Raw genomic sequence first — 107,500 nt, forward strand, 5'->3', positions numbered from 1 at the left:
TCAATTTCCCAAATATCATTCCGTCCCTACTTAACGTCTCTATTGCTTCGGACGATAGCGGTTGACGTGCAGTGGTGCAGTAAGCAGAATCTCTAGAAGAGCAAACGTTTTCTTCATTACAGATGTCGAGAATGGACGCAGGGCAGTCGTCCGGCGAGCAATCACCAACGTTGAAGTATTGATTCTGTGTGAAGTTAGCTGACTCGGGACTCTTGCGATCTCCGTAGCTGCGGACTTCACTATTGGATTCAAATACTTGCACGATGATCACTTCCCAGCAGCCGTTTGCTAGCATCTTTACCAATGGACTTTTTCTCAGTGTGACCGCTACTTGGCACTTCATACCCGGATGTCTGATTGTGATCCATTTGTTTGCCGCTCCATCTTTACTCGTGGGAGGCTCGGTATTGTAGTTTGTTGTTGGATAACCCTCGTTTACATAAAGCACCATTGGATAATCTGCTTTAGACACTTCAGAAACTTGCCTGAATGGTTGTGTTGAGAAATGAAAATCTTGAATTTTTTGTGAGAAGCCACGCATCCGGACGGGTTCAGACCACCGACTACAATAATTGGACCAAGAAGCTTTGCAACTGGCGGTAACAACAGAGACAGAGATTGAACGGTAGCAGTTGGAGGCACATCGTCTTTTTCGCTTTCAGAACGTATACATTTATATACGCTCGGCTTCGTTAAACATTGACCCACTTTAGTCGGATGCTGTTCTGGTCGTTCTAGTTATTCTTTTTCGCTCTGTAGTTCTCGGTCATGAACAATGCGGCGAGTGACCGCCAGAAGTACGTTCTTAAAGAAAACACGATCGACGGGTAAATAGAGACATTCCCTGTCTCATGACTCGAGTGTATAACACGTGACCGTGCAAGGAGAAGCATAATTGTAGAACAAGGCTTTCCCTAACATTCCGATAACCTACAGTCGATTTTACTATCGCTATCGCGTCTCATCAACTCTGCTATTCAATTTCCTGTATACCTTCGATATGATATAACGCATGGTCACACATGATAAAACGATTAAGGAAATCATTGCTACAAGTACCGTTTATAATTGAGATACTATTTTAGACAAATGCATCAACAGACTCGCGCACGTGTATTACATTCCATTTGGCAAAGTAAGAAGAAAGAGCTTCGTGACTTTATCGTGAGACCGAAACTCGCAAATTTATCGCAATAAGTAATGCATGCATGTGCACGAGTCTGTTGATGCATTTGTCTAACATAGTATCTAGAGTATAAAAGCTAACTGATAGCAGTGCTTTCTATATTTAATCTTTTTATCATGTGTTACCATGCCATAAATCATATTGAAGGTACTGTATACACAGAAAATTGAATAGCAGAGTTGATGAGTCGCAATAGCGATAGTAAAATCGACTGTAGGTTATCGGGATGCTAATTACGCTTCTCCACAGTCATATACCGTCTACTAGTGTGAGAGATACAGAGACCGGAGAAGAGAACGAATTCAAAATCTCTAAAAACAGCATGTGATGCATTACCCAATTAGACTTAAGGTGGGTTTACATTAAAGACGTAAGGAGGTGTTACGTGCTACTTACGTGCTTTGTGTTTTCTTACGTCCTTACGTGTCTGTTCACATTAAAACGCCGAGCGCAAAACGCGGAGACGTAAGGAGACGCAAGTAAATAGACTCGGTTTCTATTCTTGCGTCTTGCGTCTCGCGTTTTTTTATATCAACCTCACTATTTTCTGATGGAAGAACGTGTAACTGAGAGCGTTCGCTTGTACCACTGTATTTGGGACATCTCTCATCCGTTGTACAAAGACAGGAATGCTAAGAGTGAGGCTTGGCAGAGGATGCAATCAGTAAAAGAGCTTCTTCACACGACATTGCAATGTGTAGCGTGCTTTAAATTACGTTTTGCAAGTTACAAAGGCTAGCGCGTTAACCGAGAGACGCAAGACGCAGACGCGTGCAGTTTTAATGTGAATAGAAAAAAGGTGCAAGGAGACGCAAGGCGCAAACACGCAAGACGCGAACGCAAACACGTAAGGCTTTGCGTCTTTAATGTAAACCCACCTCTAGTCGCACGAAATCTTATTGCTGTACGTTGTATAATCTCAAAGTGAAATCGATTTTGAGGGCCCTCAGGCGTAAGTTTCTAGCTATAGCATGCTTGTACAATGTGGTAGTATAGTGAAGTAAGCGCTTGTGAGTGGTAGAACGACTGCTCATGTGCACAACATCCTACGAGCCCCAAGTGCATCCAGTTTGCAAAACCAACAAGGACTGGATCAAGCAAACTATCTGCTCGTCCTTCAGCAATCATGCATACGTATTGCATAGATTCTCTTAGTGTTTGCCTACTTAAATATTTCTGTTCGATGTGTGAGGTTAATTCCTGTATTCTCAAGAGGATATAAAGTGCTTGCAAACGTGACTTCATCTACACCAAGCTAGTGAACAGTATCAGCGATGTGGGAGTTAAATATGAAGCAAGACTAGGCACAGAATGTTGAGCTTACAATCTCCTCAGACGTTAGGATGCATGTCCTTTTTCCTGTAGTAGATTTGCTAATCGTCAAACCATTGTGTAAGGAATGGCCGCTATGAACAAGAAAGGAAAAAGGCAGAAAAATGCAAGAGTGAACTTCTCTAGCATGGTGTAGCTCTGTCAGTAATCTTGGCAGCAATGGAGCGTTTTAGATGCTATAGGGAGTTTAGGCAAAAAGCTGTGGAGGGGAAATCTGTTTGCTAAGATAAGAGGATAACCAGAAAAGTAATTGATGTCAACAGTTTTCTCTCTACCTGCATTTATACGATAACACCCATTGTTTTCTGCCACTTTAACCATTTAATATCATGAAAGGGTATGAATGCCCTAAGGATTGTAGTTGTGCATGATGTATGATGTGAAGCAGGCAGGCTTTCTGAAAATGATTGTATTCAAATTGAACTAAAGCAAACAGAAAGTGTATTTCATTTCATAAATTGTACGTGAATTCATTCCGTCAACTGTGACAAACAGCTTTGTAAATAAACTATATACTCAATTAGTATAAATATACTGTATTTGTTACTTGGACTAAAATTTAAATAAATAATTCTATAAAATAGTCTGTTTGCTGTTGAGTCTTTTCTTTCTGCACGTTAGAGTATTTTATGATTTCAGCAACACAATCTTTCTGCCTTGTGTATCATTGGGTGTAGCGAAACCAGACAATGTCTTGTGGTTCAATGCCTTCTTTAGTAACACTTGTTGTTCGCTGACTGCAGGCCTTGGAGGTTCTGATGCACAGCTTTTGTCAACTTGGTAACAACCATTTTTGAGTCTGTCAATTCTTCCTTTAAACTGCCATTCGACTCCTCCAAAAGTACACAAATTCTCTACTTGTTTGGTCTCGTTGCCGCCTTCCTTTTCATCCAATTGATAAGAGCAAACGTAGGTTACAAAAGTCTCTGATATTTCAACTCTGTTGAGGTAATACGTACAAGCAAGCAAGTTGCACTTGTTTGAAACATCTTTGTAGTATTTGCTTTTTTCATCCACTACCAAGTCACAGCAGACAGCTGGCTGGTCTTGGCTGTAAAGTTGACCATACACCTCTTTCCCTTGCTCAGTATCATACACATTGCTCACGTCAGCATTGCTACTGCCTTCCTTCGAGTAACTTGGTGAGTCTGAAGAGGACGGTGACTGTCCAGATCCCTGATGTGTGATTTTGTCAACAAGAGGTAGAGAAGGACTAAATGTATCTTCCATGTAGAAGTCGTCCATTGCCAGTGCAGTACCATAATACCTGCGGGTTTTGCATTCGATAAGCACCTGCACAATACTCACATACCAGTTGTCTAACTGTTTGGGAGGAAACGAGGAAGTCGGTTTCAAGACCTCGTCAACAACCATTGTGACAGGAGGGGCTGTAATGTATAATTTTTCACCTGGTTTCAGGCAGGTACTACTGATCTTAGGAAGAGTTCCATGTTGATGAAATTTTATGCTGGGCGCCGTCCGCAACTGTGACGTAGCAATCTCATGAAAGTCTTCTTTTTTGTTCGGAATTTTAAGAGTTCCGTGACGAATTATTTGAATATCAATGTTGCCTGGAAAATGGACGACAGGCTCGGTTGTATTCTGATGGTACAAAGAATGACCGGTGCTGGCTGCTTGTGATCGCCTATTTGAAACTTTCCTTGTCGCTGACTGGTTTCTCTTTGAATAAGGTTGCTGTTGATGGCGTTGTCTCTTCAAACGTTCCAACAAGCCTTTAAAACGAGGCATTATCTGACTTTGACTCACTCACAAGGACAAGAGCTTGACTGCCGTTGTCGCTGGTTATGAGCTATTTATATGACTGCAATGATCTGCTGTAGAGAAGATGTGTGAGCCCCCAGGGGTTCTTCGTAAAGGGACCATCTACCACTACCTCATGGGGAACTCTTTGACTTATGGGCGTATGGCCAACTACAATTGTGGGAAAGATATTTTCATTGTGCATGTACGGCGCAGGTGTGTAATCACCGGCGTAGCATTTGGTGTTGAAAATGGGGGGCGTAACAGTGGCGTAGCTACCACTGTTCACAGGTTGCACGTAAACTCCCCCAGGCTAGCAATTTATTTCCGTCTACTTGATCGAAAGACAAGAACATGCCTAGTAGTGTGTGACAGTGAAATCATATTTAGCAAGTGTCGGGGAAAATTTCCAAATCCCAAGACGGGATCAATAAACCTAGATTAGTATGAAATTAGTCTACAATGGGATTATTGGTAGTTTCAACTAAACTTAATTGGAAATATCTCATGGTTAATTAAAGTTTGAATATTGAGACTTTTTTGCATTTTTTGCATGTACAATTGGAGATCTTATAAAGATACAAACTGCGGATTGTAAGGTTTATTCGTGGTTGTAATTTACTACAGTGTAGTCTAGCGCTGGTGTTCCTGTCCCCGCCCGTTAGATTTATGACTAGAATCGGTAATTAGTATAGTAACTACAACGTGTACAATTGACTGGCATTATTAAGTAAAGAACAATATCGAAAAACTCATCTAGATCTTCAAAATGCTCTGTAGTCAGACTATGTAAGCAATTCTTCTCGCTAATACTAAGCGTTTTGGTCCCATCCACGTGTCAACTAAGGACTCACAATAAAATTATTTTATCATTCTTGCTTCAAAACGAACGCTGTTATTGAATGTCGCATATCCCTTACACAAGCGACCGTCGGAACTCGAAGAGCACCGCAGCTCGTGTCGCTCGAGAATACGACTGGACAGGTACGGAAAACCGAACGGTCGCGACTCCGTCCAAGCAACAGGCGAGAGCTGATTACACGACGTCTCGTACCACTCGAATTCGTCCGTGCCCGTCACTCGCCTCAACTTACAATCAAAGAACCACTGCACCGCCATGGGTGTGTACACCTCTCGAGAATTTGTATTGTAGATGGTCAGGTACGTGAACATGGACGACCTCTTCTCGATCCTGTTGAGATAGTATTCGTCTGCCGTCAGTAAGTTCGAGTGTTTACTAAAGAAACTACGCATGTCGGGATCTGTCTCGGATCGCGGACGGAACGAGACACGTGCCATGCTTTCTATACGGTCTCTGCAGCTCAGTTTCCCAAAGAGAAATTTTTTATCGAGAACGACTTGGATGTCGAACGGTTGGCGTGCCGTACTGCTGTAGGCCGGATCCTTCATGTTGCACGTGCACGTTCGGCCGTCGACGTCGAGTATTGGTGCCTCATAAGATCGTCCGTCGACCTGAAAGTATTGATTCAACATAAAATCGACTTCTTCGGAATCTCTAGCTGCTCCATATGCGTGTATTTCCTCGTTTTCGTTGACAACTTGAACAATAATGACTTCCCAGTCGGTCAGCGTCGATGGTTCTTCTACCGGGTTCTTTTCCAAAGTTACTGCAACTTGGCATGTCACTTCGGGAGATCTAAACTTGAGAAACAGATTCTTGTCGCTGTCGGTGAGGTTCATTCTGGGTAGTCCTTCTTCGATCTTTAACTCCATTGGAGCAATATCCGGTATCTTGTCTATATGGTGGAACGGTTCCGTTGTAAGAGAGAGCTTTCCGAAGCCGACCGATGGAACTGTGAGGCCAACCACAACGACTGGACCGAAACGGTCAACGCTGGTTGACCGCAGCAAACGAGCAGTCGACTCATCGATTTCTTTTTCTGTTCGTGCGTCGTCAGAGTTCTCTTTGTTATGATGGTGGGTGCTCATTTTAGAAGTTTTGAGACTGTGTGTTGTAACTGTTGGAACGAAAGTCCGTTCTGCTGAACTGGCTGCGTGAGTGACAACGACAGATCTAGTACTGTACATGTTTTTGAATGTGTGTGTGTGTATATATATATATATAAATGTGTGTGTATAATATATAATATTCACTCTCCGTCACTTATCTCGTCTGCTCAATCAAATTTCATTTTCTCTAATTCAATTTTTGCTTTAAGGATGCCAATGGAATACATAAAGTTATTGAAGTTATATGCACTTTCAGGTTATCGCTTTATGTATCTACAAATATTAATTACAATAATAGTAAGTTTTTGAAATTCAATGCTTTTAAAAAGCATAAAATAATTTGTGCAGATCACAACTGCTTTTTAGCTGCTTTGCAAAATACGCAATCACGTACGCGCATGTAATTGATTACGTTAATTTATGTTCAAACGGCCACAATTACCTCTAGCGACGAAGTGTCACTGTCTGCTTCGACAGTTGCGCAAGCTCATTTTTTATTTGGAAGTGAAAATGAGCTAAATTTGTAGAAAGAAGGGACGCATACGTCGCTGTAAAACTGTTGAGCAGGACGAGGTCTAACCATGCGTTAAATAATTTTTGATTTTCGTGTTTAGTTTGGCGCGTCCAACTGCAGTCATTGTTTACAGAAAACATTAATTGACTCGAATATGGTCGTTTAATTCGCTCTATCAAATACAGATTATGCCAATATCGCATTCATTTCTATGAGTGACTCGTTTAGCTATGTATCAATTTCAATGTCTAGAATTTCGATGCTATCAGGATGTACTGAGCGTCGTGCGTGCGTTTTCAGTGACGCACGTTTGTCCTACAAGAACGTCTACTGCGACTTGCTGGTCTAGGGAAGGATATGACTTTTTTGGCACTTGCAGCATTTCAGGTACTCAATCACACGCCGTTACTGTAGCAAGTACGCATGCAGTAACACTAGCGCACAAAATCGTTTAAGATTGTATGTATTTGTGTATTAGCGGTGACGCGTTTGTCTAACCTTGAAGATATTGCTTGGTCGTTTACATGTTGTGCTTGCTGACTTCATAGTTCTTCTAGAGAATACGAAACCGTCGGTACTTTCGTGGAGATACCGTAATGTAGAAGAGCTTGTAGTTTAGACGCAGACATGGACGTTACGGTTACGTCTTCCATATCGCAAAATGACGAGCCGGTTTCACGCAGGCTTGCCGGTTCACTTTGACTGACTAGAAGCGACAGCCAACCGATCACGTGACACGTCAGCGGTACAAATAAATCTGTTCGAAATAGACTAAGACTTTGCCACTGCGTATAGAGACTAGAGCATAGCTTAAGATGTGAACTTTTGACTTTATCATATGTGTATACGTCTAGATACGTATCTTCGGTGTGTGAAAGCTATACGAAAGACCTAGTTGTGTAAGAGTTTCGTAGTTTCATATCACTCTCGCGTAGATTCATCAGCTTGAACTCGATCCTTGGACACTGTTGACTGTGCTGATGGTTACTCGCGTATTTGTTTGCAGTATAATTGGCAAGATTTATACGTGTTTACGCGATCTCCTCTCGTTTATAATTTAGAGTTTTGCGTTTTATGCTAATTGTCGTGGATATCTAGTAAAAATCTGATGTTTTGCTTAATACTATTTTAATTTACTACACAGCAATTGTTGTAAATCTTGTCTAGGTGCATCAGCTCGTTTACCAAAGCATTCTTGTAGATAACTGTTGTGAAATAAATATATACTGTTTCGAATGTTTGTCATCAGTCAAATATGTAAATCTCTAGTGCGTATATAATCGCATTTTGCTTTAAAATTGTTGTAACAGTTTAAAAATAAAACTAAATATTTGTAGCCGTTTGGCAATGATGTGAAAGAAATTCAATAATCAATAATAGTAATAGTAACTGTAGACACTGAACAGTCGAAATCTTGTTTTCATACTCTTGTTTCTGTGATAGATGACTGAGAATGCAACAGTTTGAAGTACGTGGAAATGCTGTTATTAAATGTTGCATAGCGTTTGCAATCTTTAGAGTTGCTGCAATGGCCAGTGGGCAACTCCAAGAGGTGACGGTCGATGAGAGGGAAAGGATGAGACGGATTTTGAACGTTGAGTATCCACGGTGTAGGATGCGGTTGATTGCTTGTTGTTCCACACGTAGAGAACGTAAAATTGTCAGTTCCCTCTGTTCTACACAAATTGTATCTAAAGTTCCACTCGACAGCCATTGGTGTGTATATCTCTGAAGTAGCCGTATTGTAAATAGCCAAATAGGTGATAATTGTTGAGTATTTCTCGATCTTGTTGAGATAGTACGTCTTGGCTGTAAGGATGTCCTTGTACGTCTTGAAAAAGTCACACACGTTGTTGTCTGTCTCCGTTTTAGGATTATAAGCTAGACGTGCCGAACTTTGAGGCATGTCTTTGCCACTCAATTTCCCAAATATCATTTTGCCCCCATTTAACGCCTCTATTGCCTTGCACGATAGCGGTTGACGTGCAGTGGTGCAGTAAGCAGGATCTCTTATAGAGCAGACGTTTTCTTCATTACAGATGTCGAGAATGGACGCAGGATAACTGTACGGCGGGCAATCACCAACTTTGAAGTATTGATTCTGTGTGAAGTTAGCTGACTCGGGACTCTTGCGATCTCCGTAGCTGCGGACTTCACTATTGGATTTGAATACTTGCACGATAATCACTTCCCAGCAGTCGTTTGCTAGCATCTTTACCAATGGACTTTTTCTCAGTGTGACCGCTACTTGGCACTTCATACCCGGATGTGTGACCGTAATCCGTTTGTTTGCCGTTCCATCCTTGCTTGCGGAAAACTCGGTATCGTAGTTTGTTGTTGGATAACCTCCCTTTATATGAAGCTCCATTGGACAGACATTGTTCTGTACCTGAGAAACTTGGCAGAACATTTGTATTGAGGGATGAAAATCTTGAAAGTCTATTTTACAAGCGACGCATCCAGACGGGTTCAGACCACCGACTACAATAATTGGACCAAAGAGGTCGGAAATTGGTGGTAACAGTAGAGACAGAGATTGAACTGTAGCAGTTGGAGGTACATCGTCTTCTTCGCTTTCACAAAGAAGGCTCGGTTTCGTTAGACGTTGACCCATTGTCGAATGCTGTTCAGGCCGTTCTAAGTATCTTAGCTCTCAGTCGTACGACTGAAGGAGTATCTAGGTTTATGAGGAGTGAACATAACTGATATGTTACGATATTCCCTGGTTTTTGCATGACACGTCGGGTATAACACGTAAGCGCGAGAAACAGCCGCAATACATATAGAAGGCTTTCCCTAACATCCCGATCCTCCTCAATTAACTATCGCTATCACAACTTCAAATTTATAACTTTTCTGTTCAATTTCCTGTATACCTTCAATATGATATAATGCATGGTAGCACATGACAGACACAGAAAGAACTAATCACTGATGTCAATTTACTTTTATGTTTAGCCTAGCGACAAAATGCAACAAATATGGATTCGTGTGTACGCTTTAGTTACGCACTGGCGGAGTAAGAAGAATGGAATTAATAGCTCGATAATTGCATAATGCACGAGATCAAAGCTTGCACGTCTATTACAACAGCTAGATATTTTGTAATCTAGGAGATCCAGAGATCGATGACTGAGATGAATTCAAAACTATACCTAATGGTATTGTTAACGACAAGTATTTTTTGTGTATAGAGATATGTTTCTACTTTTGAATTTTGCGTGTACACGCAGTATGTAGCAAAAGGGGTTGCTTCGTCGTGTCGTCATCTTCGTTTTCTCTAGGTACCGCAAGGCGGCACATGACCACCAGGGAATGTTAGCGGACGTTCTAGCTTCTCTAGAGAAAGAAACGCTAATTAGCAATTAATTAAATTTTACTTTAAAAATTTGTGAGTTTGGTAAGCAATTGAGTGAATTTAGAAAACTAATTTTTAAATTAAACTATTACGTTAAAACACAAAATCATCACGTTTGGTAGTGATGAGATTATGTTCTTATCTATATAAAGCTGTTAATGATTCATTGACTAGACGGCCGGCTATTGATTGCCTTGTACTCAGTCGTCGAGATACTACGAGACTAGACAGCAGTTTGGTGATCGGTGCTGATATCAATTATTCTATAGAGTTGCCAAATGAAACAACTGCCGTTGCTATGCAATATCACCATAACGATGTTGTTAATTAAACTAAATGGAAAGACTTTACTTGTGAAGCCACCGAGCATTAACTTGCATTTGAAATTCTTTAGTAATTTTTTTCTATAAAGTTTGTCGAGTAGCAGTTATGTCTACTGTTCTGTCCTCAGACTTCATTCTAAACTTTAATTATTAGTTGCATCAAATCTTATTACGTTAATCTAAAACCGAAATTTAATTTGAGGCATAAGATTTCAGTGTCCATGTACGCGGTACCACTTTGATAGTCTAGTGAAAGTCAACGTTTCCGCTGCACTGGCATGGCACGTCACAACACGTCCGGATCTAGTGCGCAAATCGAATTCGAGCAGCTTATCCAAACACCGTGCTTAGATACGTATTGCATAGATTCTCTCTAGCGTTTGCTTAAAATATTTCTGTTCGATGTGTAAGGCTAGTCTGTGTATTCTCAAGAGAATAATTCTTGCAAACGTAACTTAGAATTAGCTATAGTCTAAACGGCTCACTAGTAAATAGTATCAGCAATGTATGGATCATGAGAAAACATAATAAGTGTTATGAGAAAAAATAATAAGTTTAATGGTCGAGAAACGTTATAATATGTAATATTGAACACAGTAAATACCTTACCTCAAGTTGCTGACAAACACATGCAGGGAATACAAGCGAAGATGCATTTGCATACGCTTTATAAGGCACACGTACAGTATGACCTCGAGCAAATTGTGCATGTGTTCTCGATATCAGCGAGCATGACAGAAGAAGAAAAGTCGAATAAACGTACAGACAGCAGCAGGAGTCCAGACGACGTGAGCAAACGCCTACCCGTTGCATGCGCAAGCTTACCTCGTGAGACGACAAACGAATTCAATTGTCCGGTCGTTGTCTACGGTAGCGTGAAGCCATGTACCGGATTAGGAAATTTGGATCTTACAACCGAATGTTTCAGAGTCGTGGACAAAGCACCAGAGGTACCAACAATGGAACTGCGCATAAAGAGTGGCCTTCCGCACAAGGAGATGAACAAGGATGAGGATGGAAACTCGTGGCTTGTATTCTGGTTTCCTGGTATGAAATGTCAAGTGTCGGTCACACTGCAAAAGAATCCGATCCTTCAACGACCGTTTACGTTTCACAATTGGGAGGTTATTATTATGCAAATGTTTGAATGCAATAACGAGATTCGTTATTATGGACAACACAGAGATCCAGATTCGGTCGACTTCCATCAGAAACAATACTTTCAAGTCGATCATTGTCAACCGAGCAAATCCAACTGTCCTAAATCGATTCTCGATACCCTCGATTGCACGTGCAACGCTCAAGATCCGGCCTACGGAGCAAACGCTCGTCAATGTCTGTCGGAAGAAAACCTGAAAGACATCGAAAAAGGCAAATTACTGTTTGGCAAGTTGTCCTCGAAAGACCAACCAACAAGTGCGGCACGCGTTTTCTATCACCCAAAAAAGGAAACAGACTCTACCATGAACACATTTTTTAGAACTCAGTTGGGAGGAGTGAATGCTGAAACTTACTATCTCAACAAGATCGAAAAACATTCGTCGATACTAACCTATCTGACCATCTACAACACCAAATCTTGTGAGTTTTATACGCCCATGGCTGTTACTTGGTTCTTTGATTGCACGGTGCGTCGAATTAGAGACACAGGAGAATTCGAATTTTATCAAACGACCGACAATCAGCGGAGACCCGTAGGGTGGACAAATACGCAACTTCAACACTTTCCTTCCTTTCCTTCTGGCCTTCTGCAATATCATAACATCACCTGTCGGGCTAGTAAAGCCCCTTGTCGCGGCTACGCCACTTTCAACAACAGCATTAGTACGTATCCGAAACTGCCCGAATTTCAACTGACGACAAACTTATAACTGACGACGACAAACGCTGCAGAAAGAATTCGAACTCGAGATTAGCTAAATGCTACCGACACTTCGACTAATTTTACAAAGTCTAATTAATATGATTTTATTTTATGATAATTATCCCAAGACAAATTGATTTAATTTTATATTTAATTAAGAGGGTGAACAACACAAAGAAATTTTAAGTTTAACTTTTGCAATTGTAGGTTTTTAATAAAAGTATTTTGAGATAATCTGAATTTAATTTTTGATGCAAACTTTGTGTAGATATGAAGTCGAAAACGTTGCCTCCATCTTCTCGCTTCCGGGTGAACGCATAGTTTGATAATCGTAATTACGTAAGGAATGTGTACTGTAACGCCACTTAGACACCACAGTAACCACTGCTTTCCGAGTATACTCGTAAATGGTGATAACGATCGATGCATGACTGCACGACTAAATTATATTATCGATTGGTTTTTGTCTTTTTAGGAGCTTTATTAATTAAATTTAATTTTAGCGATGAGTTTATACGGGACCTTGTAAGAGGCACGAGACTTGACTAGTAAAAACGTGTAGGCATTACTAACTTCCGGTTTGTGGCTATGTGACTATAGTAGTACGTTATTATCAGATTGACGCAATTTAATTAATTAATATTAGATCGTTTGTTTGTTGCTACTAGTTACGAAAATATTAGTCACTCTAGAATGCTCAAGATCGAAACCACAGTAAAGTGTAGAAATTTTATTCTCATTTAATTACAAATAATTAATTTGTTAATCAAAATAGAATTTTAATAAAAATTTTAAATATAAATTGTAGTACCCCGCTGGGCTCACCTGCCGGGTTGGTGGGCGCCCAGATGGGGGTAAAGACCCCACTTGCCCATTATGGAGGGGTAAGACCAACAAAGTGCACGTAACATATGCTGCTATACTGTACACAGTACGGGCTTCAAGGTGTTGCTCAAGATGAACATTGGCTTCTAGATTACATGTCCAGTAATAAAAATTTACATATTGTGGATTTGGTTGATAGTTCGTTAATTACTCATCAAACTAAAATGATGGACAAATCTTACATTCGTATTAAAATTTACAGTTTCCTGTTAAGGGCACGTTTACACTTATAGAAAGTCGTTTGTAAAGCAAATTCGTTAACCTCCAATTACGAGCCAATTGCTTGATTGCGCAGCCAGCTAACCGCATGAGACTCAATAAGTTTTCTTGGCGTTCTAAACGGCTTCAACTGCAGCAGGTTTTCATTAAAAGAAGGAGAGATACCAATAATGGCATTGTGTGAATCTTCATAAATTGCAATATGAACAACCACTAATCTATAAACTTGACGTATGCACGAGTAGCTCTACTGTCATTCGATCATGTCTCTATCTAGACATTTCGCATGCTTAGTTTGACCGCAATATCTTGATTTGACAAATTTGACACGATGCATAACACAGTTAGGAATTTATTGATGCTTGTTGACGTGACAACTCGCAACACGCAAAAGCATTTCTTTGCAAATTAATCGACCTCTCTTACCAGTCACAACACGAAATCTAGCCAGTGAGGATATCATGTGACGTTAATCAACTTACTTGATTAGCCGATTATGAGGCTAGAGAAGTGTACTGTAGACTGCATACACTCGCATCTCTAGCCGGTCACGACAAGAAAGATCATGGTAAGTCGTCAAAATGAGAAGGTGTAGTTGAGCTAGCAAACAGTCACAATGATATAATTATGATTTTAGGTCGATCAGTTGACAGACGAACAGATCGCAGGTAAGCGTTCTGTTCGCGTTGTTTACACACATTAGCTGCAGGGATCTAAACAAGTTAGCTTAGATACTCGTGCAACGTAGAAAGTGGTGCATGTGTCTTACAGTTGAGAATGACCTGTTCTTTATGTACAGAGTTCAGAACAGCCTTTTCGTTGTTTGGATCCGTCGACAAGGACGGTGACGCCACGATCACAACGAAAGAACTGGGAACGGTGATGCGTTCTCTCGGGCAGGACCCGACCGACAGCGAACTGCAGGATCTGATCAACGACGCAGACGCAAACGGTCGGTATTATTTGCAGTTGCTGCGGTCACACGGTGCCGTAGGGTATTGTATAGAGGTTGCGGTTACCTTACCAGGCAATGAAACCATTGATTTCCCTCAATTTCTAACAATGATGGCGAGAAAATTGAAAGACCCCGATCCTGAGAAAGAGATGCGCGAAGCCTTTCGTGTGTTTGATATGGATGGCAATGGACTAATTAGCCCAGACGAGCTAAAGCAAGTTATGCTAAGTCTGGTACTGCGAGAAGAAGAAGAGTTGACAGATGGAGAAGTCGATGAGATGCTCAGAGAGGTCGACACGGATGGTGATGGTCAAGTGAGCTATGACGGTACGTTTGTCACGAGTTAGTGAATTCGTTGATCAAAGTTTAGTGCACGTTTGTTGTAGAGTTTGTTCAGATGATGACTGCTAGAAAAACAGGCGAATAGCGGCTTTGCGGTGTCCACATATGACGATAGCAGATAACAACAATGCGAGCACTTGTATGCACTAGAGCATTCACCGTATAAAATCAACACTAAAAACTTAGTACAAGTTTTTGCAAAATATATACAGTAATACCACCATTTCTTGCTGAAACGTACAGTAGCAGCTACGTGTATGGTGTAGCAATGCAGTAGAGTTGTTTTCGAATCTTAGACTTCGATAACTACAGATCTAGATTATTGACTTCTGGAAATGGTTATGATAACTATGACATTTATTGCCACCAATTATCTCTACGCATCGTCACGGTTGACCCTGCTACTATATTCTCTAATCTGCGTAATTGTTCTAACAACAAATAATTCTTATCACCACTAAAAGTAAGCACAACAACAGCAACAACAACAACAACAATAACAACAACAACAGTGCTAGACAAGAACAAAATAACCTTAATTAACGTTTAACTCACTCAACATAAAATTAAATTACTACTAACCATCAAATGTAGATTAGGCGTAACGCGCGTTACCTTAATGCGCTTATTGTACGTACACATGTATAATTCAGAGCGGCCTTTCTAACGCGCGTTACGCTTAATCTACATATCCTTTTCTGTCGTTCTCACGCTCATGAAAGAACCTACTATTAGCAGTGACGTTAATTTGTGGGCTGGTTTTGAACCTCATGACCTCCGATAAGCATTGCGTCAGCTATCGAGTCACCAGTTCAAAGAACTCTGTAGGTAGACGACCTCATCATGTTCACCCTATCTAGTTGTTTGAATCATTTGAACTGTATAGTTCAAAGTATTCCTAGAGAAAGGGTTGTGTTAGTTTTCTACGAAACCTGAGTATGTACTCAGCCGTACCATTGGCCACTCACTCCTACAACTCTATGTAACGGGAAGTGAGATCACTCTAGGTAAGCACTTTTTCGAAATCGCACACGACATGTTTTTACAAGTACGGGCGTGTCATTCAAACAATCTGATGCCAACTGGTGATGCAACTAGGCGTTACTTCACTGAATCAGCAAAGTACTAACGAATTTGATCATGAGATTAGATACAAATAGAAGGGTGAGACGAAAGTGGGAATCAGTATAGCATCTCGAGCTGTACGATACAATATGTCTAGATCAGCTGCAGTATTATGGGGTCGACGTCTGCCCACTCTAGAATACGGTACAAGCAAAGAGCCTCACCACACCGGTACACTGACATCCACCGTTTCCGGTTCAAATATTGGATCTGATGTGACGTTTTTTCAAAGTCGAGGTCATCCAACTGTAACACACAGTAAAATGGTAAACGGCGGTAACGCAAGCATTAGAGTGACACGACCGCACGCGTTGCTAGAAGTCGACGCCGTACTTGGAAGAGGTACGGGATTTCCGTTGTCTGTAATGAACGACAAGTGGGAGCTAGCCATAATTCAAACAATGGAATCAAACGACGACAAACGATACTACGGAGCCACCAACAGAAGCAAAGACTTTTACTTTACTTGTCGAGTGCGCGACAACCGTAAGTTTCCGATCCTAGACATGATAACGTCACCATCAGATCAAACTGCACCCGCCGGAGATCCCAGTTACAGTGTTACAGCAATGGCATCCTTCGATCCGCATGAGATCGGCTCCACCGCGTCTGATTCGATACACGGAGCAACTAGTGGCACAATATACGCACAATTTGAGCCTTCTGTTGAAGCCCGATGTGTCATCCCTTTTAGTGAACATCCGGACACTTTCAGGAGTCACGGCTTAACTGCTCCTCGCTACTATCTGACGGAAATTGAAAAGAAAGCTACGGTTCGTACATGGATATCTACGAGAGATAAAACGACTAAAGATGTCTATCCATTGATGATGTTAGAAAGGAGTTTCGAGTTTGTTTTGCAAGTAAAAGTGAATGACGAGACGGGAAACGATATCAGTGATCGTTTTGTGGATATCTCTCCTAACGTGTCTTTACCAACGGTTTACTTGGACGGAGACGGTCGGTGTCTTCCTATTCCTTCGTTTCCTCGCGCTGCTGTAAGACCGGGCACCGATGGCAAGTATTTCGTCGCAAACGATGCATTTTCATGGACGACGGTCTTCCTCTGATTGACACAAACCATTACAATCATTATTGTTGTTTCTGTGCAATGCACAGCAAGTCCATCGTGAAGTTATGACAATACTAAAGCTTTGTGCGTAGATTGAAATTGTCTAAATTTATCAGAAAACGTCTATTTGCGTCTAGAGTTGTTAAAATGAGTAGAAGAGTAGTTTTTGAATTGTGCTCGCATAGCAAGATTTGCAAGGTATAACAAATCATTAGTGTCGTATTCTGATTAAAACATATGAAATGCAAACCTCTCATAGTTTACACTGTTTCCCTGTTGAAATTCAATTAATTAAATTTAAAAACTTATAGTAGTGGAAAGTATTTGCCGGGTAGTTTTTGTTGATTTTTCATCATATTCTGGCCTACAGAATGAAAATAAGTGCTGATATGAGCATAAGTTGAAAAGTTAGTTTGTTTTCAAAGGTTGGAATATCGTTTGCATTGAGTATGCTTGGGTAAGTTGTAATGTAAACTTAATCGGCTTTTAACTAGGTTGTAACGATAATCTTAAATTGCAACAACCAACTGATTTAGACTCAATTCTGTACCAATTAGCACTATTGTGGGTCAAAACCGTTCAATTTCAGTTACTATAGTAATCATAAATGGCATTCTCTTAACCGGTTTCGTAAAACTGTAATGAGTCCTATCACCGGCAGAGGGATATTTTGAAGTATTTCATTCTATTCTCAGATGTTGGTTCTAATTATTCGTCAGATCACTACTGACCAACGCACCTATAGGTTAATTAAAACAAACATCCTGAAAAACCCTTGAAATTTCTTGCCCGGCAAATAGTTTTGTCCACTACTGTATATCTTTATTATTTCAAGTAGCACAGATGTAGAGTTTCGCTTGTGCAGTGTACATGTACTACAATATTGACAGTCGATTACAACAAGAAAATAAATGTCTTTCACGATAGTCTTACTGCCACTATGGAAGGTTAGCTAAGTTAAAGCGGCTTATTGTATTAATTAATTTCATAACCCGTCAACAATCAACTTTGCGTTTAGCCGCTGCGGTACCGCACACAGACTTCAACTTGACGGTACCGCTCACCTTCTTGTCGTCAGACATTTGCCTTGCATTGCTGCTGTGACCTTAGTTATTCAAAAAATCTTCGAAAACAAAAAGATACGTTTGGTTATTTTAGTCTTAAAAAGAAACCTGGACAGAGACGCAATCTGTAGGCACGAAACTGAGGCTTTTATCTATCGACGGTACCGGCCGGTTTCAACGGAATAATGATTGAACACATTCGTTACTGTACATGTTTTATTTACGAATTGTCTGCAACGATTGTGTGGGTCGGAGTGTCCGGTGACTCCTGTTTTGTGATCCACCGGTGCTCGAGGCTGCTTGGGTGGCCCGGATCAACTATGGCGTCCGTTCGTTGTGCTTTCATTTTCAATGTTTCACACTCCTCTGTTACTCGGGAGGGTCGAGAGGACTACGCTAGATTGTTATCTAGCTTTACCTTTAGGATTCTTTCGTACTTTCATTTTGGAGACGAGGCAACAAGAGTGTCTTGGGCTTGGCGTCTCTGTGATTGGTCGAGACCTGCGCGGCGATTTGGGAAGGAAATGTCAGTCTTCCAGGCTTTCAACCTTGAGGACTTTGGTACATTGGAGGAACGCCTGAAAGACGAAATGGTTCAACACTTTCACAACCATACCAACGTTGGTCACGTGGGTACAGTGAAAGATGTCTCTTTGGCTATAGCTCATTTGACTGGAAGTCTTCCTTGGGATTTACCCGAGCTTATTTCGCCAAAGAAAGCACTTCAGGGAGCGAAACAGAGATCAGAAATTGAGTGCGATGTGGCAGAAACTAAAAACTACATTTTCGTTGTGCAGCCTTGCCCTCAGACTGACTTGGAATGGAATCAGTTTTGTGGTGGATCTCGTGATGTTTTAGAAAGTTCTCTCTTTCCTGATGCTCTTTACACGCAACTACGAAGTTTGAAACATATAGGAGTTTACTGGTTGAATACAGCGCTGGCGCAACCATCTCAGGTACAAAGTAGAGTGACTGTTGTGTAATTGATAAAATGTCGTGTTCTATTACGAGGTAGTTTTGTATCTATTTCTGTATTTTCCTGACATTGTTACACATATATGCAAATCTGAGTACATCAAATAGTAAGTTGAATGCAATGCAGCACTTGATGTGTTTTCTGCTGCATACGTTTTACTGCATACTTCAATCGAAACTGTTCTCAATTTGGTGGTGTAGATAGGCTGCTCTCGCATGGAAGCAGCTGCCAAAATATAAGCAACATTGATGATTATCCGATACCTTTTATGTATGTAGACTAATACAATGTAATTTAGTCTTATGCTTTTACTTCACTTGTGTGTCTTGGTGTATGGTTATTTTTACATCGGTTGGATTTTGCATTGATTGGTTGTGTTCAATTTTGACAAATTTCTGGTGTAGTCTGCAGTGGCATAGGAAGATTTGGTTGAGGGGTACACTTTTCCTAAGAGGGCATCGCTCTACACAACAAGGCTAAATGTATTATCAATTACATATATATTTTTTATTTTTTAGACATGTATATATTTATACTTCTTACAGATCCCAACTGGGATCAACTCTACCATCTAAAGCTATTCTACATAACACCATCTTAGCATTGTATAACCATAGCTTTACAGACAGTTGTTGATGCAAGTTACAAACCGATCTACTGATACCAGCATTGTTCAGAAAAGAAGCCCTTCGCGCTATAATTTTAAGTACTTGTAAACTGTTCAGTGTCCATAATCCTAAAGACTCCACCACGAGGGGATGAAAAATACCTCCAGTGTTCGAAACCATCGCATCATGCCACTGATCTTTCTCAATCTCTCCTGCTGCAGCCGCTGCCCCTGGACAAGTGGCTGCTTGAACAAGGTAGGATGGCTGTAAGGAGTTTTGGACGGTCAAGTCAAATATGTTGGAAGACTATGTTCGAAATTCGGGTGAAAAATATCACCAGGTCTTGAATTGCTTGTGCTACTGCATCGCATTTCTCGACGACAACGAGAATCATCCACTAGGAGTGCATTGAAGACTACTTCACAGAGTGCATTGTGACGCTTCATTCTCAGATTCTGCTCTTGGTTGCAACCCAATAAATAATCACCGAATTTGTCAATGATTGCACCACATGTACAGCGCTTGGCATCAGAAGGCAAGTTGAAGATTGGAATGCCCAACCAGACTCTCAAAGCAACACTAAATTCTTTGCTGGGCATGGCGAGGCCGAGGCTTAGGTTTGGCAATGCCCGCAACCATGCACCAGCATGTTGGCCAGAAATCGTATTCAGTCTAGCGCGATCTCGAATACTAGCAGAATCTTTGAGGGAAGAACTTAAATCAGAATCCAGCCTACTCTGCAAAGTTTGTTGACTGGTCATTTCAGTCTTAAGAGCTGTGTCTGGAATACTTTGACATAGGCGTTCATGAGCAACCTGCTCTCCTGGAAAAGTGTGCTCATTTACGATGGAAAATGACACTTTCAACTGAGAAAGCAGAGAATGGAATCGACATATCAATTGACGAGTGGAGTTACAACTGGCAAGGTAAGATGCAGGGGCACTTCTGCAAGCTTCCCTCAAACCAAGGCCGCCCAAATGAATTGGCAGTGTGGCCTGTTTCCACGAATTTTCAGAAAGAGAGCAGTTAGCTATTCCTTCAAGACTCTTTCTTAGGTTGACATCAAAACGCCGCAACTGAGAAGTGGCTTTATCAGGTGGCACAGTTCTGAGGAGATGGTTGATCTTGCACAATGAAAGGCATGATCTCAACAAATGTAACTCAACCTGAGGATTTTCAAGACTTTGAAGGTTTTGTTGACATTCCTGAATCTTATCTATTTGCTTTGAGAAGCAATTCTTGAAGAAATCATTTGATTCCCACACTGGAGAACCCAACAGCTCAGCACCTCCATTTGTTCGAGCTACTCGTTCAATTGTTGATGGAAATTCTGGAAATGTAGGATCTCCAGTTGGTCGGAAGACCTCACACTTGGATATATTGAGCTGGAGTCCATAAGATGGCCCTTTTGATCTTACCATCTCTAACATTGAAGCGATAGTGGAACGCTGACCAACGAAGGATCCGTCGTCCAAGTACCACAAATTCATATATATATATATATATATATATATATATATATATAATATAAATACATACATACGTAATGCTACACAGCAAAAAGACTGGAAACCAACATTCACATTATAGTGTTAGTTCAGTTTGTCTTGTCAGTGTTATCAGTTTCTATGTGACATGGATAACGTCGAGAATTTGTTGGGCACTGTGCCCCCATGCTCCCCTTTCCCCCCTGTTCTGTCACCTATGTTCTGGCAAGATGCATTGAGGTATTACTACTGTACACGTGGTGTATATACTGCAGAAAACACGCTATACTTGAAGACACCACAATCATAGTTACTGTTGGCTATTGGATTGTACATTTGTCTTTGGCAACATTTTTATTAGGTTTTTATTTAATTACAAAATTATTTTCCTTTTTAATTGATTATTTGGAATCTACCTGTTAGTCTATCATACAATCATTGTCCATACAATTGATGTACGTTCAGATATGGTGTACTCATTCTTACTTTCTATGCGACCTGATGTAGGAAGAATCTATTACGAAAGAGCTGTCTTCGTGTCTGAATGAAACGCTGACTAGCTGTGGTGGACGTCTCATTCCTTGTTCCTTTTTGCTCTCTACCAACTCTCAACGTCGATCTTGTTTTTCGGTTCCTGATCTTCCAGTTTCAACCTACTTGTCGTATTATCTCTCTAATAACTCATCTTCGAAAGTGAAGTCTGTACAAAAGAAGATGTCATTTCTCTGCTCAACCAGTGGGTGTACACAGAGTGTACTTATTTTGTTGCCTGAGATGTGGTTTATTGTGTGTAGCTGGTGAACCAATTTGTATACTGGAAGTGTGTGCGGCATCGGTGTCTTCACTTAGGTATTTTTGTGTTGTCATTTTGTCACGTGATTTTTGTTATTGTTAATTAATTAATTAATTAATGAGCAGTAATTAGCCAGTAGTATGTGTGATTGGGTAATCTGGTAGCTTGTGTTGTAAACATGGTGTTTGCTACTGTATGCTTGATAATGTTCACATGTGTGAGTGAGGTTGTGTTGCACTGACAAGAGTATACCAATAAACAATATCCAGGCAAAAAACATCTGATACCAATATCTGATATAATTATAGTTTATAGATAATCATTGATGTTTGTGTTTTACAAGCCTTGCAATGCTCAAGTCTTGTGTCTTCTTCAGCCATCTTGAAATGCTTCCAAATAGTATGTTTTTGCCAATGTCCATGCAACTCATGTGGCTCTAGTGGACTGACTATGCATGCACAACCTATTGGCGCACACCTACCTAAGATTTACCGATTCTGATATACAACTGATTTGCCAATATCGGTCGATAACCGATAACCGATTTGATTATCAGTGCAACTCGAGTGTGAGGTTGTGTTGCACATATTTTGTATTATCGCAACTTGTCATTATTACCATACTCTTTGTCATCTTTGTTGCGTTGTCTGTCATACGTTTTAACATTAGCTCTTTGAAAGACAACTAACCCTATGTGTCTTCACATAGGCATGCCTTTTTACAACAAGCAAACCACACAATTTTTACAGAAATATTTACTATATGGTTGTGATGTTTTGTTTGAATATGCTGTATAACCTGTTATTTCTGCGATCACGATATTTCTGTGAATTCTGCGAAGAAATCACGGAATGCACGAATAAAATTCGCCGATATTTAGGCTTATTCTCAGAGTCCCTGTTTGGACACATGTACACATGTACATGTGTGTACCAGTAACTGTCTTCCTGGTTAGAACGCAGAAATTTAATTTGCAGTAATTAAAACTTTAGTCTGAATTCTCAAATTGCAGAAATTTAAGACCGCAGAAATAACCGGTTAAATGGTAGTCTTTAATTGAGTACGATTTATCAGATATTCTTGTATGGTGTCAGTACCCTAGAAAGTGAATACACTTCCATGTATCTTAGTCTTACCATATCGCCATTTGTAAAACAGCTTCATGCACAACTTCAACTAAACTACAATTTAAGATTTTGCTTACACTATTGCTTCTGTTGGTTCAGTACCTGCAAGTTCCATGCACAAAACGTGAATCTAGGTACGTCCTAGCAGAGCAATGAGTTACACTCTGATAGATAAGCATGCAGTAAGCTGCTAATTAAGTGATTGAAGCATGGTATCTATGAATTACTTCTTGCAGATGTATGATGTAGTTAATTTGGTTTGTAGAGTTATGACACATCGGCCGAGAACGAGACAGAGCTTACTGAAGCAAAATGTTAATAAAGATTGTGGAGATGACCTTGTTGAATCATTTCCATCACAGCTGTTGGTAGAGGGAACAGTGGCCAAGACTAGACTTGGTGCTTTAGTGGATGCCATTGATAGAACTTGTTCATATATGTGTGTAGGATGGAAACATAATGTGAAGTCATTTTTAACTGATAAAACTGAGGCTGTAGGCTGTGACAGTACAGGGAATGGTAACAGTCTTTCTTCAGAGAGTCATTTTAGCCTACTTTTGGAAAGATCCTTAGATGTTGCTACCATATCTGATGGTCTAATGCGCAGTTGTTTGACGCCGTCAAAGCAGTTTGAATCTGTTTTAATGTTTCTTAGGAATCAGAATGTTGTGCTGGTATGTCAACAGTTCATGATTGTTGTATGTTGAATACATAATTCCCTGAATTGTTGTGAAGGTATTGCACGATCAGGCTAATAGATCAACAAAATATGTTTTGGATCCTATGACATCCACACTTGCTTCATTGCATTTGTTGAAACGCTCATGTGCCACAGAGTGCGTCCATGACACATTGACACTATTTGAGGAAAGTGGAATTGAGGAAAATGGAATGTTGTCTGAACATGGTGGTTTAGTTTTTGATTGTATCGAATCGTGGTATCGACTCTTACCTCACTATGGAGTCAACCAGTCAACCGTGTCAAGTCTAAAAAGGCAAAAGATTCGGACGTAATCATTGTCCGTAGTCTGATTCTGTATTATCTATTAGGTTGATTGGAACTGGAGACAGTAGCATAGCTACATGTGATGTTGTAACTGACCTGAAAACTGCATACAGACAAGAACTGAAACGGCAAGCAGACAAATCGCAGAAGAGTGTGGATGGTGTTGCTAGCGGATACGTTAGTGATCACCTTGCAGATGAGTCAGTCTTAACAGGTGCAATTGCATCACCCATGTCTTAACATTTAAAGTTCTAAGACAATTATCTTTGCATTGTTGTCTGTTGTTTGTGCTTTGTGTTTATCTAACAGCCTTCGTATCATACAACAGTGACATCAAAGTTTGTCTTTGTGTTATGTTTTATGCTCAGTTACATGTTCGAGTGTCTTCGAAGAGTTGAGACGAGATCTGGAAGAAATACTGAGCACGACTGACGGGGTTTGATGATTTCCTGGTTTTCACTGACGTCACATAAACTGCTTTTATATAGAACTTCACTCTTGACCAAGCACTGTCGGCTGCAGTGAGTGCAGCTTGTGAGAAACTAAAGCATTTGTGTGACAAACCCAAAGTGAGTTGGCAAGCGTCATTCCATTTCCTACAATAATTACCGTGTCTGAACAGGTAGAGTTAAGTGAGTTTATCAGTAGAGAGCTTTTATTGACAACAGATCAATTGAAAGCAAAGTATCAGAGAGTGCCTGCTGACAAGGACAGCAGACCAAAGGAGTAAACCATTTGCTCACACTGTTGTTGTTGCGACTGACTGCTCTTGTAATGATGCAGGCATCAGTTTCAAGTTTTACTTCGGTTCGAGGTGGCGCTTCTCGATCAGGCTAACACACAACGTGGTCTGTTTACTGAGGTAAGCATTATACAAGCCTGGACGTGTTGATTGAGTCACTGTTGTCTCATCATGTATTGCTAGTGTGTTTCTATACTACGAATGTTGGCTTTTCTCACAAACGCGGAGACTTTGCGACAATTCCTGGACGAGACTATTCTACAGAGGTAAACGTCTTGTCACAAAAACGGTTCTTCACATACCTGGTCCTCCTGACCAATTTTTGTTGTTGAAAAATCCAGTCCCCTCTCCTGACCGATTTTGTGAAAATTTTTTATTGGTCCACGTTCAAACCAACCGTAAGTAACCCATACATCATCAGCACATGTCCAATGACCTATATATGTTGTTAACAAAATTGGTTTGGGGATTTTAGGCAGACCATTTTGTCTACTGGACTGTGAGTCTAGCCTCGGCCTCCCATACCCGTGTAGCGCCAGTTGTCGTAGGGGGGCTAGCCTGTTTTTAGTTGGCGCTACACCGATCTGGGAGGCCGACACTAGTGACAGTCCATTGACATTTGTCACACTGTAAGCTCAAAATTTTTATCATTAAATCACTGCATCATTGCATAATAGATACGGTGTTGCAGTGCGAGAAGGCGTGCAGTCTGTGTACGAGGATTTGATTCCTCGACCATCTCAAATGGCCACCGACGGAGAGGATGATAGTGATTCCGACGAGGAGCGTCGAGAGCGGCTGCTATCTCTGCGCTCTTACAAACTCCTAAATGCTCCGTCAGGGCCCAAGATACCGTCTGTGGAACGGTTGAATAATAGTCCTTGTCACTCTAATAATTGTTATGTAGTGCTTTGTTCTTAGAAAATTTGCTCGTCATGGCAGCTTTCATGACTGTGGGAAACAGCGCGAAATCTCCATTCCTCTACCGACCAGGAAGAAGCAGCACAGAGAGGAGGTACTGTACATGTGCATGTAGGTCAGTGTTTTACGGTATTGCTGACATGTCTTTGTTGGTCGTTTCTGTTTCGTTTCTTGCCTGCTGTTAGTCTGTTGAAATGGAACGGACAGAGAGTCAGTTGGTAGGTGATAAAGGGACGAGGACTCGGTCGCAAACTCTTGAATTATTAGGTGTCAGGAAAGGTTGGCATTTTGTCACTAGAAATATGTCATTTGGCATGCAGGATAATAGCGTCGTGACGTGATTTAGGGTCGGCTCGTCGAGCTGTTCGTCGTACATTGTTTTCGTCGTTAACTAACGAGGAAAATGAGAGGCGACGGTCACCACGTCATGTGCTGAAGCGAACTCTGACATTTGCCGGTCGCAGCTCGGTGAGTGTGAGCAAAGATGTGCGTGTTAACATTCGTTCATTGAAAAGTCAGTCGAAATTGATGCATCAAATTCTCGTTTGCTTGTTTTTGACGTGGATTTTACTGTTTATGTGTAGAGGGGAAAGTAATGGTAGAAGAAACGCCTTTGAAGGTGAAGGAGCCGACGTTTTCTTGGAATCAGGAGTGTGGCAGCGGGTTTGTCTGTATGGATTTAGTTTATACACGCATTGTCAACGTATTGGTGTGTCTGCTGTAGGGTAACGGATGACCATCTTTCACCGAAAACGATTCAAGATACTCCCAAGCGAAATTTCTACTCTAGTGAGCCAGTGGCCGCATGCACACTTGTGGTACGTGTTGTTATGTTTTGTTTTTGATTCAGGGTCGTTTTCAGTGGGACATTTATCTCGTAACTGTCGTTCTTCGTCTGCCAAGACATTCAGAAATCCATTTTGTGAAAGATCATTGAAGTCAGATCACAGAAGTGGTGAGTGCGGGTCGAACAAGAATGCATTGCAGTCGGGCAGAGTTGGTAGCAGTTGCAATGCAATAGCAGGAGAGAATCAAAGTGAGACCGCAGACATAATGTGTAAACAAGAAGCGCTTTTACTTGGACCATTGGTGGGGCAATCTGTGAGCCAAAGCTTAGGTGGTTCAGATGATTTAAAGAGTCCTTCTCAACTTCAGTTGTCAAGACTCTTGCATTCACAAATGCAATGCTCATCATCTTTGGTTAAAGCTGCAAGAGATAACTATCCATCAATATGACCAGTAGAACTAAATATTGCGGGAACAGCCGAAGTGCTGTTGTTTGTGATAGAAGATGAAGGAGACCTCTTCTCACTTTTGCTTTAATCAAATTATATGCTGAACATCCGACTACTGACTCAAGGGCGTCACATGGGTCCCAAAAGTGGGGGGGCGCAAATTTGAAGCTGAGATATGTGACGTAATTCATGGCGTCATATATATTAAATTCTTTTTAATATCAACATTACAAAAAGTTTACTAACTATTGTAGAGGAAGACGTCTGTCACAAAGAGCACCAAATTGTGAAACAAGATCATCAATATTACTCTCCAGTTCCTTAGCAATGTCGCATTCGAAGCACATCAGAGCAAGGGACCGGAGGCGCTCGTCAGCCATCCTAGTTCGCAGCCATGATTTTAGTCGCCTTAGAGCAGAAAACGACCGCTCTGCAGTTGAAGATGTAGCAGGAATGCAGAGAAACAACTTGAACAGTTTGAAGACTTGGGGAAACAATTCTGTGCAACGGAGAGAAACAAACTGACGAGCAAGAGCACCTATGTTGCCGGTCTCCACAACGTCTTTAGAAAAGTGCAGTTTAGAATAATTGTAAAATACTCTTATTTCAGACGTGAACTGAGTGTTGTCAAAGTCACCTGTGTAAAAGTGTAATATCTCACTCACAAGCGACTGATCTGGCGCCGATAACGAGACTGACTCGGACAACAACTTCTCAATTCCACAGAACACACGGTAATCTTTGCTACAAAAGCGTCGAGTTAGGTCTGATACCATGATATCCAATAATTCATAATATGCTTGTCGATAACGTTCTTTTGGTGACAGTGGCTGATATTGGGTCGTGCTTCGTTCGTCAATTCGGTGAGAAGGTCGACGAGCTCGAAGGAGAGCTGGTGGAGTCAGGTTTTTTGCTTTACTCTCTTTCTCCGATGACTGCCAGAAATTCTCAAAACTTTCATTTGTTCTGAAACTTTGTAGAGTAGCAATGACGCTATCAGCTGATCTTTTTGCTGCCTGAAGATCTACGTTCTCTCCCTGCAGGTACTGGGATAGATGAGAGATTAATCCTAGTAGAGTGTCTAGAACGGACACATAGAAGAGAAAATTGAATGAAGATACAACAGTCAGTAAACAGTGAGCTTCACTTCCGATCGCAGCATCGTCAGAGAGTTCGTCCAGAGCAATCAGAATTGATGCAAACTGTTGCCTAACAGTATGGACTGCTGCGTGCCTGGAACCCCACCTAGTATGACATGGTCGTTGGAGTACTGCTTGCGGGCCCTTTCCTTCGTTCTGTCTTCGTTGCACATCTTGAAACTTTTCATGTCTCTTGGCTGATCCTTCAAGTAAATTATAGAGACTGGAAACAGCACCTAGAACGTTTCGCACATCTGTAACGTTCTCGCAGCTGTTTTGAAGACTGAGGTTCAATCTGTGGGCATGGCAATGCACATATCCAGCTTTCTTCTCGACCTCCTGAAGCCTGGTAGCTAAACCTGAGTGCTTCCCGCACATGCTTGACGCTCCATCATAACACTGTGCCCGTACCATAGACATTGATAGGCCCGTCTCAAGCAAAACTTGCGTCAGTTGCTGAAACAGACTTTCTCCGTCAGTACCTTTTAAAGGCCAAAATCCAAGAAACCTCTCCTCTACATTCAGGCTGTCTGTTACAAACCTTACATTGACAGACATTTGTTCTACCCTTGATATGTCTTGTGACTCGTCACATATTAGTCCAAAGAAGCCGCAGTGTTTGACAGCTGTCGTAATTCTCTTCTGAATGTTAGATGCAATGAGTTTCAACATGTCGTTTTGGCTTTTGGGGCTTACGTAGTGAAAGTTTCCTTCCAAATGGCGTTTTAAGTCAGGGCAGTACCGTGACAGATATTCAAGAAATTCCAGCAGATTTCCTCTGTTGTGAGAATCTTTAGATTCATCGTGGCCTCTCAATGGGATGTTTTGTCTTCCCATTAAAAAAATTACTTCAAAAATTTTACGTAAATTGCGTCTGTTCAGCTCTACTTGTGTCTGGTAGGCTGTACTCAACTGTTGCATAACACTTCCTCTGGTTGCATCCTGCTGTTGGCTATTCTTCCACACTCCAACATTTGAAATATGACTCAAAGATTCCTCGTGACGCCTCATGTCAGCTACTGCTGACTTCCACTTCCTGAAACCTCTACTCACGAACGCTTGGTCTGGACAACCTTGTTTATCCAGGTTATGCTTTACTGTCAGCCGACAAGGAAAGCAGAACGCGGAATCCGCTGCAGGGCTGTACTCAAGCCAGCAAAATTGTGTGTACCAGTGTGGTTGAAAGGACCTATTACAAGTGCCAGATTTCGTCTGAGGAAATTTCCCATGCGGCAGTTCTTTTGCACAAGGTTGATACGGGCCATTGGTCACAGAACAAGCAGTTGGACCTCGGCAAGGATCAAACGCATGACACACAGAATCTTTCGGGCCAGATTCACTAGCAGTAGTACTAGTAGAGACAGTCACAGTCACGATAGAACTAGCTGTATCGTCGAACCTTGACGTACAAAAAGATGACAAAGACTTGGAGTGAGACGACTCTGGCTGCAGGGAAGTTCTTGATCTAAAAAATTGGCGTGTTACTTTTCCATTTCAACAATCCGCGATACGTTGTTAGTGGACCTTAGAAAGGTGGTAAGGAGTTTCTGTCCTTTCCGCTTTGTGTTCTTGTCGCTGCTGAGGCTGACAGAGCTGCTGCTGTGACAGCTGTCTCCCGCTGACATTTTCCGTATCCGGGTGCTTTAGCCTCGATTTCCAGGCAGTCCTTCATAGCAGTACTACATCTATGCTGAATCAGCTAATTTAGCTAAAGACAAGCTACACTTCTGTTTAATTAACGTTGAAAATAGAATTGACTCAAAATATAGCAAGCCACGCCCTAAAAAAGTGGGGGGCTAGCGCCCTCTCTAGCCCCTAAGACGTGACGCCCTTGAGTCTGACTGACTAGGCAGTGATATAGAGAGGCGGTGACTGTATAGAGAGAATGTATTATTTAACTATCCAACTAATGATAATATATTCAACAGAGTCTATTACACTACTACGAATAGAGTTAAGTTTATTTGTTTATTGGAGATCGCTAACCCAACAGTCACAGTGGCGTATCTATTGTTGTATACGGGACTTTATGCCCTAACTTGGCTAGAAGTGCCTCAAGGCTGCGTACTGTACTAACTCGCCATACTTGCACGCAGTTCAGAGCCGTATTGCCGATACTGTAAACGAATTCTTTTGCTTTTGTTTGCGGCTGCCTCACACAATGTAGAAGCATGAATCTCTGCATTTGCTTAGGCGCGTACCGCCTAGCCTCGCCCCAGACGCAGTGTGGATTGCAGCCCCGGATGCGCTTCCATCACCACTACTGAGGGCGAGGCTACGTGCCGCCGCTTCATGTTTCGTCTCCTCTGGAAGGCCGGCAGTTCTTGGTATTGGTAACTCGCCTGCTGTACACACGAACTGTGCTGAGCACAATCGCGTAATGTCTACTTGCTGTCAACTACGTATACTAGGTACTTTATGATAATTTTAGGTATTCTGTGCATCCACACAGGAGTTTCAAGCACTAGACGACTTTGACGTACCGAGAATTGATCGCTACCAAAATGGAATATTGAGGAGGTACCGAAATTTTTACTCTACCAAAAATTTCTTGGTTTACAGTAGTCTGTATGGCGCGGTGGAAAGGGGTCTGGCTACGCGAGACTAATCCGTCGAGTCGGTGGTCGTTCGTTTGTGTCGTCGTTGTAACCCTAGCGCATGCACGTCTACGTACTGTATCTTGTGTACTTGGTAAATCTCTGTTCGTGATAAACTCCCAACCCTCATTCGCGTAGCCTCGTCACCAGACTCTCTCGCGCTAGTCTTGTCCGGTGCCCGTATGAGAATTAGTCTTGTCCAGTGCCCGTATGAAAATTAGTCTTGTCCGGTGCCCGTATAACAATTGTCATACGGGCACCGGACAAGACTAGCGCGAGAGAGTCTGGGAACGCGGATACATTCGCGAGTCTACCTGACTTATGCATAAAGACTGATTACGTGACTCCATCGGCTGCTTTCCTCCAATTACAGTACGTACACGTGTACAAGACATGAGAAGTAAAACTATCGTTGCTCTTACCATTCTTGTTCTCGTCATGATCGTTGTCTGGAGACTACGGAGACCAGAACTGCAATCATCAGTGAAATTCCATCATTCACGCGTACGTGCACATGAATTGTACAGTTTGTACATGTCACCGTTGAGTTGTAACGGAACGTCACTTGACTTGAGCTGCGAGCTTACAACAAAAGGAGGAGGAATGCAAAAATGGGTCTCATCTAACACTAGACAGTTTCGACACCGTCTAGTACACATCGACCTAAAAGGAGCTCCTCCTAAAATGTCGTATTTGCTGCAACTTCTGTCTCATTTTAAACAACTAGGCGCCAGTGGTTTGTTGGTAGAGTATGAGGACATGTATCCCTACGAGGGAGAGCTGAAGGTGTTGCAACGGAAAGAAGCGTATAAAAAGGAGGAAGTGTTGGAGTTTATCCAAAGAGCAAGTGCCCTTGGGTTGGACATTGTGCCCTTGGTGCCAACGTTTGGTCATCTTGAATTTGTATTAAAACAATCAAAGTTTAAATCTATTCGAGCATTGCCTGATGACTTGTCTGCACTGAGTGCAACTAACAAGGATTCTCTGGATGTGGTCAAGAAGTTGATTGAGGATGTCATGCGTCTCCATCCTCGATCGAAATGGATTCACTTGGGTGGAGATGAAGTTGATAGTCTGAGGAGGTCTAAATCGGATGTGCAATCGAAACTAGGCAAGGATGATTTGTATCTTCGACATATGAAACCTGTGTTGGAGTTTGTGAGGGAAAGGTTTAATGGCATCAGATCAATCATTTGGCATGACATGTTAGTTGACTGGTCAGTATCTAGCCTCAGCGAGTTGGCAAGTCTGGCCGAGCCTATGTTGTGGGAATATCGACCACATGCTGACATGTTTATGGTCGACGAAATGTTGAGACGATTTTCTAGTGCATTTCCTCGAATCTGGGCTGCCAGTGCATTTAAAGGGGCTAGCGGTCAGCTGACAGACTTCGTACCTATTACTGAACGAATTCAGAATCATGTGTCGTGGATGAGAATCCTGCAGAAGTTTCCGGGACCCGGTCAACTTGTTGGAATTGCTCTAACTGGCTGGTCTCGTTATGACCACTTTGCTACATTCTGTGAACTTCTTCCTGCGGGTATACCATCACTTGGCATCTGCCTTAAAACACTAGAATTTGGGTATCTAAGCAATTTTGCTCATAAAGACATTTCAGAGCAACTGGGCATGGACTATTTGGTTCCTTTGGATGCAGCGGATGCTTTGCAATTTCAAGACAATGCTGTCAAGTCTGGCAGTGCTTTTCCTGGAAGTGAAATCTATTATTTATCAATACGTCTTTTGAGAGCTCAGAAGCAAATGAATCATGGAGTTAATATTGATCAAGGTTGGTCATCACTGTGGAATGTTCAACATAAATTTGTCAGTACTGGGAAACTACAGAGAGGAAAAACAGTGCTCAACAGGTAATTATGTCAGTGGTATAGCTATGGGGAGGCCTGGTAGGGACTTGTGCTTCCAAAAATTTTAGCCTGTGATGTTTAGTATTCAATCGTACGGTATATTAGGAGTTTCATCAAATAAGTATGTCATCTGGTGTCTTTGCACCAACTCTTGGTCAATCAGTTAGCCGCATCTATTTTACAAAATTCTTCTGTGAAGAGGATCCACTAGATATTTCTCAACAAACAGTCAATCTCAAAAACTTTGCTTTTAAACGGATAACTAATATATACAGACAGACAGACAAACAGACAGACAGTTCTGTCGGGCCACATTTGCAATTCGTTCCATCACCATAGAAACAGCAACCCTGACTTTAATTAATCATACAAATCTGGCTACGCCACTGTGGCTAAGAACACCTTGTGTTAGCTGTTTGAAATACCGGTAATCTTATACAGCTGTGCTGATCTTTGCAGTGTTTTGAAAACTTACGATGGTATTGAAGAAGGAGTTGTGAAGATTTTGAAAAAATACTTTGATGATACAACAGCAAAGGAGTTTCAAGCCTCGAAAGTGACAGCTAGTAAAGAAAAAATATCATTTATTATTAGCAATGTAGACAAAAAGATTGCTGAATGGAAGAAAATTAAACTTTATGTGTGGACTTTCAGGACACAGCGCTCTCCACATTGACAAGAAATTAATTTATTTTTGATACGCATGCGTGCTTACACTAAATAGTTTAATTAATTAAACTATGTAACAGGTTTTACTCAGTTGAGCATATTAATTAATTAATTATTTTATTTAAATATTTAATTAAAAAGCCCTCGTAAACACCTGAAAAAAACTGCATCACGTGACTTAACTCGAGTAGTGTTGATTGTAGTCCCGGATATTTGCCCTCTCGACGGCCGAATCTGCTACAGAGCAAGCCATGAGAGCAGCAGCTGCCGTTGCTATATTCGTTCTCGTTGTCGGTCTGATCGTTGTCTGGAGTCTACTGAGACTGCAATCACCAGTCGGAGTCCGTCACCTGGCTAGTGTCACATTGACAGATGGAGGAGAAAAAAAGCAAAAACAGGTCTCATCCGACGTTACGAGTAAACACTTTCGACACCGTCTAGTACACATCGACCTAAAAGGAGCTCCTCCTAAAATGTCGTATTTGCTGCAACTTCTGCCTCATTTTAAACAACTAGGCGCCAGTGGTTTGTTGGTAGAGTATGAGGACATGTATCCCTACGAGGGAGAGCTGAAGGTGTTGCAACGGAAAGAAGCGTATAAAAAGGAGGAAGTGTTGGAGTTTATCCAAAGAGCAAGTGCCCTTGGGTTGGACATTGTGCCCTTGGTGCCAACGTTTGGTCATCTTGAATTTGTATTAAAACAATCAAAGTTTAAATCTATTCGAGCATTGCCTGATGACTTGTCTGCACTGAGTGCAACTAACAAGGATTCTCTGGATGTGGTCAAGAAGTTGATTGAGGATGTCATGCGTCTCCATCCTCGATCGAAATGGATTCACTTGGGTGGAGATGAAGTTGATAATCTGAGGAGGTCTAAATCGGATGTGCAATCGAAACTAGGCAAGGATGATTTGTATCTTCGACATATGAAACCTGTGTTGGAGTTTGTGAGGGAAAGGTTTAATGGCATCAGATCAATCATTTGGCATGACATGTTAGTTGACTGGTCAGTATCTAGCCTCAGCGAGTTGGCAAGTCTGGCCGAGCCTATGTTGTGGGAATATCGACCACATGCTGACATGTTTATGGTCGACGAAATGTTGAGACGATTTTCTAGTGCATTTCCTCGAATCTGGGCTGCCAGTGCATTTAAAGGGGCTAGCGGTCAGCTGACAGACTTCGTACCTATTACTGAACGAATTCAGAATCATGTGTCGTGGATGAGAATCCTGCAGAAGTTTCCGGGACCCGGTCAACTTGTTGGAATTGCTCTAACTGGCTGGTCTCGTTATGACCACTTTGCTACATTCTGTGAACTTCTTCCTGCGGGTATACCATCACTTGGCATCTGCCTTAAAACACTAGAATTTGGGTATCTAAGCAATTTCGCTCATAAAGACATTTCAGAGCAACTGGGCATGGACTATTTGGTTCCTTTGGATGCAGCGGATGCTTTGCAATTTCAAGACAATGCTGTCAAGTCTGGCAGTGCTTTTCCTGGAAGTGAAATCTATTATTTATCAATACGTCTTTTGAGAGCTCAGAAGCAAATGAATCATGGAGTTAATATTGATCAAGGTTGGTCATCACTGTGGAATGTTCAACATAAATTTGTCAGTACTGGGAAACTACAGAGAGGAAAAACAGTGCTCAACAGGTAATTATGTCAGTGGTATAGCTATGGGGAGGCCTGGTAGGGACTTGTGCTTCCAAAAATTTTAGCCTGTGATGTTTAGTATTCAATCGTACGGTATATTAGGAGTTTCATCAAATAAGTATGTCATCTGGTGTCTTTGCACCAACTCTTGGTCAATCAGTTAGCCGCATCTATTTTACAAAATTCTTCTGTGAAGAGGATCCACTAGATATTTCTCAACAAACAGTCAATCTCAAAAACTTTGCTTTTAAACGGATAACTAATATATACAGACAGACAGACAAACAGACAGACAGTTCTGTCGGGCCACATTTGCAATTCGTTCCATCACCATAGAAACAGCAACCCTGACTTTAATTAATCATACAAATCTGGCTACGCCACTGTGGCTAAGAACACCTTGTGTTAGCTGTTTGAAATACCGGTAATCTTATACAGCTGTGCTGATCTTTGCAGTGTTTTGAAAACTTACGATGGTATTGAAGAAGGAGTTGTGAAGATTTTGAAAAAATACTTTGATGATACAACAGCAAAGGAGTTTCAAGCCTCGAAAGTGACAGCTAGTAAAGAAAAAATATCATTTATTATTAGCAATGTAGACAAAAAGATTGCTGAATGGAAGAAAATTAAACTTTATGTGTTGACTTTCAGGACACAGCGCTCTCCACATTGACAAGAAATTAATTTATTTTTGATACGCATGCGTGCTTACACTAAATAGTTTAATTAATTAAACTATGTAACAGGTTTTACTCAGTTGAGCATATTAATTAATTAATTATTTTATTTAAATATTTAATTAAAAAGCCCTCGTAAACACCTGAAAAAACTGCATCACGTGACTTAACTCGAGTAGTGTTGATTGTAGTCCCGGATATTTGCCCTCTCGACGGCCGAATCTGCTTCAGAGCAAGCCATGAGAGCAGCAGCTGCCGTTGCTATATTCGTTCTCGTTGTCGGTCTGATCGTTGTCTGGAGTCTACTGAGACTGCAATCACCAGTCGGAGTCCGTCACCTGGCTAGTGTCACATTGACAGATGGAGGAGAAAAAAAGCAAAAACAGGTCTCATCCGACGTTACGAGTAAACACTTTCGACACCGTCTAGTACACATCGACCTAAAAGGAGCTCCTCCTAAAATGTCGTATTTGCTGCAACTTCTGCCTCATTTTAAACAACTAGGCGCCAGTGGTTTGTTGGTAGAGTATGAGGACATGTATCCCTACGAGGGAGAGCTGAAGGTGTTGCAACGGAAAGAAGCGTATAAAAAGGAGGAAGTGTTGGAGTTTATCCAAAGAGCAAGTGCCCTTGGGTTGGACATTGTGCCCTTGGTGCCAACGTTTGGTCATCTTGAATTTGTATTAAAACAATCAAAGTTTAAATCTATTCGAGCATTGCCTGATGACTTGTCTGCACTGAGTGCAACTAACAAGGATTCTCTGGGTGTGGTCAAGAAGTTGATTGAGGATGTCATGCGTCTCCATCCTCGATCGAAATGGATTCACTTGGGTGGAGATGAAGTTGATAATCTGGGGAGGTCTAAATCGGATGTGCAATCGAAACTAGGCAAGGATGATTTGTATCTTCGACATATGAAACTTGTGTTGGAGTTTGTGAGGGAAAGGTTTAATGGCACCAGGTCAATCATTTGGCATGACATGTTAGTTGACTGGTCGATATCTAAACTCAGCGAGTTGGCAAGTCTGGCCGAGCCTATGTTGTGGGAGTATCAGCCGCATGCTGACATGTTTATGGTCGACGAAATGTTGAGACGATTTTCTAGTGCATTTCCTCGAATCTGGGCTGCCAGTGCATTTAAAGGGGCTAGCGGTCAGCTGACAGACTTCGTACCTATTACTGAACGAATTCAGAATCATGTGTCGTGGATGAGAATCCTGCAGAAGTTTCCGGGACCCGGTCAACTTGTTGGAATTGCTCTAACTGGCTGGTCTCGTTATGACCACTTTGCTACATTCTGTGAACTTCTTCCTGCGGGTATACCATCACTTGGCATCTGCCTTAAAACACTAGAATTTGGGTATCTAAACGATTTCTCTCATAGAGAGATTTCAGAGCAACTGGGCATGGACTATTTGGTTCCTTTGGATGCAGCGGATGCTTTGCAATTTCAAGATGGTGCTGTCAAGTCTGGCAGTGCTTTTCCTGGAAGTGAAATCTATTATTTATCAATACGTCTTTTGAGAGCTCAGAAGCAAATGAATGAGGGAATTAATATTGATCAAGGTTGGTCATCACTGTGGAATGTTCAACATAAATTTGTTAGCACCGAGAAATTACAGAGAGGAAAGACAGTGCTAGACAGGTAATTATATTAAGCAGTGGTATAGCTATGGGGAGGCCTGGTAGGGACTTGTGCTTCCAAAAATTTTCACCTTTTGACGTTCAGTATTGGCTTTATGATGTGCATTGTTTTGCCAGTGCTTTTTCTGGTAACTTAAAAGTCTAGCCTACTGTTTCTTGTGATCTAATAGTTTCAGACTACCTATCCTACATTAGGATCTCCGAAATTTGAAAAACAATCTAGAAGGTGACTTTGGCACATGAAAACATATTCCTCCACGTGGCCACGATAAATCTTTCTCTTCCTCAAATCCAGGAAGTGTATATAGTTCAGAGCTGTGATTGTACAACTGCTAGCTAACAACTCCACAATTAATTAAGTTCATTAATTAAGAGAAGATAGAGATACTGCCGAAGAATGCAAGTTGTTTGCAAAGTGAGGACATTAGGTAATATATTATTAGTTCCTTTTATGCATTTTGTTGCCTCAAAAGATCAAAAACGAGCATATGGGCCACAAGAAGCTAAACAACTTGGCCTACAGTGGCATATAAGCATCTGTTATAAAGATTTGCAGATAATAATTATTCTTACTTATAAATGCAGTCATACATGCATGAATACCTGCATCTATTTATTTTTTTCAAAACCACTAGAACACATAGGCTGAGGCCCCTGAAGTTAGCACAGCAGCTCACTACTGTAAATCCAGAAATTTTCGTACTCATGAAATTTCAGTTATTTTTGTACAGATACCTGGTTGTACTAAAATAACATGAATACTAAATTTATAGATAGATGCACTTGAATTCGGCTACAGTACAGTACTGATGTCCTGCACTAAAATAACATGTGTGTACGAACTACTTCATGGGCAGAAGTACTAAAATTTATGAGTATAGTACTAAAATTTCTGGATTTACAGTATACTACGGGGTGCACAATATTCAGTCAAAGCCAATATTGCATGCCAATATTGCATGCAGCTCAATAAATTGAATCATTGGACATGACTACCTAACAGAGAGATACCAGAGTTGCATGTTTGCAACCGTATCAAGGCTATAGAAGGCTAAATCTTAGCTAGCGTCTTCAATGAGAAATCATAGGTTGGCCTGTTTGTTGTCTGAAGCTCAGGAAAGTAATAAAGCAGCAAACAATTCTGCAACTGTTTCAAAATGACGCCGTTATACCCACTTGTGTCCCCCCCCTAAAGCCTGGGTATGCCACTGGTTAAGAACATGCACCTTGTTTTAATTAACTTATTGAAATAATCTTAGACGGATGTTCTGATGTTTACAGTGCTTTGGAAACTTACAAAGTTATTGAAGCAGAAGTTGTTGAGATTTTGAAAAAGTATTTTGATGAAACAACAGCAAAGGAGTTTCAAGCGTCGAAAGTAGCAGCTATTAGACAACAAGTATCAGCTAGTATTGTCAATATAAATAAAAAGATTGCTGTGTGGAAGAAGATTAAACTCTAAGTGTTGACTTTCAGGGACACGTGCACGTTACTCTCCAAGAAAATGGTGATTTTATACGCATGCGTGGTTGCAGTAAATAGTATAATATAAAAACCATGTGCTTTAAAATTATTTGCCTCGGATTACCCGACCACTTTGGCTTTTTCGTCAGTCGTATGAATGCTTTGTCGTCAAGAAATGCGTAAAGCACTTGCCTTAACAACCGTAATTCTTGTTTTAGCTGCCGGTGTAGCGTACTGAGATTGTATTTTACAGTCTGCGCATGCTCAGCAACTATTTGCGCGCGTAAGTCTACATGCGGCGTGCTGAGATTGTTCACACATCTATGTATCATTATATTGAGGTTTTTTGTTTCTTGGGTAGACAATAGTTGTGTGCACTCGCTTGAGCAGTCCATGGATGATCTGAAGCAAACTATAATTGCAGCTAGGGAAGCCAGACTTTGTCGCTACAGAGAGATGCCAGAATCTGGTAACTTATCTCCTGACACAAAGCCTTCCACCAGGGATAGCAAAAAATGAAATCAGAAACATCAAGAACCAGGCCAAGACTCACCAGTGGGATGTCAAAAGTAAGAGAGATCTAGTTGTACAAATGTGCATATGTAGTTATTATGTCTAATTATATTTCCAATTGTATAAAATTGTATGTAATTGATATATGAAATTTTATAATAAAATTATATATATATATATATATATAATTGCATATAGCATATACATATTATGTAGTACATAATTATTTTTACAACTGAATTATTTACTTCAACCCAGTGCTTTTACATTGTTGTAACATATTAAAATAGTTAATTAATATATAACTAACAATACTAATTTTTTATTTCTTATACAATGTTTGTAGAATTTTATTATTTAGTGCGTTGGCAGTGTAGTGACTAATGGATTTTTGGACTGCTGTCTCCTAACCAAATGTTTTGTAATCATTTGACTGATGCTATGTCATATGCTATCACTATTTTGACTACATTGTGTGGTGCAATGTTTTAATATCTGATTTGTTTCAACAACACAGCCTTTTCATACACAATCGAATCAACCTCTATTGGTCTCCAGCAAGTTATAAACGTTTGACAGTATTTCATGTTTCCATTATAGAAAAGGAATTAATTTACGTTGGGGTTAAGAAAGACATGAGAAAGAAAGTTATTTATCAGCTAGATGAAATAACAGAAATTCTTCATCAGTACCACTCTAACCCCATGGATGGACACAGTGGAATCAACAACACACTTGCTAAAGTCTCTAAGTTCTACACATGGAATGGCATGAAGGAAGATGTCATTGAATTTGTAAATAGATATTGTATAAAATAGAATTATTCTGTAAACTATAATGATTTGACAATGTCATTCTACAGTGTGAATCTTGTGATCGCTGTCAGAGGTATGACAAACTAAAGACACAGGCTCCAGAGTTGAAGCTTATTAGGGTAAAGGCGCCTCTAGAACTGGTTGGGATGGATCTTATTGGTATGTACCAGCTTTGTAGTCTTTATATAAACTGCTAGCTGTGTTGTATCATCTGAATTTTAGTTAAGACCATGTTATTGTTGCTATCCCTTTTAGGACCACTACCAACAACTGATGCTGGGTTTAGGTACATCCTTACCTTTACAGACTATTACACAAAATTTGTGGATTTCTACTCATTGATGGACAAGACTGCTAATGGTGTGGTACAGAGAATTAGAACTTTCGTATGCAGGTGCAAGTTCAATTTATCTTCAATGTCAACAATCAGCCGCAGGCACTTGTGAAACTGGTAATATTGTTTTGTATTTTACAGATGGGGTGCCCCCAAAAGACTTCTTCTGGATCAGGGGAGAGAGTTTGTTTCACAAGTAAGAATGAAATATTGATTCTGTTTTTCACACTAATTAATTTTAATTACCAAATTAATATACATTAGATATATTTATGAAATGCTGTTTCTTTAATTACATTTTTAGATCATGGCAAGCTATGCAGGCTTTCTTATGCATGCTCATTGCATTGGGCATAGCATATGGATTGATGGAAGACTTGGTATTGGGTAGAAGGAATGTTATACAGAATTCTTTCACCTCATAACTACATTTCCTTGTCCATTAAGATTGTTGTATGATGTAAAATATTTTGCATGTATTTTCAGGTCAACACAGAGTTTGCAGGAGGTTTAACATCAAGCGGTCGGTGACAAGGGCATACCTTCCCCAGAGTAATGGCCTTGATGAACGCACCAATCAGACCTTGAAAGTACGACTTGCCAAGCTTGTCAATGAGCACCAAAATGATTGGGACAACTTCCTTGATGATGTTGCCTTTTCCATGCGTGCTCAAAAACAGGCCGCTACAAAGTACAGTCCATTCCTCCTTATGTTTGGTTGGCATCCAAGAACTCCGATAGAAGTAACTACTTTCAGTGTTGTTCCTCATTCAGTCTTGAACCACTTTGTTAGCTATAATTATTTTGTAGATGGAAGAAGAAGATGAAACTCTGGAAGAGACTGCTAACATTAAGGAGGAAGCTATCTTTGAAAGTGATGCAGACATGGACAGAATGGTGGCAAACAGAGATACTTTTATGACACGTGTTGACCAACAGGCAAAGAAGCGTTGTACTACTATTATGTCTTATGATCTTAATAGTTTCTTTTAATATTGCTAGGTTCAGCAAAATGTTTTAGAAGCCCAAGCCAAACAACAGGAACAATTTGCTAAACAAAAATCAAAAGGGGTCAAAGTTTTTCAGTTTTCCATTGGTGACCTTGTTCTTCAAAAAGTTATGAAGAATGTGGGACGGAAGGGTGGAAAGTTAGATGCTCTGTGGACTGACCCTGATAGGTATGTAGATGTATTCAAATCCCAGTCATAACTGTAATTATGTGTATATTTGAATGCTTATGATAATATTAATTGTAGTTAGTGTTGTATTATACCTCTATCCTTACAGAATTGTTGATATTGATGATCATCAGAGGATAGCTTTAGAGTACCCTGCAGAAGACTGGGCAACTCTTAAAGGTGAAGGTGCCATATGAACAGGTTCGCCCACACAAAACTAGCCACCTTCACGAACCACAAACAGTGGATTCTTCTGCAACTTTTTCTTTGGATGATGCAATTGCCCTTCAAGCTAAGGGTGTTCCTCAAAATGAGGGTTCAGAGCAGAAGAAAAAAGAGCACAGAGCAACTAAACGAACTGCAGATGTCATTGTGGTGTCACAAACTGAAGCAAAGAAGAGAAAGATTGGACACATGGCCATCAGCAAGTATGCACTCTTGAAGAAAGAAGTTTCCTCTCTTATCAATAGTGTGAAGTCTGAAGGAACCTGGTTGGCTGATGAACATATCGGCCATGCCCAAGCAATGCTTGCAATGCAGTTCAAGGAGATAGGGGGTTGCCAATCTGTGTGTGTGTTTTGAAGCAGACGGATGTCAGTTTGTTGGAACACCAGACCGAAACTTTATTCAGATCATGAACATAGCAGGTAATCACTGGATTACTGTCAGTAATATTGGCTGTGACAAAGATGCAGTGGTCATTTACGATTCACTGTATGAAAACATCGATGCTTCAGTGAAGGAGAAATTTGTAAAGCAAATGGCATACATGATAGCCCCAGCATCTAAAGAAATGGCTTTGGAGTGGGCTGATATTCAGAAGCAAGTGGGAGGCTCAGACTGTGGACTGTTTGCTATTGCTGTAGCAACTAGTTTGTGTTGCGGTGTGCTGCCTCAAGAATGTTTTTGGGACCAGAGTCTCATGCGCAAACACCCTTGTGACTGCTTTGATAAAGGAGTAATATTTGAGTTTCCCAAGTGGTCAAAGCCCAGACATCACAAAGGATGTCGTCATAAAGAGAGGATTCAAATTGTCTGCCATTGCAAACAGCCATATTTCGGGAACCAGTTGATGGTACAATGTGACAAGTGTCATGAACAGTTCCATTGTGAATGTGAAACAGTTCGTTAAGTTGTTGAAAAAATGATTCTTTCGTCTGCCAAAACTGTTTGGAATGTTATTTTGATTCTAGTGGTAGTAGTGTTAGAAGATTATATTTTAGTGAAGATGGGGTGGCACTGTGCTTTGGGGTAGTTTAGTGATTTGATTGTGTCTAACTGTCTATAACAGAAAAATTGAGGTGATTCATTATATATTTTCAAAATGGTCGTTAATCTCTTCTGGTGCGCACAGCAACTCCAGCAGTTATTATTATACCTTACTGTAAAAAATTATATATACACCTGTACACTAATTCATAACATTATTTATAATATATATATATGTGTGTGTGTGTGTGTGTGTGTGTGTGTGTGTGTGTGTGTGTGTGTATTTATTTTTTTAAATCGTAATAGTTTTATTGCAGTTTTAAATTCTAAACTATTTAATTAAAAACGAATTGCATATAATTTTCTTAGTGATATTAACAGTTTTTTCTGTTTATGCCGCAAAGTATGAACTGAATTAAATATATATATATATATTGCAAATCGAACAGAATTAGTGTCTAGAGTAATTCTTGCACTAACAGTATCTATTTAACTATAGATTTCTCAATACAACGCTAAATTTGTTTCACGCATGCGCACAAGTGAGAACAATTTCAGCACGTTTGTATTGCGTGCTGAAAATGTCAGTTCTATTATGAGTATAATAATCTCAGCACGCGACACCGGCTATTTTGGAATTAGAATGTCCCACCAGCTGTACGTATGCGACGACACACCAAACATTTCCTCTGCCTCATCTCTGCAGTTGAGTGACAGTCTGTGTGAACGAGGAGGAGCAAACAGCAAGTGGGGAACTATAGCCAAAGAGCATTTTAACGAACGCCTAGTTCACCTTGATTTGAAAGGGGCTCCTCCGAGGATGCAATATCTGATACAGCTTTTACCTCTTTTCAAGATCATGGGAGCTACTGGTCTGTTGGTCGAATATGAAGACACGTACCCGTATGTTGGTGATCTCCAGCTGCTGCGTGGTGATGACGCCTACACTGAAAAGGAAATTGTTGAATTTCTCAAGCAAGCTGATGATAGTAGATTACATGTTGTACCATTGGTACAGACATTTGGTCACTTGGAGTTTGTACTAAAACATGACAAATTCAAGAATTTACGAGCTACTCCTGATAATCCCACGTCGTTGTGTGTGATGAACAAGGGCTCTTTGCCACTGGTGAAAGATATGATTAGCGATATCATGAGATTACACTCTAATTCCAGATTTGTTCACTTGGGTGGAGATGAGGTTTATAATCTGGGTGACTGCGGACTTGACAAGGATTCAGGATTGACTAAAGAGGCATTGTATGCGTATCACATGAAGCCCGTGCTACAATTTGTGAAAGACCAGTTCTCAAATGTGAAGCCATTTATTTGGCATGATATGCTCAGTCAGTGGTCGGAAAATAGACTGCGAGAGATGGCAGGGCTTGTAGAGCCAATGGTGTGGGAATATCGTCCATCTGTTGAAAGGTCTGTGTCGACAGCTACATTACAACGGTTTTCTAATGTTTTCCCTTGTATTTGGGCTGCCAGTGCATTCAAAGGAGCCAGTGGCCATAGTGCAGATTATGTGCCAGTTGCCGAACGAATTCAAAATCATGTCTCGTGGTCTAGGATACTGCAGTCATTTCCTGGTCCAGGTAAATTAGTTGGTATCGCTCTGACAGGGTGGTCTCGTTATGATCACTATGCCCCATATTGTGAACTTCTTCCCGCTGGTATACCATCTTTGGGACTTTGTTTGTCAACTCTGACATCTGGATATCTTACTGACACATCTCATAGAAAAATTTCGAAAGAGCTTGGCATTCCGTATCCAATACCTTTGGACAAAACAGATTCTCTGACCTTCTCAAATGATAAGGTATTCGAAGTTGCATGGGGTTATGAAGTATATCAGTTGTCTCTAAAACTTGCTCAAGCTCGACATAGACTTGAGGAGGGAATCGAGGTTGAACAGTGCTGGTCGTCATTGTGGCACATTGAGCACAATTTTGTGAATTATCATAAACTAATTGAAGCGAAAGAAAGTTTGATGAGGTAAGTTTTGAAGTTACTAATCAGTTGTGGCAGTAGAATGGTGCACACATTGCAGAGCACATCTTTTGTTGACGCAAATTACAGTACGTACACCAAAATACAGCATGTTGTGTTGCCATTTGTCATGTTTTATATCTTCTGATGCTACAGTACCACTGATTTACTCGAGATCTTTATTGTTGTTGTCTTTCTTTCATATTGCTAGTGCTCTCAGATTGTATGAGAATATTGAGCAAGAAGCTGGTGATGTGCTACCAAAATTCTACAGTGAAACGACAACAGCCGAGTTTCAGAAATCAAAAGTACATGCAGTCTTTCTTTATATCAAACAACTTCTTTCAAACTTAGAGAATAAGATAGACAAGTTTGCTGGGAAGGCAACCCAATGATGTGTCTCACATAGCATGCACATATAATGAGGATGGATCTATATTTTAGTGTATCGCATAGTGTGGACTCATTCTATAACACTAGTCTACTATTTTAGTTGCGCAGCTTGTTCGTAATTGGCACAAAGAACAGTTACCAGTGGCGTACGCAGGTTTTTCTCTATTGCTAATTATATAACCTATTAAATATTGAGGCGCTTACTAAGTGTTAATGTTTGAAAACCATTACAAGTTAATTGAATAACATTACTAAGATTAGTTTATATTAATCGTCATAAAAACGTTATAAAAATTGACGCACAAGCTTTCTTCAGCAATACACATGTGAGTGACTCTGCGTACGCCACTAGTTACATCCATCAAATGTTTGGCTGATTTGGCTGGCCGCGCATGAGGGCCTGCGTACGAGGTTACATACACGTTGTCACGTGACTCAAAGCACGTGGACCTTCGAGCAATTTCTAGAACGCAACGTCTACACATACACCGCAGACTCGCTCTCGATGGCGAAATGGGGCCAAGGTGATCCGCGCTGGATCGTGGAAGAGCGCGCCGACGCGACAAACGTGAACAACTGGCATTGGTGAGAGACTGCGACGACATTCTCTCTACAGCCGTACACGTTGTGTGTAACCTTTTGCCTTGTCGTGCGTAGGACTGAGAAGGACGCCTCCGAGTGGTCAAAAACCCTTCTCAAAGAGCTATTTAGAGGTCTCAAGATCGAAGACGGAGACGGTAGGAAGTAATTAAATGTAGAGAAAGAAAGAATGGATAGGGTTGCTTGTTTAGACATTTTTGAATGGGTTTTGTCATCTGGTGGTGTTCTAGCTAAGTGTCAGACGACCGATGTGTCTAAAGTGGAAGGAGAAGCTAGTGTGAAGTGAGTGGACGAGGAAACGTTGGCACAAACGTCGGAAATTGTTGTTCGTGTTCGTTTCGTAGCAACCGAAAGGCGAAGACCATTGTGTTCTATGAATGGACAGTGACGATTGATTGGAAAGGTTGGTCGTTTATTTTGTTTTGTGGGAATGAAGGAAGAGAATGGATGTTTTGGTAATTGAAATTGCTGTTGCTGTGGGGTATAGCAGTCATATGTAGACTGTAGTGCCGCTGCAAGTGCCAAATACAGTGGCTGTGATGTCTGTATATTACAGTTGCAGGACACATCTGTATACACTTTTAAGTATTTAATTAATGTATTTAGATATATATTTTGCGTTTGTGCTGTAATCTTTTTGTGTTCGGTTTGCAGTTCTGGCTAGAACTGCTGGAACTCGCGTTTGATTTAGTTCCAGAACTGTTCGAACTGATTCTGACAGTTATTTCCAAGGAGCTGAAACTGCTACAACTGACGGTGCACTCTCTGGTCTGAAAGTTTGAGGTTAGGACTGACACAGCTCTCTTTGAAAAGTCCTGGAAAAGTGATGGTGCACTATTTGCAGACGAGCAATACTGATAGTTTGGTGTGCTCTATCGCTTTGTTTGATAAAGATTGGCGTCAATCACAAGGTCAACAAGAGGCGCTGTTAGCTGAAGTCGCTCTGGTAGTTGATGGATCGGTAGCAGATGAAACCGTAGTAGGCGTGGAAATTGTTTCGGCTAGCAGTTCTGGTTCACAAAGCAGATATTTTTTGATTTAGTTCTGGTTCTAACAATTGTGACACACCCTCAGTTCCAGTTCTAGAACTGCAAATTAAATGCACTCTTACTGGGATCTATACGAATGTTTGAGTAAGAAGTAGGGGGTCGTGTTGTATTTGGCTAGTGGGAAGAAATGTGTATCGTTGGCAAACAAGATGCAGCGCCATGCAAGTGTAAACTACCTTTACTTAGTCGACAAATCTGACTATAAATTAGACTAATGGTATCTACTAAAGACCTGGGGTGGTGCGGCCTTTACACGAGTGGTGCGTTCACACTGAAACATACATGGTGCAAGTAGACTTGGCTAAGTAAAGGTGACTTAGTGTTCAAGTCTGTTTTCCGTAATGATCGTTCACACTGCAAAGCTAGAGTTGCCTTAGAACAAGTCATGCATGTGACAAATTTAAGTGGGAATAAAGAAGACTTAGGTGTATATGCGAATGCACCAAAGGTCTCATAAGTGTTCAATCCCTGCAGCTGGCCTTACAAATTTTGGAGGTCCAGTGATGCCACTAATTGGATGTTATGTAAAGAATACTTTGATTCAACATTTTGAGTAAAGTATTAATTAAGGTCAATTAACTCACCTAGTTGTAGTGGGCAAGTAATAGCCTGATTTGGCTCAGTTTGACTGGCTCATTGATGTTTACCTAGACCAGTCATTCGAGGATAGCTAGAGCTGCTTTGATTGTTTGTGTGAAAGCAACTTACATGTTTACAAGTACATTCCAATAAACTGCAAGTACAGTACAATACAACTCAGCTGTTTTGCTGATCACCAGGTACACTGAACGATGATGATGTACCCATTAGAGGGACCATTGAGATACCAAACTTGAGCGAAGAGATAGCTGTTGAAGACCTAGAGGTATGCCTAACATTTGAACTTGTTACTTCGATGCTTATAAATGCATTTTATGTAGGTAATCGTGAAAGTAAAGACGGACTCGGATGATGGATGGAAACTGAAGGAAATGATCAGAAAGTCAGGAGCAGAGATAATTAGGAAAACAGCAGGTTGCTATATAGAAAAGTTAAAGACAGGTGCACACATTGCTAGAGCTTGTGTCACAACAACCACTCATTATTGTTTACACGCATACACAGAATTCTCACAAGGTCTACAACTACCAAGACATCAAAGTTCAGAAGCTGCGAAAGCCGGAAAAATGTCGTCTGCAGGAAGTGTGATTAGTGATGCTTTTAAGGTGGTTTTTTAGTATTACACTTGAACCTCCCTAATTCGGGCAGTACAGGACCAGCTGCTGCCTGGATCCCAGAAATGTCCGGAATAGAAAGAAGTAACAAGCGTTATCCTTGGAATCCCAAACTGTTGTAATGTAAATGTCTGGTACTCGAGTTCTACATACAGTATCCGTGTACAGTACACACTTGTACTACACTGTAATGTATAGGCACTTTGTGCTAAAGTTATGTACTCGTATAACGAAATTGCAACAATCGAATCTTGAATTGCATGACTTGTACCTCTTTGTACGAAGAGCAAACCAGCTGCCACAACAACAAATATTGAACTAGGATTTAGTAGATGTAAAATCCACGTAACTTTAGTTTACCTGCTACTGTAGACTGAGGAAAGGTGCACGTTTATATGGAGAATTTCTTCTCCCAAGTGCCTACTTGTGGAGTCCCAAGGCCTCGTACGTACTGGTAAAGATGCCCGATCTAGGGAGGTGCCCGGATCTCGGAGGTCCAGATGAGGGAGGTTCGAGTGTAATTTACTTGATATGATTGCATTGAACGTCTTATGTTGTAGAGTGGAGCTAGTGTCAGGAGCAAGCAAGGATGTATGTATTGTGAGTGTATTTTGCAATGTTTGTTTGATAATACACGTGTGTTGGTGTCTGTAGCATCACCAGGTAGCGTAGGCTACATTATCGCAACAAAGAAAATAGTTCTTAATACAGACTTCAAGACGACAGCCAACGAGTTGTATTTAACACTGACTTCACGAGAGGTATGTAATTGAATGTTTAGGTGCTCGGTTAAGTAATTATTAATTAAAGTATTTATTGTCATGTTTAGAGACTCGAGGCTTTTACACAAGGTCCTGTGGAAATAGAGGCAACAAAAGGTGGCCGGTTTTCGTTACTCGGTGGCAACGTGACGGGAGAGTTTAGAGAACTGGTCTGTAGTCATTGTCTTAGTTCGTTCTCGAATGTTTATTGTTGCACTCATTCTCTAATTTGTCTCATCAATCAATACATAAAGTATTAAATAAAATAATTAATGAAATTTAATGGAAAGTACGACCAATGCACAGTTTTGTGGCAGCTACTGTGTTATTCTATTGTCAATCGTGGGTGGATTACGTATAGCTATTGTTTGTTTGCAGTACATTTTTAGTGTTTACTCCCAAAATATTGCATGAGAGGATTTTTTAATGAATGGAATGAAGCAGTGCTGTTGCATGTTAGTTAATCATGTAGTGTGTGTGTGTGTGTGTGTGTGTGTGTGTGTGTGTGTGTGTGTGTGTGTGTGTGTGTGTGTGTGTGTGTGTGTGTGTGTGTTTGAGAAAGATTTGACATTATAGATCTAAGGAATGTCTTATGGACCATGGGAACATGACAGTTTCAAATGGTTCGTTGTTATTAACTAACAGCACGTGTCTAGTGTAAATTCAAAACAATCTCATCCTACCCTTGTTGTTCACGCTTCTCTTTTCTATGTTATACTAAGAAAAGAGTCTAGCACAACAAGGGTAGGTAGCCGAGCTTGTTTTGACCTAATTTTTGATCTCGAAATGTGGGAACTGACTCGCAGCTGCATCGTTGTAGATTAGGGATACAAGAATCGTGCAGACATGGCGTTATAGCAACTGGCCAGATGGACACTACTCGACTGTCAGAATAGAACTACAACAAACAGAAGACAACACGAAATTGAAACTCACTCAGTCTGGTGTTCCCGAGTCAGAAGCTGAAAGAACACGTCAAGGTTGGAATAGGTATTATTTTCAGAGTATGAAGAGGACATTCGGCTACGGTGCTCAACTTATGTGACAACAGAGAAGAATCATTTACCTATCAGCTTTGAGTACAGAGACTATCTCAACACTTGAGAACTCTCTCTCATAGGCTCACCTGTATAGCTATTTAATATCTAATGTACATCTAGATCTACTCTATTTTGTGCTCTAGTATCAACTCTCTTTCTTTGAAAATTACCTTTCCTGTATGGTCATGCTTGTGCGACTTTTACCACCACTGTAGATATGTTTTGACACACATACACACACACACATATACACACACACACCACACACACACACTGCGCATGCGTTTCATTTAGTCCCCGCAAAAGACTGAAGTCGCATACTGCACTGATATGAGAGCAGACCCGCACGGAATAGAGCCGCTTTTGGATGTACACAGGAGAGATGGTAAAAGACAGCAGCGTGATGACAAATGTGTGCTGTTCTATCGTGTCTTTGTCGTCATTCTCCTGCTGTCTATTCTTGGATTACTTGTAGCAGGTAGGAATGATTGCACATGCACTTGCATTGAGTGTGCATATGCTCTGATGTCGCGTCTCTAGATGTGCTGCATCGTTATACAACAGACGAAGGAAGCAGCTCGCAGTGTGCTAATCAACCCGTCTACAGCAATCCTGGTGCGCATGGCATGCAGAGCGTGAAATGTCATACTAAGCGTGAAATAGCCTTAATTAATTAATTAAAAATTTCCAAGGCATTGTGTTAATATCAACTTGAAGAGTGCCACTCTAGTCAGTCACGTGACCGGCAACAAAGCTGACAATACACTGTCAACAACTGACGATCGAAGTTTACGATTTATTACCTGTATATATTGTGCTCTTTGTTGACTTGAAGCCTGCTGATCAACGTACAGAAAGTCAAAAATATTTGTGGATACACCCAATTTAAAATTTTCAACTGTATACATAAACCCACTTTTTAATAAATTAAGGCAGTTGCCTCGGTTGTGTCATGCGTAGTCACGCCACTGAATGTGTTTGTAAATATTGATGTTTTTAAGACGTCTCAGCAATGAAGAGAGTTAGAAAACTTGAAAGTAACACATAAACTGGCACTAAAAGGTTAGTTAACAGAATGTATGCTGTGACTGGGTATTTGGCAACTGGTTGGTTGTTTACGGAGAGATTTTTATTCCATGTTGATTCAGGGCTGGATCAGGGAGGTCAAATAGTGATGACAGAACAAGCTGCAAACAGGCAAATCACTTGTGTTTAGATCTATCTTTTAATGTTTAATGTAAGGATGGCGTATAAAATGTCAACAATGCTCGATGCTTGTGATGGATATGAGGCTCTCGATGATTCAGAATGGTTCAACTGATCATCATCTCATTGAGCCATCTGGACGTCAGGTTTTGCTGTATGTTCTCTGTTTTCTTTCCTGTCTCTGGCCGGAGCTTTACAGAGGAACACTTGAACGAGCCATATGCACACACACTTGAATACTTTGTCAGGCAAACATCACATATGTGTACCATTGTATGTTATCACCATGCAGTGTTTCCGCTGGAAATTTTCTATTACAGTAGAACCTCGCTAATCCGAATCTTTGCTAATCAGGTCCTATTGGTCAGCCTGGTTTTCAGCAAATGCACGTATCTAACTATTTTAAATCCTGACTGTCACGTTATGTAGAAGTACATGTAGTCGTTGCAGCAGTGTCCATTACCTCAAACATGACGTGTGTAGAGATATGTAAATGCACTAGTGGTCTGGCAAAGTCTGAACCTTCAAGGCTATGTGGTTGGCCTTTTTGATAATCCAAACAATTCACTAATCCGAACACCTACAGTTGTTTGTTCGTTTGTAGCCAAGCGCTTTATTTCAGAGCCAAGAAAAAATCGGCCAAACATCAAACAGATAACAATCTCAACAGCAACAACTATTGATTCAAGTTTAGCTTGGTAGGGCAATATTTACCAATGATCAATCACAACAATGCAGTACTAATCTGACACATGTCATGCTCAATGGAATGTGACTTTGGAAAGACAAAGTCTACAAACCAAACTTCAAGCGTTCAGTGCCATCCTTCCTGGTTTCATACCAAAATTTAAAATTTTTGTTGAAATCAAAGTATTGAAATTTTGGTCCTTTGATGTTCAGTATCATCAAAGTTCAGCATCACTGATTCAATGATAAAGTCATCATCATCATCATCATCGTCATCATCATCTACGGCAGTCATCTTCACAACCATGACTGTCATCTTCACTTGTGCTTATTTCTAGTTTGACACTTACGGAAGCTGTACGCAAAGAGCATGTGCCTGCAGGACATAAACAGAGCAAGTGCAAGAGATCGGCCTTTTAGTCCCTGGTGCTTCATTGCGTTGCACTATAAGAATATATATATATAATTGCCTTTGTTAGCACACTCTAGTGACCGTACTTGCAAGATCTGATCCAGAGGAAGGCGTACACGGTACACTGCAACAGCTAGCCAAATTGGCGAGGAGGCGTTATTATTTTCTCACCGGCGACATTTATTTGTAACATTTGGTTATTTAGCGATCATCCAGCCAAAACACTGTCAGTAATGTGTGAAGTAGGTGGAGACTAAATTAATTAACACTGTGCGCATGGTTGGTATCGTTGTACTGTACTGCTTATTTATGTAATGAGATGAGTTTCTGTTGATGTCTAGTCGTGCCTTCACTGAAACAGAAATTACCAGAGGCTTGTGGTCATCTAAGCGCCATACCTCCTCTGAGTGACGACTCATATGAACTAAAACAAGTTCAAGTTATTATTCGGTGGGTAGCTGTAATATGTCTGTACTCTGCAGTTTTTGTATTGTGGCGTTTGTAGTCATGGCGACAGGGTACAATGGCAGCCAAAGAAATGCTGGTCAAGCAGTACTTCTGTATGGAACTGCTCAATTTCAATGACCTCAACTCCAAGCTTCAATCGAACAACTACGACGATGGATGCTTTTAGGCTTTTCAGACATAGTGAGAACATTATGGTGTGAATGCCATTCTTGAAAATGCGTAGTTTTGATTTTAATCAAATTTGTTATAATTTTATTACTTTAATTTATTACATTTTGTTAGACCAGACCAATTAAATTTTTTGATGCTTGCATTCGCCCGTCCAGTTTTGAGCTTGACTCAAAAATAAAACTTGATGTGCGCATGCGCAATGATATTATGCTTGCTGTAAAATGACTTGGTAGTATGTACGTCCTACAAATGCATATCAATGACTCCACAAGTGGTAACAGTGCATGTGGTTTATCAACTGTTTGCGTTCTGATTGGTATCAATGTCTTTTGTTTTAGTGTCCATTTTGTTATCTCATGTTTGTATATGCAGTGCAATGAAAACTGCACACGCTTGAAGTGTCACATGATCATTAATTTTTATTTTTGATTTGATTGGTTGGTGTGTACGTGTGTGTGTGTGTGTGTGTGTGTGTGTGTGTGTGTGTGTGTGTGTGTGTGTGTGTGTTTGCATGCATGCGTATGTTCTGATAATGTCAGTGTGCTGATGTATATGCAGAATTTATTGCAGTTGGTATGGTGTATCATGATGTTTACCTAACGGCATTCTTATTATTGCTTATGTTGCTCCTTTAAAGTTATTCTGTGGTTTCTAGAATTTGAATATGGAGTTGAGCCAATTCTTGGAGACTGTTACGTTGGCCAGTTGACACTTAGAGGTTACGAACAACAGATTCAAAACGGAATGAATCTGAGAAAGGCGTACATCAATTCTGGCTTTTTGGGATCTTCGTTCAATAGTTCAGACGTTTACATCAGATCAGATGGTATTAGAAAATATATTGCTGTATACCATCAATCGGGTTCTTAATAAATTATTATATTTCATGCTAATTACAGATGAACCTCGGACATTGCAGGCAATATGTTTTTTGTTTTAATACCATCTTATGTATTATGTTTGTATGTTATTATGCCTTATTAGTCAGTTGAAGCCGTTATAAATGGCATGTATCCTCCATCTACGTTAAAAGGAAAAGAAGTTGAGGTGATAGATATTAACACCAGAGACATGAATGTGGAGATCATGGATTCTAATCCTACGTATGTTGGTTTCTTATACGTTGTGCTTACTTCGCTGCTATTATGTCAATGAGTGACAATGTGTTTGTACGTTTTTCAGACTTTGTCCAATTGTTGATAAGTACGAAGCTGCACTAAAAAACAGCTCAGAGGTTACTGCGCGTGTACAGAAAGTGGTCATGCCCTTGTTGCGTCAACTCGATTCTCTATTGAAAAGAAATCTGAGTGTGTTTTGTGTGTGTGTGTGTGTGTGTGTGTGTGCGTGCGTGTGTGCGTCCGTGCATGCATGTGCTTGCGAGCATGTGTGTGTGTGTGTGTGTGTGTGTGTGTGTGTGTGTGTGTGTGTGTGTGCACGTGTGCATGCATGCATGTGTGTGTGTGTGTGTGTGTGTGTGTGTGTGTGTGTGTGTGTGTGTGTGTGTGTGTGTGTGTGTGTGTTTAATTTGGTTTATTGTAAATTTACACCAAAACTGGGATTTGTATGCTCTTATACTAGCTTCTGATGATCTGGATGCTTTGGCGGATTGTATGACTGTCTACACTTGTCACGGCCAGCCATTGCCTGCTGGTGTAACTACTGATATTTTTCAACGGGTGTTACATGAGGTCACATGGTTTATTACGCACTTGTATTCATACCCATCAGTAGAAAACGGCACCAAAGCAAATATTGGCTTTTTAATCAAGAGTTTGTTTGATGTATGGCACTTCATGAGTTTTGTGTTATGTTATGGTAATGATGCAGTTTTCTTTCTGTTACAGAGATTGGAGGGCAAAGTTGAAGGGAAAGATCATACGAAGTTTATTATTTATTCCGGTCACGATACAACACGTAAGTTTGCTGTTGTTCAAAGCTGGTTTACAGTCTTCTCACATTTGTGTTAGTGCTTCCATTGTTGGTGTCATTCCAACTGGATATCAACGATATTGCATGGCCACCGTATGCATCTCTGATGGCAATCGAGCTGTACCGATCAAAACAGCGTGGAAATTATGCTGTGAGGGTTGTCTACAACGGTCAAACGTTGCAGTTACCATTCTGTAATGGCAAAGGTGACAGTACTTCAATGTTGTGTGAGTGGGAAGTTTTCAAAGAACACTTGCAGAACTTGATACCGGATAAGGAATTTTGTGATGGACAGTGAGTGTGTACAATAGTAACAGTAGTTATCATACACTAATAACTGTTGTGCTAGTCTTGAAATGAATCCCGTTTTACAAGAGTTCTAACATGTGTGACTGGTGTGAATTCATATGTGTATGATTATAGTTGTTTCTAATGCATCTTTTATCAAGAACAATATGTAAGACAAAGCGAATGGCAGTACAAGGTATTTGCTGACTTGAGACATAGTAAAGATGTATTAGACGGATTAGGTTCTACTGTCATTGACTACTGTAAACCAAGAAATTTTTGGTAATTTTGGTATGGCCTATTATTCTAAGTACCTAAATTAAATCTCTAACTCTAGTTGTTAAACCTCTGGGAGCCGACAGCAATGTCCATGGCAAATTATTGTCATTATTATATGACTACATATAGTGCACACCTTTACTATTGTGTTGCACAATTGCGTAAATGTGGTTCTAGTTCTAAGTGTACTGTGCATCCAGCCAGGATTCTTGAGCTTTTGATGAGCTTCACCGAAAGTAGATCACTACAGAAACGGAATTCTCAGGAGGTACATGTACTGGAATTTTTATGGCATCGAAAATGTCTTGGTTTACAGTATAGCATTCAGAGTTGTTAGTCTGTACGTGTACCGTATGGCTGTTTGAGAGATTTGACTCTGACTTTATGCATGCTGTTGTTGTCTACATGTAGAATAGGACCGAAGCTCTAATTTGTCTCAAGTAGGGGCTGTAGAACTACCGTGGTAGTCAAAATCGTTTAGTCATGCCATTCGAATAGGATGGTGATAACTATTGCATGACTACAGTATACAGTCTGAGATAGGCCGCTTACTAAAAATCGCTCAACAGGAATGACAGCGATTATAAAACCATTTTACTTATTTACTTTAATCAAGGTCAACAGTTTGATACTTGGAACAGCTCCAGTAGCCAAGCTATTCTACAGCCAGACGAAAACCTTCGTTTACAGCACTTCTAAACATATGTACAGTATACTGTATCTATTAGTATGTCTTCTTATGTAGAAATGAGCTGCATCGATCAGTAAATGTTTATCACATAAACATCATTTGGCGAAATTGGATGGAAAAGATGTCAGTACGTATATGTACATGTGAACGTACGAGGTAGATTGATTGTGTATTACACAAACTGACATGCAATAATGCACTTAACATATTATGTAGGCATTTATTGGTGACATGAATCAATTTTGTAAAATATTATCAGGCTGATTTTAATTTTCTGAGCTCCTTTGGGCAGGACAGTACGGTGGGACATCCCATTATGTAGGGCATCCCATTTCGGTAGGACATGGTAACAACTTAGGTTTGCTCTCTTCGATCGTTTGATTGTCCCGTATGTCGTAACTCTGGAGATCAGCAGAGTCCAATTGTAACACTTTCCAACCTTCTGTGTTGACGTAGAGCGGCTTGTATGCTGTAGGAGTCGTGTACCACAAATGCTATCCTCTCTTCGGCCTCTCACTCGAACGACTCGTTCACTTCTGGTTGTACAGCTTCGTTCTGTAATGAAACAAACGAGACTGAGAGTTATCGACAACAGTATACCAACCACGACGTCAGCTCAAGACGCTCCATACTGCATCCACGTGTACGGATCAAAGAAGGTGGCTCAGCTTGGTGACGTCATAAAGATGGCGTACAAGGGCAAGATGTACAAGGCGGTTGTAGTGAGCGATACGGGTTGCAGACATGTACGATTCGATAACAAGAACAACGTGGTGGTCGTAGATGACAACTTGTCGCCCGTGGGTACTAGAATCACTGGACCGTTGCCTACAGAATTGAGAGGAAAACCCGGACTTTCCAAGTTGTTAGCGATAGCAAGTAGATTTGTATAGGGACATTGATCTTTAAATTAAAAAAGTTATGATGCATATAATAAATGCAATAATTAATTTGGTGTGTAGAATGTATGCCTTTGGCATTAAATGTGTATTGTGTGGACACCTTGATTTACCACTAGGGTTCCTACTAAATGATCAAATTAGTAGCAATCGATATCAAAGTGTCCAATTTCTTTATTACAATTAGTTTACTGCGGAGACATATTTATTACATACTCATTGACTTACAAGTATCAATGCGTATGATTAATTAAGCATATGATTAATTAATTAAGTATATGTTGCAATGTAATTTATCTACATCGGTTGTACAGTTGAATATGATGCGTCTACAGTTGAATTCATTGTATATGATATATGGTGGTACACTAGTCTACATGCACAGTACTGTGGCTACAGACACACACACGTGCAGTGTGCTGTGGTTAGAATTCCGAGGGCATTGTACGCGCATTGTCTTTAGATCGACTTCTAGTATGCGTTTGTTTGTTCTCAAGTCTCTTCGTTTGCCTTTACCTAGACGGATGGGATATGATTGGAACAGATGTTTCTATTCGTGGATGAACTTCGTTTTCAACAAGTGCTTCACCTGTAGTCTAAAGCTTTCTAGTTCTATAATTAATTTGTTGTAGTTGTTTGATTGTAGCAATTACAAGTGTTCTAGAAATAAATTTTTAGTTTAAGTAAGGTTATAACGTTTAATTCATCAAGTGTATTTGTATTAACAGAGTGGACTATGGAAGATTAGAAGAAATTGGTCCAGACAAGTGAGATTTTTGTTTTGTTATTGACACATTTTTAATAAATTTATAAGACATGTACTTATAGTATGTAGCACACAAAAAGTATTCTGTATTTTGGTTGAATTATTAACGTAAATCTGACTTATTTCTATTAATGAATTAAGAAGTAAATTAAATTAAAGTTGTTGTAGTTAGTGTTGATGTAACTTGATAGAGTGTGATTTCGACAGGATAGCAGCTGAGTGGGTTGTTCGATGTGGAGGCTCCATACGCTTTCAAGGATACGAGCGTTGGGAAAAGGACTACAACCTTTTGCCTCATGGCACTCAAGGCCGATTTCTTTTAACTGATATTGATGCTTCAAACACAAGTATAACAGATGGTGGTTTAGCACACCTTGGTAATGTATAACTAAGAGTAACCACTCAATAAGAATTTAGCACACAAATTACCATCTTGTGTAGAAGGTCTGAAGCATCTTCGCACTTTGAATATGACAGACTGCAGGTATGTTGGGGACTTAGGTCTAACGCACGTCAAACATGTACAGGATTGCTTGAATACATTGGTACTACAAGGATGCACAGGAGTCACAGAGAAAGGGTTGTTTCATCTGCACTATCTCAGGTTTGGAGAGTCAACGTTTAAATTTATTATGTAATGTATGTGTATTTGTCAGACATCTGAAATACCTGAATGTGGTTGATACGTCTTCCGTGGGGCAATCAGAAGCAATTCAGCAGCTAAAACAGTCACTTCCACAATGTGAAATTGTACATAATTAAATTAATGAGGGTTTATATTAGTGAGTGCAACGCAGATTTATCTACGTGTATGTCTCAATTGTACAATGATTAGAAAGTTTGTTTTTGAATTGTGGTCTGATGCTTATGTCTGACATATGAATAATTTGTTTGCCCAATAAATTAGTAGTGCTACTTTTGTTGATTGTTGACTACTTTTATCATTATATTTATATAAATTACTATCTTACCTATCAGTAATAATAAGTAAATTAATAAATCACTAAAATTTAAATATGAACATATGAATTACCTAAAATTATTTTTTAAATGAACATATAAATTACTTAAAGTTTGTTATCATGCAAATGCATCTTTGTTACTGCCGGTACCATAGTATACATATGAAAATACCTTGTTATTGGATGAGATGCATGGTACTTTAGCTATGTAGTTTTTACATATCTTGTTCTAAAGAGAATTTCTTTTTTGATGTTCATTTATTGACGTTATCTCGTTCAAAAGGCGTTAATATAACAAATGGCAGCCTACTTGTGGTTATAATTAACTCTATAATTAACTGGGTAGCTCTTCTCACTCTGAGAAGAAAAAAACTTCTACTTCAGCATGCGCAGCTACGTATACTATTGCAAGTAGGTTATGTTTTACTCGCCTTATCGTTTTAATGGCACCGAATAAATGTTATAATAGATATAAAAATAAATATAAAAATAAATATAAAAATAAATATTAAATCAAATTTTAATATAAATATTTAGACTGCAATGAGTCTAATCAATGCATTTAAATTTTTTACAGAAAAATATTGTACAATACAGTCGTGTACGGTAGCGATACCGGACAGCGGTATCCCGTATATCAGTATCAGCAGGGCCTTGCAGTCCCTTCGTTTCTTGGTCGTTGTTCTCGTTTCGTGAACGTATAATACGATAAAATACCCTTGTCGCAAAAAGGCTGTCATTCGGAGATTACAAGGTTATAGTTACTTATACCTTTACCTTTACTGTGCACTCTGTACACAAAAGCACGTCGATGTGACCGCATCCGGGTTACTGCAATTTACCGATTCACTGAAGCGAAGCTCCACGTCGAGATGAGACGCTAGTGTGTCGTCTGATGGACTGGGTTCATTGCAATAGTTGTTACATACAGCCTCCGGCCGCCGGGCGGCGATTCTGTTTGACGAGCTGCGGGCACATATTCTGTGACCGATGCCAACAGCAGAGCGGTAAGTGAACTCAAGTGTAGGTCTCACATGTGTGGCGACCTGGACAGCATCTCGTTGTGTGTCTAGAGTCTAGGAGTAGTTGTCGATTATGTGGAGCTAGCTGTTCGACGATTGTGCTGTCGACGAAGGTTTGCGAGATTTCCTTTCATTTATTATTTTGTTATTTAAATTAATTTGTTTTTTATTTATTTATTTATTTGTTTATTTATTATTTATTTATTTATTTATATAGTAATTTATTTATTTATTTCTTATTTATTTATTTATTTATTTATTTATATAGTAATTTATTTATTTATTTATTTATTAATTTATTTATATAGTAATTTATTTATTTATTTTTTCTTTATTTATTTATTTATTTATATAGTAATTTATTTATTAATTAATTAATTAATTTGTTTATTTGTTTATTTATTTGTTTATTAATTATTTATTTATTTATTTGTTTATTTATTTATTTATTTGTTTTTTTTATTATTTATTTACTTATTTGTTTATTTATTTATTCATTTATTTATTTATTTATTTGTTTATTTATTATTTATTTGTTTATTTATTTATTTATTTATTCATTTATTTATTTGTTTATTATTTATTTATTTATTTATTTGTTTATTTGTTTGTTTATTTGCTTACTTATTTACTTACTCACTCACTTACTTACTTATTTATCTATTAATTAATTATAATTAATTAATTTATTTATTTATCTATTTATTGTGTATTAATTAATTTGTTATTTATGTAATTTTTATGAATGCATTTATTTATTTATTTATCTATTTATTATGTAATAATTAATTTGCTTATTTATGTATTAATTAATTAATTTATTTATGTATTTTTTATTAATGCATTTATTTATTTATTTATTTATTTATAAATTTATTTTGCACTGAAGGGGTGGACGTGTTTGTATAGATGAAGCCAGAAGTTGAGATGTATTTTACTGATCCTGCTGAAACGGTGAAGAAAGCAACTAAGAACGTCTTGCAGGTACACATGCTTTCCAAACGTTATCACCAAGAACATACATGACTATCTTTGTGTCTACCATTGTATGTCTATTTGTTTGTGTTTGAGTGCATGAGTTAGTGAGTGATTTTTATTTGTCTTTTGCCTTAATTATTAACGCATTTTAATTTTGTAAATTTAGCAAACATTATAGCTAATTAGAAAATAAAAATATTATAATTTAGCGTTTGATATTAATGATTATATGTGGCGCTATGGTTAACTGTGATGGAAGGTTGTTATTGCTAATGTTGTAGCTAGTCTACTGTATTGGCAAATTGTATGGAGCGTTTCGTTCTGGTTTGTTTTTGTGTTTGTAAACATTGAATTATGTACCATTTGCCTGTTGTGTATGAGCAGCATGTGCTAACAAAAACAATCAAATCTGCCATTTACCTAATCAGTGAATGGTACAAGTTGACGTCATGTGATCAACTGAATTATATCGAATCTAATCGTTTAGGTGTTGGATTTTCAAAAGAGTCACAGGCTACGCTTTCTGTCACATTTGAAAACGGTACATCTAGACATGCGTGTATAGATTGTATTATTCAGTTGGTTAGTAAGCCGTTGGGTGCTTGGCAGTCTTTACAACATTCTTCGTCTGATGAGATTGAGTTGAGAGTCAAAGCACTAGAACAGTAAGCTGTTTTGTTTTTGTACAGATGATTATGTTACTGACTCTGTTTGTGTGTGTGTGTGTGTGTGTGTGTGTGTGTGTGTGTGTGTGTGTGTGTGTGTGTGTGTGTGTGTGTGTGTGTTGTGTGTGTGTGTGTGTGTGTGTGTGTGTGTGTGTGTGCATGTGTGTGCTTTTATGTAGAGATAACCAAGTATTGAGACAAAAGGGTCAGACTCTAGTGAATGAAAATCAAACGCTGAAGAGCGAATGTCAGTTGCTGAGAGACGAAAACGTGGAAATAAAAAGGCTACTTGCTTCTAGGGTACACAGACAATTTGTTCAGTACCATACATGTTTAACTATATGATTTATGATTATCATTGATTTCTTATTTTGTTTCTTTGTTTGTTTGCTGTGCATCTTTTTTTGTTTTTGGACAAGAGGGCTGACATGCAAATACATTGCACGACATGTCTGTTTGCCATGTTTACATGTCTGTTTGTCGTTTTGTCAAATCATGTATTATTAATATTAATGCTATAGTTACATACAATACGGTTAGTGTTCAACTTGTGTCTGTTATTTGTCTGTTTGTCTATCTACCTGTCTATCTCTTTGTCTTGCTTTTAGTGTGTTTGTCTGTTACTCAATGTCTGGTGTTGTATCATCTGTTTTCAGCCTTTTTTTAGTGTCTTCTCATTCAGATATGTGTACACATAAGACTCTAGTTTCATGTGTTTGTGCTTGTCATATGCTTGTTTAGGTTTTGTGAATTTACGTGGCCGTTTACTTGTTGTCTTTTCGTAGGCTGAAGTTGCTCCTAGCAGTGGAGGACGGTATGGTGTAATGTACATGAATTATATGCTTTAAATGTGTCATTTAACTGTCTGCTTACAGACATTTCATGCAGACAGTGATGGCCACACCATCACCTAGTCCTGGTGACTTTAGATTTCATTCATTCTATGAGCATCTTTAGATGTAATTGTTTGCCAGGACACAGAGCTTTGTCACCAATGCGTTGTAGTCAGTCTTCACCGATTGGTGGGTTGCACACGCTTATGTCAACTCCAAGGTTGTACAAAATCTTTGCTCAAGTAACGATCGACAGCATAATCATGTTTGCCTGTTTTATAGAAGTAGACAGAACTTGAGCTGTTATTCTCAACAAGTTGTACACATTTTGGCTGTGGCCTTTTGTTTTTTATATTAATTGCCTTTTGTAGGTTCCTCAAACGCCCAGTGGACCAGTCAGAGTATCTATTCGTACACCACCTAGTGGTGGGAAGATGGGTACTGTTCCTAGTAATAGCACAGCGCAGAGAAGATTAACACCAGGCAGCTCTGGTGTTTACATTACCCGGTCAGTCTTTCTGTGTATAAATCTTGTGTTAGTGTAGGACTAGTAGCTATGGCTCATACATCAAAATTAAAGATGGCTGCTCTATACTGCGTTTTGTCACATACCATATATACATGTCTGATTGGTGAAGTTGTGTTGTGGTGTTATTTCTCAGCAAGAGATGAAAAACATGCACTAAATATGCTGTGATACTTTAATCAGCTGACTAGCAGAGACGCAGTGCTATAGTACGTTGGCTGCTTGGTTGCTTCACTTGTATACAAGGTGTTACTACTTTGTATACAATATTACTTTGGTGTAATTGATTAACTGGTGAAAGTAAGTGTCACACATTGGCGGCGGAGCTGGGGGGGGGGGGGGGGGGAAGAGGGGAAATTTCCCCCAACTTGACGATCAACAACTGCAAAAAAATTTTGGAATAAAATTTTTGAATTTTTATACTCCAGTAAAACAGTGTTCAGACCTATAAATGTGTATAAGCGCTTTCTGCTGCCTAAGAGGAGTATTTAAGTTAATAAAGTTTGACACCAGAAAGTGCTTCTCAACAGGAAATGCCTACTGAAAGCTCATCCTACTTCATGTACTCTGATGTCCTTTCATGCCCCGCCCTCCATTTGCAAGCCACAAACACTCAGAATCCTGAGTCGTCATCCTACATGTTTGTATTTGTGACACTTACTTTCACCAGTTTTAATCAATTAAACCAAAGTAATGTCATCTTTCCTTTTTAATATATATTTGGAAACGGGTTATTTAATGTATGAAATTCAATACATTAATATAATTTAGAGTGTGCTATGTTACTATGCAGATTTCATGTGATCGTAAATCATTGATTGCTTGGTTCTAGGAAGCTGTCTACTCCATGCATTCCTACTAGCTTGTCTCAATGCGAGTTGAGCCACCTGGTTACTCCAAACAACAGTCTATCAGCATCTCAGTTGTCACACATGCAGTCACAAAGTGTACCTCTCTCTGCATCTCAGATCGGACGATCAGTTCGATCTCCATCACCAAGTGTCAGTTCTAGAATGGAGCAAAGGGATGCATCTGCGACTGAACAGTGGGATCCATTGAGACGACAAATCTGTGTGAGAACATAACAAAGACCTATCGCGTACATCTACGTTGATTAGCTAGCTGTTTGCATTGCATTTCAGCTTCGTTATCAGCACAGAAATGAATCAAGGCGACCATTGCTAGTGTGAGTCTTTTGTGTGGTGCAGGCATCGAAAGCGGTTAGTTTGTATGCCTTCTGTAATCGCTTTTAGAAACTCTGTTGGTTACCTTTCTTCTCAGTCTACCGAGAGATCCTAAGCAGATAAGATCGATCACTTTACAATATAAGGTACAGTGCGGTTAACTTGACTAGACATTTGAACAGCAGATCAATTGATGCAGCCTTTCAATCTGAGGTTTAGGTGTCTAGTCACTTGTTAGCCTGTTTGCTATGTGTAATTATAATCGATGGTTAATGACACCCTCTGTAGGGTATGTTTTAGTATGTTGTGAGGCAAACAGTAATGTTGGTAGGGTAGAACATGGCACGCTAAAACATCGTCATTGTTACTTAAGTTGATAAAGGCTGCCAATTGCAGGAAATTAGCTTTCAGGTTTGGGACTGTGTTCTGCAGTGAAAACATGTGCCACATGCTTATGTGTAGTACACACACTGATGTATGTGTATAGCATGTTTTTCACTGCCATTTTGGTTTCCAAACCTCTTAGTTCTCAGAGTTTCTATTGGTTGCTGCCCTTTTTGCGCTTGCGTCATGCAACAAACGGTTGTATACGTTTCGGTTACCACGATTGCCACCATCATCATTTGTATTCAGTCTGCATTGCTTTCGATCCATACTTGACTTATGTTATTAATGTAAAGGGTCCAAATTACAGTAAAACCAGATAATGTTGGTCATGCAGATATAAGTAAGTATGCACAATTTTTATCAGTCATACTCATTGATATCTTTATAACCTCTCTGTTGTGTGTAGAATCATGGCATCTTGTGGATGTTAATTGTATGTGTTACTGTTACAGGATTCTGATGTTTCTGACAGTGTAACTCACAAGATCTCATTTTATGAACGAGAAACTTGCATTTGGAAGAGATAGAGGTTACGCCCTGTGTGACTAACTCTAGAGTATATGGTATGTATGGCACTATGTATATGAACTCTTTTGACAGACTGCATTAACACTGAAAGGTCTCATTGAATTTCTTCTCACCTCAATACATACACACGCGCGCACACACACACACACACACACACACACACACACACACACACACAAACACACCTTGATTCCACCATACCCACTATGGGTTTTGGCAACGCAGCGTAATAGCGCTTCTCCAAGCAGCACGATCATCAGCATCATAAAGACTGATATGTAATGATCTGAGGTCTCTTGTGACAACATCTATCCATCTCTGTTTAGGCCCATGTGTTGGTCTTGTTGCATTACTAAGTCTGCTGCGAAGTAATTGTTTTGGGGATGATTGTCACTCATGCGTAGCAGATGCCCCAGCCATTGCAATCATTGTTTCTGTATTGTCATAGCAATAGGGTCTTCACACGCTCGTTCTAAATTGTCTGAATTCTTGATTTTATTCCATCTTGACACACCAAGAATCGATCGAATGCACCACATGTGGAATGTATTTAAGCGTTGCAAGTTTGGTTGTGTAACGGACCAAGTCTCACATCCATATAGCAAAACAGGTCTCACCAAAGCACGAAAAATTTTCATCTTTGTGGAGATTAAAAACTGCCTGTTGGTAAATACCCTTTTCTTCCAGGAACCAAAAACTTTACTTGCTTTGCTTATACGAGCATCAATTTCAGCAATGCATCCACCATCTTGGCTCATGATACTCCCCAAGTAAGTAAACTCTGTAACGTTTTCAAGAACAGAACCGTCAAGAAGAATACGTGCCTGCTCGTAACCAATGCTCAAAACTTTTGTTTTCTTGATGCTGATTTTCATTCCCCATTTACAGCAGGACTCATGTAGACTGTCCACTAACTTTTGTAGTTCACCCGAGGTCTTCCCAATTAAAGCTAAATCATCAGCATACATAGCAGCTTTAATGACACCAGTTCCTTGAGCTTTGACTCTGTAGTTTATGTAGAGACTTTCCTCTTTCCTGTATTCAATTTCTATTCCGCCAACTTTAGCTTTGTTTAGTGCTTCACATACAATATTGTTCATGACGAGATTAAATAATACAGGAGCCATAGCACAACCCTGACGTATACCAGTTGTAACTTCAAATTTTGATGACTTCTCACCACTAGATTTGACAACACAATGTGTTCCATCGTGAATGTCAACAATCAATTGTACAACTTGTTCCTCAATACCTCTCTCTTTCAAAAGTAGTCTGAGAATTTCTCTAGGTACGGAGTCAAAAGCTTTTTCCAGATCAACAAAATAAATATGGACAGCACACTCATGTTCAATGGACTTTTCAATTAACTGACTAACCAACACACACACACACACACACACACACACACACACACACACACACACACACACACACACACACACACAGAGTCAGTATAGACTATCTTCTTGTGCTGTTAGGTGGCCATCAAACTTTGAGCAATTGGTACAGTCAGACCTTGTTATTCTGACCGCGTTTGTCTTGCAGGTTTTAGTCGGACTAATGCAACTGTTGGATTATCTGTATCAAATATATATATATATATATATATATATATATATATATATATATATATATATATAGATAGATAGATAGATAGATAGATAGATAGATATACAGTGAATCCATGCATATGTACATGGTTTCATGTGTATTTTCGTCAGACGGTGAGGGTGTAGGAATAATGAGATCTGACTGTATCAATTTAGAGCTGACGGTTATGAATGTAAATATCACAATTTGCTCTTTTGGTGTTGTTGAGCCTACATTTTTCAATGTTTTAAAGTCTTTTGTCTTTTTTTCAACTTGGGTCAACTGCACGTGTACATGCTTGCAACCTGAGGATGTATCAGTGAGAAGTGAGGGCAATGGTCACTGATGTGTCCATTAATTAACTTTAGTACTAAAGGGTTTACCTATTCTATGTCATTATAATGTCTACTCAACTGCCAGGAGCACTTATACAGTGATTTATAAAGAGACAAATTTCTGGATGCTTACAGTAGCTAGATCTTAAATACATGTAAGTCATTTCCACTTGCATTGGTACAGATCATTGTTTCACGCAACATTTGTACCACGTGTGCATAGACATATGCAACGTCCTTTGTTCTCTTCGTTCTAAAGGTAGACTGAAGTCACTGAACAATGTGGACTGTTATCATGAATGAAACAAGGCAAGAACCCACTAGGGTGCTAAACATGCAGTCCAGCTAACTGTTTCAGTTGGAGCTGAGAGCACTTATTGAGAAGCTTTGTGCTGTCCATGTCCATCTGAGTATGTTTCAATAGTAGGCAAACATCTTAGATCGCATGTGCACGTATGATGAGGTTATCCTACTGCAGAGCAACCTGTAGAGTGGCTAAATCGGTGAAGTGTGTAAGTGATACAGATTTCTAAATACATAGATGTATATATGTGTTTGGCTTTGGAATGGGATACAAGCTCTTCTGTGGTTATGGTATGGCATTGGTGAGAGGGTGTGCTCTGAGACTGTCATTGTAGACCCTTGTGTTTCTGTTGCAGTAGTCGAACACTTGCACCATATTTCAAATGTCAGGTACTCAAAATATCTAATACATAAATGATACTTGAACATTAATTAGGATAAAAAAATAGCAATAATAATAACTGTCCATATTGTGAATATCAGTACTGTAGGTAACATACTTAGCTTTGTGTGTTCGTGCATTACATAGAGTTGATATGTTAGTGTCACTCATCTTCTCAGCTGTAAACGGATAGACTCTGGAAAAATATGCCATGATGCCGTCCCATTTGTGCTACCATCTTGGGCATTGGTGTCTGTAAAATCTTTGTGTATGTCCCAGGACCAGGCACTCTCTATGAAAGAACAGGAAGCATGATTAATGTAGGAATTAGTGAGTCGTCGTCTGTTCATACCGATTCCTTGAGATAGAAACGAGGCACCACTGATTTAAAACTCGATGTGACTGCTGGTGCTTTCCGGCTTACAACGACGTGATTAGGATTATAATCCCCCGGTGAAGGACCGTCTTTCTATGATAATGAAAATTTGTGCATGTCTATTGATGCTCCGTTGATCACAACCATGACTTACTGGTTTGAATGGAGCTGACGGAAACCGTTTTGTTTCAGACTTGAATGCTGCATATCTGCAGTGAACAGCAATCAAAGGTGATAGCACAAAGTTTCTGTTTGCTGTAAAGCTACCTGGAGCCTGTTACTTGTTCTCCCCAAGCATCAGGAATAACATACTGGTTTGGGCTTGTACTTATTTCCTGTGAAGCAACAAGTGACATCATGTGTGTGTGTGTGTGTGTGTGTGTGTGTGTGTGTGTGTGTGTGTGTGTGTGTGTGTGTGTGTGTGTGTGTGTGTGTGTGTGTGTGTGCGCGCGCGCGCGCAACCTCGGTTGCTCTTTCTAGTAATTCCTGCCTGAGTGGTGTATATGTATGGCTACATACTTTGTCTCCACATCCATGCCCAATCTTTGGCCCTGTTTCACGGTCGATTGATTTGAAATTGTACGACCACTGTCGTGTAGACGCTTCCTCTACAAAGTCTTTGGTGTTGTAGCAACCAGGCAGCAAATATGGTCCATGGTCACCGGGCTCCAGAAAGTTAAGGAGTTTACCCTGCCTTCCTTGGCCCTTGAAGTTATACGAGCCCGGTCGTTGTTCAAGGTAATGGAGAAAGTCTTTTATATCGTATGCTCCAGGATTTGGAGTGTCCTGTCAAAGTGATTCCCGATTGGTGCAAACACAAAACATTGAGTAGCTATCTGTTCTCTACTGTGTTACTGTGTATACCTTGATGTATGATCGCCACCATTCTCTGCTGTTTGCGCGCTCTTCCGCATGTTTAGTATCTGCAGGAGGACTGGAAGATGGCCTTGAAATAGTCTAGAAAAGAGGTTATATGTCTGAGCTGGGAAAGCTAGGGATTGCTAGGGAACAAAATGGTGAACTACCTTCCTGGTGCTAGACAATCTCGTGTGTGCTGACGTTGTACGACCAGGAGAGATAGAGTCTCGTCGTCTTATTCGATCCTGATGAATAATAGGTTGCGCGTACATCTCCCGCTCACACAGCGAGATCTGTTTCAACTGTAAACTTCGTTGCTACGGCACCGGCAAACCCCACCCACAGAATTAAGCGACTGATCACGTGATTTGAGGAGTTCTATGGACGATTCGAAAAGAAACAACTATGTTTCTTCTTCAGACGACGAGAGAGAAAGTGGAGATGACGATAATTTATTAATTGCAAAGGAATCGAGTGTGGGGCCCCCTAAGGTGCTCTCTAATCCTGCCAGTGGACCAAAGACGGGACCGAAAGGCGTAATACGAGATTACGAACATTACCAAGAGTTGAGAGAGAAAGAAGAACAATGGAAAAAACAGCAGCAGAAAGCGCCATCGAGGAAACCACCGTCTCGAATGCAACCGGTCACTGGCCAAGCTGATGACGATCTGTTTGCTGAGCTCGAACTGGAGCTGGAGTCTGACCCGTTTGTAAACGAGTATAGAGAGAAGCGTTTGAGACAGATGCAAGTAGCTGCTGCCACAGCTGCACAGCACAAGCAGAATGCATTTGGCAGTGTAGTCGACGTCTCGGCTGACACTTTCCTGGAAGTTGTAGACAATGAGAATCCAGCTGTCTACGTTATTGTACACGTCTATGACAATTCTGTGGATGCATGCAGTGCTATGAATGGTTGCTTGGCGTGTCTGGCATCCGACTACCCTGACACAAAATTCTGCCGTTTAAAAGCATCGAATGCCCAAGTCAGCCACAAGTTTGAATCAGACGGACTACCTGCTTTGTTGGTGTATAGAGGCGGTCAACTAATAGGAAACTTTGTCCGGTTGTCGGATCAATTAGGCGATGATTTCTATGCTTCAGATGTTGAAAACTTTTTAGTATATCATAATTGCCTTCCAAAGAGTGACAAATCACAGCCAAATCTAGAATAGCTAATCTAATAGAAAAGTCAGTACTCATTAATGTATGACGTCTAATACACAAATTATGGAAACAATTTCTAACATATAGAATGATGTGTTTATGTACACTACACATAGAGCAAAGGGTGACCATCAGTCTAAGATACGACACAACCAGAGCTTGTTGAAGGCGCTGGAGCAGGCTCTGTTGACACATTCGGCTCAGGAATGGGTTTGATCTCTTCAGCCACAGCAGCACCCTGCAACAAACAAAACCAGTGAATGGTTGGTTATCTAATCAAAGGAAACAGACACAGTCTGTACAGTAGTGGAGTCTAGCCTCGTTCCCAGACTGTGTAGATTATAGGAGTCACCACTGCACACTCACTGTGTATGTCTGACATCTGGACACACATTTGCATACCTCTGGCTTATCATGTGGTGTTTTACCCGATTTCAGTGACTTCAAGGCATCTTCTGTCCATGCAGGATTGACAGGTGGGAGAGCATAAGGCTCAGCACTGGCAAGACCAAACGTTGCCTTCACTGGTAACTCTGGAGGCTGATCAGGCACTTTATGAAAATAACTAACACACACAACATTAACAGCATACTCAGACTGAGATACAGTAAAACAATAGATACATAAATCCATTCTCGTGTTCACATTTCTCAAGTGTGCTCTTGACTAGTGGTCCGAGCTTTCGAAAGAAAACGTGCTCGTGAGGTCTGCAATGAGTTCCAGGGCCTTTCATACTTGCATACTCTTTACTCAGCTTCTCAGCTGCTGCATACACTACGTAGAACGACAAAGAACTATGAAGGCAAAGTGTAGGGACAGAGGAAGGGAGGCCTGCATAGTTACCAGTCGTAGTGTTTGCACCTGGTAGCTATGCAAGCTTCTGTCTATTAGATACGAGTATATGCTTACAACGGCTGCTCTCTCGTAAACAAGCAATAGCCTCTCCACACTTGTCTTGAGCAAGAACATCCAATCCCAGGTAGCAGTAAGCCTGTACACAACAATGGACATCAAATGTCAGACTGTTGATGTTTAGATTCAACATGTATGATATACACAGTGAATATGTCATTCGGTTACCCCAAACAATGGATATTAATTGACCCCAAAAGAGCCAAACTAGTACATGAAGCTGTGTTCTACTCGTTTCATAGCTACGAGCGTATGTGCATGTAGTTGTGTGGTGTGTGTGTGTGTGTGTGTGTGTGTGTGTGTGTGTGTGTGTGCGCGCGCGCACGCGCATGTGAATGATAGTGTCGTTCCAAGGTGTTCCTAACACTCTATTTCCTATCACAAGCATCAATCAAGATGTAATCAGAGGGAGAGAAAGAAAGCATAAAGATCTGTGGAGTGACTCCAATTTAAGGAAAACGCTTGTCATTTAAGATTCGCTCTGATTACTAGTGGAGATGTTTAAAAAGTATGTATGTATGTATGTATGTATCCGGGACCTCTGGGTCAGAAGTTCAAGTACGGGTTGGGCCACAGGCATAATTCCCTTAGGCAAGGAACTCACATGCAATAGCCTCTCTCTATGGAGTGTCGTTTCTGTCAAAACAAGTACAGCAAATGCGTAGTGACTGATGGTTATAAGTAGAGTTACTTTTTAGCAAGTGTATGGCGACATAGTGACTGTTGGCAATGCATAGTGACTGTTAACCTGGGCCCTAGGGGCTCATGTAACAAAAAATGTATGTATCATGTGTGACCGGGAAGTAGACTGTCACCATGGCCAGGTGAAGAACCATTAGGGTTTGACTGTATTTGAATGGCTGGATTGCACTTCGTGTCGCTACGAATTTTTATCTACTCGGTTGCTTCTCTTCGTGTGGTAGACTAGGGTTCAGTAGTATAATGTTTTGTTTCACTAACTCACCTCATCTGTGTGAGTCACAGTGACAATTAAAAATGTATGTATGGATGTATGTAGGATATATTTACTCATGGAAAACTGATCTACCACAGTACCATGCAGTACACCCAGTGTTTTATGTCAAAAGTCGATTTTTGTGACAAACAGTACAGACCTACAAAGGAACGTTCACAAGATTGTCATATGTCTTGTGCACAAGAATTACTGCTGACTACCGATTTTGCCCATGTGTATAGTAACAGTACAGACATAACAACTGATTAATTCACTATGTATATGAATTAATTATATTATATTATATTAATTACTTATATTATAATTAGAATTAATACTAAATACTAATTACTTATTATACTCAATACTAATTACTTATTATACTCAATACTAATTACTTATTATACTCAACATTTACTAATTACTTATTATACTCAATACTAATTACTTATTATACTCAATACTAATTACTTATTATACTCAATACTAATTACTTATTATACTCAATACTAATTACTTATTATACTCAATACTAATTACTTATTATACTCAATACTAATTACTTATTATACTCAATACTAATTATTTATTATACTCAATACTAATTACTTATTATACTCAATACTAATTACTTATTATACTCAATACTAATTATTATACTTATCTTATATTATTAAATATTAAATCAATTCTTTGATTGGTCATGATATACAGTATGGATGCTAGCTCAAGTATTTCTGCCAATTTCTGCACGTCAGTAACCAACATGTGCTTACATATGCCTTGTAGAAAGCATCTTTGATTGCCATGTATTTATGCCATTTTCCAACTTGCAGCTGATCCAATGTTGTCAGGCTATCACCTAAAAACAAAGTTGATATACACGGTAAGACAAAGCAGTACCAATCAATCGCACCCCCAATCATGAACATCTTGGATGTTTCTGCAGCAAGTGCCGATACGAGCGAGTGCTTGTGTTTCAATTCAATCGCACGAGCCAATGTCACTACACATAATTGAACAAACTTATATCAGACTGTAATCACTATACTATATATAAACTTTATTGAAATTGAAACCATTCCCTCTTACTCCCTAAGACGTGATATATAGGACAGTAGACAAATTTGTCAATTTGGGGAGCACACTTTCTCAAACCCTATTATTGATGTGTCTATGTACAGCTAGTGCTGCATTTGGAAATCTTACTAGACGTCTTTGGAACGAACACGGCATAGCTACAAAAGCAAAAGTGTATCTGTCAGTGGTGATAACCACATTACTCCATGGATGTCAGACCTGAACAGTGTACCAAAGACACATCAAAGTCGATCAGTTCCACATGCACTGTCTTTGTAAGATTGCAAACGTGAAATGGCAAGACAAATTGTTCAACACCGAGGTTTTAAAGAAGTGTAATATGTCAGGAATAGAAGTTCTGCTGATAGACTCCCTAAGACAGTGTTTTACAGGCAACTAAAGGAAGTGTTTAGACCAGCTGGTAGTCCAAAACTTCGTTTCAAGGACACATTGAAAGCAAACATGAAATCATGTGGCATCACTGTACCACACTGGGAAAACGTCACACTTGACAAGACTTTATGGAGATCTTACTGCAAAAACTCGATCAAGTATTTTGAAGATTACAACAAGAGGAAAAAGCGAAAAACTGTAGTGTCATCAATGAGTGGCAATTACATCTGTGATATATGTGGCCACTCATGCTCAGCATAAATTGGTTTATGGAGACACAGACAAAGTCGTAATTGATCTTAGTCGTATCGACTACTCATTCCATCACAACCACACACACACACACACACACACACACACACACACACACACACACACACACACACACACACACACACACACACACGATACTCATTTGCTCACCTTCTTGAGCCTCAGCTTGACATTGCATAATATAAGCATCCAGAATGCGTACATCAGTGTCGGCTCCCTTATCTCCAGTGTCATGGAGTGTCTGCACTTCAGAGTCCTGAAATACACATCAATCGTGTCTACCGTACATCCTCAAACACGATCTACAGCAAACGAATGCTCATACTTTCAACAGAGTGAACATCCCTGCGCCTATTCTTAACGTCCGATGCACTTCTTTTGCCTCTTCCATTGAGATTCTGTAAAGACACTGTGAACGCAAAGAACAACAGACAACGTGTGAAGTATTCTAACTCAGGGTTGGCAGCAAGATGAGCGGCATGTTTCATATGCCACAGAGCTACGTTGACCAGAACGGACACCAACTCAAACTGAGCATCCATTAGTTCACTGAATATGAAGACAAAACGTAAGTCTCACATCAGCACAGAATTACAGCATTACTGTAAGATGTCAGGGATACAAGAGGTGTGAAACACTAGGGTACACAGTACTGTAGTACCGGCAGGTCAAGTGACATACGACCGACTGGACGACTCGCTCCGCCTAATGCATACCACGTGACCAAATCAATAATGAAAAACTTATTTTTGTAAGCATGAATCGGACTGTTGTGGTAAAATTCTCACATCACACATAATATTTCCAACATTTAAAAATTCAATTAACAATAAAAAATTAATATTAATATATTTCATTGTGCTAGAACCTTGAATCTTTAGTGCAGCATCCAATTATTAATTGTTGCTGAGCATAGCGAGGATTCTAATCCGGGTCCCACAACAGAAAGAGGCGTGGTCCTATATGGCTCCACCGAACTCTTGGTATATTATGTGTGTGTGTGTGTGTGTGTGTGTGTGTGTGTGTGTGTGTGTGTGTGTGTGTGTGTGTGTGTGTGTCATTATAAGACCTACTTCAAAAAATCGTTTCCGTGTCCGACTACAGATCAGTATAGGAACGATTCGTGCAAGTGACCAAACAGTGAAGAAAAAGCCACACGAAGTTTTGTCGCCCCATCGTATTGTATCGTAGCTAGGGATTGTGTGTACTTGACAACCAAGAAACACCTTCAAGAGCTGAATGCCACCTACAGTCAACTATTCACACGTCCCATACTACAGTAGGATCCTTTACTACACTGTGCTGTATCTAACACTGTTGATAGTCAACGTTTGTCAGTAAATACCATACCACTGTCGTTACAACAGAACTGAGTGCATACTTATACCATACAATTGATCACGAAATGACGACTACTGTACCTGCCAGGTCTTACGTAATCTAAATTACTAGGAAGTTTGCATGTGTACTTCCAGGGTTTCAACAAATACGTATTGTCTAGCTAGGAGGCAGCTAGGAGGCAGCGTTTCAGTAGACGATCAGAAAACTCTGTTGGACGTGTTACTCACCAATGCAAGGCGCCTACGGATACCATAAACTAAAATGTTTTAAAAAGTTTTAATAAAAAGTTTTAATAAAAAGTTTTAATTATGAGATTTTCTATGTATGGAGCTTCTCGATTTCATGTGTTCTCTCACCTAACTTTTTTTCCTTGTACTGTATTTGTCCATCGGAATACAACCAAATGACGCACACCTTCTTCTCGTCCGGACTCCTCCACACTGCCCTGAATGATACCACGCAAAGTGCTCAAATACTCCGTTGTAAACGTCGTCACGTCGGCCAATTCCGACTCTGGCGTCCTAATGAGTTCTAACAGCTTCCTACGTTTCCCTTTCAAGTCTCTAAACACAGAAGTGAGGCAGTCTGGGATATTGATGATACCTCTAATGGGGTCCCTCACGCTAAAAGTTTTGAGGCATCTGAGTTTGTAGTTCCTGACCGATAGACATCGAAGTTGACGGATGACGTGGCTTTGAGAGGATTTCTGTGGAACCAGTGTGCCATGTCGTCAGATCGGATGGGCGTGACTCGAATCACGTGAGCTGTCTGCAGCATTGCGCGCGCAACGACGCATAGTTGCGCGCGCATCGACGCATTGCGGACTGCAAATTCGAGTAAAAAGGCGGCGACGTGCGAGTTGTGAACGTATTCGTGGGCTTACGCGAGAAGAGACGCAATGGTGAGCCGTCAGATTGACCGTCCAGTTTGTAGTCGCTAACAGGCCGCTCTGGTTGCTTTCGCAGGCTGACCAATTGACTGAAGAACAAATCGCAGGTGAGTGGTCTGTTGTGAGGCGTGTAGGGAGACAGGAAGGCAGTCAACGTGACTCCCTTTTCTGTCTGTCGTTTGTCTTATTGTCGTATTGTTCTATGCGTTTGTTGTCAAGCGGATTATGATTATCAGGGCGTGTCAACCTCCCAACTTGTAACTTTGTGTGTGTTTGTGTGTGTGTGTGTGTGCAGAATTCAAGGAAGCTTTCTCGCTGTTTGACAAGGATGGCGACGGCACAATTACGACGAAAGAGCTGGGCACTGTGATGCGCTCTCTCGGGCAAAACCCGACTGAAGCTGAACTGCAGGACATGATCAATGAAGTGGACGCAGATGGTCGGCATAATAGCCGCCGCACCTATCCTGTGTTGTTGCTATGTTGTGAAATTTTTTACTAGGCAATGGAACGATTGATTTTCCCGAGTTCCTCACTATGATGGCGAGAAAGATGAAGGAGGCTGACTCTGAGGAAGAGATCCGGGAAGCTTTCCGAGTGTTTGACAAGGACGGTAATGGATTTATTAGCGCAGCTGAGCTGAGGCACGTGATGACGAACCTAGGAGAGAAGCTGACAGATGAGGAAGTCGATGAAATGATAAGGGAGGCTGACATAGACGGTGATGGTCAAGTCAACTATGATGGTAACTAAGTTTTTCTTGATACGATAAGCTCTATCAAGCCGACGATGATTTGTTGTTTTAGAATTTGTGAAGATGATGACGGCGAAGTAAAGGAATTAGATAGTGAACTTTGTGGTGTATATGTAATGACAGTTGGTGTACTGGAACTAGCTGTAGGGATCTTGAAATTATGGTGTGATTCACTATGAAATCATAATGCGTGATGATGTTACAGACTACTTACAATCTCTTACCCAAACGAGTATAGTCTGTAGCAGCGCACTGGCTGTTTTGCCCTTAGAATAGAGAGAACACCAAATGAGCAGCTGTAGTGCTTTTGATGGGGTGAGTTGTGCCACCTGTTGTTGCACTCCTTTGCCCACAGTAGGTGCTTGTTCAGAATAAGGATTCTCAACAGGATGGAGACAACTAAGTAAATAAATTGCTACAGCTTTAATACTGGAATCCCTAGTAGGCTCTGGATTCTTGTATGCATCTGTTTGTATTGCGCCTACTTGAGTTTCCATGTTGTGCAGCATTTGCTAGCAAACGTTCCAGTGGCGAGTGTTTATAGTAGATTGTGTGAATTGGTGTCATGGACTGTATCCTTGTCATGCAATTAGTGTGGTAAAGAGGGATGATGTACGTGGTATGTCGTCATAATGTGGGAATTCCTTGGTATCTAGACTTCCATCACTTCCAAATATCTAACCAAAATCATTTAGCTAATCAGTTTAGAGTTGCTTGGCTGCATCTAGAAATTGTCTTCGAAATGAGAAAATATCGTCTCACAATACACCTCTAGGGCATTGTGTGTAAATGATATTGACAGCCTTACAGGGGGTCCAATTTGATAGTATGCATGTACATGGCATCTCATTTCAGTACATCTGGTAATACAGTATGTATGCAACACGTGCTTCCTACTATTTCCCATAAAACAACAAACTGTATTAAATATTAAATACAGATTTGATACATTGTGTATACTGGAACCATTTAATTAAACACGATACTATGTGATGGTATGTCCACCGCTTTCTGTGATGACTTATTCAAGGATAGTATTAGTGTCGTGCACAAGGGCTGTGCAAGAGACTAGAATAATATGTATAATACACATAATATAAGAATAATATGTCTAGTACATATAATCTAGGGATAATATGTTTATCTATAGACACACACAGTGACGTCGACACTATGACAACTTCTCGGGATTCGTATGTACACTGACAACTAAAACAATTCAAAACGTCCGATCCGTATCTGTTGCATGAGTAATAAGACCTACTTTGTCATTAATAATAAAATCTCTCAGTGACGAAAGCTTTGCAAAATCTCGCACATTGTGCACTCCAATGGTGTGAATACACGAACACCACGGAGTGCTCTTTGCCTGGAACTCCGAGGTCTCTCATCCGGGCTATTGTCACTAGGTTCCTGTTCTTGTTCTCATTCGTTGCTGATCGTTGAGAAATGGTAACGTTGCACGTTGAAGCCTTTTCGTACGTTGCTGTTGCTATTACTGACTCTTGCCAATGTTTACTTCTAGGCCGGTCTGAGTAAAAAAGACATCGAAGGTCACTGGCACTCGAACTAAACACACCTACACGTTGGAATCTTGTTCTCCTCACGTTGCACTTGACTGTCTTTACAGAGGCGTTCAAACTGTTCGACAAGGATGGAAATGGTTCGATTTCTCGGAAAGAGCTCGGTGCGGTAATGAAAAGTTTAGGTTTGAAGCCAACGGAAGATGAAATGAAGGCCATGATCGAGTCTGCCGACACCAACGGTAATTAGCCTTTGTGTACGTGTACTGTACTGTACGTGCGCGACAGACGGCGGACATCCTGCTGACGTACGTCATAGTGTACTGTTTTGGCGATGAGATTGAGATAAGAGTGTAGAGAGGCTGAGTTGTCTAGAGGGGCTGAGTTGTCTGGAGGGGCTGAGTTTTGATGTTGTCAGTTGTTTATAGTGGCCTGGTGTGAGTGAATCTTTCAGGCTTGAGAGTCTGGTGTTGCTCTAGAGTGTCACTATTGTGTCACCTCTAGGGATAACTCGATTAGTGCAACTGATTTAATTAAAAGGGGTGTAGCAGCTTTTTTTCTTATAAATTCTGTTCCAGTGTGAATGTCAATGCTGAAAATGTGTAGTCGAGGGGACGTTTTAAGATGTACAAATCATATGGGCATCATTTGAAAGCTGCCGTGTGCAGATTATGTGCACCTCTGGTTACTAGCATTTATTAATTAAGAGACTGGCTGCATTGCTCCCTCTTCACCCAGTTAAAAAATTAATTACACACAGTATCGATATGCAGACACAGTTGAATTACAGGGATTGTGTGTATTAGAGAATAAATGCTTGGGCCGTAAACTTCTAGAAAGACTGAGCGACTCTTGCAAATTCACAATTTACTCCTCCCAAACTCTCATTTACATTTACATTGCAGCAATGCTGCTAAAGCGATTAAGGGGTGGCTGCATGCACAATGTGTCATCACTTTACTATAGCCATAGTGTGATGGGAAACATTATATGAACAGGTAGAATGTTGCATTAGGCACGTGCTAAATGAATAGTTATAGAAATCTGGTGGCATTAGTCAACACATTCTCTCATACATTGTATTGGATGGAGGAAAGGGCTTTTTCACTCAAGTTTTGATTATTAAAAGGGCACCCACGTATCGAGACTAATATTGTTACATTGCTTGTCATTTGACAAGTACAACTGGAGAATTCGTCTAACACAAAGAACAAAATGTGAGGAAGTAGTAGGCGAACAAATAAATATGATCTGGCCACATCGAAAAGATTCTTTGTTTTGGGTAACCCAACCGATCGCCTTTGGAGGTTTCCTCAAAGTTTTTCGAATTCTTTTCGTGACACGTGTTTTTGAAAATGTTGCATGCAAGTGTGTGCATAGTTCCGTTGTGTTGTGCGCATCGTTACATACGAGGCAAATTACACATGTACTACAGCTACTAGAATACGTGGCTTGCCTTTAGTTTTGGTCACGGTTCTGGATGGCGGTCGTTCCATTGTTAATTCTAGAATTCTGCGGGTCGAAGAGCCATCTCTACTGAAAGACATTCTTTGCATGGTAACGTCAGATGATGATGAGCGGTGGCTGATGTCTGTGCAGACAGCATCAGATTCAGGGACTTGCCATGATGCAGTGCCAGATGACGATGTTGGATTGCATTTAGAGTTTGGTAGACGTCACGTATTTTTTACCCTCTAGGTTGCCTTGGCATTGACTTGTAAACAACTTCCGGCTGAAAGTGCAAACGACGTGTTGATGCAGAATGCATCAGAGCAGCATCTTCTCAGCCACCTACATCTGGATCTGGCGGTGCATCCACAGGCATGGATTTTCTGGTTGCTGACATTATTGATCTGGATGACTGCATAGGTTAATATTAATTGCATGTTTTTTCTTTCTTTGTGTTCTGTGTAATTACTTACGTCTACAAACACCAATACAAGAGTAGCAAGAGAGTTTACTCTGACAGAATTTAATGTATGCATTTGTAAATAGAAAAAGATTGAGGAAAATAAAAAATCAGACCGACTGTGATTTTTTGCGTTAGGTTACCCGAAACGAAGAACTTTTTGGTGTGGCCTCTTGTATAGTTTGCATGATTAGATTCACAAAGTGTCTTAAAACAGCCCTGTTGTGGTTAATTAAACAGTGAAACGGTTGCTTGTTTAAATCATTTATCACAAAATGTCTGATTAAACAAATTCGTTTTGAGACTACATGTATTTCTTTGTAATTTTGGTGAATTAATACGCTAAGAGCAGCGTTTGGTTGCTGAGAGCAGCATTTTTCAGGACTTCAGGTTGGGTAGGTGGTGGGTAGGTGCTAATCAAATGTATTACAGAACATTGTGCTCATCAAAACGGGTTGCTTACAATAGCTGGTCACTGGGAAAGGTGATCTTTAGTACAGTTTTAACTGACCCAAAGATGATTGAGTGGATCTGTGTGTGTGTGTGTGTGTGTGTGTGTGTGCGCACGTGCGCGTGCGTGCGTGCATGCGTGCGTGCATGCGTGCATGTGTGCGTGCGTGTGTGTGGGCGTGTGTGCGTGCGTGTGGGCATGTGTGCGTGCATGTGTGTGTGTGTGTGTGTGTGTGTGTGCACACGTGCATGCGTGCATGCGTGCGTGTGTGCACATGTGCATGTGAAAATGGCACAAGAGTCATGAAATCTTTACTTTGTGGATGTAGTCGTGCCAAACATCACTGCAATTTCTATTTTCAGCGAATGAAAGCCTCGACCTTGACGAATTTCTACAGTTGATGTCGGAGGCCACCAGGCCAGACAAAGAGCTAAGAGAAGCGTTCAAGGAGTTTGACAAAGACGGAAACGGCGTCATTACCCCGGACGAGCTTCGTAGTGTCATGAAGAGTATGGGCGAGAAGCTGACCGACAGCGAGCTAGACGAAATGATCAAGAAGGCAGACAAGAGTGGAGACGGAAAGGTCGACTACGAAGGTAATACACGAATAATTTGGAAAGGCATGTGTGTGTGTGTGTGTGTGTGTGTGTGTGTGTGTGTGTGTGTGTGTGTGTGTGTGTGCCTGTGCATGCATTTGTGTGTGCGTGTGCATGCATTGTGTGTGTGTGTGTGTGTGTGTGTGTGTGTGTGTGTGTGTGTGTGTGTGTGTGTGTGTGTGTGTGTGTGTGCGTGCATGTGTGTGTGTGTGTGTGTGTGTGTGTGTGTGTGTGTGCGTGCATGCATGCATGCGTGTGTGTGTGACATCTTTTTCTCCGTGCAGAGTTTGTCAAGTTGATGACCGGGCAGTAGTCTGTCACGATGGCTATGATGGTCGGCTGAAGAACCATTAGGGTTTGACTGTATTGAATGGCTGGATTGCACTTCGTGTCGCTATGAATTTTCTCGGTTGCTTCTCGTGTGGTAGACTAACAGGTCTCAGTAGCATAACATTTCGCTTAGCTAACGCACCACTTGGTGCCTGCACCTCATGGATATGAGTCACAGTGACAATTCAATTGTCACTGTTCTGTGTCTCTCTGACTGGTTCACCCAACCCTTGACCACACTCCCTTGACTCGATGACGTCACCACTAGTATGTAAACACGTTTCTATCGTTTTTATTCAATCCCTACATCTCTCCTCGTTTTCAATGTCGTTTTCATAGAAACTGTTTTAATTCTAGTTTAATTTTCATTGTTCAGTGTCTGTGACTGCCCATTCTTTCACCATCTTTTCTGTACACTTGTGATGCGGCAAGGGTCAACGTGTTTTACAAAGAAAAGAGGGAATCCACGTAGTAATAAACACACAAGGCATCCAAATATTAGTTTTGTTGTCTGATAAAAGTTCAGTGTATCTTCGTTACCCCGGGAGACTAAAAACTGTTAGAAAAAAAATTAGAAAAACAGTTGTGTGCTAACGCGGTAAATGCGTTGCGGTGGGTGTTTGCCCTCTGACATCTGACATGGTAATTATTACACACTCTACGTGATGCGTTTGCTTCTAATCCACACTTTACGTGATGCGTCTGACCTTTCCCTTTTGCTCTCCTTTTTGATATCAAGGCTCAGAGAAGCGTCTGTCCGAACAATGGTATGGCAGCTGGAAACGCTGTCTTTCGTGCTTTTCTTTGTGTATTGTAATTGTCGTTTGTCTAGGACTCCTCTCTGGGTACGCTACAGGGACATTTGACTGAAAAACAAATTGCTGGTATGTACATGATAGCCATCTGTAGGAAAGTAAATTTTCTTGGAAAGTAGTGTTCGTGAATGATACCAACAGAGGGTAATGCTATGATAATAATAGTCATTCGTTCGTTCGCTACAGACTAATCCATGAGGTTGTAGGGTAGATGTAGCCCGGATGTCGACGGTAATGCATTTCCTGTACAGATTGCAAAGAGGCTTTCAACTTGATTGACGAGGACGGCAGTGGATCGATTTCGCTTAGAAACTTGAAGGGTCTTTTCTGCGCTTTGGGACAGAAAACAAGCGACCGAGAGCTGCAAAAGTTGATGGAAAGTGTTGACACTGACGGTGAGCAAAATGACTTGTGTAATCCGGGAAACTAAGCCTTGCTATATACAGTGTACTGTAGTAGCAACTTGGAAACGTTAGATTGTATTGTTAACGGTAGGGTATGAGGTTTTTGAACCAATTTTCTCTTTTCTGTTGTGGAATGTTGCACATTGAGTAGTAAACTTGATACTCTAAACAGAGTTATGCTTATTCTATTTCACTTAGTGAATACTGTACGTGCTGTTTGTGGTAATTAGTTATTCATTTCATTAGTTATTCATTTCATTAGTTATTCATTTCATTAGTCATTCATTTCATTAATTAATTATTAAGAAAACCTAGCTAAAATGTAGCCTCGCCAGTGATGATGGTAGCGCATCCGGGGCTGCAATCCACACTGCGTCTGGGGCGAGGCTACGTTTTAGCTAGGTTTTCTTAATAATTAATGAAATGAATGACTAATGAAATGAATAACTAATTATCACAAACAGCACGTAGTGTTCACTAAAGCGGTGATGGAAGCGCATTTGGGGCTGCAATCCACACTGCGTCTGGGGCGAGGCTAGCTAAAATGCCCGCACCTGTAGACCACACTACAATAAATAATCAATATCCGTGTTTTTCTTGGAGCTGTGGGTCTCAAACTATTTTTTATTGTCTTTAAGGTAAGTGGTTTACTGATTGACTTGTCAGGAGGTAAAACATCTGCTTGCAGAATGATTATGTCAAGTGTAGTTTAGACACCTGAGCATGCCCAGTAAATAGAAAAGATAATTTGCAACTTGTGTATACTTACTACAGTAGGATGTCACTTATCTGAACACTGTTCCCTGACCTGTTCATAACTTTGAATAGTTTGGATCAGTGACCCTACTTGCCACACACACATAAAAGGTCTGGGGGTACTCAAACTATGCAGTTTTTTTAGTGCAATAGTTGTCCTACAGCTGAGTGGGGAATGTCTGCAATTTGTCCTTCGTTTTCATGATGTCACATACGCACACGCGTGCACACACACACACACACACACACAGTCGATTTTACAATTCCACTGTCTTCAATACGAAAGTAGCTGCAGCTGTTTTTCTACATTGTCATATCACGGGTGAGAACTACATGTGTACTCTAATGCTCATACACATTACCATTTTGTGCTCACAAAGCTACATGAGTCTGAAGCACAATTCGTCCGGTAGACCAATGGGTTCAGTTAATTAACTGGTGTTCAGATAAGTGACATCCTACTGTATCTCGAGTATACTGTATCAAAGTGTCAACTGATAGATTTCAATAGATTTCGATGTTGTGAATACAGGAATGTAAAGTGGCAATATCTGTATACCGTATTTCTTTCATTAAGAACTTTGAGTTACTATTTTTCGGTCACTTGAGACCCTGAGCTACTAGTCAAGCATGGGTTTCTATTTTTCAACCATTTTAAAGAACAAACGAGCACCAGTTTAATGCATCTGTCAATGCAAGATACAGATCTATTTACCAATGTTGAATGTTTTGTCTGTCCAATGTCTACTTGAGAGGTACTACTCGAAAGGATGTTTTTTCTGCTTCCAATACAGCGTCTTGTTTCCACTCCAAAGTGAACATTTTCTTGCATGATGCCATTATTGAGAGTTTCTAGGACATGCCGTAGCCTCGGAGCTTTGACCATACTGTGGGTTACAATTCGAGCATGAGCTACTATTTTTTCAATCACTTTAGACCCTGGGTTACTATTTGAGCATGAGTTTTTAATTGAAGAAATACGGTCTGCTACTTGAGAGGATTACTGCTATTAATAATATTGGTAAAACTTATTTTCAGAATAGAGCAATTTGATTGTCTACTAGTGTGCCTTGATATTTTAGCAGCAATTATATATTATTATTAAATGTGTACAGTATGAACTACATGTATATCAAGCAATTGGCTTATGCTTTGTAATCATTTGTATAGGATCTGGACAGATAGAGTTTTCTGAGTTCTTGACAATGATGGCTATGAAGGGGAGCAGTTCGCAGGAGGACGAGGAACTGCAAAAGGCATTTAAAGAATTTGATAAAAATGGCGACGGTTTCATATCTCGTGAAGAGTTGAAGGAAGTGATGCATAGTGTAGGCGACATGCTGACTGACGACGAGTTAGATCAAATGATCAAGTCAGCTGATATGGACAGAGATGGCCAAGTAGATTATAGAGGTAAGACATTTGGATGGTGTGGTTGTATATGTGTAGCATCAGACTAACGTGCATGCAGAGACGGATGTTTAGGTAGACTAAATAGTTTATTTTAGTTAACAACTCATTCACTTTGGTCGCTCTAGTATTGTATGTATCTTGTTTTGTTTAGAGTTTGCTCGAATGATGAAGCAGTCGTGAGTGTAATTGTACTTTCTATGGACTACATGTCGTGTGTATTTCAGCTGACACGTTTTCAGTATTTTACATCTTCTTGCTTTGACAATTATTGAATTTGATCATTTGCATTTAGGAATTATTGTTAAGCTAGTTGACTTAATGATACTGTAAAATTCTTGCCACTGTGTGGTTAAACTTTTAGTTCACTGACGTTATATCTTTAGTTCCATTCCATACGACAAGAGACAATGTGGTGAGAGGGTTCGGGTTTGTTTGCTATATATTGAAGGTGCATTTCCAAAGAGGTATCTGGTGATTATGGTGGCAGCATTATACATTCTAACGTACCATAGATGATCGCATTTACTGGTAAGTGCTTGGAATTCACTCCAATGTACGTACGCGCATATCCGAGCTCCGAGGCTACAACCTTTACGCGGTAACTGAGAAACCCGGATAACTGAAATGGCGGCAATTCTTCCCTACCGAGCCGAGTACGCCAAGTCGAGCCGTTCCTCGTGTAGGACTTGCCAGTGTACCATTACAAAAGACACTTTAAGAATAGCTCGCATGGTTCAGGTAAAATTCTGTACCCGTAACGTGAAACTTGCACTAAAAAGGTTTCTCTCTCTTTTTCTTTGTGTCTGCAGTCTTATCACTTTGATGGAAAGGTATTGAGTTAGGCAAGACTGTGTGTTTGCGTCGTTGACAATAAGCTAAAACTGTATTGCAAGTACACATAGTTTAGCTACATTTTGTCGTAACCGTGGTAACAATCAATTGCTAGTTTTAAAATTGATATTAGCTAGTCTCTTGCACAGCCCCCTCTCGCTCCTCGCGCGCGCGTTAACAGGGGCTGTGCAAGAGACTAGATATTAGCTTGCAAACGGGCAAGAATCCCGCTTACCAGTTGGAAAAATAATTATTTGTTTACGCAGCTGGCGTACTAGACCGCATTACTAGGGTATCGCTTCACAGTTGGTTTCATTTTTTTTATAGATTCGTTAGTTTAGACAGCTTTTGGGACATAACAACGAATGAGAGAAGCAGCATCATGTGATACCGTTTCTGTGTTTTTTTTCCTCTCTGGGTTCGTCTTGTAGTCTAAAATGGCAGTTATTACTTCCGACCTAAGCCTTTACACCGTGTTGCTGGTCGAATTTGATGATGGGGCCAAAATTGTGGCCTCAGTGGGCACAACTGTACAGTTACACCCCCTACTTTACAGGCTTCTACTGGCAATCAGAGAACGGTAAGCACTGTAATCGTTGATAGATGGATCACTCACACTGGCACCTTTCATCTGAACCTTACGTATAGAATTGTGGGAGTTCTCTAGCAACTTGTTATTCATATCATAGCATTTACTACATTTGTGGAACTTTTAGTACTTTATTAATATCAATTTTAATATTAAGATGGGATGAATACATCCAGGACCCACTAGGGTCGCAGGTTTGAGTCTCGTTGAGGGCAGCTGTGGCATAATTTCCTTGGGCAAGGAACTCACCCACCAAGTGCACTCTCTACCCAGGAGTATAAATGGGTACAGTGTACCAACAGAAATGCGAGGGAAGAAGGCAGTCTATGTACTTAGTAGCTGCAGCAGGACCCCCTGAAAGACCAGCCTCAGGCTGAAGGGGTTTTCCTGGGTAAACATATGCCTTCTTCTTCTTAAATAGCCAAGGGGTTTTAAATAGCCTTAGAAAAATCTACGACGTGTGACACAGTTGCTACAAGAGGAAGAAACATTGTTTGCTTTGGGTCTTACTAGATTCCTCATTGGAACCATTGCGCTTGTTTCTTTAAGAAATATCGTCCAAATTCTACAGCCGACATTTATGGCTTTGATAGCCTTCGATGGAATGATCAGCAGAATATCAAAGATCACACAGGTGAAGCTGATGAGGTTGCTACAGGATCTGGAAAGGTAACAGTCACTGCAATGGGAGACTTCTTCTATAAATGGATTTTGCTGTTGTTGTTGTTTCAGAAACGAAAGAAAACGCAAACAAATGGAGGACAAAAGAAAGTGAAGGAAGAGGAGAGTGGAGAAGACATTTCTCGCAGAGTTAGCTCTATTCCCTTCTGATGTTTTCTTGCCTGTTGTGTGTGTCTCTGTTTATGTTTGCATGCACCTCTGCTCATTTCTTTGTGTGTATATTTGTTTGTATACTTGTGTAGTACGTCGCATAGTTGTGTACTAGTATTTGTTTGTATGTTTGAATACATTGATGTGGAGCTGCTTGGTTTTTTGTTAGTGTCTGGCTGGCTGCTTGTGTCACTGTTTGATGGTGTTTATTTTATTATGTGACTGTTTTTTGATTGACTTGTTTATTCTTGTGTGTTGGCCACAGGAGCAAAGCGAGCTCTTGTGGGGAATTAGAGACAAGCTGCGTGAGAGTGTAACTACAAGTAGTTTGAAGACGTTAATGGCACATAACAAACAGACTTTGTACAAAGGCGGACAGAGTAATGTGAGTACATGCAGTACACGAGCGTGCACACACAGTGACACACACACACACACACACACACACACACACACACACACACACACACACACACACACACACACACACACGATCATTATTACGTTTAGTATGGCTCACCAAACAAATAAATTACATGCAAGGCATATGATTCTGTCTAACACAGTGTACAGATACTGTATGAGGGGCTGTTTGTAAATATTGACAGTTTTTAAGAGCGTGATTTTGCATTTGAGGGTGGTGAGGTAAAACGTAAAATTAACGTCTGTGGCAGTCTCTGCTTGCATGATGAGCACCTTTATGTGTATGCCTGTCATTACGGATGCATGTAGCACAGTTGAGATTTAACTGTAAATTCCATGTCCAAGCAACTCACTAATAGCACTTGTTTATATACCCCAAAACTCTGCACCTTGACAATGTAGTAACGGCAGCGTCAGTTTCGTTGAACTCCCACAGTGAACACACACACACACACACACACACACACACACACACACACACACACACACACACACACACACACACACACACATGTTTATTTCAACGTTTTTAAGCTTGTGGCACTGCAGTGCTCTCGTCATTTTATGCACTAATACAATGACAATGCAGGCAACATTGTTTGGTACTACAGATGGAAATTTCTGATTCATTAAAGATTTACCAAACATACATGTACCTTCTTGTTCTTTTCTTGTTTGTCTGCTGAACTTATACTCTTACGAACATTACAATAAGCAAATTGCAATGGTTTGGTTGTACGTCAGTTAACATTGGGTATCTCTTACTGCTCGCTGTGTTTTGTCAACTTGGTTGGAAATACAATATGCTATTACAGTGTGTTGATTCAATGGCAACTTACCATACATCTTGTTAGTGCATATTAATATGGTGTGTCTTCAGTATTTGTTACAAACTATAGTGATGAGTTCTGGTGTTACCTACTTTATATAATTTATGTTTGAAAAACTAGTGACATTTACGGACGGTCCTGAGTAGGCAGTTTGATCTGTAGCATACTACATCACTATTGTACACAAATTCCACTTGTGGTTGAAATTGTTACGCACTTTTAGTATATTGATTGCTCTGTTATGTAGCTGTTGGCACATGTCAGTGATGGAATGGCATTTGGTGCTCTACAACCTTGTCCTGAGTGCAAAAATGGCCAACTGAAGTTTCGGTGAGATGACAATGAGTAGTCAGTCATATGTGTAAGTTAGTCCTTGTTGTTGTATCTTAATGTGTGTTAAAGAAATGACTCGGAAGGATACAATTGTATGGGTAACCTGACAGAGTGGACAAAGTGCATGTATACGACGAAGGAACCGAAGAGAAAGAAATGGGTCATTCCGGCAAAAATGAGGAAAAAGAATGCTTATCTGTAAGTACACAATGTTTGACAACATTGTAGTTGTTTGTGGCAATCCTAAGAGGTTTCACAGTTGAAACCATGACAATAAGTTTAGAACAAGTTGACATCTTGTTTCAATTAATTAACCCAAGCATGCATGTGCTAGGGTTACTTACAGGAGTGTTGTGTGTGGACCATTGAATGGGCAATTTGAATGCAGCGCACGCACTCATTGTTATCGCTGGTGTTAATTATCTTGCCAGTTGATGTCTCAAGAGGTAGGTATTGAATGTTGACAATAGCACGTGGTAGTGAATGTCTCCAGCCATCTTCTCATACTTTTCATGTTAGTAGGTGCCAGTATGTGTGTAGCAGCTGTTCCGTAACTTAAGCAGTGAGGGTTGAACACTTAAGTACTTTCATTAGTACAGTTTGATTTGGTGACATTGTGCTCAGATGAAGCACCAAATGTAGCATTGGACTCAAACAGAAGGGATTGCATTTAGTTAATTAAGTGCTAAAATTTTTTGTTTTTGTTATGAAGTCTAATGAATGGCAGTGTCCATGTTATTTATGATTATGGACTGATGAAATGTTGAGTGTCATTTTTCAGTATTTATTTACTTTCAAAGAAATTATTTTACGTTTGACTAACTGATGATTCGTATACACTTGACTCTAGATTGTAGTATTGACAAATTTACTGCTTTGATGTTATTTCTACTCAAATTTTTTGTTGTAAACGCTTATCACTTGATGCATGCTTATTGTACAGCCATCAATTTTATAACATTTTAGCCAATTTTGATGATCTGCTTGATTGAAGTAGAAACTACCATTTCATTACGAGATATCTTTTAGATAGTTCTATTAGCTTGCAGGCAGCAAAGCTTAACAGCATGCGTGGACACACACACACACACACACACACACACACACACACACACACACACACACACACACACACACACACACGTGCGCACACCACAGACTTAATTTTGCTTGCGATTGCTTTATCTTAATGAACAAATCCAGTACAACTTTATGGCATAATTCATAAAATAATTAATGAACTTGGTTTAGGAAGGAGTTCAGGTTTAAGCCAGGACAACGAAGTTTTGGAAGGTTGGACTTGCTGTCATCGTGTGAGTTAAAGTTGGAAAGTGGTGTGCTTTTCATCACTAGCAGTTCATCAAAACCTGAAAGCGCAACTGCTGGACATTCAAGTCAAGCCAAAGTAAGCTTGACAATCAGGCACAGTACTGTATGTTTGAACAACAGGTTGTTTATTATTTGCAGGGATTCAGTGAGACTGCATATGATGCTTTTGATGGCCAAATAGGTTTGAAACTATGTTTCCCAGCATATGTTTATGTGTTGTAGTATTAGACCTTACATTATATGTGTACAGTTTTTGTGATCTTTGACCCTTAAGCAAGTTTGTGTGAATGTATTTAGCTGTCTGTTTGTGTCTGGGTGTTCATCACTTTGTTGTGTGTGTCTTTACATTGGCATACCTACTATATGCATATCTATGGACTATACAAAACTGATGAAGACTGATATATGGAACTATGAGACATTCTACGCTGCCTGAATATTTATTGTCTAGAAAGGAAAGTAAGAATGACGCTGAAGGGCAATGCAATGGTTGAATCAGACTCAGGTAAACAATAGTGACATTTTTTGAATATAAACAATGCATCTTACTGACTTTAATATGTGTGTACCAATGTTAATAATAACAAATAATAAATAACAAATTATTTGTTACATTTGTCTTAGGATTAGAAAGTCGATGTCATGTGTTAGAACGCAAGGGTGATCTGTACAGTGCCACACTTGGTTTGGTTGATGTTGTCAAGGGGACAAATTCTTTTTACAAACTGCAAGTTCTAGAGTCGGATGCAGGACACAGGTTTGTTTTCCTTGCTAATTTAGGTTTACAAGATGTGTTGTTATGTAGTAGCAGGATTTTGCAACTTGCGTAGTACAGTGGAGTGAGGTTAATTGAAGTGTTTAAGTTTTCAGAAGTGTTTGTACATTTTGTCTGTTTGTAAACATGACATATCTTGAACAGCAAACTTACAAGGGAGCACGACTTCCAATTCTCTTATATATACTGTCACTTTAAGTAAACAAACAACAGCTCTTTGTGCTTTCTTGTATAATTTTATGGGTTTACTAAACAGTGTTCTTACTGTGTAATTTGAAAGTGTGTGATAACAGCAGCCAGCGATACACATTGAGTCCTTGATTCACTAGCTGCTTCTACAGAATTTTATAAAGATAATCTAAATTGAAGAAATGTGTACTATACTGTGTATACCTGATTTCTTTTCTCTGATGACTTTGTTTTAGGTGTTATCTCTATCGTTCATGGGGTCGTGTTGGCACTGAAATTGGTGGCGTCAAAGTTGAGGTAATAATGATAGTTGCTGCCAGTTAGTATAACTGGAGTGGTAGCTGGATTTAAAGAACATGCCGATGTTAATCATGTATCAAGAATGATTATATTAAAAGAACGTTGTGTGTTGTGTTCACAATGTTGAGCATCACAGATGTGCTGTTATTGTTACGTCATATTTATCAAATTATGAAGAACGTCTGCCAATTTAGTTTCAGAGCGATTATTGTCATGTTTATTTAGCTCATGACTAAACGCTTCTTTTTCATACGTACAGTGTAAGTTGTGTTTCTGCTTTTGCCATAAATTAATTGTAATACATGGTAATAGTTTAGATTTCCATGTTGATCAGTTTGTTCGTAGCCTATGAAGCGTGCTCTCAGTATTGATCGCTTCAAGGAATTGTATGCAGAAAAAACTGGTAAGACATGTTTTCAGCTTTTACTTGTTTTGTTTGATTGATTTTTCAATGTATGTAGGTAATTCTTGGGACAATAGAAAGACTAGCACTAAAAACCCAGGAAAGTTTTATCCGATTGAATTGGATTATGGACAGGTTTAATTTCTTGTGTGATTGTAGAACAATTGTTTTGTTGATGTCATTTGTTTGAACTACAGGAAGATGACGCGGTGAAAACTGCAGTTGCAGGAGCATCATCTTCCAAACTTCCACTTCCTGTGCAAAATTTGGTAAAGAAGATATTTGACATTGAAGCTATGAAGAGGGCTCTAGTTCAATTTGAGGTGAGGATCTGTTGCTGTGAAATAGTCACATTTTGTTTCAATTTATATGCATAGCAACTTTGTCTGGACTATGGTTAATAAGTTAGTCTGACATTGGTGTTTGGATTAAGCTTACTGGAGTAGAAATTATTGAGTGAACCTTGCTTTATTATTCACTGTGATGCACACTTGCAGCACTACATGACGACTATCATATTATTGTGGCCATTAACATTTGAAGCTGATCTGTTATTCAATTAACGAATGTGTTTCATAATTTTTGGTGCATTGATTTAATTATGCTCTCTGTTTTGTGTCTACTATAACAGATTGATGTAAAGAAGATGCCTCTAGGTAAACTTTCAAGACGTCAAATAGAAAGTGCTTTCAGTGTGCTGACAGAACTTCAAAAGGTGTTGTATTCACATTTATTCTCAAAGTGGTCTAATGTGTGGCTTCCATTGTCTAATGTATAATTTTTGGGTAGTGCATGGAAGTCACATGTTATGAGGGTGACTGGAGTCTACTACTTGTTGTATCCAACGTTTGTGTTGTTTCAATTTAGACTTTGCAAGGTGATCGAAATCCATCTAAGATTCTTGATGCTTCAAACCGTTTCTATACCCTTATTCCACATGACTTTGGAATTCAGATGCCACCCCTGCTTGACTCAGAGGACATTATCAAGGTAGACTTAATATACGGTACTGTTATTGATATTATATAGGCACTATAGAGGTGACTATCTATACTTGTAGATGAAGACAGAGATGTTAGACAACTTGTTGGATATTGAAATAGCATACAGTTTGTCTAAATCTGCTGATAACCTGGATGAACAGTATAAGAGATTGAAGACTGACATAGAGGTACTTCTGTATTGCTTATTGTGTTTTCTGTTTGATTTATATATAATTACTTATTTCTACTGAATTTTTGTAGTTAGTTGTATGATAAATGAAATGGCTTCCACGTTGATTTATGAATATGTCATAGGCTAAACTTTTTTGGGTCAAACTACTCTGTAACAGACATTGGCATGTCACACGTACTCGGGTTCTGATAGTGCAAGACTATTGGCTTTGTGGGATGTATTAGGGATCAGCACTAATGCGATACAGTAGTAGATTCAGTCAAGACTAGATTGAGCAACATGTATCAGTATGGAAAGAAACGTGGCATGTCATGTCAATAGTTGAATATTTTTATGGCAGTAGTGACAGTCAGTCACACCTGGTGCGATTGACTGCCAATACTGCCATGACCATAGAATTTATTTGCTAGTACTTTTAGGGAAATGTCATAAACAGAAATGCATGCTACTGTAATGTTTTAACTGTTTGAAATCTGTCGCTGTAGAGTAAACTTAGTCTTGCGTAGCCAACCTCCTCCCTTTTTCATATCTACCGGCAGATGTAAGAAAGTGGAGGGGTTTGGCTAAGTGAGACTAGAGTAAACTGTTGATACTCAGAACAGCCGTACGTTGCTTAACATCTAACTATTTGTATTGCTCAGTTTGTTTTGATTACTAAAATGCAGAGCCTCGGGATCTAAATTATTGATGCTTATATAATCTCAATATATTTATACAGGTATATGAAGGACCAATAGTTAATTAATGTTTTTTCTAACAATAGCTCAAAGAAGATGCAAGTGCTTGTAATGCATGTCGACACTTAACGATATTCAGACATTCATTTACTTAAAACAATTTGGTACTATTTTGTGTATGTCAAGTTGCAAAGGATTTTAAGAACAGCTATGCTGTGACCTCAAAAGTTGCTTGTGAATTTCATACATGGTCTGGAGTTACAACAGTTAGCATTAATTGTCAGTCATTCAGAGTAGACAACCTACTGTAGTTAGTGTGCATACACATGTAATAAATCACACGCAAAGTGAGGCGTATGTGCTGGAGTACAAATCGGATGAAAGGCGTATTATAGTTGACGTTAGCGGATGGTTATGCATCTGTGCATGTACACTGGTATGAATTGTGGTAGTTGTGGTGTAGGGTTTAGTGTAGTTGAATGAATGTATAGGACGTGTTTGTTGCAGGTACTTAGCAAGGACACTGATGAGTTCAAGATGCTGGTGGAGTATGTGGCAAATACTCATGCTGCTACTCACAACCTTTATACTCTCACAGTTATGGAGGTAACTGTATATGTTTGTACTTCACTGAGTCTGCATGTATTCATTATCTTTATTGTAGATTATGGACGATCGTAGATTGTACAGTTATTAGAATTAAATGGTTTTCTTTCCAGTTTTGTGTGGCTTCTAAATATTGTGTGTTTGACTACGTGGAGTGCAACAAGGAGGGTGAAATGGAAACCGTGCATATGTGTTTCATCTAACACTTGAAATTTATGAATATTATTCAAAATTTGTGATTTGTGGGAACATCTTAGAGATAGGGAAAGCATGTTGATTAGCACATCTTCTATTATTCTGATGTTTCCGGTATGAGTTCCATGTTTATGTCACATTTTGTGGCAATTGATCTATTGTGTAGCAAACAGAGGGCATGGATCTCTTTCAAGCGTGTGGCTGGGTGTGTAGTTTCTTGGCTTATACATGTATTCAGGTCTACTATATTGTCTGGTTGTTGGGGTGTAAAATGATATTGAACATAATAGCATGAACACTTTTCATAAGTCTCTTGTGGACAATCAGGGTGGTGGCGATACTGATTTGTCTCCGTATTGTTGGCTGTGTTGTTGTCTAACTACAGATAATGTATTCTACTGTCAACGATTTAGGTGCTGGAATCTGAGTTCTAATTATTGGTATTTACTGTAGTGTCTGATTGAAACTTGTTATGTGTTGGCATATATGCATTACAATAATATATATTGCTGACAACATGAACAAACATTGTACAATGCAGCAGCAACTAAAAACAAACATGCTACATGCTTTAACTGCTAGTACATACATTATTTATATCTTGGGTTTATATGAAGTTTCATGTTAACCAAAACATTTAGATGTATGGGTAGTGAAGGTGCAAGAAAGGGTGTGATTTATGCTATCCCTTTATGTTGTCAAATTGTCTATGTGAAATCAGAATTTAATTAGATTATGTCTTATGGGCATCAATGTCAATAAATTGTGACTCAAGGTTTTGTTGTGGCAGATTTTTAAAGTGAAGCGTCAAGGTGAAGCCAAACGATATAAACAGTTTCAGGAACTGGGCAATCGCATGTTGTTGTGGCATGGCTCACGGACATCCAATTATGCTGGTATCTTGTCACAAGGGCTGAGGATTGCACCACCTGAAGCTCCAGTGGTAAAATGCTTGAATCAAAATGCCATAAATATTTGTGTTAAGTGAGAGAAATTATATGAAAACGTATTTCCTGTTGTTTAGTTATTTATCAGGTTGTACATTAGTAGCAATGTGCTAGTCCAGTGGCGTAAGCAGGGTTTTCTCTATTGCTAGCAATACCCCTAGGCTAAGGCCCTTTGTCTCGAGACATGGACATGATGCCTTTAGGAATCGTAAGGGTAGAAAACGGTAGATTTATACTTGACAGCCGGCGCAGTACTACGCTCCTTGAGCTTTTCTTTGTCTGATCTATTTGTTTCATGTATGTGGCTGGTGTGGTTGACTTGTTTGTGCAGAGGAATCCTTGTTATATGACCATGAGGTTTTCACAGCTCATGGTAATTTAAATAGCCTATCAAATTGTGAGACGTTTAAGTGTTAATGTTTTTCTCTGCATTGTTGCACTGTTTAACATCATAACAAGTTAATTGAATAACATTATTAGTGTATATTATTAAACAATTGATGATGTCATTGTCATAAAATTGACGCACAAGCTTCCTTTCAGGAATACTCCCGTGAGTGACCCTGCATGCTATGCCACTGTAGTCTAAGCAGCTGATTAGTATCTAGACAGTACATTTATGAATTATTTAGTATATATAGGAATAGAAATACTTTACTGGCATCTGATTGTGACTGTTTGTGACAAGTTGTTAGTAACTTTTTGATTGCTGTATTATAAAGGTGCAGCAGCACAACCAACAGGCAATCACTTCAGCTACTGACAATGATGCTACAAATTGCTGTCTGATACGTTTTAATTGCATGACTGTGTTTACGAGTAGAAGCTTGCCGATCAAAAGTTTATGCCTGAACAGATGGCTACACTAGATTTGTAGTTGACAGACAAAGAGTGGTATTTTTGGCCTACAAAGAAATAATTGCACTAATTATATTTGTGGCCTTCTACTTATGGTGTATTGCGTGCTCATTGCTGTGTGGCAGCTGAAGCTGATCGATTGAAGATTGCTTTCGTATTTATGCCACACTGATGTTATGTTGATATTAAATAATGGATTTTTTCAGACTGGTTACATGTTTGGCAAGGGAGTCTACTTTGCTGGTTGGGCGTACACATTTGATTTGATTTTGTGTGATCTTCTTTACACGTTTCTTGCTAGACATGGTAACTAAATCAGCAAACTACTGCCACACATCAGTTGCTGACTCTGTTGGTCTGATGCTGTTGTGTGAGGTTGCATTGGGAGAAATGTATGGATGTTGCAGTGTCTGTTGTAGGATGTATGATATATTGATTTCTTCTATTGTAGGTATGAAAGGACCGAAGCTGAGTATGTCAAGAAACTTCCAGCCGGAAAGCACAGTACTAAAGGTAGCATAAGTGGCATCGTAGATCCAATCAATGAATGATGAATCATGCTGGCCGTAGTATCCATCAGTGCTACTTAATTGCTGGCAACTAATGAATACAGTTAATTAAGACAACTGTTGTTACATTGAAGGTAAATGAGTGTATTGTTTTATTACTATCATAATTGTTGAATTTGTTATATTTTTTTGTTATACTTTTTCATTACACCAGATTACTCAGGTGTAGTTCCCTCTGGGCTGGGGTACACAAACACGGACTACCAAACACAAATATACAACACACACTAATGCTACCAACTACACTAATAATTTCATACTTCTAACACATGCCAGTCCCAAAACTAGTTCGTTAGTTGACTGAAACACCGTCTGTAAAAAGTCACTTTGTATCTTGCTACATTCACTGCTGCTTCACGGAAAGAATCACCTAGCCTTTGTCGCACGAGTCTCTTTGATTGTGTTAGGCTCAACCAATTTGTCTTGTAAGTTGTTAATAAGGGATAGTGCAAGGATTGGAACAAACTTGTGATTCGACTTTTCGTGGTTATGTACACAGGATCTAAGTAAAGCTAAGAAGCATAATTTGGAAACTTGGGGATTGGTCCTACGTACAACAGATAAAATAGTGTATTAATTGATTACTTTGCCTATTTCGGATAGTGAATATTTTAGAAGTATATGCAGTAATGAAGTACATAGCAACGATGATGTTTATTGCAATTTTTATGGTGTGCGTTTGATGTAGGTGTTGGTCAAACTCAGCCCGACCCAGCTGCTGTGCATAAACGGGATGATGGTGCCGTTGTTCCTATGGGCAAAGCTGTTGGTACTGGAGTTAACTCCCGTTTGCTCTACAACGAGTATCCTTTAATGTTTGTTTCAATTGTTTATTTTTGTGGGTGTATGGTTTCATTATTATATCGAGTTTAATATTCAGTTACAATTTTATATTCATTTTGCCTTAATTTTGTTAGATATATTGTTTATGATGTGTCTCAAATTCGAATGGATTATTTGTTCCAGATGAAGTTTAATTTTAGGAGATAAAAGTTTTAAACTCTCAATAGGTATTCACTGCAGTTTGTATCAGCTCTTTCTTGACTTGCATAGTGTTTTAAGTTAGTTCAAGCTTAACAAAATTTCTTTTCATTTTAAGTAGTTAACTTTCAGTTTTGATTGTTGATTGGAGTTGTGTTGAGCAATCACAGCTTGCAGAGGCTTGTGAGTTTGTATGCATTAAAAAAAGCTTATGAGTTTGTAAGCATTGAAAAACCTATGAGTTTGTAAGCATTAAAGTGGTCGGCAATGCTGGTTCAGTGTGACTTCTTCTAGATGTCTGTTTTGCTGCATTGTGCTGCATCAAAACTACTTGTGTACAGACTAATATATGTGTACTGATATGCAATGCATATGGCAGCGATGGTCACATATTTCATAGGATTGTGTCCAGTGACGTAAATGCTCACAATAATGTTCCTCTGTATGTGGGTTGCTAAATTGACTGGTACAAGGATAGTTAGGACACGTTAACTTGGAATACCATGACAATCATTTGGTAGTCCTTGACGTGTAACAGTACTAGTGTTGCCAAATTTTCCTGATTGATGACGTTGCATGTGCACGCGTGGACTGACGATTTGGGCACTCACACTGTCACCTCAAGTACGTAATTCTTGCCCAATTCGCTTGCCTCAGCGTTGGAGTGTAAAGCAGAATAACCTTACCGAGAGTGTGTAGGCTGAGATTAGGGGTTTTTCTTCACTTCCCGTGTACCCTACTTCCTGTCTTGTACAATTGCAAGACCGTATAGAAGCGTATGAAAGTGCAAACCGATTTCCTGTATAGCACTAGGTTCAGACTCACTAGCTCTATATATACAAGGCAAAATCACACTATTTAGCTCTTTCTGACGCAATAATGCAACTTCATTGTCAAGATCAGACTGCTATGAATTCATCTACATCTACATCTACATCTACATCTACATCTACATCTACATCTACATCTACATCTACATCTACATCTACATGTGGTACGACAACTGATTATGAACAACATGAACGATCTAGCAAGGTAGATGACCAGCGAGATGTGCAAGTGCAAGCCTGCCAAGAGACAAGCGATTCCTTCATTGCTCTGTCACCACCTCCCTATCCTAACGAGTTTACTTACGATTGGCAGAACACGAAGAGAACTGTCAGTGACGTCAACTTTAACACAAGGGATACTTTCAGCTGCAGTTGTAATGTGTGGTTCTTTGCTTGTTTTGCAATCTTTGGAGTTCTAGTGAGTGCTGTTGGATTTTCTTTGCTCGTTATCAGCTCTTTTCGAGAGGAACCAATGTATGAGATGGAACGATTGAAACACAGGACTGCAGGATGGGTGACAATGTCGTTTGGAGTTGTGCTACTATTTCTAGGAAGTATTGGAATTGCAGTGAAGAAATGCAGAAAAACTGTTTCTGCAGGAAATTACAATTCTACAAGAAATACCACTAGCAGTGTAGTTTCACCACAGCAAGTTTCTCAAATTGAGAATGGTGTCGTGTCAACTGGAGATCTGAACACTTGTTCTGAAGACATCAGAGGTGAAGACTTGGAGCAGCTTCCCTCCTATGATGAAGTTGTAGGCCAGAGTGGATCAGACTGATAAGGACTATTGGACATTTGTAATTGTTGCTGTTGCTGGCAACTACTGGTTTCAGGAGTAACTAATTAATTAAATTAGTGTAGTTAAGAGTAGCGCCTGTAAATATGCATATGTTCATTGATGTGGAGAGGTACTAAGTAGTGGAGTGAATAATATTAAGACTGTAAGATAGAACGTCTACTGTACTGCTTATTTATTGCAAAAGGTCATACCTATATGTATAGGTATACCTAGACGGGAACAAAATCAGTCACTGAACACTGTCATTCGTCTTGGCTGGTCAAACCAGACAAGTTGAGCTTGCAACTTCTACTAGGAAAAGGCAGCACTACTATATTGTCAAATCATACATTTAAGATTGCTCAGCTTGACCAAAGAATAAATTAATTTTAATCCTCTACATTTTTTCGGTCCCAGTTGCCAATCAAATGACCAGAAGGCTAAGGTTTAAGTGATTAGGAAGCATGACTGAGTTCAACCAAGTCTTTCTGACAGAATTGGCAATTTAGAATATTTAGCTGTATGCAACCACCTATATAGCAATACGTTACAATGTCTTTTAGGGTAGCTACTTACCCGTTTTAGGGTAGATAATCACCCCTTTGTCCACGAATCCTGTAAGCATATCAACTGTATTTTAACTTGTTGATGTGTGCAGGCTAGACAAGATATGAGTGACCTGATAAACAAGTTTTACTAGGGTAGGGAATCTATTTAGGCAAAATTTTGATGCCTTGATTTCATCAGGAATTGTGTAAAGCTGCAGATAAAGCTTGATTCCTTGTACTGTACCCTCAGAACAATCACAGGCAGAGAGGGTGGCTGTAATAGTGAGAACCTCATGACAAGATCACAGGTGGTTGGGTTGCGACAGACACAAGTACTTAAGTTAATTGGATTTCCACCTTGATGCCCACCAAACAAGCAAAGTTGGATCCTACTGGCAGAACTGGCATCTGCATACATTACAGATCGAGACAAACCATGTTCATATCAGGTAGGACATGTACACCCTACACCTACCACACCCATCTATGCTTGATGATAGTCTCCCATGGCAGCCCCTCCTTGTCTACGCAATGGACTGTTATATGCATTACAGGCAATTGACTACCAAAAAGACTGTTTCTATAGCATTAATAGCAGTCTAGACATTTTGCATAGTTGTGATCGTTATCTATACAATGAACTCACTACCAGTAGTTAGAGGCAGTTAGTAAGATGTTGAGGAAAGCACAAGATGTGGGCCCACAACTTACCAGCTCCGGGGCGCATCCCTGTTTCAACTTCCGGGATTAAGATTGAAGGGTTTCAAGTAGTAGTTGATATACAAACCTACAGGGAAAGAAATTTGTGCAGTGTACATATAGACCCTCACTGAACACGATTCTGTATTTACCAGTAGTGGCGGATCTAGAGTTTCTGGCACTGTGTCGTCACAAAACAAATTTAGAAAAATCGATTACGAATTACTGATAACAGAATTAACAAAACTCTGGACGTTACCAAGCGCTGCTACATCTACAGCGTTATATAAAATGTTTTACACAATGAATGCGTCTGCGCATGCTCAAATACCTGGTAGACTCCTCGGTGCACTATACTTCCGGTCTGAAAAGGGGTAGGTGCGCGCCTGTTGCGCTATGCTCTAGATCCGCCACTAATAGTACAGCGTCTCGTCGCGTCGATACGAGACGTGCAATCAGAATGGTGTACATACCTACTACTAGTAGTCTCGCGTGGCCAGACCTTCGGTGTACGCGGGGCGAATATTCCAACGCAATCACGTGCCCACTCACCCGGATAACACGACAGTCCTCATTGCAGTCAAACCTGTTTGGCAAGACTAAGCATGGCTAATGCCCGGTATGAACCGCCTTCCAATCTCTCCCAACGAAAAAAACAGCCGCGTCGTGCCAGCAGAGTCATATGACGTGGGCCGTTTGAACGGCAAGCATCAGACCCAGCGTTATGGCCGCCGTCGACGGCGCAATTCGTCTCCTCGATTTCAATGAGAAATTGGACATTCACTTGCTCGACCGCGTCGTCGCCTCGCTCTATAACGGAGCAGGCGAAGAGGTGGGAAACGTAGCACACGCGATTAGAGATGAAAACGCGACGAGACGGTCGCAAACTCGCTTGATTCGTCGATTTGTGTGTAGCAACAAGTGGCGCAGAGGGTGCTGACAGAGTTGAAGGAGCATCCGGACTCGTGGACGCGCGTTGATACCATTCTCGAGTACTCAGCGTCGATGGAGACGAAGGTGGGACGCGTCGCTTCGCATGTGCGACGCGCACGCCCCGTTATCGGATTGCAAGACAGCCGGCGAGCGGCGCAATCTCGACGTTCGTTGTCGTTCGATTTCGCGCCATTCGCGATACCCGGACGGGTTTATTCGCCGATTGAGCGATGGTGGTTGTATGTGGCTTGCGTCGGGATGGTGTAGGGCGTGCGTGTCATGCTCGGGCCGCGAACGGGAGGCCATCTCGACGACTGACCTAATTTTCGCGCCATTTTTTTAGTACTATGCGCTGCAGATCCTCGAAGTCGTCATCAAGACGAGATGGAAAGTTTTACCGAGAGAGCAGTGTGAAGGTAAGTATGACTGTAGAGCCTCTCTCTGTCTGTCTGTCTCACCTTTCGCTTGTCTGTCTGTCTCTCCTGTAGGCATCAAGAAGTTCATTGTCGGTTTGGTCATCAAGATGTCGTCGTCGCCCGAGAACCTGCAGCAGCAGCGCGTTTACGTCGGCAAGCTGAATATGATTCTCGTGCAAGTGAGTGAGCGAGAGCCGCACGTGTGGCGGTATATATGCCATGCGTGGGCGTGGCGTGGCGTGGCGAGGGCGCGGAAGACAAACACAAATCGAGACCTTGTACGTACGTCAGCTGGTACATGGTGCAGAGGCTGGTTATGAATTCGTAGAGTGCACATATACTACGGACGAGAGAGAGCGGTTTGAGTTTGGCCACGCCTACGCATGTGTCACTGACATGATGACAGGAATAACCCCAGCTCGCTTGGAGTTCATTTAGACGATGAAGAACACTATGTTCCGTGCGTTTTCACTACTGATCGACACACTCAGACTACGGACCGCCGCTTCGGGCGCTAAAATCGTTGACAACCTTCTCAATTTTGTAGATATTGAAACATGAATGGCCACGGAATTGGCCGACCTTCATCTCCGATATCGTCGGTTCGAGTAAGACGAGCGAGTCGCTCTGTCAGAACAATATGGCGATATTGAAGTTGCTCAGGTTAGTCAGTCGGGTGGTGACGTCTAGTGGTGGGAAACGTTGAGGTAACGCGCGTTATGTGTTGTATGTCAGTGAGGAGGTGTTCGACTTCTCTACTGGCCAGATGACTGCGTTGAAGGCGAGGCATCTGAGAGACAGGTGATTTGAGGAGGAGGATGTGGATGTGGATTGGGTGTGACGGTTGACGTTTTTTTGTTGTGTAGTATGAATAGCGAGTTCTCGCAAGTCTTCCAGCTCTGCTCGTTTGTTATGGTAGGGATTTGGATTTTGTGTTGGGAAGTGGTGTGTGTGTCTGTCTGTCTGTCTGTCTGTCTGTCTGTCTGTGTTTGTCTGTCTGTGTCTGTCTGTCTGTCTGTCTGTGTTTGTCTGTCTGTCTGTCTGTCTGTGTTTGTCTGTCTGTCTGTCTGTCTGTGTTTGTCTGTCTGTCTGTCTGTCTGTGTTTGTCTGTCTGTTTGTCTGTCTTTTTGTCTGTCTGTCTCTCATATTTCGAATACAATGAAATTTTTATCAGAAACTAAACGTGCCCTCTGTAATCACTTACTGCATCTCTATTTGTCTGTCTGTTGTCTCAGTCTATCTCTATCTGTCTTGTGTATCTGTTGTTTCTGCCTGTTTGTTTGTTTGTCTCTTTATTTGCTTTATCTGTCTGTCTGTTTGTCTCTCTGTTAAAGAAATTATTTTCATGAATTTGTGTCTGTCTGTTTGTTTATCTGCTTATTTGCTTTGTCTGTCTCTGTTTGTTTGTTTATCTGTTTATTTGCTTTGACTGTCTGTCTGTTTGTCATCTTTGTGTTTGTTTGTTTGCTTGTCTTTTTGTCTGTTTCATGTGTGTCTGTGTGTTGGTCTGTTGGTTATTCATCTGCTTGTATCTGATTTGCATTTAATATATTTTATGCACATAATAGGAAAACTCACAAAGTGTCGCCTTGGTAATGGCCACGTTAGAAACTTTACTACGATTTCTCAACTGGATTCCTTTGGGCTACATATTCGAAACTAAACTCATCACAACACTTGTCTACAAGGTAATGAACTCACTTTCTGGTTGCAGACAGACAAGACACAATTTGCATGTTGTGGTTGTAGTTTCTCAACGTTCCAATGTTCAGGAATGTCACATTGAAGTGTCTGAATGAAATCGGTGAGTCATGATTAAATCATAAGCTTGTGTGACAATGGTGACTGACACTGCAGTGACAATAAGTGCCATTGGCTAAGGTAGCACTTTGCGAAGACTTTGGTCACTCAGGTTTCTAGACTCTGTGTCAAGCAGCATCAGTTTGATAAAAACACGCTGATAACTAACATGCAACTCTAGGTGTAGCATCGAATTCCAGACCCAAAGTGTGCGAACTCTAGTGTGGACCAAAACGCTACTAAAATGATTTTGGAAGTTCTTATCAAAAGTGGTGCTAAATGGTAGTCTAACAGCGTAAGATTGTTTTACCTAGATCGTCATATCATTTGTAAATGCCATGAGATCTCATGAACAAAGAAGAGACGTCTGCCGTGTTTGCGGCGATATCTTGGTGGACGGCATGAAACGATGACTCTTTGATTCTTTGACAAACCGCCAGCTAGTCGAACCGCTCGACTGGCGAGACTACCGCTCAACCAGTTGTCAAAGGTGACGCGACGCTACTGTGCATGTCCTGTCACCGCAAGCTTGGAAATATTGCAGAACTGTAACTAAAACTAAGATGTGTGCGTGCACCAGAGTCTTCTGGCCTTCTGGTGTGCTTAGCCACCCATGAGGATTTCACAGGAGTGGGTACAATCAGTGTTAGTGCACTTGGCATAACCAGTTATTGCTAAACCAATCAGAATTTACAACTGACGTTACTGTTCTAAGACGCTGATTGGCTTAGAAGGCTATTTCCGAAATCATTTTAGTATATGTCTTTACTTAAATCTGTGACCTCGCTGTAGTCTCTCTAGGAGAGATAAAATTTGCTTACAATTCTTGATGGAGGATTAATTAAGTAAACAAGTTTAGAATTTACTGGTGACTGATGGGAAGACTCACCTATGTAGTGTAGATAAGATTATAATAGGGACATGTGTGTCCTTAATTAAGTGCGTTTTACATTGAATGTAGTGCAATGTACATGCAACTTAACCCAATAAACGGGGTGTTTCCTTTCATACCCCAACTGTTGTACTGTTTCTATAGTGACATGTGTGGCATTCCTATGTAAACCTGCTGCTTAGGCAGCAAAGAACACTCCACCTCACTGCTCATTAGGATATGCAGGGACAGTTGGAACTTCCCCATTTGTCTAGGAACCCTCCCAATCGTAAAAATGACAGTAAAGATGGTCCTGGCTAGAACCCTGGTCACTGTTGATATAACATTTGTAGCTATTTGTTTCTATTCATGATTTACAACTTTGTGAATACCAATTTTTGTTATATGTACAGTTCGCATCAAACCTATAGACACATTTCCGGTGTACTCTTTTTGGAAAGTTTTCTAGTTTTGCTATTTATTAAGAAACAGCACCAATTTTTCTCATACAGGTGAAAAACATTCACAAAAGCTATTCCATAGTATTCGCATCCGCTCAGAGAACTTTTCCATCATAAAACGAGTCATGAAAGACAACGCCGCGATATTCTGTTACTGTATACCGCTCCAGTACTAGGAAACCATCTGAGATCTGCCAACTTTTACGTGTTTCTCTCTCTATTGTGTACTGAACTCTCCAAAGACTGGACACTGGAGAAGGAATTCAGTGTAGAGCTTTCCGTTGAAGACCAAAAACTAGCTGAAAACCATCGAACAGCTTCAATTAGTGAACATACCGCAACAAGGAACAACAAATCAGCGAACAAACTTGCACATCAGCTTGCAGCGCAGGAAGTTGTCGTCATGCAGTTCTTCCACCAGCAGAAGAGAACTTCATGTTGCAAGTATTGCTACACAATGCCTTAGAATTAAAATTCCACTGCTAGTGAAGCTAGAAAAAACGAGACTCGGGGCGCCATGGTTTCTCGATTGGCCCGATAGCTCACCAGATTTTGCACGAAATAGAAACTTCTGGGCGGTCATCAAGCGGTGTGTTGAGCTTCCTAGGCCTCAAAACGTTCATGAACTGGAAGATGCAATTCAGGCGGAGTGGCACTTGCTCACGCCTTGTGATCTGTTGCTGTACACTGAACGCGCATCTAGCTGAAAGGAGGGCACAAACTATTGATCCGCACTTGTGAGTTTCCAGAAGTCTAGCAAATGTACGAGCATACACAATAGTTCTCTTCTATCTAAAAAAGCGTACATGACCTCAAAACGGATGCGTTTCTGCTCACGCTTCCCATGGCCATGCCTCCAACCATAAATATGTCAATAGTTTTGACTCAGACTATACAACATTATGTATTGTAATTGTCCAAAAAAGAGCCCCAAGGCACTTATTTGTTTTTGAAAAAATTACCTGCACTGTCTGAATGACCACCAATGGGCTTTCATTCGGACAGAGGCGGTTATTGTATAATTACATTCATCCAGACCATACCTGGCAAATAGTAAACGCAACAAAGATGCAGCAGACTAACTGCACTGACAGTCTGTAGACTGACAATGCGTGTTGTGTTGGACAACACTCAGGTCAAAGTACACAGTGACACGTGTCACACCTATGCTGTTGCACCAGTCCACACTCTAAAGGCTAATAATAAATTAACAATTAAGTAGAGAGTTAGAGCTGATTTGATGTAGTCAACAGGATTCTCTCGTTAGACCTTTTTGGGAGCGTGGCGGGATGAGCAGGTTCACGACGCATGCAGTTTGCTTTTTACAGTTACACGGTTCAAGTTGGACACTTGAGCCAATCTCATGTGAGGTAGATTTCGCATTGTGGCTGTTGCGTGTAACGTAATTAACATTCCTACTGGAGTGTGACACAGTGCCACGCTGTTATGCTGCCACGCTGTAGTGAGAACCTTGAGTCAACTACACATGCATTTTGCAAGTTACACTAGGATGTCCATCTCAGGGAGGTGCTTGTTTGGATGGGCTTGTGATCAGACATTTTATGATTAATGATCTCAACAAGCACATTTTACCATTTAACGTAACCACCTCAGGGCTGTTAATCAGATGGTCTCTTAGACACATAATGTACGTATCACACGTACTGTTGTATGTACTATGTTTTGCCGTTACACACATGCACACACACACACACACACACACACACACATACACGCGTGCACACATACACACACACACACACACACACACACACACACACACACACACACACACACCTGGAACCTGGAATTCCGTCATACCCACTATGGGCTTCGGCATCGCAGAAGTTTTCGCCAAGAAGGCACTCTATTCTGCGAGTAGTAGCAAATGCACAGTCAGATGACAAGCTTGCTCGGCTAGCGCATCCTAACCTCACACCATCCTCAGCTTGCCAAGGCTGGAGTTAGCATGTATTTCCTCCCCCTGGCCAGGGAACTAACGGAAATGCAAGGTCCCGTGGGATACCCTCTTGGAGGGTTCAGTGAGAGGACTTCCTCCCACCCACACACGTGACACACTGTTTGCTGTTATAGCTGGTATTGAAGCCGAACAGTATGAGGAACAATTTGTTTTGTTGTTTACTATTACAATGACACAACTGAAGCAGGCAAGTTCATACGTTTACTTCTCACCGGTCGGTTTGTGTCAGTCAAGCTTTTCTTTGTTCTCTTGCAGATGCTTCCCCTCACTACTAACATTCGGGATGCGTATCGGAATGGTCGCGACGACGAACAGAATTTCATCCAAAACTTGAGTTTGTTTCTGTGCACGTTTTTGAAGGCGCACGGTGTCTTTCTGGAACAGAAAGCTGAACTACAGCAGACACTGTTGGAAGCACTACACTTTCTGGTGTTGATATCAGAGGTGAAGACGGTGTCTGTGTTGGCTTGTCTGTTTACTTTTGCACTTTTTGCTGTGTGCACGCGTGCGCGCGCACACACACACACACACACACACACACACACACACACACACAGAGTCACTGTCACCGTTTAGTTATGTTATTCTCTCTCTCTCTCTCTCTCTCTCTCTCTCTCTCTCTCTCTCTCTCTCGTGTTTGTCAGTTTGCTTGCTTGTCTGTGTACCCACTATCTTGCTTGTTTTGTGTTTCTTCATTTTGTGTGCTGTCTCATCACTCTTCATTCACAGAATTACGTTTGTGTACAAGTGGGTTATTCATGTTTATTTATATTTTATTTGTGCAACTGCCGGAGTTTGTACTGAATACGTAAATCATTGCAGGTGGACGAAACTGAGATTTTCAAGATATGTCTTGAATACTGGAATGTGTTGACATCTGACTTGTACAAAGAGAGTCCATTCTCAACCAGCTCTCCTTCAAGTCCTATATTAGTCTCTAGTGGAGTACAGCCATATAGTGCCAACATTCCTCCACGGAG

General features: G+C 40.3%; 21 protein-coding genes across 29 annotated transcripts in view; 16 read left to right on the forward strand and 5 right to left on the reverse strand.

The window, feature by feature from the left end:
- Positions 1 to 4,928: 4,928 nt before the first annotated feature.
- LOC134180637 (uncharacterized) lies at positions 4,929 to 6,229 on the reverse strand. Its single transcript, XM_062647830.1, has one exon. The coding sequence runs from the start codon at positions 6,227 to 6,229 to the stop codon at positions 5,141 to 5,143; it is 1,089 nt and encodes a 362-aa protein (XP_062503814.1). The 3' UTR covers positions 4,929 to 5,140.
- A 1,955-nt stretch (positions 6,230 to 8,184) lies between these two features.
- LOC134180639 (uncharacterized) lies at positions 8,185 to 9,378 on the reverse strand. The gene has a single exon (XM_062647831.1). The coding sequence runs from the start codon at positions 9,376 to 9,378 to the stop codon at positions 8,185 to 8,187; it is 1,194 nt and encodes a 397-aa protein (XP_062503815.1).
- A 6,285-nt stretch (positions 9,379 to 15,663) lies between these two features.
- LOC134180036 (uncharacterized) lies at positions 15,664 to 17,244 on the forward strand. 2 transcript variants are annotated; one of them, XM_062647107.1, is made up of 2 exons: positions 15,667 to 15,874; positions 15,933 to 17,239. In XM_062647107.1, the coding sequence occupies exon 2, from the start codon at positions 16,099 to 16,101 to the stop codon at positions 16,903 to 16,905; it is 807 nt and encodes a 268-aa protein (XP_062503091.1). In that variant the 5' UTR covers positions 15,667 to 15,874; positions 15,933 to 16,098; the 3' UTR covers positions 16,906 to 17,239. The 2 variants fall into 2 exon arrangements, with proteins under 2 accessions (XP_062503090.1, XP_062503091.1); XM_062647106.1 differs by having other exon boundaries at positions 15,664 to 17,244.
- A 1,041-nt stretch (positions 17,245 to 18,285) lies between these two features.
- Positions 18,286 to 27,005, forward strand: LOC134180640 (uncharacterized). Its single transcript, XM_062647832.1, has 18 exons — positions 18,286 to 18,927; positions 21,550 to 21,778; positions 21,837 to 21,891; positions 23,228 to 23,636; positions 23,698 to 23,957; positions 24,013 to 24,182; positions 24,337 to 24,404; positions 24,457 to 24,537; positions 24,591 to 24,694; positions 24,752 to 24,830; positions 24,894 to 24,976; positions 25,388 to 25,576; positions 25,632 to 25,725; positions 25,817 to 25,910; positions 25,978 to 26,145; positions 26,216 to 26,294; positions 26,356 to 26,420; positions 26,482 to 27,005. Exons 1-18 carry the CDS (start codon positions 18,292 to 18,294, stop codon positions 26,865 to 26,867), a joined length of 3,249 nt encoding a protein of 1,082 aa, XP_062503816.1. The 5' UTR covers positions 18,286 to 18,291; the 3' UTR covers positions 26,868 to 27,005.
- LOC134180142 (zinc finger MYM-type protein 1-like) lies at positions 27,004 to 29,825 on the reverse strand. Its single transcript, XM_062647233.1, has 2 exons — positions 29,530 to 29,825; positions 27,004 to 29,470 (listed from the first exon to the last, which is right to left on the reverse strand). The coding sequence occupies exons 1-2, from the start codon at positions 29,628 to 29,630 to the stop codon at positions 27,112 to 27,114; spliced, it is 2,460 nt and encodes an 819-aa protein (XP_062503217.1). The 5' UTR covers positions 29,631 to 29,825; the 3' UTR covers positions 27,004 to 27,111.
- Positions 29,826 to 30,893: 1,068 nt separating this feature from the next.
- On the forward strand, positions 30,894 to 33,143 carry LOC134180643 (hexosaminidase D-like). Its single transcript, XM_062647839.1, has 2 exons — positions 30,894 to 32,470; positions 32,927 to 33,143. Exons 1-2 carry the CDS (start codon positions 30,996 to 30,998, stop codon positions 33,141 to 33,143), a joined length of 1,692 nt encoding a protein of 563 aa, XP_062503823.1. The 5' UTR covers positions 30,894 to 30,995.
- A 226-nt stretch (positions 33,144 to 33,369) lies between these two features.
- LOC134180644 (hexosaminidase D-like) lies at positions 33,370 to 35,466 on the forward strand. Its single transcript, XM_062647840.1, has 2 exons — positions 33,370 to 34,793; positions 35,250 to 35,466. The coding sequence occupies exons 1-2, from the start codon at positions 33,388 to 33,390 to the stop codon at positions 35,464 to 35,466; spliced, it is 1,623 nt and encodes a 540-aa protein (XP_062503824.1). The 5' UTR covers positions 33,370 to 33,387.
- Positions 35,467 to 35,670: 204 nt separating this feature from the next.
- LOC134179880 (hexosaminidase D-like) lies at positions 35,671 to 39,141 on the forward strand. Its single transcript, XM_062646887.1, has 3 exons — positions 35,671 to 37,115; positions 38,396 to 38,861; positions 38,940 to 39,141. Exons 1-2 carry the CDS (start codon positions 35,710 to 35,712, stop codon positions 38,574 to 38,576), a joined length of 1,587 nt encoding a protein of 528 aa, XP_062502871.1. The 5' UTR covers positions 35,671 to 35,709; the 3' UTR covers positions 38,577 to 38,861; positions 38,940 to 39,141.
- Positions 39,142 to 40,644: 1,503 nt separating this feature from the next.
- Positions 40,645 to 42,753, forward strand: LOC134179881 (uncharacterized). Its single transcript, XM_062646888.1, has 4 exons — positions 40,645 to 40,983; positions 41,051 to 41,179; positions 41,243 to 41,418; positions 41,528 to 42,753. Exons 1-4 carry the CDS (start codon positions 40,903 to 40,905, stop codon positions 41,613 to 41,615), a joined length of 474 nt encoding a protein of 157 aa, XP_062502872.1. The 5' UTR covers positions 40,645 to 40,902; the 3' UTR covers positions 41,616 to 42,753.
- A 417-nt stretch (positions 42,754 to 43,170) lies between these two features.
- LOC134180021 (hexosaminidase D-like) lies at positions 43,171 to 45,067 on the forward strand. The gene is made up of 2 exons (XM_062647081.1): positions 43,171 to 44,625; positions 44,831 to 45,067. Exons 1-2 carry the CDS (start codon positions 43,223 to 43,225, stop codon positions 45,012 to 45,014), a joined length of 1,587 nt encoding a protein of 528 aa, XP_062503065.1. The 5' UTR covers positions 43,171 to 43,222; the 3' UTR covers positions 45,015 to 45,067.
- Positions 45,068 to 45,456: 389 nt separating this feature from the next.
- LOC134180004 (activator of 90 kDa heat shock protein ATPase homolog 1-like) lies at positions 45,457 to 49,845 on the forward strand. Of its 2 annotated transcripts, XM_062647059.1 has the most exons (12): positions 45,457 to 45,597; positions 45,670 to 45,749; positions 45,843 to 45,894; positions 45,957 to 46,015; positions 47,441 to 47,526; positions 47,582 to 47,702; positions 47,766 to 47,866; positions 48,436 to 48,466; positions 48,530 to 48,636; positions 48,705 to 48,806; positions 49,213 to 49,259; positions 49,457 to 49,547. In XM_062647059.1, the coding sequence occupies exons 1-11, from the start codon at positions 45,518 to 45,520 to the stop codon at positions 49,216 to 49,218; spliced, it is 825 nt and encodes a 274-aa protein (XP_062503043.1). In that variant the 5' UTR covers positions 45,457 to 45,517; the 3' UTR covers positions 49,219 to 49,259; positions 49,457 to 49,547. The 2 variants fall into 2 exon arrangements, with proteins under 2 accessions (XP_062503043.1, XP_062503042.1); XM_062647058.1 differs by lacking the exon at positions 49,213 to 49,259 and having other exon boundaries at positions 49,457 to 49,845.
- Positions 49,846 to 49,965: 120 nt separating this feature from the next.
- Positions 49,966 to 55,003, forward strand: LOC134179822 (counting factor 60-like). The gene is made up of 12 exons (XM_062646793.1): positions 49,966 to 50,154; positions 50,217 to 50,291; positions 52,323 to 52,431; positions 52,487 to 52,629; positions 53,276 to 53,446; positions 53,520 to 53,539; positions 53,605 to 53,723; positions 53,803 to 53,927; positions 54,199 to 54,401; positions 54,465 to 54,534; positions 54,588 to 54,843; positions 54,899 to 55,003. The coding sequence occupies exons 1-12, from the start codon at positions 50,007 to 50,009 to the stop codon at positions 54,930 to 54,932; spliced, it is 1,473 nt and encodes a 490-aa protein (XP_062502777.1). The 5' UTR covers positions 49,966 to 50,006; the 3' UTR covers positions 54,933 to 55,003.
- Positions 55,004 to 56,180: 1,177 nt separating this feature from the next.
- LOC134180005 (large ribosomal subunit protein uL14m-like) lies at positions 56,181 to 57,025 on the forward strand. Its single transcript, XM_062647060.1, has one exon. It carries the CDS (start codon positions 56,299 to 56,301, stop codon positions 56,698 to 56,700), a length of 402 nt encoding a protein of 133 aa, XP_062503044.1. The 5' UTR covers positions 56,181 to 56,298; the 3' UTR covers positions 56,701 to 57,025.
- Positions 57,026 to 57,153: 128 nt separating this feature from the next.
- On the forward strand, positions 57,154 to 58,379 carry LOC134180279 (ATP synthase subunit s, mitochondrial-like). Of its 3 annotated transcripts, none has more exons than XM_062647397.1 (5): positions 57,154 to 57,286; positions 57,435 to 57,473; positions 57,680 to 57,849; positions 57,914 to 58,076; positions 58,129 to 58,379. In XM_062647397.1, the coding sequence occupies exons 1-5, from the start codon at positions 57,183 to 57,185 to the stop codon at positions 58,232 to 58,234; spliced, it is 582 nt and encodes a 193-aa protein (XP_062503381.1). In that variant the 5' UTR covers positions 57,154 to 57,182; the 3' UTR covers positions 58,235 to 58,379. The 3 variants fall into 3 exon arrangements, with proteins under 3 accessions (XP_062503381.1, XP_062503382.1, XP_062503383.1); XM_062647398.1 differs by having other exon boundaries at positions 57,917 to 58,076; XM_062647399.1 differs by having other exon boundaries at positions 57,680 to 57,819; positions 58,000 to 58,076.
- A 334-nt stretch (positions 58,380 to 58,713) lies between these two features.
- Positions 58,714 to 64,643, forward strand: LOC134180183 (RING finger protein 212B-like). The gene is made up of 15 exons (XM_062647277.1): positions 58,714 to 59,441; positions 59,508 to 59,569; positions 60,366 to 60,440; positions 60,922 to 60,975; positions 61,044 to 61,099; positions 61,279 to 61,399; positions 61,885 to 61,913; positions 61,975 to 62,018; positions 62,074 to 62,152; positions 62,215 to 62,248; positions 62,304 to 62,440; positions 63,291 to 63,531; positions 63,601 to 63,644; positions 63,712 to 63,788; positions 64,482 to 64,643. The coding sequence occupies exons 1-14, from the start codon at positions 59,330 to 59,332 to the stop codon at positions 63,755 to 63,757; spliced, it is 1,134 nt and encodes a 377-aa protein (XP_062503261.1). The 5' UTR covers positions 58,714 to 59,329; the 3' UTR covers positions 63,758 to 63,788; positions 64,482 to 64,643.
- Positions 64,644 to 67,138: 2,495 nt separating this feature from the next.
- Positions 67,139 to 68,732, reverse strand: LOC134179376 (protein STPG4-like). Its single transcript, XM_062646253.1, has 7 exons — positions 68,569 to 68,732; positions 68,408 to 68,500; positions 68,063 to 68,329; positions 67,811 to 67,878; positions 67,698 to 67,752; positions 67,520 to 67,636; positions 67,139 to 67,459 (listed from the first exon to the last, which is right to left on the reverse strand). Exons 1-7 carry the CDS (start codon positions 68,671 to 68,673, stop codon positions 67,343 to 67,345), a joined length of 822 nt encoding a protein of 273 aa, XP_062502237.1. The 5' UTR covers positions 68,674 to 68,732; the 3' UTR covers positions 67,139 to 67,342.
- Positions 68,733 to 68,772: 40 nt separating this feature from the next.
- Positions 68,773 to 69,638, forward strand: LOC134179377 (phosducin-like protein). The gene has a single exon (XM_062646254.1). It carries the CDS (start codon positions 68,782 to 68,784, stop codon positions 69,571 to 69,573), a length of 792 nt encoding a protein of 263 aa, XP_062502238.1. The 5' UTR covers positions 68,773 to 68,781; the 3' UTR covers positions 69,574 to 69,638.
- Positions 69,634 to 75,273, reverse strand: LOC134179375 (BRO1 domain-containing protein BROX-like). Its single transcript, XM_062646252.1, has 11 exons — positions 75,142 to 75,273; positions 74,876 to 75,082; positions 73,632 to 73,727; positions 73,504 to 73,576; positions 73,329 to 73,434; positions 72,349 to 72,438; positions 72,209 to 72,294; positions 70,475 to 70,556; positions 70,189 to 70,339; positions 69,968 to 70,130; positions 69,634 to 69,803 (listed from the first exon to the last, which is right to left on the reverse strand). Exons 1-11 carry the CDS (start codon positions 75,243 to 75,245, stop codon positions 69,702 to 69,704), a joined length of 1,260 nt encoding a protein of 419 aa, XP_062502236.1. The 5' UTR covers positions 75,246 to 75,273; the 3' UTR covers positions 69,634 to 69,701.
- Positions 75,274 to 75,316: 43 nt separating this feature from the next.
- Positions 75,317 to 84,727, forward strand: LOC134180645 (uncharacterized). Its single transcript, XM_062647841.1, has 16 exons — positions 75,317 to 75,420; positions 75,485 to 75,515; positions 75,704 to 75,847; positions 75,910 to 76,152; positions 76,214 to 76,238; positions 76,303 to 76,324; positions 76,367 to 76,393; positions 77,687 to 77,714; positions 77,792 to 77,926; positions 80,407 to 80,640; positions 80,925 to 80,949; positions 81,608 to 81,737; positions 81,803 to 81,854; positions 82,037 to 82,180; positions 84,116 to 84,358; positions 84,510 to 84,727. The coding sequence occupies exons 1-16, from the start codon at positions 75,418 to 75,420 to the stop codon at positions 84,536 to 84,538; spliced, it is 1,515 nt and encodes a 504-aa protein (XP_062503825.1). The 5' UTR covers positions 75,317 to 75,417; the 3' UTR covers positions 84,539 to 84,727.
- Positions 84,728 to 84,816: 89 nt separating this feature from the next.
- LOC134179373 (poly [ADP-ribose] polymerase 1-like) lies at positions 84,817 to 97,484 on the forward strand. 4 transcript variants are annotated; one of them, XM_062646249.1, is made up of 26 exons: positions 84,817 to 85,096; positions 85,168 to 85,188; positions 86,292 to 86,447; positions 86,511 to 86,588; positions 86,875 to 86,994; positions 88,110 to 88,192; positions 88,265 to 88,393; positions 89,447 to 89,488; positions 89,549 to 89,600; positions 89,663 to 89,705; positions 89,976 to 90,029; positions 90,149 to 90,281; positions 90,725 to 90,785; positions 91,134 to 91,191; positions 91,250 to 91,326; positions 91,389 to 91,514; positions 91,823 to 91,906; positions 92,059 to 92,181; positions 92,252 to 92,362; positions 93,552 to 93,650; positions 94,636 to 94,788; positions 95,857 to 95,893; positions 95,952 to 96,042; positions 96,102 to 96,163; positions 96,908 to 97,022; positions 97,137 to 97,484. In XM_062646249.1, exons 1-26 carry the CDS (start codon positions 84,983 to 84,985, stop codon positions 97,207 to 97,209), a joined length of 2,295 nt encoding a protein of 764 aa, XP_062502233.1. In that variant the 5' UTR covers positions 84,817 to 84,982; the 3' UTR covers positions 97,210 to 97,484. The 4 variants fall into 4 exon arrangements, 3 of the variants coding, with proteins under 3 accessions (XP_062502233.1, XP_062502234.1, XP_062502235.1); XM_062646250.1 differs by having other exon boundaries at positions 89,552 to 89,600; XM_062646251.1 differs by having other exon boundaries at positions 86,328 to 86,447.
- Positions 97,485 to 100,738: 3,254 nt separating this feature from the next.
- LOC134180502 (exportin-1-like) overlaps positions 100,739 to 107,500 on the forward strand; it is a 15,400-nt gene continuing 8,638 nt past the window's right edge. For both annotated transcript variants that reach the window (XM_062647671.1, XM_062647672.1), the window contains exons 1-12: positions 100,739 to 100,890; positions 100,974 to 101,075; positions 101,335 to 101,407; positions 101,480 to 101,586; positions 101,955 to 102,070; positions 102,143 to 102,208; positions 102,274 to 102,322; positions 102,976 to 103,095; positions 103,157 to 103,211; positions 106,634 to 106,707; positions 106,776 to 106,964; positions 107,343 to 107,500. The exon at positions 107,343 to 107,500 is cut by the window's right edge and continues 28 nt beyond it. In XM_062647671.1, the coding sequence (XP_062503655.1) occupies positions 100,783 to 100,890; positions 100,974 to 101,075; positions 101,335 to 101,407; positions 101,480 to 101,586; positions 101,955 to 102,070; positions 102,143 to 102,208; positions 102,274 to 102,322; positions 102,976 to 103,095; positions 103,157 to 103,211; positions 106,634 to 106,707; positions 106,776 to 106,964; positions 107,343 to 107,500 (1,217 nt within the window). In that variant the 5' untranslated portion in view covers positions 100,739 to 100,782. The remainder of the gene's footprint in view (positions 100,891 to 100,973; positions 101,076 to 101,334; positions 101,408 to 101,479; positions 101,587 to 101,954; positions 102,071 to 102,142; positions 102,209 to 102,273; positions 102,323 to 102,975; positions 103,096 to 103,156; positions 103,212 to 106,633; positions 106,708 to 106,775; positions 106,965 to 107,342) is intronic.

Source organism: Corticium candelabrum, chromosome 5 (assembly GCF_963422355.1).
Source record: "Corticium candelabrum chromosome 5, ooCorCand1.1, whole genome shotgun sequence".
Lineage (NCBI taxonomy): Eukaryota > Metazoa > Porifera > Homoscleromorpha > Homosclerophorida > Plakinidae > Corticium > Corticium candelabrum.

What these genes read in the sequence shown, in the direction of transcription:
- LOC134180637 (XM_062647830.1), bottom strand. Translation starts at nt 6,229, where the DNA reads ATGAGCACCCACCATCATAACAAAGAGAACTCTGACGACGCACGAACA.
- LOC134180639 (XM_062647831.1), bottom strand. Translation starts at nt 9,378, where the DNA reads ATGGGTCAACGTCTAACGAAACCGAGCCTTCTTTGTGAAAGCGAAGAA.
- LOC134180036 (XM_062647106.1), top strand. Translation starts at nt 15,925, where the DNA reads ATGTCTAGATCAGCTGCAGTATTATGGGGTCGACGTCTGCCCACTCTA.
- LOC134180640 (XM_062647832.1), top strand. Translation starts at nt 18,292, where the DNA reads ATGGCGTCCGTTCGTTGTGCTTTCATTTTCAATGTTTCACACTCCTCT. An exon ending in GCATCGGTGTCTTCACTTAG is followed by an intron (nt 21,892 to 23,227) that starts GTATTTTTGTGT and finishes TTTGGTTTGTAG; the next exon opens with AGTTATGACACATCGGCCGA. An exon ending in AGATGAGTCAGTCTTAACAG is followed by an intron (nt 24,183 to 24,336) that starts GTGCAATTGCAT and finishes TTTTATGCTCAG; the next exon opens with TTACATGTTCGAGTGTCTTC.
- LOC134180142 (XM_062647233.1), bottom strand. Translation starts at nt 29,630, where the DNA reads ATGTCAGCGGGAGACAGCTGTCACAGCAGCAGCTCTGTCAGCCTCAGC. An exon ending in CTCCTTACCACCTTTCTAAG is followed by an intron (nt 29,471 to 29,529) that starts GTCCACTAACAA and finishes CCAATTTTTTAG; the next exon opens with ATCAAGAACTTCCCTGCAGC.
- LOC134180643 (XM_062647839.1), top strand. Translation starts at nt 30,996, where the DNA reads ATGAGAAGTAAAACTATCGTTGCTCTTACCATTCTTGTTCTCGTCATG. An exon ending in GGAAAAACAGTGCTCAACAG is followed by an intron (nt 32,471 to 32,926) that starts GTAATTATGTCA and finishes TGATCTTTGCAG; the next exon opens with TGTTTTGAAAACTTACGATG.
- LOC134180644 (XM_062647840.1), top strand. Translation starts at nt 33,388, where the DNA reads ATGAGAGCAGCAGCTGCCGTTGCTATATTCGTTCTCGTTGTCGGTCTG. An exon ending in GGAAAAACAGTGCTCAACAG is followed by an intron (nt 34,794 to 35,249) that starts GTAATTATGTCA and finishes TGATCTTTGCAG; the next exon opens with TGTTTTGAAAACTTACGATG.
- LOC134179880 (XM_062646887.1), top strand. Translation starts at nt 35,710, where the DNA reads ATGAGAGCAGCAGCTGCCGTTGCTATATTCGTTCTCGTTGTCGGTCTG. An exon ending in GGAAAGACAGTGCTAGACAG is followed by an intron (nt 37,116 to 38,395) that starts GTAATTATATTA and finishes TGATGTTTACAG; the next exon opens with TGCTTTGGAAACTTACAAAG.
- LOC134179881 (XM_062646888.1), top strand. Translation starts at nt 40,903, where the DNA reads ATGCGTGCTCAAAAACAGGCCGCTACAAAGTACAGTCCATTCCTCCTT. An exon ending in TGACACGTGTTGACCAACAG is followed by an intron (nt 41,180 to 41,242) that starts GCAAAGAAGCGT and finishes TAATATTGCTAG; the next exon opens with GTTCAGCAAAATGTTTTAGA. An exon ending in CTGTGGACTGACCCTGATAG is followed by an intron (nt 41,419 to 41,527) that starts GTATGTAGATGT and finishes CTATCCTTACAG; the next exon opens with AATTGTTGATATTGATGATC.
- LOC134180021 (XM_062647081.1), top strand. Translation starts at nt 43,223, where the DNA reads ATGAGTATAATAATCTCAGCACGCGACACCGGCTATTTTGGAATTAGA. An exon ending in GCGAAAGAAAGTTTGATGAG is followed by an intron (nt 44,626 to 44,830) that starts GTAAGTTTTGAA and finishes TCATATTGCTAG; the next exon opens with TGCTCTCAGATTGTATGAGA.
- LOC134180004 (XM_062647058.1), top strand. Translation starts at nt 45,518, where the DNA reads ATGGCGAAATGGGGCCAAGGTGATCCGCGCTGGATCGTGGAAGAGCGC. An exon ending in GAAGGAGAAGCTAGTGTGAA is followed by an intron (nt 45,895 to 45,956) that starts GTGAGTGGACGA and finishes TTCGTTTCGTAG; the next exon opens with CAACCGAAAGGCGAAGACCA. An exon ending in AGTGACGATTGATTGGAAAG is followed by an intron (nt 46,016 to 47,440) that starts GTTGGTCGTTTA and finishes GCTGATCACCAG; the next exon opens with GTACACTGAACGATGATGAT.
- LOC134179822 (XM_062646793.1), top strand. Translation starts at nt 50,007, where the DNA reads ATGAGAGCAGACCCGCACGGAATAGAGCCGCTTTTGGATGTACACAGG. An exon ending in ACCCGTCTACAGCAATCCTG is followed by an intron (nt 50,292 to 52,322) that starts GTGCGCATGGCA and finishes GTTGATGTCTAG; the next exon opens with TCGTGCCTTCACTGAAACAG. An exon ending in TCTATTGAAAAGAAATCTGA is followed by an intron (nt 53,928 to 54,198) that starts GTGTGTTTTGTG and finishes CTCTTATACTAG; the next exon opens with CTTCTGATGATCTGGATGCT.
- LOC134180005 (XM_062647060.1), top strand. Translation starts at nt 56,299, where the DNA reads ATGCTATCCTCTCTTCGGCCTCTCACTCGAACGACTCGTTCACTTCTG.
- LOC134180279 (XM_062647397.1), top strand. Translation starts at nt 57,183, where the DNA reads ATGCGTTTGTTTGTTCTCAAGTCTCTTCGTTTGCCTTTACCTAGACGG. An exon ending in ATGAACTTCGTTTTCAACAA is followed by an intron (nt 57,287 to 57,434) that starts GTGCTTCACCTG and finishes TTGTATTAACAG; the next exon opens with AGTGGACTATGGAAGATTAG. An exon ending in TGGTGGTTTAGCACACCTTG is followed by an intron (nt 57,850 to 57,913) that starts GTAATGTATAAC and finishes CATCTTGTGTAG; the next exon opens with AAGGTCTGAAGCATCTTCGC.
- LOC134180183 (XM_062647277.1), top strand. Translation starts at nt 59,330, where the DNA reads ATGGACTGGGTTCATTGCAATAGTTGTTACATACAGCCTCCGGCCGCC. An exon ending in CCGATGCCAACAGCAGAGCG is followed by an intron (nt 59,442 to 59,507) that starts GTAAGTGAACTC and finishes TTGTGTGTCTAG; the next exon opens with AGTCTAGGAGTAGTTGTCGA. An exon ending in TGAGCTGTTATTCTCAACAA is followed by an intron (nt 62,249 to 62,303) that starts GTTGTACACATT and finishes TGCCTTTTGTAG; the next exon opens with GTTCCTCAAACGCCCAGTGG.
- LOC134179376 (XM_062646253.1), bottom strand. Translation starts at nt 68,673, where the DNA reads ATGTACGCGCAACCTATTATTCATCAGGATCGAATAAGACGACGAGAC. An exon ending in GGTGGCGATCATACATCAAG is followed by an intron (nt 68,330 to 68,407) that starts GTATACACAGTA and finishes TCACTTTGACAG; the next exon opens with GACACTCCAAATCCTGGAGC. An exon ending in GTTTCTATCTCAAGGAATCG is followed by an intron (nt 67,460 to 67,519) that starts GTATGAACAGAC and finishes GTTCTTTCATAG; the next exon opens with AGAGTGCCTGGTCCTGGGAC.
- LOC134179377 (XM_062646254.1), top strand. Translation starts at nt 68,782, where the DNA reads ATGGACGATTCGAAAAGAAACAACTATGTTTCTTCTTCAGACGACGAG.
- LOC134179375 (XM_062646252.1), bottom strand. Translation starts at nt 75,245, where the DNA reads ATGGCACACTGGTTCCACAGAAATCCTCTCAAAGCCACGTCATCCGTC. An exon ending in GATGCCTCAAAACTTTTAGC is followed by an intron (nt 75,083 to 75,141) that starts GTGAGGGACCCC and finishes TTCTGTGTTTAG; the next exon opens with AGACTTGAAAGGGAAACGTA. An exon ending in GAACACGAGAATGGATTTAT is followed by an intron (nt 70,131 to 70,188) that starts GTATCTATTGTT and finishes TGTGTGTGTTAG; the next exon opens with TTATTTTCATAAAGTGCCTG.
- LOC134180645 (XM_062647841.1), top strand. An exon ending in CAATGAAGTGGACGCAGATG is followed by an intron (nt 75,848 to 75,909) that starts GTCGGCATAATA and finishes ATTTTTTACTAG; the next exon opens with GCAATGGAACGATTGATTTT. An exon ending in ACAATCTCTTACCCAAACGA is followed by an intron (nt 76,394 to 77,686) that starts GTATAGTCTGTA and finishes GTTTACTTCTAG; the next exon opens with GCCGGTCTGAGTAAAAAAGA.
- LOC134179373 (XM_062646249.1), top strand. Translation starts at nt 84,983, where the DNA reads ATGGCGGCAATTCTTCCCTACCGAGCCGAGTACGCCAAGTCGAGCCGT. An exon ending in AGGAAAAAGAATGCTTATCT is followed by an intron (nt 88,394 to 89,446) that starts GTAAGTACACAA and finishes AACTTGGTTTAG; the next exon opens with GAAGGAGTTCAGGTTTAAGC. An exon ending in GAGGTTGCATTGGGAGAAAT is followed by an intron (nt 96,043 to 96,101) that starts GTATGGATGTTG and finishes CTTCTATTGTAG; the next exon opens with GTATGAAAGGACCGAAGCTG.